Consider the following 144,179-nt stretch of genomic DNA (forward strand, 5'->3'; position numbering starts at 1 on the left):
TCCATTTCTCAAGTTATTCTGGCCTGTGTTCTTAATGACGCACATGCACTTTTCACCCCGAAATCTCTCAGCCTATACTGTCGGTGAAACAAGTTGCATATGTGGTATCTGGTGGCATTTAAAAATCAGCGTGAGTGAAGATGGTGGGAAGAGAGAAGCCACAGAGGTCTTTGGACAACAAAAGAAGAAAGTAGACGTGGATCAAAAACATATTATGTGCAAGATTTGCTACATGGTGGTGTCGGCACCGCTGTTTATACATTTGAATATATTTCATATTATTTGTTTTATGGAGAATTAATTTTGTTCAATAAATGCAACATATTTCCAAAGTCAATGAGTAACCGTGTAAAATAATCGTGATTTCAGTAATGACCAAAATGATTGTGATTATGATTTTTTCCATAATTGAGGAGCCTGAGTGGTATTGACTGTTGTGTTTACACCAGTTTCTCTAAAATGTCACTTAATGGAAGATGAGAGATTTTTCTACTGGTAAGTTTTTTGTTTGGTATTTTTTCAAAATAACATTCTTCAAGTGTAGGGTTCAAGCTATATAGACAACAAACAGCTGCAGGGTGAGATTAACAAGTATTAGGACTTCATCAGACTCTGAGTTAAAAACATTTGATAACACAGTAGATAGGATTTAGATGAATAGCACACATGGAGACTTGAGTTTAGTTACCATTTTACTGAGAAATTCAGAAACTTTTGTAGTAGGATGATGTGTTGTATTAAAAACCACCCTGGGGTTGGATATGTTTATGAGTAGTACCCTGAATTACTTCATTAAAGTGTAAATTTTAAATTGTTCTAATACAGTTTCATTGTTCCCACGTTAGTTTTGCAACATCTAAGCTCTGTGATCCCACAGTTTCTCTTTAACTCTTTAATATGACTTTTTTTCTTTTTAGTAGTTGGTGTATCAGCATCTAAAGCTGTAGCCAGCCTGTTATTGTATTTATTATATATTATTATATGTTTGTAAGTGTATTTATAGGTCTAGATAACATTAGAGTCCTGGCAGTATTTGCGAATGTTGCATGTAGGTGTGCAACTTACCTGTCAGGTGATTAGTGGGTGGTCCACGCGCCATCGGCGTCTATAGTGACGCGTCCTGTGTGCTGCCGCATGGCCACCTTGTTTGCACCACGCTTTCTCATTAAAAAGTCACTTATACACTTCCTGGTCCGGGGCTCGTTACCTGCGATCCTGAGCTAATTGTTGGGACTTAGCCATGGCTCCCTCGCGGCCCTTCCGCCGTACCTGCTGCCCGCTGACAGGCACGAGATTTACACCGGATGTGTATGGTGGCCGCCACCTCTGCCTCCTGGGAAGACGCGGTGCCGTGCGGTGCAGTGGGTGTGCCCACGTTACTGCGGCGCGTCACTAAAGTGCGCACACTAATACTGATTCATTCTGACTATTAGATTGAATTGATCGCTTTTTTGTTTCTTTTGCATTTATATTAGTTTTCTCTGTACATTTATTTGCTGCATTGCATATTATTTTTCTGTTTGTTCCTTTGCATGGCTTTGTGTCATTGATTTGCATTTGTGTTGTTTTGCATTTTTATTTGCAATCATTTGTTTATTTACTTGCTTAAGTTGTGTTTTGTTTATCCATCTCATCTGTGGAAATGAATGTATTTAAACGTATTTTATTGACATCCATAGGCCTATGGCATTTTAATTATTGCCATTACATAAAGTATTAATTTGTAATTGTTACTCTGAATCATGTCTTCTCTCTTTATGTCCAAACCAGATGCTGCCTTTTCCCCTAAATTTGTAATTTTCCCAGGGCTCCACGTCCCCAGGTGGCATTGTTGGTCTTATTTATTCAAATTTAGCAATTCCTAATACCATGCTCCTGCCACACTAAGAAGTATAAGGTCACTCAAGGAGTAAGACAGTTTGTAACTGTATGGGTTAGCCGTATACAATAAAAGACTTTAAAGAGTCCCATCCAGCTGTTGCAGCTGCTAATGATTGTGTCACCAGCTGGTGTGGTGCAACTGGTGTAATGGTGTTGGCTATTTTGTTATTAGTTATTTCAAAACAGAAGAACTATAGCGTGATAGTTATTAGAATATCGTGGCTCATTTTTTGAGCAAATAGTAAATTTTCTTGTGTTCCTGTTCACTAAAATGTCACAGTGGGGTTTTTGTGCCAGAAAAGTGACGAAATGTGGCCCTACTGGATGAGGCGTGTGTGGTGTCATGTGTTATGTACTTTAGAGTTTCTTTTCAGGGATGCAAAAGATGGGAGGAGAGAATGGAAATGTATATATATATATATATATCTTCTCAGCACCTGATTTACCACCACTGTGGCAGAAGGCACTATGGTCGATTTTTAACACTAGGGGAAAGCAGATTTCAAATTTGCACACTGTCGTCAGCTGTAATTCATTTGAGACGCTGTCAGCATTAAGAACACATTTGAATGATAGGGTGTTTATACATCACATCTCTCTTTTTTTGGGATGCTAGCTGGAAAATGTGAAAGACTCAGACCACTCAGTAACTGAAAAAAAAAAGATAATTTCTGTTGCAGAAGACAATGTGATTGTGTTTCAGAAATGTTTCTTCAGTCAATATTAAACTTCATTAGAGCATTAGACTTACACTTTCTTCCATGTTCCATCTTGGTCCACAATTAAGGCACAAGAATATTTAAATGAACCCCACTGTATACAGTGGGTACGGAAAGTATTCAGACCCCTTTCAATTTTTCACTCTTTGAGTCATTGCAGCCATTTGCCAAAATCAAAAAAGTTCATTTTATTTCTCATTAATGTACACTCAGCACCCCATCTTGACAGAAAAAAACAGAAATGTAGAAATTTTTGCAAATTTATTAAAAAGGAAAAACTGAAATATCACATGGTCATAAGTATTCAGACCCTTTGTAGTGACACTCATATTTAACTCACATGCTGTCCATTTCTTCTGATCCTCCTTGAGATGGTTCTGCTCCTTCATTGGAGTCCAGCTGTGTTTAATTAAACTGATTGGACTTGATTAGGAAAGGCACACACCTGTCTATATAAGACCTTACAGCTCACAGTGCATGTCAGAGCAAATGAGAATCATAAGGTCGAAGGAACTGCCCAAGGAGCTCAGAGACAGAATTGTGGCAAGGCACAGATCTGGCCAAGGTTATAAAAGAATTTCTGCAGCACTCAAAGTTCCTAAGAGCACAGTGGCCTCCATAATGCTCAAATGGAAAAAGTTTGGGATGACCAGAACTCTTCCTAGACCTGGCCGTCCAGCCAAACTGAGCAATCGTGGGAGAAGAGCCTTGGTGAGAGAGGTAAAGAAGAACCCAAAGATCACTGTGGCTGAGCTCCAGAGATGCAGTAGGGAGATGGGAGAAAGTTCCACAAAGTCAACTATCACTGCAGCCCTCCACCAGTCGGGGCTTTATGGCAGAGTGGCCCGACGGAAGCCTCTCCTCAGTGCAAGACACATGAAAGCCTGCATAGAGTTTGCCAAAAAACACATGAAGGACTCCCAGACTATGAGAAATAAGATTCTCTGGTCTGATGAGACCAAGATTGAACTTTTTGGCGTTAATTCTAAGCAGTATGTGTGGAGAAAACCAGGCACTGCTCATCACCTGCCCAATACAATCCCTACAGTGAAACATGGTGGTGGGAGCATCATGTTGTGGGGGTGTTTTTCAGCTGCAGGGACAGGACGACTGGTTGCAATTGAAGGAAAGATGAATGTGGCCAAGTACAGAGATATCCTGGAAGAAAACCTCTTCCAGAGTGCTCAGGACCTCAGACTGGGCCGAAGGTTCACCTTCCAACAGGACAATGACCCTAAGCACACAGCTAAAATAACAAAGGAGTGGCTTCGGAACAACTCTGTGACCGTTCTTGACTGGCCCAGCCAGAGCCCTGACCTAAACCCAATTGAGCATCTCTGGAGAGACCTGAAAATGGCTGTCCACCAACGTTCACCATCCAACCTGACAGAACTGGAGAGGATCTGCAAGGAAGAATGACAGAGGATCCCCAAATCCAGGTGTGAAACACTTGTTGCATCATTCCCAAGAAGACTCATGGCTGTACTAGCTCCAAAGGGTGCTTCTACTCAATACTGAGCACAGGGTCTGAATACTTATGACCATGTGATGTTTCAGTTTTTCTTTTTTAATAAATTTGCAAAAATGTCTACATTTCTGTTTTTTTCTGTCAAGATGGGGTGCTGAGTGTACATTAATGAGAAAAAAAGTGAACTTTTTTGATTTTGGCAAATGGCTGCAATGACACAAAGAGTGAAAAATTGAAAGGGGTCTGAATACTTTCCGTACCCACTGTATATGTGATCATTTACATCATCAGTATTAGTAAATACGCTGCTGAATTGAAAAAACTGTGGTGCTGCAAATTTACACCTAAGCAATATTAAGACATAGACAGTACTTTTTAAAAGATCAGTTCATGTGAGCTTTTAGTGGTATTTATTTGTGTTTGTGATGTCATCTATAGCTAAGTGTATCATAGATGTCTTCTTTAATTCTTAACATATATTAAAGTTCAAAACATTCATGAGTACATCCACTCCTCTTGATTAAAAGTGCCAGACCACAAGGTGAAGCTGATACATTTGCAATGGTCATTTGTCAAATTAGCAACTAATAGGAAACCTTCCCCTGCTGCAGTTTGATCCATCCTGCCACCAGTCTAAATCTGTAAGTGCTAATTGCTAACACTTACACAAGCACCAGACAGGCATATTGATTCTGAATCCTCACATCTCAAACATTTTGACACATTATGGGGCATCATGCTGCTGGATGAGTGTAATTTACTGCAGGTGTGTACGCTACGTGCATGAACACACTCACACTTAAAAACTCCTTACAGCATAACACTTGAGGACAGGTGACAAGTGGCAGGTCAAGAAGAGCTGTGCAGGAAATGTGTTCGCTTAAATGAAAACTACAGCATCAGCAGATGTAATTAAATGTGTAGTTTTAAAAAGCTAAGATTTAGTGTATGTAATGGATCAATAATGATGGACAGATAAGACAAAGGAGATTAATCAAAGTGCTTAGAAAATAAAGCACTTAGCCATGCAATTAATATGTCAGGGAAGCCTCTCAGGGACAAAAATAAATGTAAGAACAGCTCCATGGGCTATTACTTAGGATTATCACCATTGATTTTGTCTATATCTGTGTGTGCAACTTTGATGTTAATATCCCCACTGATTCACCGCTTTTGAGCAGCTTTGATAGACACCACTCACGCAATGCATCTCGTAAAACTTTTGGATTTAGATTTCATTGCAGCGTCCTGACCTGTTCCCTCATTTCCTTGAGGAGGGTTATGAATATTGATCCAGATAGAAAGCTTAAGTTCAGCACATGTTTTGATGAGATGTGTCTCAACTTTTATATTAGCGTAAAAGTACATCAAAAACAACTGGGACTGGGAGCCCCCAAGTCAATACGGCTGCTGGCCAGGACAAACTAATTTCTTTGGCTTTGGTTCAGATGTTTTGCATAAAATGACTGACGAAAAGTAGAAGAAAAAAGCACAGACAGAAGCAGAAATGCAGGTAGAGGTTACTGTTTATAATAACCCCTGCAAATCACCCAAAGGGTCCGAACTGTGCTGTAGATTGCTGGCTGCACAGTCCCCTTTCTCTTACATTTAAAGCAACCACAGGGCTCTACTGCCTAATGATGACAGCTAATGGTAACAAGCATAATTTAAAGGGTTTCTGCCTTTTCCATTTTGATTATGGTTATTGTTGTTTACTGTGGTTTTATTTGCTGGACCCACAGGATCTGCAGACTCAATCTGCTATAGCCTGCTTTGTTTCTGGCTCTACTGAACCAGAAAAGGTGGATTCTTAGTGGATATCTGGGGGCTTCTCTGCTCCTCATGATCTTTCTTTCTTTCTGTGTTCAGTTTTATTAGATATACTAACCCACATCTATCCATTAACTTATGAAGTCAGAAAATCAAACAAAATGCTACTGTATGCCCAGACTATGGCTTTGCTTTATTAAACTTCCACCACTATTGATTGAGAATGTTACATAACTGTAACATCCTTTATAATTTTGTCTTTTCCAAGAAAGGTTTTTATTTCAATATTACTTACATTTTTAGGTTACACCCTGCTTAATAAAAGTCTGGACACTGGCTGGTTCAGTGACTGGAATGAGGCTGGTCTCACTGGAGGCTGTGGTGGAGAGATGCTCACAGACAAAGGTAGAGTCCATCCTGGAACACACTGACTGTCCCCTTCACAACAGCTAACATCTGCAGTGGACGACTCACCTCACTGAGCTGCAGGACTGAACCATACAGGAGATCCTTCATCCCCACTGCCATCAGGTATAGCCAGTGGCAGATGACAGACCAACATGAACTGGACTGTTACTGACTATTTTCACTACGTACTGACTGACTACTTATTATTTCTGCTGCAAGACTACCTGAATTTCCCCTCAGGGATTAATAAAGTTTATCTCGTCTCATCATCTTATCTCATTTAAATCACTGTTGTAATTAATAGTACATTTCATTTTGATACTTGTATTTTCAATGGAGATAACAGATTTTTCACCCATTGCCTGCTGCAGTTAGTTATATTCACAAATTTTAAAGTAAAGTTTTTGACCAACTGTGAGGTCATCTATTAACCACTTACCATCATAGAATCGCCCTCCCCCACAAAGCTCCTTCCTTGGACCACTATAACTAAAAACCATGGAGGACTTGTAAAGTACCTCTTTGTGTACTTGTCGTGATGACACATGCAATGCTGGCAACTGCTATATTGAAAGAGGAGTATGTTAGGGAGTTGAACCTTTGATAATTTCTCTCACCTTAATTTACACTACATTGAGTATATTTGGGTATTGTTAGTTTTACAAAACAATGCATATGAAGATGATATCTTGCATTCAAGGAATTAGACAGTACTTTTGCATGTTTCAGGAAAAAATCAATCAAAAGAATGAATGAAAACACCACGGATTATTCATATCTAACTCTGTTTGTTCCCTCACTTACATAAAAAAAAAAGTTTTATAAAGCCTTTTGTTGCTCCACAGGTAGCTGCATGAAATCTGATAAATGGCCTCAAGTGATGTCAATTGTCACTTGGTCTTGTGGGTGACATGCACACTGGGTTTTGACAAGGAAGAAGGATGTGTGGAATAAAAGAAGATGTTATCTCTGACGACATCTCTGCTCAGGAGGGTTAGTTGCAACCCTAATAGAGAGGTACATATCTCCTTCATCTATACAAGGCTCCACTGCCCTTTACGGTTTTTGCTTTTATAGAAGCGTTCAGTTATAACACCCTCAAAACTTAAGGAACCAACCCTGCCTGAATTTTGGCTCCACATGTCTTTTTCTTCACAAATGCAGTCCAGCTTAAACTGCTATGGATCCCAGCTATGTCTGGGATTTTGACAGGACCTGAAAGAAGCAGAAAATCACATGATAACATGATGTGCACAACCTGCATCTGCAGCTAGACAATCAAAAAATTCAGGTCCTTTTTCCTTGGAGTCTGTTTGAATCTGTGTCTGGGTTCTATTCAGATCGTGTGTGTATTACTAAGCATGGATTTGTGGAAGATGGTCCATTTGGGTCAGAAACTCATTTCCTCTGCTCTTTAGTTTCTTTATAGGCTACCCGCTGTTTTATTTCTATGCTAATACGATTCTCAATTAGCCATTAAAAACCTGATGCTCTAAACACACACATAATTATTCTCACACCAGATTTAAAAACTGAGACTTTTTGGATTTTGTAGAATCATAAAGTTGATCATTACATTTCCATAGTTAAGGTGACAGTCCTAACTTGTACATACTGTTTACCACAGTGCATTTCTTAATGCTGAGATGAAGACCTGACTTGATAGTTGATTGTACAATAGGGTTGGCTGGTGTTCTGACTTGTGGTGACTTTTCTTGACAAAAGAAGCAATCATTATGAAGCGTATCATTTCGTGCAAAATAATGAAATACATAGTATACATAGTATACATGTATACATGTATGTATACATACTATGAAAGAATGAAACACATAAAGAACTATTATGCCATTCTCAGATGAAACCATAACCTCTAGACATCTGGAACCGTTGTATGAACAGAGAATGAATGACTGATAATATACTATAACACACATGGTTATGTAGTCATAAATATATTGTACATTACAAATACATGTACATATATATATATATATATATATATATATATATATATATATATATATATATATATATATATATATATATATATATATATATATATATATAATATTATTATATTATACATGAATAAGTACTTGCAGTCTGTGTTGTGTTATATTTATTAGCATTTTATAAATATGTTCAGAACTCATGAAGACATGCTGAGCTTGATGAAGATGTTCCTAAAATCTTTCTAGACAAAGCACACCTGCATCTTGCTCCAAGTTACCTAACAGACTTGCTGACCCTATATGAGCTACCCCCATGCCTTAGATCCTCAGGTGGGGGCCCTTCTGGCTGTTCCAAAGTCATGATTGAATGCAAGGGTGACTGAGCTTTTGCTGTCAGGGCCCCTTGGCTTTGGAACAATCTGCCTGAGGTAATAAGGTTCACACAATCAGTGTTTTCTTTTAAAATCACTTCTTAAAACCCATTTTTTCATTTGATGTTTTGATTTTATGTATGTGTATTTTTTTATTTTATGTATTTGTTTACAGTGTGTGTGTGTGTGTGTGTGTGTGTGTGTGTGTGTGTCTTATTTTAATTTGTACTACTGTTTACTTTCTGTCAGACTTTTCAGATACATCTCTTGACTTCCATCGATTGTTTTCTTCATACATAATTATTGCAGATCTTTAAGAAAAATAATAAATACACATTTATAATACACACTCAATAAACTGTTATTTAATTGCAATTTAATGTTATCAAAATGAAACTCTCAGTTTCCCAGGATTCCCTGGATGTATTAGCCAATGTACTGCACCGACTGTACAGCACCTAGCACAGGCCATGCAAAGCTATATGGAGTTAATATTGTCTGAAAATCAAATTAAAGTAGATGCAAAATTAATAAAAAGTGATGCCAAACAACCAACAATAGACATGAAACAGCTAAAGAGACAAAACAAACAAAGAAAAAAAGACTTGTGTCTCTGTCAGTCTGGGATTTGTTGTTCTGTTGGTGGGAGCACGTTTACATGTCTGTCCCCAGGAGTCAACAGTCTCATAATCTATAATTTACAGCTAATAAAAAAAATCTGATTGGAGTCAAACTAAGCAGATTTGCTTCTCCCATCGTTGTTTGTAAATTACAGTTATATATTGCTTATTTACTATGCAGACAGTAATTATGAAAATGTAGTAATGGTTTAGAGGTAGTTATGTTTAATTATCCATCATTCAATTGTTTGTGGAATGTGAAATAGAAGAAACTGGAACCATGACAAAGAAAAAAAAAAAGATTGTTTCAAGAAAATATGGTAAATTGACTTTTATGAACTTAGTGTGTGGTTCTCTGACCTCTGTGGCATTTACTAGATCATCCTACGAGGCAAATTCAAGCCATCTGTTACTTCGGGCAACTTCAAGCAAATGTTAAGATGTACTGCATTTGCAAATATCATCTGCCCTGCTGTACTGCAACACATAATTTCACTCCTTTCTCCGTGACATGATGAAGAAAAAGAGCCTCATGTTACACAATACCATTGTGAAAGATAGATGGACAGTATCTCTATTAGAACACCACACATCTTATCGTACACCACAGCAGCTGCAAATGTATAGCAGTATAATTATACACAGAAATTACAGTTATTTATGTTTCAAAAGCAGCAGTTCAAACATATTCAACCCCACCCAACCCCCTGCTGTTATTGTTGCTGCTGCCATTGTTGTTCCTGCTGTGTGTTGCTGCTGCTGCTGCACTCTGCTTTCTCGTCTTCACCATATAAATTTATTTTTTATTTGTGACTTATCCTAAAGATAGCTCCTATTTTACAGATCACAATAAAGTAAGAGTGAGCAGTGCAGCACTGAAAAAAAAAATGACCACACTTTTTGTGGCCAATTTTTCTCCATCGTGGCAAGAAAATCTGTTTATAAAACATACACATACTTCACAGAATTAAAAATCTACTAAAATATGCAACAATATTTGATACAAACATATTTAACTATTTATGAATATACTGCAAGTTCAATCACCAAAATAAAAGCACCTTGAAAATCACATCTAATTGCTAATGCTTTACTGACCTCTAGTGGTTGATCTTAATATGAGTGTATGTAATTGTGTAAACAGCAATAATGTTAAAATATGGTGATGTTGACTGTAAGTAAATTATATGACCCTTGATGGTGCCTGTGTTTATAACGTGACTTCAGTATTGACTTAACTCATTTCTGCTGAACTGTAATAATTTTCTCTGGATGAAAAAATGTGAAGCCAATGAAACAAACTGTGTGCAAATTAAGAAAATTGATAGTGACAGCGCAGTTATTTTATTTTAACACGTATGTAATGATTGAATGGGCTTTTATTTTTGTAGTCATTTTGCAATGCATTTGGAAACTCAATAAAAACAAGGTTTAAGAATCTTGTCATTGCTTGTGTGTTGGAGCGTCATCCCTCGCCACTGGGAAAAATTCAATTTCCTTGATGATCTGTTTAGCAGTAATCTTGTCTTTTGAGAGATTTCAAATGGAACAACACCCCTAAATTATCAAAGCCTTCATTTAGAGACATTTCGCTTGTAGTTAGGGTCCTGCTTTAAGTGTCCACTGATTCTTATTCATTTATTTTTTGTTTGTAAAAGAAAATTGCAGTGAATTTAATGCGACATGATCTGATTTGAAAAATAAAAAACTAAATAAAATAATCAACATCCAGTAGTGCTCCTTCAGCTTGTTTGACTATAACTGCACCAGCAGAAATGTCCCAGCAGTGGATCCTGATTTCAGAGAGATCCTCTGCTGCCCCAGAGCCACCAGACACATGTTAGTGGCAGCTGTCCCTGATCCACGGAGCCTGTCAGAACAGATCAGTGGGAGATGAATTCATTTAAGCAGGATACACTGGAATACAGAATAAACAAACTGCTACCACAAAAACTGTGATAAAAAAACAGGTTTAAAATTTGCCAGGCTGGCCAACCGGCTGTTTCAATGCCTTAATTTTACAAGATTTAACCCAGCGAACCCAAACCTGCATACAAAATGTAGTACCATATCTACAAACAAAACTGTTTTTCTCTGTATTCATGGCAATTTTTACTTTATTTGAGAATGTACATTTATTTCACAGCACAGTAGCTGTTTTGCGAGGTGTCTCCTCCATCTAGTATAATATTCATTTGACGTTAATATGATTAACTAATTTACATTTTGTATATGTAAGTAGCCGAAATACATCATTATAAAGTAGAAAGCAGAGAGTTTATATCTACAAATATGTGTTCAGGTCATTTTTTAATGCTTTTGCTCAGTGTTTACATCACTGGTTGTCATTGCATTATTAGTATTTCTCATGCTTAATCATGCTGTTGTCAATGTAGGATTTAGTGAAGATGCTGCTGAAAGCACCACGGCCACAGAGTCTGCTGAGGTAGTGTTAGCATTAACGTTATGACAAAAGGTAATAGCCCCGAGTGATGAAGGGAAACAATTAGGTGGACTAGCAATGATGAACATCTATCATGATGTTGAAAGTAATATGGACGCTGTTCTGCAAGAGTTTAATGTAAAGGTGTAAGATTCAGAATGAATCTACACTTTGAATGACTGAAACAGGAACGATAGTAATTCACTTAATTCCAGCATGTCTTTTTATTGTTTATTGCAGCAGTTTGGTTTGGTCTGCATATAGTTCCTATCTTCATGCCTAACTGTTCTTAGGGAGTTTGGCCTATTCATTATAATATATAATAATATATTGTAGCCTATTATTTAGTTGGTTGTCATTATTGTTCAGGCCTTTTCACTGTAGTTTGAAATGGATGCAATAATCAGAGTGGTGGTACTATGTTGGTAGGTACATGCCAAAAAAACAAATCTGAATCCATCTCTCTCTCACTCACTCACTCATTTGCTGAGTTAGTTGCATGTGTGTGCCTTGGACCTGGACTTTAAATGTAGCTTACAAGCAGGTGGGCATTTCACATTATAAAATGTAATCCTTCTGGCGCTGCTAACTGGCAATCACATCTCACTTGACGTAGTTCTGTGCTTTAGCTATTTCCCTACTGAAGTCCATTTAATGCAGCCTGTGTGGGATTACCAGGACAAAATGTAGTAAGTACAATATGGCTTGATTTTTTTCTGCTTTTGTAGTGTCTGCCTGCTGCACAGGATTATCACACGAACATTTTAATAAATCATGGCCATCAAATTAAAAGCGTATACACTGTGAATAGAAGCTTAAATACTTTATCTATTTAACTTAAATAGCTAAAAGTAGACATCACTGGAACTGGCAAACATCTCTGTTCATGAGTCGACCACATGTAAGTCTCGAACAGGCAGGGTGTCCGTGACAGAACACCACAGAAGAAGTTGCTGCTCTCCAGGAAAAAGAAAAAAGGAAAATGCTGAGGGCCTAAAGTTTGTGCAAGAAACTAAAAGACAAGAAAGAAGCTTAGGAACTTCAAAACTTCAGCCCAGCAGTCAAGTACAGTGGAAGGATTTGGGCATACTTCACTGCCTCAGGGCCTGGACCACTTGTCATCATCAAAAGAAAAATGAACTCCCAAGTTTATCAAAATATCCTGCAGGATAATGTCAGGGTGGCTGTCCACCAGATGAAGCTTAGTAGAAGCTGGATGGTGGAGCAGGACACTGATCCTAAGCACTAAAGCAAATTCACCACAACATATGCACCTTTTACAGAGTCCAGACAGAGTCCAGACCCTTAACCCCATAGAGATGCTGTGGAATGACCTCAACAGAGCAGTTCACACCACACGTCCCACACGTTTCTGAGCTAAAGCAGTTCTGTAAAGAGGATTGGTCAAAAATTCCTCCTGAACGTTCTGCAGGTCTGATCCAGAGCTACCAGAAGTGCTTGCTTGAAGTCACAGCTGCTAAAAGAGGTTTGACCAGCTATTGACTTTTCACTTACACTGAGTGTTTAATGGGTATGAGAAACTGTTTGTGTGCTCTTATATGAAGGTTGGATAACATTATATACAAATATGTTTCATTCATTAAAACAGTTTATCAGTTTTCTATATCTAGATGATTAAATTTTGGTGGTGGGGTTTTAATTGGAGCTTTTTTGCCTTGTGTAAATGGAACATGTGCTGTGTGTGTGTGTTTTGGCCAGTCACTGAACTGTGCACAGTCGGTCAGTTGGCAGGATAATCTTGTTCCGGGCATGGGTAAGACACACTGCAGCCACAAATAGGAATCTGTTCAGTACCATGGTATGTTATCACATATCGGAGTTAGTTAGATGTAAGTAACTCAGATCACCTGCGCAACATTACTGCAGTAAAACAGCTCTGACCTTCAACAAGATGTTCAAAAGAGTCTTCTTGTATCTGATGCCAAGACATTAGCAGCACAGCCTGTCAGTTGTGACATGTTTCCTCCATGGATCAGAGTTTTTTCAGCTTCATGTAATTGTAGTGTATTTCACATAGAGGTCTTCACAAGAACAAAACCATCTAAAACAGACAATTTAAACAAGCAAGCATATTAAAACACATGACTCAAAATACCTCAGCTAGTAGAAGGCAGTAATAAAAGCACATCCCATCTCTTCCCCAGATAAACAATCCACTTGCACCTAGCAGTACTTCTTTCACCGCTCACATGCCCATTGCAGATGCATTCAGCAGTGGGCTGGGGTCAGCATGGGCACTCCGACTGCCGACACCTGCTTATCAAAGGCAGCATTATGTTTTTCAGCAGTCTGTGCTATAGTAGCTCTTCTGTGAGAAAGAGACCAGACGGACTAGCCTTCATTTCCCACATGTATCAGTGAGCCTCAAAGACTCGTGACCCTGTTGCCAGTTCACCACTGGACTACTGTCAGTAGGTAGCCTACTTGTCATTTTAGAGATGCTCTGACCCAGTTGTTTGGCCATCATAATCTGTCAAAGTCACTCAAATTGCCCACTTACCCATTTTTCCAGCCTGCCTGTTCACTTGCTACCTAAGATATCCCACCCCTTCATAGGTGCCTCTGTATCAAGATAATCAATGTAATTTAATTCACCTGCCAGAGGTTTTATAATGTTGTGGCTGATCAGTGTATAGGTATGACTAATATTGAGAATTAGAAAGCAGGAGCCTGTTATTTTATATTACAAAAAAGACTGAAAAAGGGGACACAGCTAATTTTACTCCTAGTCACATGCTAATTTTCCTTGTCATAAAGAACTATTAAGAACCAACCATAATTTTTGTTAATGAAGACAAAGACAAATGTTTGCTAACAACTTTTTTTTTTTCAATGACTCAGACTAGAAGCCGACAAGCAAAAAATTAATATCTGATGATAGAAACATGACAAAATGTAAGTTTTTTTTCTTTACTGAAGAGACAAGATGGGACTACAGTATTATTTGCCAAATATCAGACATTCAAAGGCTACATGATCAGTCTACACTTGCGGTGTGTCCATGTCATTGGATTGGAAAAGGGACGTTTATAGATAGAATCACATGAATTTGAGCTACAAACAAGGCGGTGTTACCTGAGTTGTCTGTGTGTGGCTGTAGGTATTAGTTAGTGTGTCATTTCAGATTTAATAATAATTTTGTCTAATATTGACAAGGTTTACATTGGAGCTCTAAGGCATGACCCAAAAATGAAATACTACACACATTATTATTACTGTATTTTTGATTGTCATGGACCTCCTGCTGGGGACTTTTATTTTGATATTCCTTCCTCAGCCTTATATTTCCTTATCTTTTTGACAGATTTTACCTGTGTGTAAATAATTAGCTTGGGTATAGCTGGTTGTAGTTGTATACCCTGCAGCTTCCCCATGTCATTTTCTAAGGTCTAGTAGTTTCGGAATTGTTGTTTTTTTTTTTTTTTGTTCACCCCTTGCCACCTGTTTTGGATTTTTAGCCTGTTCTCCACAACTAGGTTATGTTTGTGTTACTTGACCCCTAGCCCTTAGGAATATGTGGACAGGTTAGGGTTATAGGACACAGATTAGTTATTGAACTTAGGTATTGCCACCTTTTTTTAAATAAAGCCATGCATTATCCTTTCCCTGTCTGTGTCTGCGTTCTTGAGCCCTTTGGCTTTTTTGAAAAATGTGACAATCTCAGGAAAAGAGCCTTTACACTGAAGGAATGCTACCAAATTATTGAATCCAAATATAATGTTGCAATTCTTTGTCTTCATCAGGTAATATTTAGCATGCGAAGACTGTATACTTCATCTAATTCAAATCATGTGTTAATCCCAGGCTAAGCCAATCAATTACTATTACCGTTGAGTTAAATCTTATGTTTCATTCAATAAATCATTCTTAGGGAGCATTTTTGTTTTAGTTTGTGGGTTCTCTCCAGGTGAAACAGTCCTTCTTTTGCTCAAAGAATCTCTTGTGCATATTAATCAAAGTTCTAGATAAATGTCAAAATAAATCCAAATTATTGGAACTAAATGGCCCATGATTCATTTAACTTACTCTAGAGGAACCAAACCACCTTCTGGTAGGTGCTAATTCCCCATTCTGGTGCCATTAAACTATTTCAGGAAAACCATGAAGAAAACATGAAGGAAATATGAACAAGAATTCAGTGGTATTGATGTTTATTTAATGCACTAACTAACCTTTTTTCACTGCATTTTTTGTAATGCCAATTGAAAATGCACGTAAAAATAGATGAATTTAAAAAAACATAATGTTGCAGGCACCAGAGGATAAACATTGTTCAATGCCTTTATATATGGCTTAAATGTTCCATGTTGCACCTTTTCTTGTGAGTTCATCAGTAAAGTCACAAGTGTTTTGTCACAGGTCCTCCATGTTTTTCTGTTTTGTTTTATTTTTTTTTTTACAACAGAAGTCTGTAAAAATGCAATAAAAGTATATACCAGCTATCATTCATTAGAAATATTATGCAAATAAGTATAAAACAAATTAAAAACTATAAAATTAAGGAATAAAGTGACATATTTGTCATAGAAAATGTTTTTTGTGATGTCTTGATGTGTGTCAGCCCTGTAATAGACTGATGATCTATACGGGGTGAACCCTATCTCTCCTCCAATGTCAGCTGGGATTAGCTCCAGGCCTCCTGCACCCTTGATAGCATGACTAATTGGTAGATAATAAATGTTTAGATGGAGAAGTGCTCCAGTCAGACTGATTTCTAATGTTGCTTTGTTGCCCTCAGAGGAGACACATCAAGACAAACATGAGCAATTTAGAGTCTCCAGTTTGCCCAGTCCCAACATGGATGTTTTTGGACTATTAAACCACACAGACAAAGGGAGAACATACAAACTCTACACAGAAAGACCCCTGGGGTCAGGCAGGACTGAAACTCGGAACCTTCTTGCTGTGTCACAACAGTGTTAATCACTGTGTTTCCAGCACACTTCTTACAAAAGAATATGTTGTGTCACACAGCTGGCACCTCTCTTTCCTGTACAACAAGAAGCCACAATTTCTAGATCACAATTAAGCAACAGTGATGTTGGTACATAGACATAGACTGGGTTTCAGAGGCAGGGTGGTGCAGTTCACAGCAAAAAATCTGAACTTCATATACACTGGGCACCTGCATAGTTGCCCTAATTAGGCTTTGAAGCTATTCAGATAGATAGGTGTATACAAGTGTAACAGGACCAATGAAAACAATAAACATTATACCACATACTTGACACACAAATATTAAATCCATATCCTGGATTTATAGTTTAAAAAAATATGACAGAAAATATTGACAATTACATGGTGGTAGTTATATGTCTTGTATATATATCTTGTGGCCAATATTAAATATGTATTCCTCTCAGGCCCTGATTGTGTTTTCACTGTCATCTGATTATAACTGTAATAGGCCTCCTCAATAGTCGTATTTGTTCCAACAATTTATCTCAGCCTGATTATGCCATGTACTGTATTTGTGTCTGTGGGAGTGACAGGATGTCCTTATTAAACTAAGTGTGTCTCATGAGCTCTAATAAGCATACATATGCTTGCAGACTTAACAGGCACTGGGACACTGTGGCAATTACCAGGAGTACATCACACAAGTAAATACTGCATGTATGGGTACTGTGTTAGCTCTGCTTTAGGAAATCTACCATGTGTCTCAGAGACGTTACTTTATTAATAATCTGTCCTACATGAAGAGTTTTTGGAGATAAATGAGACAGTAATGACCAAAAAGAGGTATTAGACAAGACAGCTATCATCCATCTAGTACGATGGAAAGCACACACCTGTACTCATTTTATATACACACGTGTATCATCCATGCAGTACAACAATAAAAGAAAAACTCATGTATGTGTATGTGTGTATGCTAGTGTATGATATTTTGCAAAAATCTCACTAAAGTTGCCCCATTGCAGAGATGAGGCACTTAAAATCCTGGCATGATCAAGTGTGAAAAGCACCAGCACAGGCTTCATAGCAGCCCAAGTCGAAAATACGAAGTATTATGTCCTTATGAAGCTATACCTACAATAATGCATGGTCCTTTTGCTATGAAGTGCATCTGTGGTAGCAAAAGCTGAAAAATTTTTGGGTGTGAGTCATAATAATAACACGGTATAAAAAAAATTCTTGGCGTTGTCAGCTCACATTGATGTCTCAAATCAGATGTTCTGAGGTGAAAATGTTACAAGAGGTGACAACTATTCAGTTTTTCTTGGTTTTGACATGGGATTTGGCATGACAAACAAAGCTCCTGCCAGTTTTATACTTTCAGACAGTTTTACAGTGATTTAACTTTTCTTTATGTCCTTTTATTGTATTCCATTAGTGGAAAATACGTTTGAGCCCCCTGTTGAGTCACTGATTATGTCTGCATGCATGCCCATTTTCTCCCGAGGTCTGATAAGAGTTGGATACAGTCTGTAATACAGACAAGCTTGGTGAAAGCAGCTGTTGTACTGCAGGTACAGAGATCTAGATATACGTGTTTTTATTTGTCTAAATGTCTACATATGTGCTAATTCCTGCAATTGTTGTTAGATCACAGTTTAAGGTGGGATAAATTCTCCTTTTTGTGTGAGGTGGCATGGTAGGAATGACAATTTTATGATAATGGTAAAAAATAAATTAGTTGCCAAATTGACAGCAGCTACCTAACCTGTAAACATATACAACAAAGCACATTATTGGTCATTTTTTCTTCTCTGAATAAATCTACAGGTTATGTTACTTTATTATATCCTGAAATGTGATGATAAAGGTGAAGTATATATAGACAACACTTGACCATGATTACTATGATTAGGTGACTTAGAGTGTTTTTTCAAGAGACACGATCTTCATCTCTCACACTTTGTATAACTAAACGTTGTGTTGTAACACCTTAAACCTGTTTCTGCTGTTTCCTGTTGCACTATTAATGACATAAAGACAAAAGCAGACGTACCGAATCTTATCCTCTCAAATGCAATTAGTCATCTGACATCAATCTTCATATGAAAACAGCTTTGTAAAGCATTGATGAAACTGTTGAGACAACGTTGTTATTATACTGCAGTCTGACATTTGCAAGGAAACTTGAGCACAAGCTGTGCAGCTCAAATAAACAAACCTCTGTTGAATTTAAGATATCAGTATGGGGTATGGGTATCATGAATTTGTTGAAAGTTTTGTTTGACAGGAAACAGAAGAAGAGCAGTTGTCATTCTGTTTTCTATTGTACATTAAATATAAGACAATCTCTCAACTGCTGGGAGTCAGGCAGAGGGAAGTGATAGGACAAGCAAAACAAATATATCAGTCCTGCTGGCTCCCTGGCAGGTCCATTATGAATAATTTATCCCGGATGACAGATGTTTTGTTCCCTGGAATCACAGGTTTAACTGAGGTCTGCTATGACGCAGAAGGTCAGTGGAACACCCTGAAAGATGAGTAGCAGCTCCAGACAGGTCTTGTCTCGTCGCAAAGCCCCTTTTGACCATTGTTATTTAAGAGCAAGACTCTACAGATAAAGAATGTGAGAATATACATATTGTTGTTCAATAAATGGAAAGACAAAGTAAGCTGTGGAATCAATACTTGAACATTCAGATAGAAATCTCATAAGTCTAGATCTATAGTCATATTCATAACTTAATTAGAATTTGTGTGTTTACATATTTTTGTCCAATCCTTAGTTGTGGATACATTTTTCACATGCTGGGCAGGGAAACTGGAACTAAATTAAAGGTCAGAAACTAAAGATGGACTTTATGCTGATGACCTCATTTGATTGACTTTTTTGTGGGAAAACTACATCAGACACAAAACATTATTCAAATTATTATTCAAATAAGAGCAGAGTGTACAAATGTTCCAATCTATCTGGTAGGTGAGATATTTCACTGACTGAACAGTTTTACCTGTTGGCGGCACTAAATGAAGCACCGAGTCAACATCAAAGTCATCAGGATGCATCATTACCGAACTTCACAAAAATTCATCCAACACTTGTTGACAAGCGTTCGATACTTGTTGACAAGACAAAACCAAAGCAAAAGTAATAAAATTCATAAAAACAAAAAAATGGTTAAAACCTCACTGAATGTGAAAAAAATGCAATTATATGATAAAAACCAGTGGATATCTTGATAGTAGAACAAATATAATAAGGTGCCTCTAAAGTAACACTACAGGAAAATTCCCCCTAAGTCACTCCCACAGTGGCTCAAACATGATGAAGTTCCCTCTAAGGTGTCCGCACAAATGAGAAATCATACCAAGTTCTGCAATGGCTGTCATAGTTATGAGTACTAAATCAGGTAGAGCCCTAGAGTACCTATATATATGTGACAATCTAGAATGAATTGCCCTCATGGGTAACATATCACTGGAAGAAAACGTGATACTGTGCCATAAAGTATCCCAACAAACAAAAAGCAAGAGATAAAGTGCCCTTTAAATGAAGAAGATCTAATGCAGTGCCCAACCAGTTGCCACTGTAATGGGCTGAGCTGGAGGCTCTGTGCCGATTTTAGTGACAAACAAATGAAAAAACATGCCATTTAGGGTGTCAGTATTTATTCAATCAACTTTATACAGCAGCTTTCATACAGGTTAATACAAATCATAGCACTTTACTAATAAGAAATTTGATTTATATAATATTTTTAAATAAATAAAATAGAATATAAATAAATTAAAAACTAGATCAAATAAACAACAACAACAAAATCAATCATCATAATCATCATCAAAGATGACACCAAGATTGTGGCCCGGTGAAAAGAAAACTTTAGGCCAAGGGAATTTAAGCTTTTGAATTTATAACTAAAATCTAATTTAAATGTTTTATGACATTGTAGGTAATAGGCAAAGACATCTCCATCTGCTCTGTGTCATCAGTAGGCACATCCACATAAAGTGGAGTGTCATCAGCATAGCTGCGGAAAGAGATGTCCTTTCCTGTCATACCATCACCGAAAGGTAACAGCAAACATTAAATAGTAATGATCCTTAAAAAAATTCATGATTAATTTTTACAGTAAACTTTGTCAAGATGGTAACAAATAAACCAGATAAAATTAGCTCCTGACAGTAAAGAGTAAAGCCCAAGTCTATTTAAAAGAATCTGATCATCAGGTCCAGTAGCACCAAAATTGAATCTGCATTATTTGATTATTCTTCATATTGTCAACTAGTTTTGCTACTGATATCTCTGTAATATCATGGACATGAAAGTCCGACTGAGAACTGTTTTAATGAAAAAACCAATTCAATGTGAGTAGACCAGTTTATCTAAAAATTAAGCTTTGCTTACTAGTGTGCTTATCCGTTTATACTGTACTGTGGGTTGGTTCAGTTTAAGCTGCAGCATTATTCTACTACAGTTTGTGATGTAGAACACAAGCCCTTTTTTACAATTAAAATTAATACATAGATTGATATGGTGATATGAATATTGATAGGGCACCATTATTGTTTGTATGTAGACGGTGTATCCTCAAGTGGTTTCATATGTAGGCTATATAATATGCTAAATAATATGCTGCATGGATATTGTATCTATCTAGATATATAATTTGCCATCTCTACACTAAATATATGGTAGAATTTGTTAATGAATCTTATGTCACAGTAAAATCTCTAAATACTTTCACTCAAAGCACATTTACAACCCCTTACTTTGTGTTTACCTGCACCTGCATAGAGGGATATTAGAAATTGTTTATCCCATGATTACAGAATGTCAAGAAGAGACAGAATATTGAAGAAAACACAAAATTATCTCACCACCTCTTGCCCAATGCCAGCTGGGCTCAGCTCCAGCTCCCACAAGCTCGTACAAGATGATCAGTATAGATAATGGACAGATAAATGGACAAAGTGATCTACAAAATTCAGCTAGAGGCAGTCCTTTACTGAAAGATTACAACCAAAACTGCAAAAACAAGAGAGGAGATAAGAGAGATGAAGGTAAGTTTGCATTATGCATTCCTAAGCATAGACCATCTTAGGCAGTTGCCAACAGCTGGAGTGACACCACATGAGGGGAAAGAAATAATCTGTAATTGCTCCTGAATCTGTTACTCAGTTTCCAGTACACCCCTTTCACTGGGTACTGCAGCAAACACCTGGGAGCACAGTAAAGACAGGGACAGTGTCTTCTCTCCTGAGGGCTGACTCACATAACCTGCTGTTTTAACACTTTTACAGACATATGGCTGATTTACATATATTTTTATGTAAGAATTACAAATAGAGATGTCTACAAAATAAATGCTTAAAAAATTATTTTCTCATACAAAAGTGTTGAATCACCAAATAATATTAATTGCAGATTTTATATTCTAATGTGTATAAATATAAACAAAACTAAACAAATACAGTAACTGATATTAACAGACAGCACATTAATCGCCATCTACGTGAAGCATGTGATTGAAATGTCACTTAAGATTGCACTCCAACACCATCTGGTTATTTCAATGAACAGCTCATAATATATTATAATTCATTCAATTTTTATTTGCCAGTTTCAGTAGGCCACATTGGATGGGACTAAAGTTGTTCAAAAATATCAGCAGTCTAACTTTTTGGGGATGTAGGACAATACTGCTTTGCTGGTATTTACAAGGATGGTTGGTTATTTCGAACATACTGTGAAAGTATAGGGACTTGGTTCACTGCGCAAGTAACAAATGTAAAAAAGGTTTAAAGACCTTCACTGCTGTTGATGGCCTGTGGCACAGGGGACATCTAGGCTGCCAAATGCCAGGGGAAGATGTCTCACAGGAACAAGTTAGCGTCAGCATGAAATAAAAAATGCATTAAAAAAACTTAAGGGAACTTATAGCACACAACAGCTCTTGATGAATTAATTATTCAGGTTTAAAATCTTTACTAATATTCACTGTATTCAAAACAAAAATGACATAATAATTTAATCAACATCATTTGAAACCAAACTCATCAACCCATGAAGCGCTGTATTCAAAATCACACTGAAAATCAAACAGAAAAATTGAAATTACAGGTTGATTAAAAATTGTTGGACTACTCTGTGCCACCTGATTGGGCTGCAGGTGCTGCCTCATGATACCAGTGATGACAAAACACAAAAGCTGAGAAGAATCAGTCAGGAAGGAAAAGGAGAGAGCATTTGTCTGTGGCCACCACATGTAAAACCATCCCCTTTCTTGCAGTTGTCTTGCTTTTGCCTCATCATTGCAGCTGCTGTCACTTTCATTTGGACCAAAGCAGGTGAAACTGATTCACAATCACTTGTGCTTCCCAAACAGACAGATTTATATCCCTTAGGTTTAACTGACCTAGTGTCATACTGTAATGATTAGTCACACATTAGTGTGGAATGAACAGTAAGCTATTTGATACTGTACATGTAGTTCATTTAAACTACAAAATGCTTAGCATTTTTTATATATATATTACACACATTTATATAACACCCCTCTGTTATCACCCATATTAGGTTAAAATACACCAAGATACCAAATACTTTGCAATATATTTGGAAAAAGAAAGGCTATCATTTTTATATTTAGTTTCTGTATTTTAAGTTTTGTATTTTGTCTTCGTATTGTATCTTTGATACATATTTATAAACTTTTAACTTACTGTAGATAGAGTAATATACATTTAGCATATATTTTTTACATTCAAATTCATTTCAAAGTAAGTCGTGGTGTTTTTTTTTTTTAATGGAGTGGTGTGGGTGGCAGTAGTGGGAGTGTAGTGGGGAAATCAGTCCCAACACTGGTGATAACGTCTGAACCCCCTGCTGCAGAGTAACATGGACCATTGATTTCTGTGGAGGGGGCTGCAACATATAAGATCTGGATTTGTTAGTCATCGACAAACACCAACTGAAAAAAACAGTCTATAGATACCAAAACTCTGGATTATTTCATAGAGCACATAACGCCGGGGGGCAGTCTTCCACTCTGCATGTGCAGCATCTGCAGCACTGACTAAAAGGGCAGGGGAAATGCAGCGGAGAATTTTACATGGTATAATGACTCTGAATGCTTTTATCTCTCTATTAAATCACAATGGTAGCAGTATGTTTTTTTTCTAGTGGTCTATGGTGTGTCAGAGGCCTATTTTCTGGTTATTTTGTTTTGTGCTTTCCACAATAAACATTTTTTTGTTCATTCTTGCTTTATAGATTTTGTAAGTGTGTCTTGTTCTAGGTCAAAGAAAATTATATGTTTAGGTCCCGAACACTTGTCTGATACATGCCTGTGATGTCAGTGTGGTAAAAAAAAAAAGGGAGAGAATATCAGGCAATTTGGCAAGTTTATTGTGACTGGTCAGGGGAGAATTTTATGGGAATGTTTAAATGAGGCACCACAAGGTGGGAGATGTGTATTGTTTTCTAATATTTCTGTCATGATGCACTCTCATATTTAACAAGGAGGTTTTTAGATCTAGATTCTTTTTTTTTTTTTGCACACATTTTTCTGAGGAAAATTACTGGCGTTACTGTAAATGTTCAGCAAACATGCATGCAGACACGTGATTCATGCTGAGACAGAATGGGCCCAAAAAGGTCAGGGGGCCCCTAGACCAGAGAACTGTGCAGGGTTAAGCTTTTCATTGGAAAGTCAATGAATCTATATTAATTAATCAAAACAAAGGACCACAAAACAATAAAATTATACAGCACATGCAAACCAGTTACAAAGACACAAATCCAGTACAAGAAACACAGGACAACAATAGAGACAGAAAACCACACAAATATGCAAAATGAGAGAAACTAACACTGAACAATGCAGATGAAAAACAACTTAAGATATCAAACAAGCAAAATAGGTGCAAAGTTGTTACAAAGACATACGGAACAAGTAAAAAATTGCACGGTTTCCGAGTCTATGAGTCTAGCTCCTAAGAGTAAAGGAGAAGGGCCAGGGCCCCATTGTCTCATAATCTGTCCATGCCTGCAGGGCTTTAATGACATGAATTTATCTATCTCTGGCATGTCAGAAGGAGGCTGGGCACAAGCAGGAGATATTTCTAGTGGTTTTTATTGTATCCTTTCAAAACACAATTAAAATTTTAGAGCACCTTCAGAGTATTTCACTCTGGATGTGACGGGGGAAGCAGGAATACAGTACAGTAGTTGTACATACACTGTGTCTGATGTATAGCACATATTCTTGTATTAATAAAGTGCAAACTAGTTACACCATTGAAACCCTTACAGTGCACTTAACAGTACGAACAAAAGTATGTTTAAATAAATTCAAACCAATTCAGTTACCGAAGGATCAAGAACTCAAATCTGACGTGAAATAGCACTTCCAACTTTTATCCTATAATCACTCCAGTCCTGCTCTGTTGAGGTTTTTCAATCAGTATAACTCCTTTTTTATGTTCTTACATCACCCATATACGATTAAGCAAATAAATAATGGCTATGTCATGACCAATGTTATAAATACAATTCAACAATAATTTACAACAAAATAGAAAAATGAAATATGAATGATTAAGTGCAAAAATAGTTAAGTTATTTACCCTTATTAGTCCCACAATGGGGAAATTGCATTACCCACCCAAAGTGCACACACAGCAGTGGGCAGCCATGGCTGCAGCACCCAGGGAGCAGTTGGGGGTTCGGTGCCTTGCTCAACGGTCTCACCTCAGTCGTGGTATTGACGGTGGACAGAGCGCTGGATATTCAGTCCACCCCAACAACAATTCCTGCCAGTTCAGACTCGAACCCACAACTTTCCGGTTATCCATTAGACCATGACTGCCCCCAGTCTTACACTATGACATGAGTTGAACACACAACCATCTGATTTGGAGTCAGATGCACTACCATTGCACCACAGAATCCAACAATGACTTAAAAGGAAAGTAGAAAGGATAAAAGTATACACACTGAATATTTAACAAACCACTTTTAAAATAATTTTGCCATTAGACCAAATACGCAATTCTGACCTGATAAATGCAAAAAGTTGGGTGGTTAAATGACTGTTAAAATGGCTGACGAGTTGATAAAAATTTTAAGAGTCATCTGTGTCGTCTCTGCCAACAGGAAATTCTGTTATCTCCTTGGCAATACGTTCTGCTATCGCTCTGCTGCTGGCAACTATCAGCCTCCGAGACATCAGATCAAATGGTCCACCTGGATGAAAAATGTAAATTGTATTAGTGTTATAAGGTTTAACTTATGATGACTTTTAAGCAGTGCGTGCTTAAAATATGTTTAGTAACTTCAATAAACCAACTGAGGGCCCCAGTATGTTCTTGGTTGTTTCACATCATCGTTAGTATGCACTTACAAGCCACTGACTGACCATATAATATGAAGAAAATTATATTGTTTAGTGTGAAGTCAAAAAGCATTTGCACAAAAAAATTTCTAAGCGAGTTAAATTCTTTTAGATCTCCTTCAAAGATGGCACCAAACAATATTAGTCATTATGTCAAAAATTCTGCATGAAATATAATCATAGAAGTTTGTGAGGTGGCTCTGACAAACAATATTATATATAACAAACGAAACAGGCAGAAAGCATTCATTTTGAGATGCACTGTATAAAGCAGATGATGAAAGTGTGGACAATAAATCTGCTCTTGCAGCAGCATAGTCCCTTTATCATTTTCATTTTTACACTAAATGGGTTCAGGTTTTAAGAAGTACAGCTCTTTACTACATTATAACCTTCAGTTATCATCGAAGTCAAGAGGACTGTGATAGACACGGCTCACTCGCCTCTCATGAACCCTCTAAGATGGACCTATAACGTATTTGCTGCAGTACATCCATGCACTGATCTGCTCTACCTTACAGGATTACACAAGTGTTTTGGCAGGAAACCGAGTGTGTGTTCTTCTTCTAGGCATCCCACCATTGTCAAAACTGCAGCTTTTACTTAACAAACAGCTTGGTAGCAGAGCACAGCTTCCTTAGCATCCCCAATCTCAGACCAGCTGTTTTATCAGTAGGAGTGCTGCTCAATTTTAAGATCAAATTTCTGTACAGAGCCAGTAGCTGCCTAGCATCTCTCACCATCCAACTGTGTTTCACAGGCATTTGTGAGCAAAAAAGAATGACAATAATTAGCAATAGTTTAATCATAAATAATGCATAAATGTTAATAGGTTCTGTTGGGTTTTCACTGAAAGAGCAGCAGTCTGTTTTTGCTTGTCTGTTCTGCAAAGAAATCTCCTTTGGCAACACTTGTTTTCCAGAAGTCATTCAACCCACTGCCCACCTCCACCACTTTATCCAGTGACTAAGCAGCCTTTTAGGATTTCAAAAAAAGTGTTGTTCGAACAGCTCACATTTTCTCTATAACCCACCTGTAATGTCCATGATAACTCCACCAGCTTCCCTAACAACTGCTGCCCCTCCAGCCATGTCCCAGCAGTGGATGCCCATGTGGTAGTAAGCATCAGCTGAGCCGCATGCCACCAGACACATGTTGACAGCTGCACTGCCTGGGGAGCGGATTCTGTGGATGGAAACATGATCTCTGCTATAAATTTGACTGCAGATGACTCGGTGTAATTTCCTAATGGTGGAACGGTCAAATGCGTAGCGTGTGCTTGACATTTTTATAGAATTTGGTATTTATGTTGTATAATAATCTCCTCTATTTATAGTACTTTTAATTGTACTGTTAATTTTTATGACTTAAATGTATAATGGGGTATGATATGCAATAAGGGTCCCCCAGCCAGAAATCAAACCTCAGATGCCGCAATCACATGGTATGCATTTTACACATAAGCACATTGACTATATTGGGCTCACAATGCTTCTTAAACACTGGCAGTTTTAAGACAGATGGATTTTTAAAAAAAACATCTGTTTACATCTGTTTGAAGTTTTTGTTTCTCCAATGTGAAGGTTTTATGAGTTACTGTTCTACATCATTGTAAAAACAATATCTTTGGGGTACAGACAATTAGTTTTCAAGTCAAGCTCTCAGACTATGTCACGCTGGGTTGGGGGAAGTCCTGACAGACATTGTACACTATTTTTTAACACTTAGACTAAATAATAGATTACTCAATGAAAATAGATGTTACTTGGAGCCATATATTAGTTAATGCATCCACAAAACAATCCAAAACTACTCTTCCACATTAAAAGGAGCAAGAAACAAGAAAAACATGGAGCAACTACACTAAGTTATTAAACGAAGAATTAAAGCTCCGTGACCAACTTCACTGTGTTGTGTGTACTTGCATCATGTGCAGCATAACATGAGGGTTGGTAATGCCATGATGTAAAATAGGCCAATTACTAAAATAGCTTCTTTATTAAAATGTCATGAGTTGTTGCACTGTTTTCTTGACAAAGTAGCTGCAGCAGCATTTTCTGGTGAATTAATCTACGCCATCAGAAGCAACAGCTGCCACCAAAACAACCCGAAGACTTAAGGATTACAACTTTATATGCATATTTACCCATGAACAGGGATTGTGAGGATGGTCTTAATGTTGGTCAACATTGTTTTGAAGTGCTCAGGATCCTCCTTGAATCCAACTTCTGTCAGTACCAGAGACTGGGTAATATCTAGGATGAAAACACAGTCCAAAAGACAAATGAAGAAAACACAGAATGCATAAAATGCACACCTACTGCCTCTTATTTTTGCTTAATATTGGAACAGACAAGGAAACATTTTTGCTGTGACCTCGGCTCCTCCTTGTGGATATTTTAACAACTACAACAAGTCCCAACCTGCTGTAATTATCACTACTCTCACCTTCTTGTCCAGAAACTCTGATAGGTACTCCATTGCAGAATGCACCCTTCCCTTTCCGTGCAGTATACATTTTGTCCTCAGTGCAGCTGTACACAATCCCAAACACTATCTGAGAACATAAAAACAGCAGTGATTCATGTGCTGCAGGTGGAAGGAGATACATTGATCAGCCAATTCATACAACAGGAGGTTTTTTTGTAATAAAAGCAAACTCTTGCATATTTACTTGTTTTTTGAGCTAAATATGTTAACGGTTTTACATATTTCACAGTGTCATTTTACTTGATATTAATGAATATTAATGTTTACTGTACCTCTTTCTTCACAGCAAAGCCAATTGACACAGACACAAATGGAAACCTGCACACAATATAAAACATCATTTAATGAACTTCTTTTAGGATTGAACTCAGAAGAATCAATTTCCATTGATGAATTCATTGATCCATTGATGTAGATGAATCATTGAACATCCATCTACAGCACATTGTCTAATTATGCCTGACGGGGGGACAATCCATGAAAGAACCTAATTAAAAGATAAACATAGTTAAGCTAATACAAATCCAGTGCAGTATCAAGTTTCGTTATGCTTCATGCAGCATTTCAGTCAGGCAGTACTACCTGTGCACAAAGTTGGTAGTGCCATCAATGGGGTCGATGATCCAAGTGGGATCGTCTGTAAGAACACTTGGTGCACCTGCTGCTACTGACTCCTCTCCTATGAATCTTTAAGTTCACAAAGAAAAAAAACATAAGTAACAATATATAATATATAATATATATATATATATATATATATATATATATAAAACCTTTCTTTTGTCTGTATCTGGCGAGGTACCTGTGTGTTGGGTACTTTTCCCTGATGGAGGATATAATAAGCTGTTCCACTTTCTGGTCGGTCTCGGTCACCAGGTCAACTGGAGAGCTTTTATGCATGGCTGTGATGTCCTTCTTGAGCGCCTCACAGATCATCTGGCAAAATATGACAATGACACAGTGAGAGGATTTTTTGGATGAATAGCTACATCTCCGGCTTTAATTAGCCTAAATGCTGTGTGTTAAATATCATCAGTAATGGTGGCCAACAGATGATTAGGTGTAAGCTTCAAGACCCCATCCATCATCTTATTCCACCGCTTATTCCTAACCAGGGTCACAGGGATCTGCTGGAGCCTATCCCAGCTCTCTTTGGGTGAAAGGCAGGGGTACACCCTGGACAGGTCACCAGTCCATCACAGGGCCACATAGAGACAAACAACCTCACACACTCACACTCACTCCTATGGGCAATTTAGAGTCACCAATCAACCTGACATACATGTTTTTGGACTGTGGGAGGAAACCAGAGTACCTGGAGAAAACCCACACAAGCACAGGGAGAACATGCAAACTCCACACAGAAAGGCCCCTGATGGGTTTCTAACCAGGAACCTTCTTGCTGTGAGGCAAAAATGCTGACCATCCATCCACCATGCTGTACGATTCAAGACCCCAAATACATGAGTTATTTGCCTTTATAGTGTGCATTACACATTACTGTTACTTCAGAATTCATGAATACTCTGTACAAAAAATAAATAACATTACTAAAAATCACCTTCGTTCAAATATCTGAATATAGCTGAAAGCCAAATTCACCTTGAGAAGAATACCATCCCTAATGTAAAGCATGGTGATGGCAGCATCACACAGTGAGGGTGCTTCTCGTAACAACAACAGATTATAGAGAATAGACTGAAGTGAAGGAAGGATGAATAGAGCAACATATGAAGAGGTCCTTGCAGCAAACCTGTTCCACAGGGCGTGTGAGCTGAGAGCAGGGTATTGATATAATATTCGGCATGACAATGGCCTGAAGCATACAGGTAAGACAAAGCTGGAGTGGCTTCAGAACAAGACAGACTGAATATTCCTGATTGACTGAGCCAAAGCCCAGACTTACACCCACCAAACATCTGAAATATGATAGTTTGCACAGACTTCCCATTCAATCTGAGAGGATCTACTAGAAAGAATGGGATATATTGCAAATAAATTCCAAATCCAAGTGTGTGAAGCTGGTAGAGACTTTATCATTGGGGCTTCCCCAAAATACTGAAAGTAGGTAATCTGAGTGTAGATTGGTGGAGAAAATAAACAAACAAACATTACAGAGTGCTACTGTGTCATGTGTCAGGCTCAAAACAGTGATTTAAAGCCTTAAAAGGAAAAACATGGCACCATTAAAAACAGCCTTATCTTACCTTCCCAGCCTTTTTAGTGACCTGCACACAGTGGTCCATACACTCGTGCCAAGGATCGCTCATGGTGATATGCGGAAACAGCAGCACAAACACAAACACAAACACAAACCTGACCCTCCTCGGTTAGATGTGTCTATAATATAGGTTACACTGCAATAAGCCGGGTGGGTGGGTGGGACTAAAGGTGCCTCTCACTCTCATTGGTCAATAAGTGTCACTGGATGTGAAGCCTGCTGTTGTCATTGGCTATATCGGCTAGTCATTTATCCTTACAGGAAGTCAACAAGGACACTGCAAAATAAACACGTGAAAATTGTAAATAGGTACAAATTCGCGGCGGCGGCGGGGGGGGGGGGGGGTGTTATAAACAGTATATAAATAGTTGGTTTCTAAACAGTGGTGAAGGGAGCATTCAGATATTTGTTTCAAGTAAAAATAGCACTTCTGCAGTGCAAAAATACTTTGCTATAGGTCAGTGTTTCTCAAATTGTGGGGCGCGCGGGGGATGGGGTGGATGGGGGATCGCAACTGGGTGTTTTTTTCCTTTGATGTCAGAACATGCAGCAGGCGGAACTATTGTTTTGGTGTCGGAGTACCCCGAACTCATTTTAGAGACGTACAACAACAAATCCACTGCCATGGTGATTTCTCACCGCTTGTCACTGTGAGTAGACGCGTGTAGGTTTGAACAGTGGAAGAATATCTCACTAGGGCGAACATAAAAACACACGACGTTAACTAACAAGATGATGGGCAATGTGAACGATGATTCGCCACCGAAACTGTTAAAATATTCATTTGTATTTGCTAAAACTGCTTTTGAAAATATTTAATTTTATTGTTATAAACATGATAATTGCACTTTTCGTATTTGTATTTGTAAATTTTGTTTATTTTTTTGTTTTTTAAGGCAAAAATTTAAATAGCTTTTCATTTGCACAACAAATTCTTCACAGAAAAGCAAATAGAATGGTTATAATATTGATGTTTCTTTCAATAAAAGTTAGATTTGACCTACTGCACCTGAGTAACTGTTTCCACCACTGTTTAAAATGTAAATGCATCTCACCAGACATCAACTGTATACATAAGGGAGCCATAATTTAAAAATGGGAGGCAGGGGAAACAGTGGGTTGCCTACCAAGCCAAAAAGGTATATTACAATTAATAGAATGAGAAGAACAAAAACACTGAGGTTGGTTTTAAGCTTTTCCCTTTTCTTCTTTCTGGATCAGACTAAAAATATCTCAGTCTGTCCTGACATCTCATACCATATTAAGAACACCTCTCTCCAGGTTTTGACATTTAGGAGACATGTTAAAAATAAAAGGTTTATGAATGACTTCAGTACAAATCATAACATCAAAACTTTAATTATTTTGTGTAAACCTGCGGTCACTTGAAGTGCCTTTTAAGATGAGCCAATAAACAGTTATGGCACAATTAGATTAACTATATGCCTAAAAAAAACTATAAGGAGTATCTAAAATGAACACAAGCCTTCTTCACTCCAGAAGGTGGCAGCATCAATGCTCGACATGATAATTCAAATACTGTGTGTTAGCAGCCTTGTGAGGACAGTGCAGAAGGCAAACATAATCTGCAGTCTTTAAATCTAAATCACAACCTGTTCCAAATGATCCAATATAACTTAACATGCTAATTTATAATGTGCGATTGTCTGAGACACTGCTGTCCCAGCCATGGGACCAAAATTGTATTTCCAGATGTATTACTTGGACAAGATCGTCAGACAAACTATATATCATATGAAAGGAGAAGGTCTCACGATTCAAAAGGTATAAAGCAATTTAGAATTGAATTATCACAGCGACTACAGTTTCCTAATTTATAACAAAAGTACAAAGATTGGGAAAACGCTAGTTCTTACCTTTCCTGTCATGTTAGTTCATACATGTACTGAAACATATAGTATTGCATATTTCTTTTTTTTTTTCATTAGAATCCAGGGAACATAGTGCATCCATGTTTTTAGTCCAAAAGACGTATTATCCCTGAGTAAATCCATAAAACCATCGTCCTCCTCATGAAAAGTTTTAATCCGGTTCGTTTTATGGTTGATTTCGCCCGTTATTCAATAAAGATTGACATAGCAAGCTTCTGTGAATAAAGCTGATGAGTCACACAATGAAGTTATGGGAAAGAGTAGTGGAGGCTAGGCTGAGGTCAGAAGTGAGCATTTGTGATCAGCAGTATGGTTTCATACCAAGAAAGAGAACCACAGATGCAATATTTGCTTTGAGAATGCTGATGGAGAAGTACAGAGAAGACCAGAAAGAGCTGCATTGTGTCTTTGTAGATTTGGAAGAAGTGTATGACAGGGTGCTGAGAGAGGAACTGTGGTTTTGTATGAGGAAGTCTGGAGTGGCAGAGAAGTATGTTCGAGTGGTGCAGGACATGTATGAGAGCTGTAAGACAGTGGTGAGGTGTGCTGTAGGGGTGACAGAGGAGTTCAAGGTGGAGGTGGGACTGCACCAAGGATCAGCTTTGAGCCCCTCCTTGTTTGCTGTGGTGATGGGCAGGCTGACAGATGAGGTTAGACAGGAATCTCCATGGACCATGATGTTTGCAGATGACATTTTCATCTGTAGTGAGAGCAGTGAGCAGGTGGAGGAAAATCTAGAGAGGTGGAGGTTTGCTTCAGAAAGGAAAGGAATGAAACTTATCTGTAGTAAAACAGAGTACATGTGTGTAAATGAGAGGGACTCAAGTAGAACGGTGAGGTTACAGGGAGTAGAGGTGAAGAAGGTGGAGGATTTTAAGTACCTAGGGTCAACAGTCCAGAGCAACGGAGAGTGTGGAAAAGAAGTGAAGAGACGTGTGCAAGCAGGTTGGAACAGGTGGAGGAAAGTGTCAGGTGTGATGTGTGACAAAAGAGTGTCAGCAAGAATGAAAGGAAAGGTGGACAAGACAGTGATGAGAGCAGCAATGTTGTCTGGTTTAGAGAGAGTGGCACTGAGAAAAAGACAGGAGGCAGAGCTGGAGGCAGCAGAGCTGAAGATGTTGAGGTTCTCTCTGGGAGTGACGAGGATGGATAGGATCAGGAATGAGGACATCAGAGGGACAGCTCATGTTAGATGTTTTGGAGAAAAAGCCAGGGAAGCCAGATTGAGATGGTTTGGACATGTTCAGAGAAGGTAGTCATATTTCATATTTTACAGCATGAAATAATAAACTGGAAAGCTTTTCCTTTAAATGACACCAAGGTCATCAATATAATCCTTAAAATGTAAAGACAACAGCTGGTTTAATTTGGGAATGAATTGTTCGGCCGTGTGCAAAAAGGGGCGGGGTAGCTAACCGGTTAACAAAATGATGATTTTGGATTTCTGTCATCTCTCTGTGAAATGAAAGCATTTTGAGGTTAAATCTTTATGACACTGTGCTCTTGTGTTTTAAGGTAATTGCACTGTTGGCATTCTGCACATTATTGAGTGTCTCCGAAGGGCTGATGATGCTTATTGGCAGAAAATGCGTTAAGGCTAAGTAGATGAATATAAACTCAAAGAAAGGCTGCTGAGCAAGGCTGAAGACAGATTTAATGACAGATTTAATAGCACTGATTAAATTAAGCACTCACATTTTTAAAGGCTCTATTGACAAACAAACTGATTTATGCTATATAGGTTTTTAGGTTATCTCCTATAATAAAATCTTATAAGGTTCAGTATGCGACTATGTGTTTGGCAACAGAACCAAGATCTTTCTATTAGAGGAACTTTATTAACAAACTCATCTACTGTAAATGGAAGCTTAACTTTAAATGTCACATCAAACTAATCAAAAACCAGCGCCACAGCCATGTTTGCTGAAATCAATATTCTCCAGTCCTATTGTGACTTTTAAGACCTTTGACTATTTCACATATAGTGAAGAATAAAGACATCACTCATAACTGCAGTCATCAGTCCAAAGATGATGGATCGGATAAAGTGATAAAGCAGGTTCAGTCATTTTTGGAGATTGTGTAATAGCTCACAGACACATACTGTCAAAATTCACTTGTATGAAGAAACACTGCAGCAATAGCTTAAAAGGTAACACTCTACTTACAAGTGCATGGAAGTTACCCAAGCTCTGAAATGTTCAGAGTGACTACCAGCCAAAAATATATTTACTTTAAGACATGAAAAGCAAGCAATTTATCGCTTTTTAAAAAAGTTTTACTTACTATATTGAGCAAAAAGACTTTGTTAGTTCTTAAATCAATTAATGATGTCTGGCAACAGATATATATCAAATCTACCTTTTCTAACCTAAACCTAAGCATCTGTCTCTCTTGGATCTGTGAGTATAGTATATAGTGTATATTAATAAACAAGAAACATAATGTTACGCTAGGAAGCGATGTCTTTCATGGTACCTAACAAAAGAAACAGTGAGAGAGAAGACAACAATGTCAAATGCATAGATACACTCCACTAATAGTCATCACTTACTCTGTCACCCTGTTTTGGCAATAAACCGCAACTATTAGGAAATCAGTGCCAAACCTTAAACATTAGTGATGAAGTGTGATTGCTCCATAAACTGGAACAAGAACAAGACAAGTGTAACACCTGACACATGAGGGTTTTTTTCCTTCTTTAGGAGAACGACACTCAGAACTATGTCTGCATGTCAATATTTACAATGACAATGCAAGTATGATGGTGTTTGGCAGGTGTAATGTTTACCTTGTTCATAACCATCTTATTTTATGACATTTACTACTTGACAGAAAACACAGTAGATTGTTTTGCAAATATTGCTCAAGTGGAAAACTACCAGTACACAGCTCATAGACATTCTGCATAGCATTAGCTTTGCCTTATGGACATCCAGAGCATTATAATTACACTAAATCAGACAGAGTTGATGAAAGTAGCTATAGTTTGAAATAGTAAGGAGATGTTTAAACCATATCTGTCACAGTTTTCTGTTCAATCTACAAAATAACGTGTTACCTTCACCATAATACTTAAAGCTAATGTTCACAGATTTGCCATGTAAATTCAGTTCATATCATAATTTAATGTGCCCAGTAACATAAATAACATTTATTTCTTCCACCAACCCACAGCGCCATGTTTCAAAGAACAATGTGTACTCTGTGTGTGGACATTCTTAATAACACCATAATGAGAGACATGTGGATCTACTCTTTGCATCAGGAGGCTGGAGAAAACATCTCCTCTGTCCGTTAATGTCACTGTGGGTTGGTAAGGAGCTCTGTTAGTCGGTCTATGAAGACCATCCTCTCTAAAACATGTCAACTTAGTGGATGGTACACATTACTTTGCACAATGTGGCACATTTTGGGTAAAGAGCATTAAACATCACAATTTTGGAGCCATTTGTTGCAAATTAACCTTCTACATGGACAATGGTGAGTTTTACTTCTACATTTTACAAATTATCTATGTATCTGTTTATTATCATGATTGTTATATATGCAAACCTCTGTAATGTCAGAAATGTATTTGTTGAAATGTTTGTTTCATTGTTTCTTATGGTGTTTGAAAAACTTTCAGGTTTGATAACTGTGGACAAAAAAAAAGAAACAATATAAAAACTGGGACAAGATGATGGTCCAGGATCCCACCATAATCTCTAAAAAATCCGTAATACTCATCATGAAAATATGTAAGTACTTCCTCCTGATATTTGCACATTTTTTTTCCTTTATCTCTGTTTTGTTTTTGAACCGCTCTGCCCAAATTAAGACATTGATCATCTTTTTTTCTATCTTGAATATATTTCACAGGGTGTACTATGCTTCTGTTCTGCCCCAGTCAACTGAGCGCACAGCTTGGAACAACCCCAAACATTAAACACATTGTGGTTGGGAGGTGTTACAGCTACATCACCCTAGTTAACCCCAGCTTAAGGTAATGGATTGTAGTTTTGTGTTTTATGCTCATTTCAAAAGATTTTTGAAACTGGAACTCAGTTTGCAAATTAGAGAATTTTTACACCAGACAACTACTTAAACCTCAAAAACGTGAAATGCTTGATATCATCCCAAAGCCAGAATGCAGATAAATGTTGGCTCACTTCAGCAAGCCCACGTTTCATTTAATTTTGAATTTTTTTTTCTTTTATGGGCATTTGTGGAAAAAGAGAAAATAAGCCACTGTGGAACAAGGCGGTGCTAATTTGCTTTGTAGAAAAAGACAATATATTATATGTGAAGGTTTTTCTTAAGTTTGCACAACTTAATTTGTAACTGTAAAGTTCAGTGGCATTTGCTTAATATGCATTTCAAGAGAGATTATATATACTATTTTATGTGTATTTGCAGTATAGTTTGTTTATCACAAAGTATATTTTGTAGAATTAGTGTTCAAACTTTCCATGTACATTAATTTTAAAAAAATCAAACAATTTTATGAGGTTTTCATACTGTTTTCACTTCAATGTGGCCTTAAATTTAGTAAAGCAAATATTTTTTACTTGTTGAAGTGTTGAAACCCAAGAGTTGGAGCTCACTCAGAAGTTGAATGTCAACAATTCATTAAAAACAGAATTTACATTATGTGTATTTTTTTTTTTTTTTTACATACAGATATGACTGTGAGGAGATCTGGAGACAGTTTGAGGAGGCAGTTGTCCATCAGAACTCTTGTAATGTTACAGTAGAGGATTATCATCAGATGTTTTATGCGATGCCACAAACTTGGCCTTGTGACAGGGTGAGCAAAACGACAGGATGTGTATTCATCTTAAGATAATTCCTAAGTGATTGGAAAATGTTTGACTCTGGCTTTATTTTTCCCTTAATTCTCCTCAGTTCCTCTTCTGGAGTAAAACCAGGACACTGATGCACAGCTATGCAGCTGTTGTACGTCACCTCTGGACACTAGAGGACACACTGGTTGGCTACATGTTCAATGACCTTATCTGGTGTGGCCAGGAAGAAGACTCTGGTAGCTCTTAAAATTTAAACATAATATCTAAGGCAGATCCAACAGTAACTCAGTGGTTTCCAACATCTATGGATTTTGACCTTAAAGTAAAACAGTTTGCATCAACCTATAAGAATCTACACTTGTTTTGCCTACTGTTCATTCATTCACTGTTAAAGCAAAGTAAACACACATTTGAATTTGACACAGGTTTTGATTTTAGCTCATGCCCAGAGTGGTCAGCATGCAGAAATCACCCAGTGTATTCCCTGTGGAGGCAAGCCTCACAGAATGTGAGTCCAATGTCCAAAGTGTAGCAATATTTCACCTACACCGCTGTTTATCATTTAAATGCAAAAAAGTGTTACTAAATCCGCAATGACATATTACCCCCATGTGACTTTCTTCATGATTTTGTTAGTTTGCAGAAATGGCATGTGGGAACATAACTGTTTTACTGAATGGATCCATTGTTAATGCCTTCAACAGAAAAAGGTAAAAACGATAATTAATTGAAGTCATTTTGTTATTTATTAGCACTGAGCCTGGATTCATTTAAGTTTTTTTTTGTATTCTTGCAGCATGTTTGGAAGTGTTGAACTGGACAGCCTGAATCCACACAGACTGGATTATGTCAACATTAAGGTGGTGACCAATCTGGAGGGACCAAAAATGTAAGAACAACAGTCCATCTGAAATTAAATTGCATTTTTTGTCTGCTACAGCATCTATGTCTGCTCCAAAAATCATGTCCTGTGTCCAACAGAAAAAAAAAACACTTCTGATATTTTCATTAAGAATCCAAATGGCAGGAATTGCATGAATCTGTCAAATGTCCATCTACCATAGGCAGATGGTCCTTCTAATAAACAGCCAAAGAACAACATGCAACATAACCAAGAGCCACATGCTTTGAATTTAAATGAGGCTTCTTGCTTAAGTCTCCTTCTTACATAATCCCCTTTTGAACTGTCTCAACCAGTGAATCAAGGCAGCCCCACACAGACCCATTCAAGAGCCCAGGATAGCAGCTGTGCACTGCTTTACTGTATTGGTGGTGATCTAGACATGCATTTGCAAAACAGGAAGTCAGTCTTTTCCCTGGTAAAACCTAAAATCTTAATCTAAAAACATGTACAATTAAATTTTACCTTGGTGTCTCCAAGTGAATTCAGTGGGCTCAACCATCTCCTAGCATAGTGATTCTTTCTAGTGGGTGTTTGCCACCATGTTTGTGTAAAAAGTGTATTCAAACTGTTCACCAATTCTTATCTACAGAGAATCATGTAGTCGAGGATCCATTGTAGACCTGATCCAAATCCTCCAGTCCAGAGGTTTCCGCTGGACCTGCACAGACAATGACCAGTAAGTGCCATCTCTAAAAGTGTGAAATTTGATACAGATGTTGTTTGTGACTTTGTAATGAACTTCCTGTGAACACAGCCTGGAGTAACAGAAATTGTTTCTCCTTAGGACCCTGAGGATCCTTCAGTGTGTTCAGGATCCCAAACAGTCCTTCTGCCAAACAGGTGCAAACAGCTTTCTGCACAGAGAAGTTCCTACAGCCAAGTAAATCATCTGAGGAGTTACCATGTAGTTTGATATGTTAAACAAAGTTTTAATGTAAGTCCACATTGTAAATAAAGCATCTGATACTAAACACAACAGTATCATTTCTAAATAGATACATTTTAGGTACTAATAATAAAGAAATAGTCATAATGTGGAGCTAGTTTTAGCAAAGGAGAACTAACATTTCAAGGAGCTGGAGGAATCTGGGGATAAATGGCTAACAGCACATCATCACCCATGGGACTAATAAACAGCTTTGTCTTGTCATAACTGACACTCCTGTTTGTTCTGCTGTCTGTTTTTATTGGACCAACAGTCACAGAAGGTCCTGAACACAGTGTGTTAGCAGAAAAAGTTGCAATGAACTGAAATATAATTTTATACTGTGAATAATCTGGTCCAAGTTAATTCTTGTTTCTGTTTGGTTTAATTTCACAACTGGATCAGTAACGTTTTGGTCTTCAGTGTGTTTGGTTTCCATCAACACAAACCCTCAGACTTTACCACAGCCATTCAGAAATGCAGTGTGTGATTTTGAGTTTGATTTGAAGTTACTGTAACATAATAAGAGCAATAAACAGCTACTAATTATTTTTTTCCCTTCATAATTACACATCCTGCAACACAGAGATGCAGAACCTGTTTATTCAAACAGTCAAAGGTCTGTGATATTTTTCAACCTGCTCGCTATCAATGGATATTCCATGACCATCTATTTATGGCCCACAGCTCTTTCAGCAGCTGATTAGTATTTTATGCATCAATGCAATTTGCATGAATCTGTTGAATCTCCATCTACCATAGTCAGATGGTCACACTAATAAACAGCAAAAGAACAACATGCAACACAACATAAGAGCCACATGCTTTGACTTTCTTGCTTAAGTCTCCTTCTGACATAATCCCCCTTTGGGACTGTCTCAAGCATAGAATTAAGGTAGACTGTGTTAAACGTGTCCGGTGGTTAACTACCGACTAGGTTCCTGAGGAAAGTCTTTGTTGGGGTGGGAGAGGTAACTAGTCTTCTGCAAGCTCACGACTCCTCTAATTTTCAAAACTCCTATTTTATATAATCTACTTTTTAGTTTTTGCCAGGAAAGGTTAACCTGACATTAGCTAGCCCTTTTTTAAGATTCTAAAGTGGGATTTCTAACCTTTAAGAATTGCATGAAACCCTGATGAACTAGTTAAATCAACTTATGTTGATCTAATTAGGTCTTTGTTTAACTCTAGCTTTATTCCCTGTAAGTTTTTCTGGGCTCTTTTGCTTTTATTTCCCTGGATCTTGGACTGGTTCATACTAGTTTTTACACTTATGACCTTCTGGATGACAGTTTCTACATGCCATGTGCAGCCTGACACCCGCTCACAATGTGCATGCAAGCTCAGCCAAATATAACTATGTTCGTGTTACTTCGTGTGGTTTGCACAAAGCAGTAAAAGGTTTCCAGTACATTTTAAACTTGAACTTAAAGCCTCTGTTCAGTGCGATAGAAACCTTGAACTGCAATACCTGATCAGTTTCAACTTTTCTATTCAACTAATTTCTTCTTTCCTATCAGTAGATTTTCAGTGAGATTTTTAATCAGCATTCAACTCAATATCCTACTCTTAATATCCTTAAGATGTAAAGAATCCACACATCAATACTTTAACTTCACCTCTTTCAACAACTGTTATTATGGTTTTGTGATTTACTAAATGTAGATCAACTATTCTGTATGGATAACTGCTCATATTTTGTTTATTTACTGATGTGTTATTTTTATTTGACCTTATTTATAAAAATCACTGATATAGTCCATCTTATACAGATGTCCACTTCATTTCAAGGGCTGGATTACAAGTTAAATAACCTTTATTGGCCATAACTGTAGATGTGTTTGTTATTTTCCACAAATCTCAGAGAATAAAACAAACATTGACATTTATTCACCATGTCTGAATTCAATGTTTATTCCTCTGATTCACCCTTTTTTTAAAATTAATATATGCACCATTTCTTATAAATATATATGTTATGTGCATGGGGGCAGCACAGAGCCCAACAACTTCAGCCTTGATGCTGTGGTGACTCTTTCTGTTTACATGAACCTCTTGATTTTTTTTCAACTGTGCAGGACTGTGGCACAATATGAGGTTTTGGGAGTGTTGTTTGAGTGACTATTGCTGATGGCAGTTTGTCATCAGTGCTTCACTGTTGCATTTTCCTAATTGCCAAATATCTCTGAGCTGTGTTGACTTTCATTTCTGACGTTGTGACATGTTTGCGCTGCGGAGCAGATAAGATTACATAAATCAGTAAACAGTAACGAACATATTTCTCCTTCTTCATTTTTCTGACATTTAAATTTCGTATAGGAGCTTCTCTTTGTACTGGTAATGTTAATGGACCCCTGAGTCCCACATATGTATGAGGGCTCCTGTGTGATCCTCTGGCCGCACTACGCCACCCCCATAAATAAATAGACGCCCTGCGTAAGCGACGTTATCAGACTGTCTTACAGCCAGATGTCCTGCAGAGGTGTTTATTTTTAAGATATGGAGCAAATGCAGCACGGAGCGTCTCCTTCTAGGAGACGGAGGAAACGCTGCGCCCTTTTGAGCGTCGCCATCGTCTTATTTGTGATTGCTGTCCTCGCCATAGTGCTGGGACTGACGCTGCGGCAGAAAACAAACACATTTAAAACGACTTTTATCGCGAGGTGTGAGCGGTTCAAAGGGTAAGCGTTATTATTCTAACATGGTATTGCACAGAAAATCGTGTAGGCCTATACAGAATAAATGAGAGGGAATAATTCATGCGTTTTTGTACATGTTCCATACGTGTTGCATTTGACGTCTGCACTTTGCACTTTAGTCTACCTGTAGTTAAAATTAAAAAAGTCTACAGTCTAATACACTGCAATAAACATTCGCTTCCTGCTGATAATGTTCAGTGTTTTTTTTACTGACAGTGATTCAGGAAGGTGCTGACTGAACTTTACAGTCATTTTTGGAGGCTGGAGTTTGCGCTCCTGACTGTTGAACTGCGTTGCGATATAGCAGGTTCCTGACAGGTGTTATAATTTACACCGTTTCTTCATTTCTAACCGCAGCTCAGTAACACCACAAACTACAGCCTCCAGAATGATCATGAAGTTGAGCCAACGCCTTAAACAGTTTCAGTTCATCTTATAGCTGAACTGTATCAATATCAGACTGCATAATGCCCAAAGTGCAGTTTGGTGATGGAAGTTGTAATAGTGTGCATGTGTGCTTATACAATCTTGGCAAGGACCAATGAAACATAAAATTAAAAAGCAGAAGTGGTATAATAATACCTGCTTCTCCAAGTAGTTAGTTAATCTTATGTGAATTTATAATATCAGTTACACATTTTCTAAATGACATAGGCATAGGCCATATAGGCAGCCACCGTCTGCTGGAGCAGCCACCATAAGAGGAGGAAGAAATAGTGCAGCCCGTACATTGTCAACACCTGACAGGAGTCTGTAAATACAGTGTGGAAGGATTCAAGCCTTTGCACCTATCTGACTAAGTATTTGTGCACATATTAGCTTATGAGCAACCAGGTTGTATGTTACATGCAAACATTAGGCAATAATATGATTCATACTGTTATAAATTATCACCTGGATATGGATTTAAAAAGTGTTATTGGTTTCGTGATTATGTTTTGTTCTAAAAGTGTGTTTGATAAATAAATGTACCCATTCCCTGTATTTTATTAGAGATGTGAATTGCATGTAAAAATATGATCAAGGCGCATTAATATACATCAGGTGCCCCTTTCTTGTCTTTGCCTCTAACAGGTCACCACTGAGATTAATCCATATTACTGACACTAAGCGTAAGAGTCATTCTGATTTACTTATTTAAATTTAATTCTTTTTTTTCAGCTATGACTGTGAAAACATATGGGTTGCATTTGAACAAGCCTATGTCGGGCAGGACGCCTGTAATGTTCCCATGGAAGCTTACGACCATCTCGTGACCAACATGGGCCTCTTCAAACCGGCATGCAACAGAGTAAATATAAATCTTCACCTCTATTCTAGTCTGAGCAGATGTCTGTCATAAAGAAGAATAATTTGTATAATTTGTGATAGTAATGTGATATCAATGGTATTTTGTTGTTAGATGATGTTCTGGAGCAAAACAAAGGATGTGGTCCACGATTTCACTAAGAAGAGGGATTGTTTCCTCACACTGGAGGACACAATACTGGGATCAGTGCTGGATTCTTTGACCTGGTGTGGAAAGGAGGGCAGCAGTGGTAGGACTCTTTAGACAGTACACATTAATAATTTGGGTAATGCACAGTTCAGTTTTATTTATTTATTTATTTTGCAAAACACGACAAACTAGCTTTAACAATAAATGATACATAAAGAAATGTCCTGTGATGGACTGGTGACCTGTCCAGGGTGGACCCCTGCCTTCCACCCGAGAGAGAGCTGGGATAGGCTCCAGCAGATCCCCGTGACCCTGAGCCAGGAAAAGCGGGTATAGAAGATGGATGGATAAAGAAATGTAGCAGCAGTCATTTAACTATATAGGTCTATCTAAAACCAATCGTCAATGCTCCAGTGATCAATTCTAATTCGTTTATTGGCTTTTAAACAAAAGATCATCCATGCTATTTATATGTGCTACAAAATGATAGTTACAGTTACTATCACAGTGACTGTGTAGCCTTGGAACAGTCCCCAGCCTCACCCAAACTGCCTGAGGAATGAAGAAGGAAGGACATTAAAATCTAGGCACATAGGGGGAGAAATTCAGAGGAAGAAACCTTTATACAGGGAAAACCTGAAAGACCAATGAAGAACTGTTCGTAACGCTAACTCATTGCACAGATCACAATTAGACCATCTACACACCCTGACAAAAGTCTTGTCGCCTACCCAAGTTGTAGGAACAACAAATAATAACTTGACTTCGAGTTGATCATTTTGAATCAGAAGTGGCTTATATGAAAGGCAAAGGCCTTTCATATAAGATTTTAGATTACGCTTATTTTACCAAAATAAAATCTTATCATGCCGTGATTTTTAATTATTTAATTAGGACAGAAAGGTCAGACTTTGATTAGACAAAAGTCTTGTCACATCTTTAAAGGATTCAACCAGAAGAAGAACCCCAGCACACCCAATCTTCATTTGAAATGCATCCTGACCTGACAGCCTGCCAAAGATTCAATCACAGACCAAAGTGCTGATCATCAAGTGCCTGAAAACCAGGTGGCAGACATCTTTAATGTATCAAAAAGTCAAGTCGAGAGGCCCAGGTCAGGCAGACCCTGTAAGACAACTGTTTGAGAGGACCGTTTGTTGGTGCCGCAGTCCAGGGCCAGCCCTTTTTCAACTGCAGCAGAGCTACAGAACAACTAGTCACCAGAAACCCCTGTATCTACAAGAACAGTTTGTCGAATTCTCTCACACAGTGGTCTCAGTGGAGGAAATTGGTGCTCAGAAACCAGCATTGCACAGAAGACAACTAAAAAATCGTGTTGCATTTGCCAAGGCCCACAGCTTGCAGGAAGGATGGACTGTGGAAAAGTGGCAGAAGATTGATTTTTCTGATGAATCATCTATTGAACTGCATCCCAATCGTCGCAAATACTGCAGAAGACCTATTGGAACCCGCATGGACCCAAGATTCACACAGAAAACAGTCAAGTTCGGTGGAGGAAAAATCATGGTTTGGGGTTACATTCAGTATGGGGGCATGCGAGAGATCTGCAGAGTGGATGGCAACATCAACAGCCTGAGGTATCAAGACATTCTTGCTGCCCATTACATTCCAAACCACAGGAGAGGGCAAATTCTTCAGCAGGATGGCGCTCCTTCTCATACTTCAGCCTCCACATCAAAATTCCTGAAAGCAAAGAAGGTCAAGGTGCTCCAGGATTGGCCAGCCCAGTCACCAGACATGAACATTATTGAGCATGTCTGGGGTAAGATGAAGGAGGAGGCATTGAAGATGAAACCAAAGAATCTTGATGAACTCTGGGAGTCCTGCAAGAATGCTTTCTTTGCCAGTCCAGATGACTTTATTAATAAGTTATTTGAGTCATTGCCGAGGCGTATGGATGCAGTCCTCATGGGAGTCATACACAATATTAAGTCTTTTTCCACTGCACCATGACTTTATGTTCTGTACTGTACATTATTTCTGTTAAGTGACAAGACTTTTGTCTAATCAAAGTCTGACCTTTCTGTCCTAATTAAATAATTAAAAATCACGGCATGATAAGATTTTATTTTGGTAAAATAAGCGTAATCTAGAGGCCTTTGCCTTTTGTCAGGGTGTGTAGATGCATGAAACGACAGGTCCTCAGAAGTGTTGGTGGAACGTTCCTAGAGTCTAGTACACTGAGTTTTCTGTTCATGGCATCATCCCAGTGTAAAGTATATGGAGTGAGTGGGAGCAGCAGTTGGAAACACTGAAGTGAATACATAGCACAATGCAACATGTGTCACAAAAGCAAGATAGCAGATTTCGTATTTGTGATGTTCTTGTTTCACTTCTGCACAGTGGCCAGATGTGGCAACGCATCATCAATCTTTATATGCGGTCTGTGCATTGGGCTAAAGAAAAGGGATGTAAGCTCTTTTAATAGACTGATTTTTTTTTTATTTCATATAGAGTATACACAGGCAGGTTTCCAGAGACTTACTTTCAAATGGTTAGTTTGGCATTTTGAAAAATACAAGGCTGGAACATCCCAAGAAACAGTCTGACACATGATTCCAATGTGCTGTGTTCACATGGATGCTCAAACAACAAAGTACTACTGCTGCCAACAGGATATCGGATCAACCAATCAGTGTGTAGGACGCGTAACTCTCCACAACACATACTTTATATTTAGGAGGGGTGCACGTTTGACTGTCTGCAACCAGCACCTACCTACGTTTACCCATAAACCCCTTTTTTCAGCATAGGTACAACTCTAAATTAAATTAAAGCTAGTGTTATAGATCTGCCCAGGTATCTCCTGGCAAGAATCAGGCCTATTTTTTGAAAATACTAAGCTATTTTAACTCGGTGTTTCATTAATTGTGGGTTTCTTTTTTTCTTTTACTTTTTGGTTTGTTTAATTCCACAGTGTGGAAATGTGTCTTTGGGCTTCGGTTTTATGTCATCAGCTCATTAAAAGCCACTACTGAAATATTTTATCTGTGTGTATTGTAGATACGTTCACTACTGGCTGCCCAGAATGGAATTACTGCGAGAACAACCCTGTTCGCTCATTTTGGAAATCAGCCTCAAGTGCTGTAAGTTATCATCAAGACATCATTTGTTTTTGACCAAAAAAAAAAAAAAAAAAGTTCTGGGATCAGATAGTGGTCAAAATAAGGTGTAACAAATCCCTTCTGTATACAGGCGATTAAGATGGAAGGGAGAAAAGAAAAATGTCACTCTGCCTGGTTTTTCATCAATGAAGCTTTGTCCTGGGAGTCTCACTGCATAGCTCTCTCCTGAGTAAGCAGCAACAACCCCCACGTTCAGAGGGGCCCTGTTCACATTTGCTGCTGCTAGTGTTTTCAGCAAAGTACAGCACCTAAAAGTTGATGTACTGTAAGGCAAATCTACCCTCACATTACTTTAGAAAAAATTCAATTCCTCAATAATACAGCAAGACAAGCTATCAAAGTCTTAATAGTAAATGGTAAAACAAGAGCACAGGAGGTGTTAGACTAGCTGTACACTGACAATAAAAGTCAAAACTTCCACAGAAATACAGATACATGTAAAAAGATTCTGCTATGCTGCAGCTGTAGTGAACTGATGTTTCACAGATACTGACCTTTCCTACTTCTGTATAAATGCAACTGATTCTGAACTGAAGTTGTTGCTTTAAAAGTCCTTAAAAAATACATATAGTGGAACTATAGTGGAAAACAAGATGTTCAGCTGTTGAAGGTTTTCCTTAATGGTCCTGTAGGATCTCTAAGTAAAGGAATGATTTTTTTTAACAAATGAACTACTGTGGCAAATCAGTTCATGTTGACTGACATTGTATTATCCAAGAATGCTGCACACAGTTGTGACATGAAGTCACTCTGTCAGAGCATAGAGGTTACGTGGCTTGGAAAGGCCTTAGGTGGTTGTTATGCTTGGAATGTGGTGTTGCTAACCTATTTCTTATCTCCTGAGATTAGCAGGAAACTGAATTGGTAAATCAAGTATATACTGTACCCCATATACACTGAAACATAAATGTGCATGTAGTAAAAGTAATAAAACTTGTTACCCAGCAAACTAAAACTCTAACAGTAAATTGTGGCAGAAAAGGGGGGATGGAGAAGTGAAACATAGCACTTCTTGACCATCTTGGCAGGAAAGGAAGGTGAGATGATAAATCAGGCACAGCTGTGAGCTGGGGGAAGGGGAAAAAACATGAAGAATAGTAAGCGTGTCTGACAGAAAAGATATAACCTATATTCTCATTCAGTTTCTCGACCTCTAACCTCAAAAAAAAAAAAGTAATGCCGTGTACAAAATAAAGAGTTGCAGCTGTTCCAAGAGCTGGATTTGCTGCACTGAGAGTATCTTGGCTCCTTGTTTGAGTTGAGTGAATAAGGGACATCTCATTCTAATCAGTTTAGTTTTTTGTTGCTTTAATGAACAGCAATATTGAACACAGTGAAGTGCTGTGTGTTTGATTAACAAGTGTATAATTTATTTGATTACTTTGAATTTTGCATGATTGTTATTTCGTTTATTTACAAAAAGCAAATGTTTAATGAAATTGAAATGATGGCTTGTTTTATTTTGAACAGGATGTTCAAGGTTAGCATAGGCATAAGGTTGCTTATATCTAGCTACTGCATGCTTCGTCAAGTTTCTTCAAAATCCAGTTTGTTTAAACAAGATGAAAAAGAGGGTAATACAAGAATCATCTTTCTTTGTGTCTGTAGTTTGCAGATGTGGCTTGTGGTAATGTCACAGCTATGTTAAATGGGTCCATCCCCACACCTTTCCATCCTGCAAGGTAAGTTTCTCTGCACTTAATGTTCCAAACATTTTGACCGATGCACTAACTCTTTATATACATCTCATTCATGTGTCATGTTTGCATTATAATCTAGTAACCAGAGGCCAAGGAAGCCAACAACACACAACACTAATATGTATAACAATTTTTATTTTTATCATTATATTTCCATGCATTGCTTAGTTATTTAAATGTCAGAAAATTATATTATATGATATAAAATTATATTGTTTTAGCCATAATCTTATAAAACCTTATGCATAATATTTCTTATCTAAGGAAGACTATACGGATACTGAATTTCACAGGAATCAGACCACTGTAGGTTGTCATACCAAAAGTGCTCAGTTTTATGAATAATGTAGTTTGTTCTATATAACAATGTCTATTGTTAATGTGCCATTTTCTGTTTATATGTCCCCACACCGTATTCTAATGTCTCACTTTACGATGCCTATTTAGGCAACAGTAAAAATTTGTGTTTCTTTGCAAGCCTATAAAATTGTCTTGTGGATTATAGTCAGTATTTTATCAGTGGTTTTCTATAAAATTGGAAGTCAACAATAATCTTGTCATCTGTGAGTTCCACTGGGATTTATTTCTACTGAAATAGAAAGGTGCTCTGCAGGAGGAGAATAAATCTCTGAGATCACCACAGCACTTTAGGAGCAATTTAGAACAAAGTGAAGTGCACTGCTGAATAGAAACAAGAAAAACTGAAATTAAAGGATGGCAGCACTAGTTCTAGTATGTTAGTGGCTCCATGTGGTTGGTTTGACAGTTGTTTTGATGTTCAATAATTAAACTTTGAAGAAATGTATAAATAACTATATGGTTAAGAGTTAAGGTAGTTGTAGTTTTTTATATCAAATTAAATCACATTCTGTACATTTTTTTTCTTCATCTCTCCTCTCATGTTTTGTTGTTTGCACCTTTAGGCTCATTGGCCTCTTTTACACGCCACAACCTATGAACTTCTACTCAAAAACTTCACTGATGTTTATTTATAGTGATGTTGATTTAATAATATTGGTGGTCTTTTATTTTTGCTCTTAGTATTTTTGGGAGCATCGAGGTAAAAAGGTTAAACTCTACAAGGACGAGAAGCCTGAATGTCGTTTTGGTCACACAGAAGAACATGTTGTAAGATTCTACCCTAATACACAAAACCTATGCAACACAATTGTATTTACCCATGAGGTAAATATATTATTATTCTGGTTAATTCTATTGCCATGGTTCATTTTTGGTTCACATAAATTTGCACAAAGGCAGACTTAAGACACCCTTACATTGTGCAGTTTTGGGCTGGCTGAGATGTAAGTTGACCATTGTAAGCAGTAAAACCTCAGATATCACCAACAGAAAAAAGGTGGTTAATGATCTACAATTCACCAAACATTCATTGCATAATATAATATGCCTCAAACTGATTTTGCACAGTGTGACAAAGACTGAGCTGAAGATTTTATTAGTACAGGTAAAGTGTGGGATGCAGTAATATTACACAGTCTAAAGGTGCCTTTATACAAAGATTTTATCCTAAATGTTCTGTTTTCATCTTCAGGACAAACTGTACAAATGCATCTTTAAAAGAACTAGAGAAAGCGCTGGATGAAGGAATTAAGTACAACTGCAAGGAAGTCACTGAGTAAGGACAGAATCAAAGTACAGTTGGTGATTACGTGTATTTTTCTGTCTTGCCTCTGTAGATAAAGCTCTTGTTATACTCTCACTGCAGATCTCAGATACAGGACTGCAGCTCTAATGAAGATATACCATGTGGAGCCTGTTGGTGAAGATTTTAGACCATGGTGTCAAACAAGACACAACAACATTGAGACAGATGTTAAAAAATATATATTTGTCTGTGTCTGTGTGTGTGTGTGTGTGTGTGTGTTATATCTTTGTAAATCAGATTACATTATTTCATAAACTTGTTGGCGAGTTTGACAAAAATACATATTTCTTACACAAATGTCATTATTAATGTTTTATAATATAACCACAAGACTCGCAGTGTGTGAAGGGAGATCTTTTTATCAACTCTACATGAGCTGTAACAAAGTGTCATACACTGTCTGGTAAAATACCAGTGTTTCTATCTAATTACTGTATAGTCAACTCAATAGCTTTAAATAAAAATAAATAATAAATTAAAGGTTTGGAATTTGTCTTCTGGGTTTTAAATTGACTTTGTGCACCAACATAAAATCTAGTGTTTCTTTTCTGTGACCTCTGGTGAACATGATGGCTGAAAATAACGTCTATACCATCATATTATGTCTGTAGTTTGTAGATTTTGCCTGGGGAGAAGTCACAGCAAGATCTGCCGAAATCAGTTCGACATCACTTAAACACACCACACTGAGATTCCCACTGGATGAGTAGAGATAAAAGGCCTAAATAAATACCCATAAAGCCACCTGAAATCAAACTGCTCAATAATGGTTAATCCGTTAACCTGTGGAAGCCATTGCACAAAGCCTAACACATGAACATGCTCTGGCAATATTGCATTCCTAGAGGGGGGGCAATAAGAAGGTAGCATGGTGCCTTGGCTGTTAACACTCTTGCCTCACAGCAAGAAGGTTCCTGGTTAGAAACCCATCAGGGGCCTTTCTGTGTGGAGTCTGCATGTTCTCCCTGTGCTTGTGTGGGTTTTCTCCAGGTACTCTGGTTTCCTCCCACAGTCCAAAAACATGTATGTCAGGTTGATTGGTGACTCTAAATTGCCCATAGGAGTGAGTGTGAGTGTGTGAGGTTGTTTGTCTCTATGTGACAAGTTAACAAGAACATACACTCATTCTATATGCAATGCTTGAAACTAAGATAAATGAATTAGAAAAGGCCACAATAGACTGTGTGGAAACAGGGTTGCAAAACAGTGGACAAGATCATCCTAACTCACAGATAATTATTACCAATAGGATTACTAAGAAACGACAGTAGTCTGCAGCATAAGAATAAATCTGCAAAGACAAAGTCATCTGTGGAACTTGATACTAACTTGAAGAATAAATTACTGCACTGCTGTACACAGCAGTGGACAGCTGCAAGGGGGATTTAGCAGAAAACCTCCCTAGCAACCAAGTATATCACTTGAGAACAGATTTACACCACTGTTGAAAGTCCCTGGATTACCATCAGATAAATTACTTATCCTCACACAACAGGGAAAGGACTGAGAGTAATTCTGAAAGAAAAAGGGTGACTCCTATTAATAATCCAGCTCCATGTCATAAGTGCTACTAACACAATGTAAAATCATCTTCATTTTATGGCTATCAAAGTGCAAATGTTGTAGTTTACAAAAATAACCCTGGTAATTTTAACATTAATATTGATAATTCTGTGATCTTTTTTGAAACTTTTGGTCTTCTGCATATGAAGGACCAACAGACAATCAAGAGCATACGCTCAATTGTGTTATTGTCCAAGTCCACGTTTCACAGTCACAGATCTTCTTTGATTAGTATCTTAGTTGATGATTGTATTTTTTGCTAAGTAAACCATTTTGGGTTTGTTGTTTGGTTAATGTGAAACTGGGACCTACTGTCGAAAGTTACATAAAGCTGTATGCAAATACACAAACCACTAAACCACTGAACCGGATAGAAAGTTTTTTTAAAAATCAAATCTGCTTTTGGTTTTACAAGGTGTAGGTGTAGGCCACAAAACGCCTTATCTTTTATGTGTGTGAATTAAGTGACAGAGAGCGGATGTTAAAGAGCGGAGTTACATGTGTGAGTGTGAATTTTCTAGAGTGAGGCTGTTGTGGCAGGAAGACCCAGCGAGCACAGTTAAAAACCTCCTCTTTCCTTTCTAATGATGTACTGCTGTGTCACACGTACCGTAAATGGGCTGTGTAGGTGCTGGAAAGAGCCGTCCGGGGTTGTCACTGCACAGGTGTTATATGAAGAAGGCCCCCTCTGTAAAACCACAACATGAGGTACTGTAATGTCAGTAAACGCAGTCCCTGTATGAGTCATTGCCACCAAAGCTCACAGTAATGATGCTTTAAAGCACTTTAAGAAAGTAACAAGTGTTTCAAGATCAGAAGAACTTATCAGTAAAACTATTACGGTAAATCTGACATTTTCCAGCATGGAAATCACTAAAATTAAACATTAAGATTAAATATCTTTTAAGGCCCATTTTAGCATGAGCCAACTTGTCTTGGCTGGTTTTGTTGATTTTTTTTTTATTGATTTTACTGACTTTTTTGCCTCTTATTGATTATTTTATTTTTTGAGATTTGTTTCACCCACAGTTTCCTGACATGATAAGAGCCTTTAAGGTGGGTTTGCGTTATTACCTGATCTTGACGACCTGGTTTTAAGGGAATTTCTGTGTTGAAATCTAGTTTAAAGTTTCAGTTTCGCCTTTACGTGTTGTTTGTGAATCAATTTTCGTTTAATCAAATTTTAACAGAGCAAACCTCAGACCAATTTTAGGGGCTTAGATTCTATAGCAGGTTCATGTGGGAATGCATTTTCCACTTAACCCATAAAATGTACATTTTGCCTGATTAGATTTGTGCATTAAATCTTGTAACTCAAGCAAGTCTCAGGGGGGAGTGAATAGCCAGCGCTCTCCATCCTCAATACCACGACTGAGGTGAGGCCTTTGAGCAAGGCACCAAATCCCTGCTCCTTGGGCATCCAAAACTATTATTGGCTGCTCCGGGTGTGTGTTCACTGCTGTGTGTGTGCACTTTGGAATGGGTTAAACGCAGAGCACAAATTCCAAGTATGGGTCATTCAAATCAAGTACAAATGTATCAAACAATGAAAAATACACAAAAATACAACGAGACTCAAACTGATCGCAAAGATGCAAAGATAAAAAAACACAACAAACATGCAAAATGACCACAGACACACAAAGTACCTGCAAACAATACAATCAGAAAGAAACATAAAACAACTAAGGAAAAATGCAAAAGGACCACAAACAAACACAAAACAACAAAATTAAACTGAAACAAGCCAATCCCAGAGATGCAAATAACAAATTAAGATCATTTAAGCACTTATCTTCTATCTAGCAGGTTGGGGTGATATCATTAAAATGGCAATATAGTGAGCAAGTTCATTATCCACCTGATCTATGAGAAGTAAAATACATAGCCTATATAAGGAAGATATACATCTATACATTATCTATACTCACTTATTCCTAACCAGGGTCACAGGGATCAGCTGGAGCCTATCCCAGCTCTCTTTGGGTGAAAGGCAGGGGTACACCCTGGACAGGTCACCAGTCCATCACAGGGCCACATAGAGACAAACAACCTCACACACTCACACTTGATTTAAACATGATTTATTTATTTCACTGAAAAATGTCGCTGGATATCCCAGAATACCCTGCACAAATATCCCCAACATCTGGTAAAATAAATGGAACTGGAAGCTCCCACTTCATCAAAAAATAATCCATGCACATAATTACAGAAAATAATAAAACCTGCTTTTCTGTCAAAGTGTCACTAGGGGCCCTCGCATTAATAATGTGGGTATGACTGCTTTAATGAAGACACTTTACAGAGCAATAATCAGAGCTGGAAAATGAAATGATTAGAAAGCAATCCACAGTGACACAGGTTTTCTACAAGAAAGAATAAATGAGTGGCCACGGGCCGAGTCCCCTGCTCTCAGTGCCGGTTACTGGAGGAGGATCGGCGGCGTATTTTCCCCTCTCCCTCTTCCCTGAAACAAGTCGGCAGTGAGTCAACAGACTGTAAGAAGATTGTGTAAGATTATAAGCCTGTGGTGATGTGTGACTTTCCCATAACCCGCCCCCTAGACTTTTTTTTTTTTTTAACATATTTTTGGATAGTTTCATCTCGATATTAGTGATTTAAAAACGTTTTCCGGCTTCTGATTGTGTGCAGCCACCGCGGAAGTTAAGGTGCAGTCAGTGCGCTGACTGAAGTTCACTCACTGCGTGAAACACACTGCAAAAAGTTCCCACTTACACAGCTCGAAGCTGTACCCAAAAACCCACCTGTTTACCTTATTGACTCTACTTTATTCTTATGCCAAATTTCACCTTATTGTTGTTGTTGTTGTTGTTGTTATTGCTATTTTGTGTCAGGCTGCATATTTTTATTCATCATTTTTGAACAGTTGGTTTTTAAAACAATGCATTAAATAGACATAATAATTCGAAACAACCAGGACATGTCAAGCTGTGAAATAATAAACAGTGAATGATGCCTCTGTTTGTCTGGCAGTTTTTTTTTTGTTTTTTTTTTTGCTTGTTTCCCATAGTTGTTGATTCATACCAAGCACGTCCTTTATTACCGCTCGGGAAGGTTGATCAACTGGTTGTACTTTCCTTTCCTTCGATAAAGTCCATCAGTGGCTGCACCGAGCCAGGGAATCCCGGCAGCTGATTGGACAATACTCAGTCCCACACGTCACCCGAGGTGTTTGGTATAAGTGAGATGCGGAGCGAGTCACAGCTTCAAACCACATCTTTAGAGAGGGACCTGCACATGTGCAGCACTCCTCAGAGTTACAGCATGGTGAGTTTGTTTCTGAGCTTTTCTCTTATACATTTTGATTTGTCTTTTACATTACAGGAAGCCTTTCTTGTCTTAATATGTGACACATGGGCTAGGGACACACCTGGATTATACATTCTAATTATATAATTATATAACTGATTGAATTTAAGTCAGTTCAATGTGCTTTACCAATACAAATTTCTCACTCAGTCTCATTAGGCTGCACCTTGTTTTATTGTGAAATTACATGTGGGAGCCTTATTTGCAGCCAGAGGTTGACATAAATTTGTGGTGTTGTGACATTTACAGCAAGATGGGCTCTTTGCATTATTAGCACAGCACGGTTCTTATTAATGCACAGTATTTGTCAGTAATTACAAATTCTCCTACGACATATTTTATATTATTATGTAGGTATTTTAATATATTCACAGCCAATACCTAATGGGAGTAATTATAGTTGTTGACAAATACATTGATACACTTAAATCCAATGGCAAAATAATCGCTTTATCACTTTTCAATCCTTTACTAAAGTAAAAGTAGAAATACCATAGTGCAAATACTCCGTTGTACATTAAACCCCTGCACTCAAAATTATACTTAAATAAAAGTTTAAAAAAGTATTAGTGTGAAAGTTATGAATTTAATACATGTTTACTAATGAATTATAATAACTGATGGAATATTCTCTTCCGTACCTTAACTTGGGTTGGGGGGCAGGGACAGTATGGACAGATCAGCAGTCAATCCCAGGCACACAGAGACACACAGAGACAGACAGACACTCACATCTATACAGACAATTTAGAGTTGTGTTTCGACTGTGGGAGGAAGCTGAAGTACCTGGAGAAAACCCGCACAGACACGGGGAAAACATGCAAACTCCACACAGAAAGATCTGAGGCTAGAACAGGATTCAAACCTGGTGCCTTCTCGCTGTGAGGGGACAGTGCTAACCACAGTACCTCTTCATTAAATTATTATAATTGTAAATGCTAAATAGGAAAACTTAAAATACAGTGTTAATGTTGAATTGAGGAAATGTCACAACATAATAAACAATGCCTGATACAAGGACCCAGAGCTGATGTTGATCAGAATTGTTAACAGACTAATCAATTAACTTTCCTATGTTTTAGGTATTACACCATGTCTTGAGATGATTTTGAAACAGCAGTTACAGAGATGATGTGTTTCTTTCATATTTTTGACAGTCTCTGCATAAACTCACAGTGGACAGATCACAGACCAGTGAAACTGCTCCCACAGACGACAAGCAAACTCGGAGACTGTATCCATCACTGCCAGATATAGACAGGTGAGGCACATCACATCATCAACTGGACATTATGCAATAATCCAGACACTTTACTGCCCTATTACTATTAATAAAATGCAAAATGGCACCAAATGTTCAGTTTTGATGTAATTTTTGGTTATGTAAATAATCTGTTTTTTAGGTTTGATGTTTATGTGCCACAGCAGGACATTGAAGGAAGGCTTCACACAGCTGCAAACTGTCACCCTGAGGGTCTGCTGGATGACACACAGGTAATGTGGCTGTATGAGATGTAACAGTGGAAGATACATCTGAGAAAATATGTATTATCATGCTGTCATCGTCTGATTCCCAGACCACAAAGAAATGACAGCATTGCTAGTGTTACTGGAAACAGCCTAAAGAAAAACTTCCAAAAATGTGTAAAAGGAAGTCAGTGGATACAGTGACATTTCCTAACTGCTGCTGGTGGATCTGGTGTACTTAAATAGTTCCTCTTTGTTCACGTTTATGCCCTGCAGTCACATGTATCAGCTGTCAACAGTGACATGAGAATGAAAGCACAGATACTTATCTTGGAGGAGCAAAGACAAGAGGTGAGCATATTTCACAACAGAGATTTACATTCCTTTATGTTTTGAGTTATTTACACCCCCCCAAAAAAAAAAAAAATGTGGACATACATTTAATACAAGATTCATGTTCTTCCTGTCTTACTCAGCTTCTTTCTATCAATGAGAAATGGGCAAGAGAGTACCAAACCATGGTGCAGTATTATAAAGAAAAGGCAAGTGGACACATTTACAGTCCAAGTCATTGTTTTATTCAGCTCACATCAATTTAAATATGTTGTTTCACAGCTATCTGCACTGTATCATGTGTCTTTTCTTTACTTAACCCTCAGGTCAGGGATTTAAAAGCATTACTGCAACAAAGCAGCAATCACTTTGAAGAGGCGTTATGTGAGGAGGGAGAAATGCACGTCACATTATATAAGAAGCCAAAATTCAACACACTCAAAAATAAAGAGAGGAAATGGGTAAGTGCAACAGGCAGATTTTAATTATAAATATATTTAAGACATGAATTGGTTTAAATCTGTAATATTTGAATAACCATCTGATCCACCTGTATTTTCTTTCACAGACTGGAGATGATGATGTCAACTCCGTGTTACTAGAGGCAGAAAAGGAGGCAAATGAGCTGCAAGCCCAGAACAAAACGCTGACCCGAAGAGGGCAGCACCAGCAGGAGGAGATAAAGCGCCTGAACAAGGTGAGGCATAAGACCAGTCGCAAAGTGAGGGAATAAAAACACACCTCCCCTCAACGCATATTAGAGTCAAGACACTTTGAGTATTTGTATCCTGCAACAAAAGTATTATAATGGTGGCATCACCTTTTCTTTACAGGCCCTGGAGGAGGTTCTTCAGACAACTCAGCCAACTGGGGATCTGTGGAAACATCAGGTCAGCTTTATTCACTATAGCTGTGCTTTTTTAAAGGAATAGCTCGACATTTTGGGGAATGCTTGCTGAGAGTTACATGAAAAGACCACAATGATACCACAATGTGAAGCTACAGGCAGGAGATAGTTAAGTTACAATAAATAATTAGTCACCTTGGAGACTAAAAGTATTTTCCCAAAAGTCTAAGCTGTTGTATTTCTTTACTGCACTCTCTACATTCCCATGTGCTAATATCATGTCCCCTTGTTGTCCATCTTTAGGCTGAGACCTACAAAGAAGACTTTTTGAAAGAGCGCAGGGACAGAGAGATGCTGATGGACAAGTATTTAGAACTGAAGAAGAGGTGCATGAAAGTTCACAATGAGCTTTGTGTCCTTAAAGCTCAGGTAATACTGTGCACACAATTTGGTGTTTACATGTTCTACTGTGTTTGCTACTGTAAATAGAGAATTTAAAAAAAACAAACATTGTTTTTACAGGTGACTTGGAACTGGCTCTCACAGCCCGTGCTCAAATGCAGCTGCAAAAATCGAGCAAAATGTCGAAACTGGGAGGTCTGCCGGGAACCACATCAAGTTAAAGGGCCGTTACACTCTTGATAACAAACTCAATGGCCTCTCACTGTTTGTGTGATAATCCTCTGCTGCACTTTATGAAAGTCTCTTGTAAGATCTTGGCCGACTGCTTGCTGCAAGTTCATCTTGAGGTAGTTTTCAGAGTAGTCATAACAAGGCCGTTTGTGTAAATTGGACCCTTTGTACAGAAGCAAGAAAAAAACTTGTGGAAACACTTTCCAAGAAGAGAGGAGGATATAAATTATCGTGCTACCCAAACACTATTGAGATGAATGTTTATGAAAGGTGCAAAATGAATGAGGGATTGCACACTTGCCAACACATATAAGTGCAAATGGAAGCCAAGGAAAAGAATAACGCCCCATAATAGTGGTCTGATTTGGCAAAATTGGGCCTTCTTTCAAGGGTTAATGCTGAAACTTAAACATACAGAGGAACACTTACATCTGGAAAGGGGAAACAAATGAAAGTCATTTGGCTTTTTATGCAGTATTTTTTATTTTACCCCAGTAGGATTGCAAAAATGTTTAGAACAGGAGTCATCATTTTAAAAATATTTATTCAGTATCTGTTCATTTGCTGCGTGATCTGTCTGAGAGGGAAAAGAATATTGGAAAGCATCTAGAGACATTTTGACTGCATATTTAAGAATGTTTGAGAGGAACTCTTGGTACATATATTTTTGTTTTTATCATAAAAATAAAGTGTTGTATGGCATATGTGATGAAATGCTTGTAGACAGGAGAGGGATTACTGGATTACTTTAACTACAGGGCGTACTCTACTACAGGGTGTACAAAAATTACCACAATATCTAAAAACAATAAGTTCATCGATATATGTATTATATGTTCAGATCCATGTAAATGGACATAGTACGACCACTACCAGTGGAAGTTAGTGTTAAACCTGTAGGTGGTAAAAAGGTAAAAGAAATATAGAGAAAACAACATACATGCACTATGGATCTTGAGACTTTACCAGAGGGAGCATCAGCACCTTCAATGAAATAATCAACTCTGCTTTGGTATTTGTAACCTGCATTGCATACTTCCTAACATAGCATCACTGATGCATCCACCAGGCTGGCCAAAAATAGTTGCTAGGTGCATGTTCATCTCCAGTAAAAACTGTTGCTTTAATTGGTAGAGCAGTGATCACACCAGTATCACCTGATGCAAAACAATACTGATGAATACCTTTAGTGACCTCTACTGGTGACCAGCAGGAATTGAAACAACAAACATCTTTTTCTACACAATTGTCAGGCCCACTGATCCTGTAATCAAAATGCTGCATTATCCTTGAATAATGAAAACCTGCAAGTAAACCCAGACTATGTCCCACAGAACCATTTATGAAAAATAAGAGAAGGCAATAGTTTAATGATGCCCCATATCTGTATCACCTTATTTCTAACTTCCCAATTTAGCATTTACTGTGTAAACAACAAAGAAATAGTTAAATGATACAACACTATAATATTGCAATTAATTGATATAAGGGCTGTGGTGATTGTTAATTCATGTGAATGAACAGTTAATGAGCTATAATGCTTTATAACCTAGCTGTAATGAATTAAGTTGTAATTTATATAAATAGTTTAATTTATGCTGTACGATGATCTGTTCATTTGCTACCCATTAAAAAAAGATCTTGCTTTCTTGGACAATACAGCAAAAAATATGAAATGAATTAAATTTTGTCTACAAAAATCCCCAAATACTGAATCATAACCACAGTGGGATTCTGACAGGATGCCAGGGGTGAACCATCATATTGGAAAAAGCTTCTCCTGAAGTCAGGCCTCCTCTAGTGATCCTGACCATCACCTTGGCAACAAAACAATAAACATCATTTAACAGGAAATTGTTCTTTTTCAATATTTTTAATCTTTTCTTATCCAGGAAAAACCTAATAACCCTTAATGTCTTTGCCCATTGTCACATTTATTCAGTTTCAAGTCCTCAGCAGCCCTATTACATTCACTTCCTACAATGTTTTTCTTTTGCATGTGTTTTTCTAGTTGTTCTCCAAAAGGCAGGGTTGAAAGAACTATTCAGTTCATTTACTGAAGTACAAGTCATGGCACTACACTGTGAAAATACTCTATTACTAAGTTCTACATTGAAATCCTATTTAAGTAAAAGTGTGTAAATATTACCATCAAAATGTACTTAAAGTATCAAAACAAGCTATATGTAGATGGTTTTTGAGGTAATATATTAATGTATATATTTACTGCTGGATGTGTTTAAAATTAGATCAATTATATGTATATTACAAACTGTAGTTTAATTATCATTGTATCATATTTTACAAGATATTGTATTTGCCAAGGGGAAAAAACATGGATGTTTTTCTCCACATGTGTTGCATCCTGGGGACAGAAGAGACAGCCAAGATAACAATCACATTTGGACCAAATGGGACTAAGGTGCGGCTCAGAGCCGAAGATTACGGGTAATACCCAATTTGAGCATGACTGAGGCTGACACGCAGTGTTTCTCATTTGGACCAACTTTGGGTGGGTTGTTCCTTTGGATATCAGTCTTCTTTCTAACTGGAACCAGACTGTGTGCTCAGATTTATATTATATAGAGTTCATTGCTTTGAAATCTGAGAAATGTCATTCGAAGCCCTTGGTGATGCTATTGGATATAAGTGCAGTGCGCACTTGTAACACTGACGCATGGTTTGAGCAGAAAGCAGACATTTTGAACCCAAAACTGTATATGAAAATGAGAAATCCATCACCACCTCTTGCCATAAATTCATAAAAACACACATATTTAAAAAATGATGACATATATACAAAGCAGAAACATCTACCTAAATGAAAGAAATCTTCTTATCATCTTGTATTTGATTTGGCCTCTGAATTTTCATTTTGGCTCCTGTTTGTTAACATGGACCAGCCACCAGGGGGCAATTGATTTAAGGTGGTTTCACTTTCGAGGAGTGGTCACTTTATCCGTCTTTATAGAGAGTCTATGTGCTGAATGGAAGGTTTTGAAACAGTATGTCTCTATATTGTCATGTGAAATTCATGTAACAAAGCAGTGCTAGTGGTTTACTTTGAACGCAGCTCACTGAGAACAAAACCATATTGTGGCATTGTAGGTTGCTGGTTTCCTAGAAAGCTAATTTTATGCATGTTCAGCCTCATGATTTCCTTATGCCTAGATGCTACTTCAGTTGTTAAGCATAAAGCATAATTCAGTTCAGTTCATTTCAATTCAACTTTATTGTCATTTTACTGTACAGTTCTGCAAGGTAGTATAAGATCAAAGTGCAAAGTAACCGACATTAAAGTGCATGCTAAATATATATTACTTCTAGACAGTCACAGTTAAAATACAACAAAATTACCAGTATAAAAATATAAGATATCTGGTAGTACACATATGTATGCATTTATGCTACAGCCATTTAAAATTTAAAGCACATCAAGTGTAAAACAAAGTAGTTTTTTTATACAGAGAGTCTGATTTAAATGAGACAGCAAGTCCAAAGCCATGATGGCAGCACTTTGAAGCCCTGGGTGGGCCGACTGAACCGCCTTTATCAAACACATTGAATGGTGCCTGAATTACCTTTGACAAACTCTGTATTGTTTGAAAACATATTGAATCATGATTTTAATACTGTAAACTTTTTTAAGATACCAATGTTAATTTTAATAAGGGTGCAGCCAGAACAAAACTGCAAATTCTTACCTTTTGTGTCGTCTATTAGGAACATACTTATCGTATGTCCATCAACTTTACCCTGTTCGAAATGGAACAGTCCACTGAACAAAAAGCATCCAAGTGTTTTGTCCTACAATGTGTAATCCTTGAGAAAATCCCATAAAAGATCCATTGTTCACTTTGCAAATCTACCCACTTTGTTTTTTGGTTGTTTTGGGGCATTTAATTCTACTTTTGATGTGAAGCAGCTGTTGTATTCCTATTTGCAATCTTGTGCTGAAAAAACAAACAAACAAAAACAAAAAGCAAGCTATGCTTCACATACTGGGGTATAAGTGTAAATCTATCACAGCATCACGAACATGATTCAGAGAGACCACAAAATAATTTGCTCAAGATGAGGCATTTCTTTTTTCTATAAATCTATGGCATATATAAAAAATAATTCAAAAAAATGTTTTTAATGGTAAACAGCAAATGTTCATTTTGCAAATTATCTCAACTTAAGAGAATATCACTGCAGGCACTGACACAACAGTGTTTATGTGATCTGATATGATTGATCTATTTTTTTTATTTTTGTAATATCAACACTATTAACCACTTACCATCTTATATAAATTGCAGGGTTGTGATAAGATTAGATGATCGATTAAAGCTTGTAATGTCAATGGACAAATGTACTGAGATGAGATGAATCAATTGTGTTGTGTACAAATATACTGTATCACAAGGATTACAATAAAGCATTTAGTATGCTATAAGTTATATTTGTTGATCATTTTCTTTTACAAGTCAGAGCATAGATTCAGTCCATAGCCCCAGGTCTATCAGTGCTCCACAAGAAAATGATGCCAGATATCCAAATATGATTGCATAGACATATTAATCACATAATCCATATTTACGTCATATATGACAATACAAACATACTGTATTATATTTAAACGTGAAATTTAACTGTATTTGTACACTGAAATATTGTCATATTACTATTAGAACTTCTATAATTGAATTACTGTAGTTTACTGCTTTTCAAATAAAGTTCAAAACAATAAGTAGCTACAATCTCAAAAAGACACAAGTATCAAAAACTGAACATCTAATAAACAATAAGTAAAGTAACTACTATTTATTGCTTTTCAGTTTCCAACTCCCTGGGAGCTGTGTGTGCTGTGTGCTGTCTGCACAGTTACTGCTACTAGATGTGCTGAAATATTGGAAGCAATTGGATTTTTGATTATACCTTCTTTTGTCAGAGCTTTTCAGCCACACGATTTTTAAAGCTTTGTTTTTCATGTAATGTGCGCCAGCAGTAGTCCATTGCTGCTGCCTCTGTGGTTAATGATGATAAAGATAGCAGGAGAAAGTGGGTGTGTGAAGCAGGCCTGAATGAACCATAGTGGACAAATGTGAGGGCACAGGGCTACAGTGTGATGCACATTCTACTCTGACTGTATTAAGATGAGTCTGCAGAAGGTATACACAGTGTTGTTACCTGTCTCTAGGTCTCTAGCCAGGTCAGGAAAACAGGAGTGGATGTTGCTCTCCACAGCACTCAGTTTGCATGTGGTGGTTGCTGTAACATAGAAATCGAAGGGATTGCAGGGGTTTATGTGGTCTCGCACAATTAGAACTCATACACAGTTGTCAGCATAGTTACAGCACACATGATCCATTTGATGCCATGAGGTACAATAAAAATGATTTAAAATAGAAAATTTAAAGAAGAAAAATATTCTGTAAAATAGGCACTTATCACGTTATGTGGCTGGAGCACCTACAATGTATACCAAATCATTTTCCTTATGGGCTGGAAATTGTTTGATCCATTCTCAAATGTAAACCAATGACAAGAGCAGTATATACTCACATTTTAAGCATTTGGGCATTGCTCCCCATTTTCCTCAGCTCAGGTGGTTTTCAGTATGGCAAACTTCAACAGTGCCAGTGACGTGTGAGCAAATGGGATGGCTAAACACCCTTCATGGTACTGCTCTGCACCTCATTGTCACCTAATTTCTTCACACATTGCCAGGGCCAGAAACAAAAGCATTGAATGCTTTCAAAGTTGCATATTTGCTTCAAACAATTGTATTTATAAAGTCAAACTCATTCATTCAGCAGTTAAAATAAGTTTGAAGATATTCTTCTTTTGCTTTATGTTGGGATTATCTCACATACCTTCCTGCATAAGCCATAGAGCACTGAAAGAACACAAGAATCCAGAACATGAAGAGAAGGATGTTTAGTATAGCTGACCTGATCCTGGTAACGGATTCTGAGAATGTCAACATAAACCAAAATCACATTCTCCAGTGGCAACATTTTATACAGAAATAGAAATATGACTGCAGAAGCAATTACCAACAGTGCTGTCCCAAACATCTGCATGTATTACCAGTCCTGATCCTGTTATCCTGTGGACTTCTTGTGAAATGTCATTCCCAATCCAGTCTCCAGACATTTCTGGATTTTCCTTCTAATGCTGCCTGGCACACCTATCTCTCATGCCCATGTTGTCCAGCTCTGACTCACCCACCTGTTTCCATTTCCCTAACAAGTTCCACTGTTTACATAATAGCATAATCATGCTTACCGACTTAGCCTTGTCACCGTCTGTTCCCTTTCATTTTACATTTACCATTCTTCCACTCAAATGGATTTCTTGATTGGTTTGGGCTGATTGTATGTCTCTAACTTCCCTTTGGACTTTGACTCTAGTTGTGGTTATCATTGCTTGGTTGTGTTGCAAGGACTTACAGTAAGCCTTGTATGTTTCTATTCTGTTACCACCACCTGGTCAAGGATGGAGAAGTTTCTCTTACCTGGTCTGTGGTTAGTGGGCTTTCTTGACTTTCTTTCTGGCCTTCCTCATGTGAGCTTCCCTCTGTGCTTTAGATTTTCTACTAGGTCTGGATGTGCAAGCCACTAGTCAGACTCCCAGGCAGCCTCAACTCTGGCTAGCCACAAGCCAGTTACTTTTTGGTCTGCTCCACCCCCCTGAGTCAGCCTTCAGTGTGGCTCTTACCCAGGGAAGGGTGACCTCTTGAAGTTGCCTTTTATGGGGACTCGCCTAGCCAATCTTGGGATAGAGCTAGTGGTTTCACCCAGTGCACCCAAGTTCCAAATCCCCAGCACAGCTGAGCCACAGCCTTCCAGGACCACCAAGCCACAGACACCAAAGGGCACTACATATGTTCCAGAGCTTGCTCTGTGCTGCTGTCAATTCATCTGACTATGGGTCTTCTCCAGAGTCTGCTTCTGAGCTATTTCTTGGGTTGGCCATCACTGCTGCACTTTGCTATTCCTGAGTTGACTTCCTTGGCTGTCTTGGTCCCTGAGTTGGCCACCCAGTCCAATGCCATTCCAGCTTTGGAGCCTATTGCTGGTTAGCCTCTCCACTCAACAACTCTATGGTTGTGGAGTTGGCCTCTATTGATGCCCCTTGAGTTTTAGAGTAGCTCCAGAGTTGGCATTGTCATTGATACAGAATTGGTCTCGTTTTTGCGGCCCCCTGAACTTCAGAGATTACTTCCTCTGCTGATGGCCAGCCTGCTCAAAGGTCAGCCACTGTTGATGATGTTCAGCTTAGTTACCTGACTGCTAGCCATACTTTGCTGCCATCTGCTTGGTGACAGTCCCTGTGTCTTGCTCACCCACCCAAGGGTTTTCAATACTAGCATCCAGCTCACAGATCACCAGCATGACTTCCTCCAACCTTTTCAGAAAGGTTGTCTTTACCATTGGCCTCCTCTCTAACATCCCATGGGCTTCCATGTTCACCACCAGCCTCAAAACATGTCCTCCAAAGGGATTTCACTGGTGCCCTCCTGCTTGTCCACCAGACTGGTGCTGCTTTTACTGCTGGTCTGAGTGAGTGCCTTCGAAGAAGGAGCCTGTCCTCTGACCTCCCGAGTGGCTTTGTAAAGGACATCATCACTTCCCTCCTGAGTGTCCTGTTTCCCCTGGGTGGGCACATAGGTACCTTCTTGATTTCTTCTGGTCTACAGTTCTTCAACCCATAGACCATTTGCCAGAGTTCTCCAGATCCTCCATTCTCCAGCCCCCCAGCCTTCTTTGCTTCTATTCTTCTACTTTTTTAACAGCCTGCCTGTCTGACTGCGACGGGGTCCTCCTTCTCTGCCTGGCATGTTTCCTGTGGTTTGTGATAGTATTTCTCACAATCAAAGTCCACACAGTATGATGCAACTGCAGTAAAGCCGAAAGGACAGTTTTCCTTTACAAAAACACTACCCTTTGAACCCACTCAGTAATCCATAAAGGGGAATACAATATCCATGTATATGTTATTAGATATTCTCAATTACCTTAGTCAAAAAATGGTAATGAGGGGGATTTTAGTAAAACAATTGTAAAGGCAAAGTTTAGAAGAAATGTACTTCCACACTTATACCAGAAATGTGTTGTTTTTTATTTTCAAAAATGATCCCATAAAAGCTTGTTTCTATTTGGCAATGACTAATAGTAACATTTATTTAACAGAAATATTATTGACAAAATCTGAAATATGACACTTTGAGCTCAGTTGACGTGATTGTCAGTACAAATGCATAAAAAAACCTATGCACACAACATAAAGAAGGTGAAATGCAGTAGGTGTTAAATCACCAAATCTGCTTTGCTGCTTTGTAGCTACATTCTTAGTGGTTTAGTCTGAAGATACTTGCTGTTTATAAATAGATATAATAATGTATGATGATGATAATGGTTCAGGGCCTTAAATTGATGATTACCTTTAAAATAAAATATATTACAATGATTTTAAATGGTAACACAACTGTACCCAGTGCTCAGTGTTGTAGCATGGTTTTACATTGAAAATTGTGATGATGAAAAAGTTATATGCTGAAATACTGTACTTCTCTGCCTTTTTACAGATAAATATGTTAAATACATTCTATTGAAGTATTTTCCAAAGGACAGTATTAACAGCCACCAAGCAGATTTAAAAAGAATTTATGGCCAGTATTGCACACCAGTTTTTAACCAGATTCTCCACATTAGCTGCTGAACTCTGCCGACACCATAGCAGGAATATTATAACATCCACTTGTCAGAGGACCAGTCCAACAGCTCCCCACCTCAGTAGAAAGCAGGGTTTGTATGCTCAATGACACAGCGCCGGCAGTGGCGTCTCACAAACCGCAGCGCATCTGGGGACACTTCACAGTCCTGCACATTGAGAAGCTGCAGCTCACAGCAATTAGCTGCCAGAGCTTTGAGTCCTCTACCTGTTACGCTCTCACAGGCTCGAAGACTCACTCGCCTCAGGCCTTGGCAATACATAGCCAGCTGCTCCAGCCCACTATCTGACACCAGTGGGCATTTACCCACATCCAGAGATTTAAGTTTTGGGCAGCTTCTAGCCAAATGGCCCAGGCCATGATCTGTCAGCCCCTCGCAACCCCTCGCATTCAAGTAGCGCAGTCTTGGGCAGTAGCGAGCCACATAGCGCATGCCCACATCTGTAATACGAGTGCAATGGGCTACACTCAGATAACGCAGGCAGCCTTCCAATCGGGCAACTTCACGCAGGCCGAAATCTCCTACCAACCGGCAGTCACTGAGGCTAAGCTCTCTTATTGACGGGCAGTGGAGAGCCAAGTGGCGCAAGGCTTCATCTGTCAGTCTGGTGCAGCGGCGCAAAAACAGATGTGTCAGGCGGGGGCAGTGGGAGGCAATAGTTCGTAACCCCTCATCCTCGAGGGAAAAGCAGTCGGTCATGTCCAGGTAGTGAATGGAGATCTGCTGGCCATGCAGAGGGGCCAGCTGGAGAGAGGCCTCTTGGGTAAGGCTGATACATGTCACCTTGGAGCAGCCTGGAGGAGGACGGAGAAGTTGTCAGCTCAAAAACAAGTTATTTCTTCAAAGTAGAATTTGTTTCTTTTAAAGGACAATTTCATATTTTAAACAATTTTTGCTCGCTGTAATCATTCCTCCTGTTTATAATATTGATTAGAGACAGAGAGAGATCCATTTCTAATGTCCTTCATTAGCAGTTTATTCTAAAGTTACACTCATTAGCGCAGAAAGAGGAGTGCTTAGAAGCCTGCACACAACAGAAAATATTTTCTGTTTAAATGCATCGTTCTGTAGTGATATAATTATAAACAGCTGTTGTTATAAACAGTTTGACAGAGAGACTTATGTGTATGATAGACCTCAGCATAAACTTTAGAAGAGCTACAGCTAATTATTTATAAAAATAAAATAAGATTGCTACATCCTCACTTAATATGGACTTAAAGCAAGAAATAGGCTGCATGGAAATAATGAGCACAGCCTGCAATATTGAGACTGAGGTTCCATGTTATCTGTAAACAGATTCTTGCAGATCTACTGTTTCTTGATTGTTGATCCAAAAATGCGTTGTCCTCTTGTGCACAGAGAGCAAACATAGGACACAATCATTACGTCTGATTATGTACACTAGATATAACATGTAAAGCATTTGTTAGTTTTTCTCACTATGCTCAATTATGATTAGCCACCTGAGGGGACCAAGTTCAATGCACTTTGTTTGGCTACAGGCCTGCAATTGGAAGCATGAAAATGTTTGAGTAAAAATAACTGCAAGAAATGTAAAATGTGGTTAATTTCTAAAAAAAAAAAAAAAAAAAAATCAAAGTCTGATGGTGTTACAGGTTAAAAAATCTAATTATATTATTTTTGCCTCTCAAATACATGCCACAACTTTTTAAAGGCTATTTTTACAACAAAGGCTTACTTCCTGGTGCCAATGCTGCAGAAATATTTCTGCCACTGGGATCCTATCCATGTCACTGTTATTTGTGTCACTTACTTGATGAAAGCAGCAGACTGGCCCTCTTACTCATGTTGAGGTAAGTCCTGCTTTCAGCTAAAGAAAGCTTTTCTTCTCCCAAATGGGAGCTTAAGGTTGGCAACGCTTCTTTTGCTCCTCTAATGATTTTACCAGCTTCGAAGAAATGAATGCAAAGGACTGAAAGGAGAATTCTTTGAGGTACATCCATGCATGTGCGTGATGAAAGGTAGCAGCCACTCCTCAATAAAAAATGAGTAAGTCTGCCTTTAGCCACCAATCAAGGTAAGATGGCTTTGGTTGCTTTTTATAAAATGTAGCAAGAAATGTGTTTTCTTTTTACCTGAGAGGTTCAGGTGTTCCAGGTTAGGGCAGCAGGACACCACCTCAAACACAGCCTCATTAGAGATGTTATAACAGCCAGCAACCTCCAGGCGGCGTAGCTCTGGGCAGCACTGAGCCACCACATGCAGTCCCCGGTCAGTGAGCCTCTTGCAGCCATTCACCACCACTGTCTCCAGGGTAAGACACACATTTGGGGTGTCCTGGCACAGCCGGTGGGTGAGGACCCTGATGGCACGATCAACATGGAGTAGCTCTCCTGTTAGCCGGACAGTGCTCCACAGCCTTGGATCCCACGCCAGGTTGTACCACCGCCGGCATACACGTGCACAGCGGCACAGTTGATTGGTAGGGAGATGGGAGAAGATTTGAAGAAGGGTGTGGTCAGGAAGGAGGTCAATGGGGGCATGGTGGTGTGTTTTTGATTGGCGGGAGCGAGTGTGTGTGCTGGGCTGAGGGTGGACCACAGCGACTGTCTCAGCTGGGGCAGAGGATGAGGAAGACGAGTTGGTCTCATGGCCATTGCTGGAGAGGGCAGGTGAGGAGAGAGAGGAAGACTTGGATGGCAGGATCAGACCAGGACTCGGGGTACTCAGAGTCCTTGTGCTGGAGTCTAAACCTGAATAAAAGAAAGATGAGATAGATATGTAGATTGATGTGACAAAAATGAAGAGAAACAAAGTGTGGAAGAGCGAATTAGAGTCTGAAAGCGGCAAAAGTTTATTATATTTTCTTCTGATATTGCCAAACTGTAAATTTACATTAAAATGTCTTTCCTCACCACTGTTAGAACTATGAAGACAGGATTAACATTGTGGAATAGTCATGGATAAAAACCCAAAATTTCACACTGGAATTAAACTTCAGTCTCGTGTGGGAAAACCTTAAGTTGTTTGACCCACCCACCCCAACTTCCCCTCAACAAGGTCTCTCTCATTTTATATACTACTTCACCTCAGTTCTTACTGCGCTTCCATCAAAATTACTCTGGGTAATGGATGTTGCCTGACTACAACACACATCTGTTGGTCATAATAACCTTGTAAATCTCAAAAAATATCAAAAACCGGTGCAATTACAGCATCCCAGAGAACAAGGTGATGTCAGTTTTTGTTTTGATTCTGCTGATCCTGCCGTCCAACAAACAGTTCAATTCATTATCATAATCAACAGAAAGAAAAACAAAAAATTCTCACATTTCAGTACTGATAAGTATTATTCAACCCTGTGTGTCACAACCCAAAGTATCCTTTACTCTACCTGAATAGTAAAAATCAACATCTTTTGAACTCCATCCAAGCTTGTAGTCAAGGCTTCCAATTTGTATTCTCTCAACCTAAAATGAGCTAACCTTAGGGTTGTTCTGTTGAGACTCATCCCCACAGAGTAGAATGCTGTCAGAATCACAATAGATTTTTATGATCAAAAAAGCAAAACTGGATACCATAGTTTCTGTTCCACTCATTGTTTTCATTTTCAAACTTGTTTTGCACCCTGAGGCCTCCATTGGTGGAGACTAGTATCCCTTCCTCTTCTGAATTTCATGTTGTGTGGATGTTCATTGTTGAGGTTCACACTAAACACTGACCTTCACCATTGCTGCTTTATTTAACTGAAAGGATTTTCTTCCATTAATCATCTTTGTGTCTGTGATGAAATAGAATGATGATAAGAAAAATATACAAAAGCCAAAACAAGCATCAAGAAATGCAAGGTAGTGCAACAGCCACACCGGCTTTTATCATCACCGAGGAGGAGTTTCCATGGATTTAGTTATCATGTTTTGGGATGTTTGGGGAAAAAAGTGTCACATTTATCTTCCAGCCATTAGGGCAGTAGTCACAAAGCCTATTCATCAGATGGACCATATAACTTAAAAGTAGGCAGCTGAGGAGTTTGGTAGAGGGATTGACAATGTTCACTGAGCCCTGTATAAACACTGGGGCCTTACTGACAGATGTGAACTGATAGCTGCCATGTCTGAAGATGCAGCTGTGAGAAGCAGAGGCTGTATCCCATCATGTGGCATGAGACCATCGTTTGTGGTGTTGGATCTGAATCCTGGAGTCGACCCTTCGTACTAGAAAACTGCGTGCTCTCAACTGATGTTATCTGTGTTGTCTCATTACCCTGCAGTCCATCTTTGTCCAGTGTTTAGGAGTTTAGGTGGATTGATAGTCATCACTAAGCATTTTAAGTAGTCGTGAGAATGATGTCACTTAGAGGCTTCCAATTATGAGTCTGCAGACGTTAAAGACAAAACATATCAAATTAATGAAGATTATTGCTTGAGACAGTAATAGTTAGTGATGATAAAGGCAATTCTAGAATTTGAGAGAACTTTCCAGTTGTTCATAAAGGGTATATACATGTTCAAAACATTACATTTAAAATGTCATGGACAGAACAACAAAATAATAACTACCCTTTTCTAGTAAAGGAACTTTTCTAGGAACCTTTTTATGAGCATTTCCTGCCATTCAACTGCAGGAGACTACTTCCCGGCCTGTTATTCACAACCCACAAATTTCCTGATCTCTTTGTAGTACTGTAGTGCACAGTGATGGAAGTAGCATTGAGACCTTTTACTAAGGTCATAAAATGATGCATGCAATACATTAAAAAAAATCTACTCTACTACTTTATGCTGCTTAAAGTAAAGTAGTAGAGTAAAGTATTAACTCAAATAATGCTCTTGATACAGTATTATTCATGAGATGCTTAATAGGGATTGGGAAGAATAAAAAGTTCTGTTAGACATGTTTTGTGAAATATCGAATAGTACAATACATACTGTATTCGGGTCTTGAACAATTACTTACATGAAACCATATAAGAAGTTTAAAAGGGAAATATCTCTTTGGTAGAGATACTAAAAACTCAGATGTGAAATAAGGTTCCCAGCCTGACAATACTTTATTGTAAAGGGGCACATGACAAAAAGACCTTTTTTTTATTTCTCAGGTGCTTATTTTTTATGTGAAGTACTAATCTAAAAAGCAGATGGTAATTATAGTTGTAAAATATAAGTAATGCAGTAAAAAGCATGATATTTGCTTTTTATATCATGTATTTAAATACATGATATTGCCATTTAAACCTTTGCTACCTGCTTTTCCCCTCTGGTTTCTATATGTTTATGCTGATATGCTGTAATTCCAGGAATGTAAATTAAACCATGTTGGTTTAGACTAACATTCACCTGGTTTGGTAAGTGTCATCATCAGCATGACAAATGGACAGCATCCTGCCCGTCATGTGGATTTCTGCGCAGGGAGAGACAACTCGCCAGTGACACTGTTCTTATGGCTGTCCTGCAAATCTGTATTCCAGGCTTTGGACTCAGTCTGTCTCCTGGTCTCCTCTGATGACATTCACAGACTCATCCTCTCGGGAGCATGTCCTCCGATTCATGGCTACTTTAAAACAGCCTCTTGTGTGCTTTCAAATCCTCACTCACATCCCAATTTGAACAAAATGAAGAGTCTAAAGTGCATTGTGTGTTGCAAATCTACAGCTAACACATTTTCCTCAGCTTTCAAGAGGACTATAGGATTTAATCATTGTTGTGGAACATGGCTGACCTCAGAGTGAGTTTAATACATCAGATTCTGGGTGGTCCATCTATGATTAGTCCAACAACAAACGTGTAGGATCATTTCCTTGAGGTTTTCCAGCATCTTGGCTTGTGTTACTCTAACATGAAATTAGTGGATGATAATGCATTTTTTAACTCAATACACAAGATTTAATGACTCAAGATTTTTATAAGCACCTCAAATATTTAGAATTCCACACACCTGTCCAAATATGTTATGACAACAGTGGTGCTAGGTTTTAATGATTAGTCAAGAGTATTTTAAATATTACAAAATTCCTCAGTTAATACCTAGTGTTTGTGGATTTGTCCGACATGAAAAGAACCATATACTTTACGAGAAAGTGGTCAGAATAGTCATTAACTGTAGAATTATATAGATATATATTTATGGGCAAAAACTTCAGTTTTTGGAATCTGTCGTTTGGTATCATAAGTCTTACAATGCCAAAATCACAACATCCAGAAGAAGTTCAGATTTTCCACAGAGCCATCTGTTAGCATGAGAAAGACACATTTCTTGAATCATTATTTTGATGGATGGATAAGACTTGGCTTTATTTGTTCAAGTCAGAGCTAATGCAGTACGTTCTACATGCAGCAGACAAACTAATCTGCCACTGGCTAAGGAGCCACTTCCAAAATGCATAATTACATGTGTCACTGATCAGAAAAGTGCTACAAGCTGCAGAAACACAGTGCTATTAATTACAATTTTCACTGTTCACTTTTCTTTCATCCATGGCTTTTACACTGAGACGCATTTTCGCGCAGCTGGTGTGGAAAGTTAAATAAAGGCTGCTAGCTAGTAGCATTGGATTTCCAGGTGTCCTGTAGTTATCTATCTTTCTTTTCCAGTTGCATAAAGCATCTGTTTATCCAGTCTTCATGGGCCATTGATGCTGCACACCCAATAAGCAGTGGTGATGTTCTAACTTCAAACAATGAATTTATGATACAAAATATTAACTTTTCTTACACATTTCAAACTTTGTGCATCTGATGAATTTCCCCAAAAAATGTTAAATAAAGAGTGGTGGAAGTAAGACATAAAATATACTAGATTTGAATGCAAACATAGGAAAATCAAGGTGAAGCATACTACTGTGCCTAAATTAAAAACAGTCTATTAGATGCAGAAGGTTTATTCTTCTGAGATTGTTGAAACATCACCCTGAAATGCCTAAATATTTTGGGTTTTGTCCACAACTATACAAAAAGCTATTCAGCTTTCTCAAAAATTAATCTGTACACTACTGAAATGATTATTAAAAAACCGTCTATCCTGTGAAAATAATCAAATAAAAAATAACCTAAACCTCTCTCAATTTTCAACTTTACTGTTAATTATGAAAGTTCACTTTTAACCTTGGAAAAAAACATGTGATGTGACAAATAAGTCCCAACTCAACATTCATTTACAACTTTACTTTTGATGACATATTTAACAGCATTGAATGTATTATTCACTATTAAAGACCACTGGATACTATTGAAAGATCCAGGAAAATCTAGTAAATGGAACTTGGATTAGGATAGGAATAGAAATAGGAATAAACTTCCTGTAAGTCTTGGTTATTACTGAAAACTGCAAGTTAACCAGCAGTGTCGTGTTTTACATCTCTGAATCACTGCAACCCTATCATTAAGAGAACAAATACCATACAGCTGTTAAAAGCCTCTTGAAGGCACTATGAGTGCAGATGGTGAAAGACTCAGCCTGGTTAGGAAATGAGAGAAGTGAAACATCTGGTCTTTACCCTGGACAAAGAACAACGGAGCAGTGGTGAAATGAAAGAGAAACTCATGCATTTTGAATGCACATATAGCCACAGCCAGGCATACTTGGCTGAATTCATTTGCCACTAATACCCAAATCTAAGCTGATGCACAGCAGTGCCACAGCAGGATCCCATTAGCATAAACTCTGCCTTACTTCTGAGACACATCTGGAATGTGCTTTGATACCAGAGGTTTAATGTAAATCAATTGGAGTGATCAGTGAAAAGACAAGATGCCTGCGTGATGAAGAGGCACAGCTGGATGTTCAGAGTGATGTCGCCTTAATGACAAAAGCCTGATGACTTTAAAAAAAAAAAAAAGTAATGTACAAAAACAGATTTGAGGGAAAGCTAAAGAAAATAAGGGCACAAGGAAAAGAAAGAGGGAAGATAAATTGGCAAAAGAGCCTGCAGACTTTACCAGAGACAGAGACAAGTGCACAGGCAGGGTCAAACCAGACTTTGATCTAGCCTGGTCATAAACTATAGCTGTAGGGATACTTGCACTCGTTGTGAAGCTTTGCTAAGTCATTGTCTGCAATGCTCATAGTATTATTACAGTTGCATCTGGCGGGGCAGATCTATTATTTCAGTGTCATTAGCCATGGCCCAGTTGACTTTTCCTGCTCTATAAGCTTCACTAGAGTATGTACAGAAATGAGGGACGGTAATTTTCTACTCATAAATCAGAAAATCTAATCAGCACAAGTCAGGGGAAGTGTTAAAATGAAAGTATCGGCTAATAAATAACAACCAGGCAGTAAGGATTTGAGTGAAAAAGAATCAAAAACACAATTGATTTATCAGCACTAAATGGTTACATGCTCCAGTTTATTAAAGGGAAACATCCGACTGGGAGAGCAAACTCCTGGGATAAAAACCATCTGGGTCTAACTCAGATTTTATTGAATACATGGAAGTTGATATTACTGTACAGTGTGGCGGCCCAGCTATCAGCAAAGCCTTCACTGCAGGAAGGTCTTACGTCACTGGACAACCTAAAAGACAATGGGGCCTGCTGGTTCTTTTACAATGTCCACACTAGGACAGGAAACTGACTCCTTAGCTCCACGCAACCCCCATAACTCCTCTACTTCTGGAGTTCAGCTATTCTCACTCTCAGACAGTCTGGGCATTCAGTTTTGAAGATTCAGCTATACTATTACCAGGAAATAAAATGTTTTCCCAACAAGACAACAAATTTTCTTAAGGGAGTTTCTGCCTCTTAAAGCCCTTTTGTGTATTCAGAAGCCTCAAACATCTCCATAGTCTCCCCTCATCACTTTATAAATCCTCAGCTGAGGAGGACAGCAGACATTTTGATATCCTAAGCCAAATTTAAAGGCACACTGACTTTTTTAAATATGAGGTTTTTGTGATTGTCTATTCACAGCACAGATTTCCCAGAAATAATTGTGCTTTATTCAGAATGGATCTGGTCTTTGGCAAATCACTGAAGTTGAAAACGTTTTTGTAACAGATTGTTAAGACAGGATGTCAAAGATGGGGTGACAGAGTTTGATTTGAGATGCCTTTCTATACAGTTTACTCTTCTTGGCAGTGGTGTGGGAGGAGGTCTCAGGTCTGGAGTGACATTTATGTTAAATGACTGAGGAGGGTAACTTTGGCTACACACACAGCATCAAGAAAACTGCACATCAGACAGGAATGGAAAAGTGAGAGCTGGCCCAAATGGTTGTTTTGGTTCTGATGAGGTGACCTCATGTGGTTAAAGCAAAAGAACAAGGAAAATGCTGAAACCTTTGTGGTTATAATCTTGTTAATTTTACTCCAGAAAGCAGTTACTTTTTGTTACGTAAGAATTTTAAAAAGGTTCTTTATAAGATTCAATATAATCAATTTATATACCAATGTATAATTGTCAAAGTAATGCTGTAGTGTAGCCATAAAAAACTACAGATTATAATATTTATACATTTTAATCCCTCAAAATTTTTCATAGGAGGGAATTTGGCAATGTTTTTAACTAATATTCTCCTTTACATTTTTGTCAAGAGTTACATGAGAAAGTTGATTGACCTCCTGTTCCAATGTGTGCATGTTAATTATGAACCTATAGCCACAGGAAATTTGTTTAGGTCAGCATACAGATAGAAGAGGGAAACAGCTACTGTGGCTCTGTCCAAAATTGAAAAACTTTCTTTTAAAACCTGAACTTATCCTTTTATAAAATGTGTTCATTTGTATAGCTTAGAAGTGCTGGTAGGTGGGGTTGTTTCAGCACTGAATACGTCCTAGGCTACATGTTTCCTCAGTTTTATGCTAAAGTAAATGGCAACTTGCACTGTGTTCATATTTAGCATACAGCCATGGCATCTCGTATGATCTTTGTCTCAACAAGACTATGGGGATATTTACTGAACCTGTCATAATTTACTGTCAGGTGTGCAAAATATTATATCACCACAGTGTTTGCATTTAGCAGCTTATCAACCCATATTAAGGATGTAAATAATAAATAACAGCTGCCAAGAATAAGAGCAGTGGCACAAATTTGAAACCTGCTTTCTTTCATTCATGTGCTGAGTATATTTGCATATTCTATCCTCCCATATTTTGTGACCTTGAATGGGAAGGCCTTAAAATGCAAATGCATGAGTTCAACTGTTCAACTTCCAGCTGTGTTGTTTTTCTTTGTTTTTTTTTTTTTTTTTGAATTATTATTATTAGTCAAAACCCCCTGGCAACTTATAAATAACAACAAATGCATTTTCACTGTTTTTAAAGAAAAAAAATTAAAAATTAAAGAAACTTAATAAATACAGTATGTCCCTAAGACTACATCTACACACATAGATTCAGTGGTGCTTTGAGCTATTGCCAACATATTATGGCAACATGCTCAAAATAAAAATGCCACCATGCAGATATAATGCAATTCTAATATCACCTGCTTTGTTATCATTTCATTTAATAAGCATTATCAGTTATCATCACTCCAATAACTAAATGCCAGAAGAGGTTAACTGCTGGTTAGACAGGTGGCAGTATTTCTGGTAATATTAATCATGTACACCATCTTAGCTTAGCATGTTAGATTGCAAACATTACCACTGAATACAAGTGCAACTGGAGATGATGAGAATGCCATGAATTTTGCAGGTATTTCATAAATCAGTAGTGCACAAAACCTTATCCTAATGACAGTGTTATTATAGTTCATCCTGAGGAGACATGATTGTCTGTACCAAATTGCATGGTAATCTTACAGCTATTGAGATATTTCACTCTGGACCAAAGTGGTGGACCTACTGACAAGCCAACAGTGCCATGCCATAAAGTTCAAACGATGGTTCTCTGTAATTTTTAATAAAACATAGTTCTATAAAACAATTTATCAAACCAAGGCTCCCTGAAGAAAACTGTCTAGAGAGAAAAATTTTCCTCTCATTTTTATACCATTACAGCTTTAGCCACAACTGACATTTCCCTGCTTATGTAATGAAACAAACCACAGAATAAAAAGAGGGGAGGGGAAGTACAATGTGTCAGTTCAGCTGGTCCACAACTGTGGTCATATTGCCACATAAAAGCTCAAAGACCCAGGTGTATCACAGTAAAAACATCGCAAACCAAAATCTTACAGGAAGCGAGTGTGTGTTTTGGCCAGGTGGCATCTATCCCAACTCCTGTCGAGCATGCTTCTGTTGTAGAACTTAAAAATGTGACCCTGATGAAGAAAATGGTAAATGCGTTCAAAACAGCAGGATTAGCGCTTCCTCCCTGAGACAGAGAATGGGAAGGCCTAGGAGTAATCAGAGAAGAGTTATGAGATGGAGAGTGCTGAACTGCCTTTTCTTCCCCTCCTCCTCCTTCTTTGGTAAATTGCTTTCACTTGTTTTCTTTTTTCTTTTGCTGCCCTGTTCTGTGCTTTTTCGCTCAGATTTCCTGGCTCTAGGAGCTGTAGAAAGGAAGGGGGGGAGGAGTGGGGATAGCTGATGGAGAAAATCTGAGGAATATAGCATTGGTATCCTTTGTCTCTGTGCTCTCCTTTAGACAATTTCAAACTAGAATTAGAAGTAAACCACTGATTTTTCACAGTACAGTTTCTGTGGGGTTGATGAAAAAGCCATAAAATAACTGCAGGCTGTTGGTTGGTGTCCTAAGTCTGAATAGTGAAAAAGGACAGATTCTTATTTCACCAGTACAGCCTGAAGTTTATGAGTATAAACTTCTTGAGGCTGTGAATATCTGCATTAAACGAAAAGACTCTTTCCTTTAATCCTCCATAAGAAAATGAGTCGTCTGCCAAATATTTTCCTCCAAAAACAGATGTTTCTTCATATAAACAATCTTACCCGCCTGTCTGACAACTTCCAACACAAATTTAGGGCAGCATTAAGTTACATCAAGACTTCAAAAGTTCGTCAGAGCACGGTTTGCCAAAAGGTTTTTAGCTTAGAAGAACACAGCAGTAATAGCTACAGATGAATGATAAACTTTACATTCAAAATTCAAGTGGAGGATAAAAACTTAAATCTTCTCTATGCAGTGAAAATGTCCCAGTGGCAATTGACACACACAAACACCTCATTGCAGCCTCTTTCACATTTGGCAAAGCAAAAATCAACAGTGAAACACTATATATCTGTCTGAGTAAACACAAGTGAATTGGCCATCAGTGTGTAAGGTTAGCTTACAGATGAAGTGTGAGGGATTTGTTGCTCTTGGGAGGGCAAAAAATATTAACATGTTGGAGACTGGATTTTTCTGGAGGAGCTGTTTAGACTGGAGCGCTAAACCTCACACTGTCTTCAGCACTGTGAGGATAATGGGAATTCAAGATGAGAAATATCAGGTGTATTTATTGCTATTGTATTATCAGAGTATCAAAGCTTACATAAAAATATTCTGAAATAGTCTTTACAGATTTTGACAATACAACACTATGTTACCTAACCTATGTTACCTAATTAGCTTAGCTGTCTGTCTCCTTAGCAAAACATGCATAAAGTAAAATCATTGTCTGCAAACCTCATCCATACATATAACTGTGTATCATAAGTGACTATCACTTCACACTGTGCCACAGTAATATTGTGGTAAAGAAGGGGCCAGTTAGTCAGCTATTGAACCGGAGATTCAAAGTCACCACCATGCAGAGCAGTAAGGAGCAGTTTATTGTGCAAGTTCGTTTTGGGTCTCACTAAACTCTGCGGTGGCTCAAAAGAATTTATTGCAAACCATTCATAGCTTTTGTTCATTGCAACCTGCTTTATATGCTGAAATGGGCAGGATCTCTTCCTGAGGACTGCTGTGCTTTTTGCTTGGTGTCATAGGGCAGATTTTTTTTTAACTTTGTAGATGTTTAAAAAAAAATTTAAATATTCTCTAATTTCTGTTTCTCAAGTGTGAGTAAATAAAAAAACTTCAGCAGAGAGAGTCATGTGAGATATATTTTCTGGTCTATAAGTTGCACTGGAGTATTAGTCACTTTTAGCAAAAACAACCTTGTCGAAAAGAAAAAAATATATATAAGTCGCTTTGATGTATAAGTGACCTTTCTAATTATACCAATTAACACATATAAACGTAACTCTTGTGCAAAGTCTCTAATATCTTTATACAAGAAAACAGATCTCTGAAGAATTGGCTAAATGATATATGGCTTTTGATAAGCATACAGAAAACTGCATATAGATTGTGAGATGTAACCATTCATTATAGCATTGGAGGTGATGTGGAAGGACAGACTGTTATCATTGCTTCCTCTCTGTCTCCTCTGCAGACAGAGAGGAACTCGACATGTTCGTCGTTTCCTCCATTCCCTGTGTCTCAGCTGCCTTCCTGGTGCCATTATAAACGGGTGAAGGAGCTGACGCCAAAGCCTGGGTACTTTGACATGATCTCTGTCCCCGTGAGTCTGTGTTACATCAGTGGCTAAATCTTGACACAAGCTCCAACTGATACAGCAGGATCACAAAAAGAATTTATAGCACACGGCCTGAACATCTCTGGGTGTTGTCAGTTCTGCTCCTGCAACGTCTGAGGCACATTCCTAAGGTACCCTGAGTTCAGCTGTGCCAAAGCAAACCCCTGAGGCCCAGTCAGGGTCACAGTGTAGCTCCTGCTGCAGGATTCTTGATTTCATCCTACAGGAAGGATTTACTGTTTGGGACTGTGCCATTCAATCTGTAGTTTATAAGCAACTCAGCTGGGTCAGGCCACCACAAGGCCGTATTAGTAATAAATGCAAACAGAGACAGTACAAAAACTTGCCAGATGACTAGACGACTCAGTTTGTTATCGGGAGGTGAATTTGTTTAATGTTCTAATATTGACTTTCTGGGTATACGGGACATGTTGGTGCTGTGGTGGAAGACCATTTGAATAGTAATATTAGGACTGGATGAAAATTTTATTTTTTTGTTTTAATAAATTTAAAGACAATAGCTCTGTAATTCTGAGTTCATTACAGCATCCTTCAAATTCCTCTGATGCCATAGTTTGTTTTTTTTTGTCTCTTTTCAAAAAACAAACAAAACATTCCCCATGAAAATTGATACCTTCTCTAGTCATTCATTCCCAGACTGTTTTGGATCTTACACATACGGTACATAAGAATGTCTGTTGAACAAAGAAATACCACAATCCCTTTGTCATAAATACAGGTTGAATCCATAACTAAAAAAAATAAAATTAAACACACTCATGCTCATAATAATAGACTCATGGGTTTTTGATGATTCAGCCTGGTCTGTTCTAGTACAAATACATTAAATCACCATTAAATCGTGACTGACTGTCACTTGTGATATATTGAGCACTTCTGGACCGCCTAAACCCATCACATGCCAACAACACTCTTTTAAAAATACATGACCAAAGGTTTATGCCAAATAACATTCACACATCTCCTGTAATACAAAATATATCTACAACCCACGAGCAACAGGTCATGAACAGTTTATGGGATGGGTGGGGTTAGCTGGTTGCCGGAAATCTAATTATTTTAAATTAATTTGGAGCACATGGCTCTTCATGCAGGATATAAAGGGCCAAACAAAACACTTTATAAGCTAACAACGCAGTTCTAATTAGAAAAGAAATAGAAAATAAAAGCTGCATTTTTATGTATCTGTATTTATTGGGGCTCCCCAGTTGCTGAGTGGTTTCAGCAGACCTCCATTTACAGATGCACAATGTCGTCGGTTCAAGTCCAGCTGCCTACGTTTGCTCTGGGTTTCCCAACTCTTTCTCTGCATCTTTGTGACTCACTTTACAAATACAGAAAATAGGAATCTTGCAGTGATAATAGGATCATAAGGTGTATTTTTGTGTTTTTAGAGGTGTCAAGCTGTAATTTGAGGCTATGTGTACCAGTTCAGAACAATTTGTGACGTACAACATTAATTTGGCTACATAGAAATAATAACTAACTATGCCAGTACAGCAATGACATTACTACAACATAAGGGCACTGTAGGTCCTAACCTGAATACTCCCAGTGTGTGGTGGGGAAACAGCCCAGACTGCTTCCTGATTAGTTTAGCACACCACATAACAAGGTGGGCAAGGGCTGTGTGATCTGCCACTGTGTTTGTGAGTGTGTTTGTGAGTGTGTGTGTGTGTGTGTGTGTGTGTGTGTGTGAGGGTGTGTGTGTGTGTGTGTGTGTGTGTGTGTGTGTGTGTGTGTACGTGCATGTGTGTGTCTATGCTTTTTTAAGGAAGGGGTATTTGACTGTGGCTCTGGTGGTTCTAGACCATGTAATTACTCCCACTTAGCATGGAGAAAAAAATAACAATTTCAGTCATAACACGGGGGAAATTATGGTCGGGAAACCACTGACCATGGACTATACTCTATCTATATATGTCTATCTGCACAGGTTGCTCTCCAAGTAGACACATTCAGGACAATTATCAATTTTCCCAAAATACTCTGAGTGTGCTTCCAGCAGCGCCTCAATGGACAGATCCAAGTGAGTCAGCATTTCCAATGAAGTCAAATGAGGAACAGTAATCTGCCCTGTCTTAATGCACACTCACAGGAGCACATCGCTCTCTATATTTAGTCAGGTAAATCACTGATCTAACTTCACTAAAACTGACACACATTTTGTGTGAAAGCACAACATCAAATGTCACATGTGGAGTTCTGCTCCTTTTCTTTACTCTCTGAGAAACACCTTGAAATCTTCAGCTGAGTGACAGTTACAAACACAGGCTGTAGCTGGTATTTATTTTCTTGTGGGCAGCTCAAAACCACAAGAATACTACATTCGTTGTGCCAGAGCAAATTTAAGATCGGTTGTGACAATGCATGAAAGGAACAGAGTGAGTATATGTACGTGGGTATGAGTGTGCAAAACAGTCGGTGAGTCACTGGTCAACTTAGAGAAGGACAGGATAATGATTGCACAAAAGGAAAGAGACCACAATATATCTGTGGCAGGGGCTGATAAGGTTTAAGCTCAAAATCACTGACTCAGTGATTACTTCACTGGGTTCTGAGATTTCATTTTCCCTGACTCATACTCTTCCAACATTTGCCATGGGAATTATAACACACGTCAAAACCTAAAAGAAGATTCTCTCTCTCTCTCTCTCTGTATTGCTTAAAATTACACTTACTGTCATTTTCATTTAAGGTGATATGCCATGTTGTGTTTTCAGCTTAATAATTTGATGGTAAATGGCTACAAAAGTGCAATTAATCCATGTGTAAGTGGGGAATATATTCTTGCGCTTATATTGTGCAGTTACAAACATTTGTACAATATTGTACTAGGACAGTTTCTACCAATTTGCATTTTTTAAAAATAAATATAAAAATCTACCATAATGCCCTACATTTTTAATCCATTTTGAATGTTATCACACCATTTAATATGCTGTTATCAGTCGTCAGAAACATAGGGAAGGGTTTAGTTGGGTGCTACTCCACCTCATATTCTGTTTACAATATCTCTGTCGGCCATTGGACTGCTGTTTATATTGTTATTATAATAAACACCAGTCTATGTGTTCACATGGACCCTGATAATCTACCAATAATTAGAAGAACAGCCCAGACTGTCCTGATAGAGAGGTCGTAAACCCTTAATAATTCACTTAGTAGAAAATATTAGCCAAGTGACCATTTGATCTGATCATTACTGTCCAGAATGAATATATTCTGTGCATGCCTGCCCTACATGGGGGTAATGTTAGGTGATGTGGTGAGTTTCCAGAAGGGATAGAAACATGGAGGCAGCAAACCAAACTGTTCTGTTGCTGATAAATTATCTTATTGGATCAGTGTCAGACGATTGAGTTGGAATTTCGAATCAGCCTGATTTTAATCGGATTGAAGAAATATTGTCTAAGTAACCACAGCTAGTGATTTTTACTCATCTCAAAATTTCTTTGACTGATAGAAGTCACTTAGTTGATAAAGTGCACCCTCTGGCCTACTGTTTGGTGCAGTTTGCCGAACCACCAGATCATAATTACCATGTATGGGCAAGATAACAACTAATAACATGTGTTTAATGGCATGATAACATTTGAACTGGTTGCATTCCTCCACAACACTACTAGTGGTTAAGTTTTGGTTATTCTTTTTTTTTTTTTTTTTGGATTAAATATATATATATATATATATATATATATATATATATATATATATATATATATATATCTTATTAAGATGCAAATTTTGTTCATTAAAAATATTTCCTAGACAGAACAAGCTCTGATTTAAACAGCTGCAATACTTTTGGTCGATGTCATATGTCATGGAGAAGTATAAATTAGATTTTTTGGTAGTTTATTCAGTTTTGTTGAAATAAAGTAAGTTTGCTTTTACTGACAAATTGTTATATATATATATATATATATATATATATATATATCGAACATTTGAAACAGCTGATGGCAGGAGGCTTTAGAAGGGATCTCTCAGATGGAAGGTTTTTCTGAACAATAAGTAGGCATACATTTTACATTCACAACACATACACCTCCTGACAAAGAGGAGCAGTTCCTTATATTATCTCTGCCAGGGTTGACCTATTGTCTGGGCAAACAGGAGCCTGGGGAGATGAGAGGGAGTCAGGGAGCGGCATTAAGATGAGTAACAACAACCACTGAGAAGAAGGTGAACCTCTTTTCCCCATTTTCACTGCCCAGACCTTCACCGTCTACAGCAAAATGCCCCTTGCCCCCCTCCCTCAAGCACCTCCCTCTCTCTCTGGCAACGCTTTGAGCCTGATATGACCACAGTTTAGATAAGCATTCTTCCACAGTGAGAAGCCAGAAGTGTTTTTTTTTTTTTTATTCTTTTAAAACAAAACCTAAGAAATGCCTTTGGTTTCTGTGTTCTGATAGGAGCTGTGAGTTTGTTTTCAATTTAGAGTTATCCCACTAATGCAGGTTTCTCTCCAAAAATAGGCAGTCCAGAGAGTTTATAAGGAGGAGAAAGAAAGGAGTAGGTGGAGGAAGAGAAGAAGAAGAGGGAAAGAAGAAGGGAGGGGAGTTTGGTTAATGAGCACCAGATGCCTTACCTTCAGTGGTAGCCACATTCTTTGGAGCTTTAGTTGGTGTGTGATCTGTGCTCGAACTTATGTCAGAAGAGATGCTAGAGCTCCCTTTACCTGCAGGGTAAATGGGAAGAAAAACAAAACTAATGAGATATAGCATAGTAACTTTAAGATGACAAACTGCATTTTTGATGTTTTTATTTAATTTTGGATGAACGATTACTTGGCACATGCACAAAGTCTCTGCTGGTGTGTTTACATAAATGTCCAATGAACTCTCCCAAAATTCTTATTCAAGAAACACTCCTGTACAAGGTAAAAGCATCAATTTATACATAATATATATATATATATATATATATATATATATAGCATACTTTTATATATATATGCAGCATACTTTTAAGGAAATAGAGTCCATGCAGTCTCTGTGACATCAAAGTGTTTTTATTAGGGATTTAGGATTAGGATTTATATTTCTATATGGGTCACACAGGAGACCTACATTTCAAAGACATATTCTTTTGTAGCAGGCTTGCCTGCCTTGTTGACTGCAGGCTGCCTGTGGAGTCGTTGTTTATGGCAATTCATTCCTCTGTCAGATCATAAATGCAGCTTTGTGGCTTTCCTGAGAATAAGTATGTGTCTTTCAGCGAGCACAACAGGCCGAAGAGGTATTCCCAAACAGTTACACCCACATGGACATCAAGTGCAGTCACCCTAACCGACTCGACAGCTCCCAAAATAAGCAATAAATACAAAAGATTGTGCAGAGTGCAAAAATGCAACCTGTGTCTCCACACTCAGCCACACCAAAGACACATATAACTTATACGCAGAAAATATTTTGAAAAAAAAAACAAACAAACAAACTATGTAGCTCATACAGTATGATTGTGAGTATGGCTGACATTTTGTGGTGACATCAGTGAGCCAGCAAATCTGCTCAGGCTCTTTCAGTCCTCAGAAATGACTCAGATATTCATGAGAAGCTTACAGATGCCAATGTAAGACAACTTTTCTAATATCTAAGCAGAGCAGAAAGCCTATGCCCGGGTCAACAAAAGTACAGTTATTTTAGAATTTAAATGGCTGCAGCACTTTTGTCCCCAGCATGAAGAAGTCTTCAGGAAGGTTTGCTTCACACATGTGGATCTGTGTAGGACCAATTGTTTTCTGACTTTCATGAAAAAACAACTTTCAGAAAAGCTCTAGCTTCCTGTCTTATGCTTATATAATGTGTTGATGGAAGGTTGCTGCATAGCTGTGACCAGTGTGTAATTAATTGTGCAGTCACACTTGAAAACAGATGTGGACAAATGGACTCCAGAATTCTCTACTTGAAGGCTGAGTAAGACACTGTCTTTAGATGCTATCAATATTTACTTTAGTGAAATGTCAATAATTAGAATAAATACCCCAAACATTTATATACAGTTAAGCTAAAATAATCAACATTTTCATGAAATCAATACCAGATTTCGATACTTTTAATAGTTGCATTTTTTAGCATTAACAATTGATTGTATTTAGATATTTGTTCTTTTCATAGAGGTGGAGTACACCACTGCTTGGTTGGTTTTATCTGATGATTAACAGAAGTTACAGTCAGCGAAGGAAACAAACACAAGAAAACCGTAAAGTTTATTTCCATTGTCGTCCCACCAAATCCCAAGTTATATTCAAACTGCCTACCTATGAGCGATAGACTTAATGGAAAATACTTGCCCATATACATTAATCAGAAAATAAGGGCAATTAATGACTGACTTTTCTAATAAAACATATAAAGCAGCAATCATTAGTAAAATAAGTGATTAGTTCATTGACAGAAGATTAATTTCTAAAAGAAGAAATCAACATTCTCTTGTTTCTGCAGTGTTTTCTCCAGTGACCAATGTTCAAAGTCAGTATTTTCTGGTTTACATTGTTGTTCATGATTGTAACCTGGATATCTTTGGGTTGTGGTCTGTTGGCTGGACAAAATAAGACCTTTGAAAACATCACATTGGGTTTTTAGGATAGTCATTTGTATTGATTGTTTGGTTTAGAAGAGAATCAAGGTTTATGTTTGTTTAGATAAACTGTTAACAGATACAACAGCTTTCATGCTGCTGTATTTCTGACAGATTATCCACCAGTAAACTAGGTTTGAATCTTAATTACATCATAAAGCTGCAAAGATGCTTTGAAGTAGAAATATATATGTGTTTAAAATTCAAAAATCTTTGAAAAAAAAGCCTTACCAGTAGACAAATAAGGTTAACATATGAAGGCTCACACGCATCTGCAAGATTATTAACTGGAAAGAAATTAGCTTTTCTTGCTTCCTTCAAAATGTGTTGGTAAATCCCAACATGGTAAATCCCAAATGTGGTGATGTCACATCAAGCAAAAGCACAAAAACCTATGTATGCACACATTATACTGAATTTAATGTCTATGTTTCAACTGCACAGTAAGCTTTTCTGATGTTATGACATGGACTATGTGAGCCATTGGTGGTGACTATTGTGTAATCACAATAAAGTCTGCATAGTAGTGGGAATATTTTATCACCTGACTAATGTCTGTTAACCTGATAAGATTTTTTTTTTTTTTTAAAAGGAAATTTTGCTGTAAAGTCTTAACACACAGATGTTAAAGTGAAGTAAAAACACTCATATGTAGAATATTTTAATGTACCTGAACAGTCTGAAATCCTAGGTGGAGCCGATCCACATGTTATTTATAACAACATGAGTTCCACTATTTTCTGCAGTTGTTGACTTAGGTAGAGGGCTCACTGGAATGTTATTTATGCAAACATTTCTGCTCTGGAGACAGAAATAATGTGTTTGCTAAAGCAAGACCACAGTTTTTTTTTTATTTATAAATAATAATGCTGGAGATTAAAAGTTAGATGAAAAAGTGAGTGTGAGAGGTGGGCCTCTTATGAAAAGATTGTATCACTGTTGTGGTTTGAGAGTCAACAGCCTCAGATTTTGGTTATCTTAATATCCTAAAAAAACAAGGATTAATGTTGTCTTTCCCTGACTATATCCTGCATTCCAGCTGGATGAAACACTTTCTGAGTTTATCTTTTAGCTGACTAGGATGAACACTGAATGCCTCTATGTGCTTGGCAATAATCACCACATAACAGTTGGGTCTTATATTACAGATATCAGGCTCAAGAGGCAAAAAGCTATATTATTTGATATGGTTGGCCTATATGGCACATCTTAAGTTATTCTTAGATATATAAAGAAAAATGCACTGTCAGCATTTTCAATATGTTTAAAGCATCAGATACAAAAAGGTCATATTGCATTGAAATGTGTGTATTCACAAAATGATTTCCAAATCAAACACTAAAGTAAGACACTGTTGATTTACACTGTCAGGTGATTAACCATTAGGGTATTGCTATAAAATGCCACCTCATCCTGCATGTCAAATAATAACTATGCAGATGTTGACAACTGCAGCTGTGGATTGGATTCAAGCAGTGCACGTTTTGTTTCGTTTCCATTTTATATTGTATTGATAGAAATAATGAATTTATTTCTAAAATATGTCCACCAGGTGTCACTCTGCATCGTATATATAGATAAATGTTGCACATCTTAAAAAAATATAAAAAGCACACACTAGGTCCAACCCATCTATCCTCAACAATATGAAGATCACTGCCTGGAGAAGAGTTATGGTTTAAGCTCTAGAGAGGCAGAGAACAGCCTACCTTATTTTAATAAAGTTAAAGGTAGAAAACTAGTGCTAGTTTTAAGCTAGCTAACTGTACTGTCTAGAGATATGCTCAGGAAGTTACAGATCCAATAACTGCACATTGTTTTCTATTTTTAGTAGAAATGAGAAACTGTCGCAAGTCACGGTAACATAATGGCCCATTTTTACTAACTGCAACGATGCAGTTTGATAAAAGCTTGTTCTGGAAGTGAGATACTAATAATTTTTAGGTAGTAATTACAGCACTTACCCTCGCTTCCATACTGTTTTCCATTGTTCGCACCCATTTTAATGAATACATAATCTATATACAACACTCGGGTTATCAAGACGAGTTAAATTCCAGAGGAAACGCCTGTCTTTCCATAAAGGTAGACTAGAGAGTCTGGGTTTTGTGAAGGACCGCTAGCTCTTGACTCCAAATAGTTAATCCAGATGTTGAACAGAGGACGTCTCAGCATTACGCAAACCTAGAATCCAGACTTCAGCTTCCAGCGTTGCAGACTTTTTTTTTTTTTTTTTTTTTTTTTTATCTGAACATCCAAAGACACAGCCAGAGACTTGTACACAAAAATCGCGACTTCAGGAGTTTTGGGTAAACTTTGTGAAAGTGCCCTAAATGGTAAGCAGCTGTTTATCGCGCCTGAGTGCGGGCAATCACAGAGGCCAGGCAACTTTGTGAGGACTCACAGCTCTCGTCCACTGGATTTGGATTTAAAGAGACCGCAGACCAGGCGGGGAGAATAACAACAAAAAATTAAAAATTAAAAAACAAGAGGCAAAGACCGACCATGCCTTAGAAACAATGGGCTACTGTTATAACAATATGCTTCATAGTTGTTGTCTTTTTTTTTTTTAAGATCACCAAGCGTCTGTGGCTCTGATGTGACAGAACAGAAGTAGCCGCAGTCCCAATAAGATAGTTTCCAATATGAAACTCAATATTATAGCGGTGTTAGGGCATCACAAGGTCCTTTGACCAGATTCACACTCAACCTATCAGAACTGAGGGCTCATGTCTCATAAAGCTTTAAATGGTTAGTGAGAGAATAGTCTGTCCACACATGTTGGGATATTTCTATAATTAGTACTGGAGCCTGAAGTCACTGAACAGCACTGGACAAAACCTGTTGTCTGCTGATGACAGTTGACTTAATGCTTTGGATATATGGTAAAGCCCATTGTAAATCTACACTGTCAAAAAAATAAATAAATAAAGGTAGGTACATTCTTCTATCAAAGTAGCTTGTTTCATTGCACCAGCACTTTGAAACCAAAAGACATCCTCTCTGCTATTATAAATGAGAAAACTCTTAACTGATCACATCTGAGAAGCTGGAAGCATGCAGTGAATATTTTTGCTTGACATATGCTTATGATTAATGATTGACTAATTAATTATTCAAACTTTCATATTTTTTGTCAAGCACATTTTCATAGCACAAAAAATCTGGTTAAAAGTCAGAGAAATAAAATGCCAGAAAAGCTGAGATCAGACTCTGAAAGAACTTCAAGGTTCAGAAGTGACCCTGGTAACAGGTACATCAATAGAGCATTACAAAAGTGTAGAAGTGTAGTTAATGGCACATTGTGGGCGTAGCAGCTCTAGAATACCCGCGACATGGGCAAGATGGTTAATGGAAAATACTGCCCCCCACCTTTCTCATGCAGCCCCCAGCCTCCTATGCAGCTTCAGGGAGAATAAAACTGTGCATCACGCCACCTGACAAAGACAGGATAGGAAGAAGTACATGATTCCTTTAATATCATATATTACTGTATTTATATGATTTAAATAATTCTTTAGCTCGGACACAATCACCTTTTGTACTGAGCTTAATATAAGTGTATTGTTCTGTAAAGTAAAACATACATGCACTGTTTCCAGCCCAATTGTCTCTATGGATGATTGTACTGTGAACCTCTCAGTTTGGGTAACGTCACCCTCTGCAGGTCAATACCCGGTAATGGTCATCTCTGTGAAATAATGATGAATGGGAGCATCCTGTCATGTTTTTCAGGGGAGAGGGCTCACAACTTTATTTGCAAAATAACGGAACTCGGGAGATTAACCACCACTAGCAACCAGCTAGTGTACAATGAAACTAAAACAAGAATCTGCAGCATCTAGAAAAACATAAAAAACACCATACAAGACCAAAAACCAGAACAGAGGTAAACAAAACTAATCCAGAAGGTGGTTAAGAGAAAAAAAAAGAACATAAGAAAGGCAGCAGATATAATACAGATGAAAAAAAATATGATTTAGCAGTGAGTTGCAGCATATTATGACAGGCAATACAACACAGGATACAACAACAGAGGATCTAACAAAGAAGGAAAGAACCAAGGCAGGTATATATAGACAAGCTAACTAATTAAACACAGGTGAAAATCATTAGGGCAAATGTGAAACCTAAATAAGAGAAATGTGAACCAAGGCTACACAGGAAGTAATCTCAAAATAAAAGTCCACACAGGAAGTCCATGACAAATCCTGACTGTCAAGAGCTAGCTTCCAGATGGCCTGAACAAAAAGTCCTTGGCAAGTAGGCCAAAGTGGGCAGGAGGGTAGAGAGGTAAAATGTGGAGAGGCCCATTATAATGCAAACTGGAAAGCACTGGAAAGTCTTAGGAGGTCAGGCCCAGAGGCAAACACAGGGGAGAGCAGGGGTGGTTCCTGGGGTTGGCTGCAAAGATGAGCAGGAAAATTAGGTTGATCTGGAGGGCGGCATCAAAGGTAAACAGGAAAATCAGAGCCTTTCAGAAAGGTATACTCAGAGGTGAACAGGAAGCTGTGTTTGTTCAGGAGAGTGGCCCTGGCTGCTGACAGAAGCAGAAGACAGACACCCCCAGGGAGGACAAACTTGGTGATGCTCAAGGATTAGGAGGCTTGGACTGAACTGAGATTCAACTGAAGTGGTGTCAGTGGCTCCAGATATAGATCCATTGACTGAGACAGGTTCACAATGAAGGCAAAAGATGGCCAACCCACACACCCCTCTGTTCAGATCAGGAACAGAAACTGCGTAGGTGACTCTGACTATCAGAACAGGAAGAGGTCAAGTAGTGGCACTGACAGAGACAGTCGACCCACAGATGAAAACAGGAACAGAGGAGGCTCTGACCATTTACCCATCAACAGGAACACAAGCCACAGTGGGGAAGTTTTTGTCGGTGCACTGAGGTACAGGGACTGTAACAGAAGCCTCGGCGGGGACACTGTTGTTGGCAGACTGAGGTGCAGGGAATGGAGAAGGAATAGCGTCAGTAACTGAGCCAGGACCACGAAGAGTATGTTCAACCCTCAAGGGGCAGGAACTGGAGGGAAGTCATCTCTATAGTCCCACTGTAGCTTTAGATCTGATATAGCTTTCTCCAAGCTGGCTCAACTGCCACAACTCAAGATGATTGACCTATGATAAACTGGCTACATAAGGGGGAGAGTTGTAAGCAAAGGATTACCATGGGGAGTCAGTTCTGACACCTGGCAACTGAGTGGCAGTTGGCAGCAGCAGCAGAGAGCTCGTGAGAGCTTAGCCCAGCACCCAGGACAACAGGAAACTGGCAGCTAAAAGGTGCTGGGGGAAAATCAGGAAACCAACATGGTTCACTGAAGTCTTCATGGTCGTCCATAAGGATGGCTGAGATGACAGGGTTGCAGTGGCAAAACTTAGGCAAAGCAATGGACTCAGGCATAGACAGACACTCAGGCACATGTCCATATGCGCGTCGTAGTTTATTTGGAAAACTTAAATCAAAAAACTGTGATGAAATTCTAACTATTATTTTTGGAATTATTTAATGAGTTCTTTGATTTGATTAATATGGTGATTAACTCTTTGATTAGTCACTTGGTGAAGCAAAAAAAAGTAGCAGTGAAAAATGCCAAAAAAATATTTCATACCATCATCAAGAAGTAAGTCATCATATTTAAGAAACCAGTACTGGCAAATACTTAACACTGCTTGAAAATGATTTGGTTTGGTTACCATGTCAAAGGTGATATTTGCCAAAAGTCTTTCTCTAGGCATTGTAAAGATAAAAACAGTTTAGATTTCTATAAAAAATGAGGCATACACAGAAAAATTAATACAACAGGGCTCAAATTATGCAAAATTTTTTTTTTTAAAAAGAAAATGATGACCCTATTAATTAAGCACAATTTCACATGACCTGTAATTTGTAATCAAATATCACAACACTGCAAATGACAAGGGAAAAAAGTTTCCTTTTATTTCTTATACAGTGATGCACTTCTAACTGGCCTCCCCAATAAGACCATTACACATTTGAAGCTCATCCAAAATGCTACAGCTAGAATACTGGCTTGTCTCAGATCTGCAACGACTGGTCAGCTGGTGGTGCCCAGAGTACAAACTAAAGATGGTGAAATGGCTTTTGTCCATTATGCTGCTCACCAGTGGAACCAGCTCCCACTGACACTTATATTTGCTCTAGTTTTAGGCATTTATAAGACCTAACTAAAGGTTGCTAATTTTTCAACTGCTTTTTATTAGTACACAACTCGTATATGATTTTATCAAACTTGCCTGTGTTCTTATAAGACTTGTTTGTACCATTTCACATTTTATCTTTTTTTAAATTGTTTGAATTTGCATTCTACTTCTTACATGCTCGTTTTTGCATCAGAAAAAGCACTTTGAATTGCCTAGTGTATGTAAATTTACTAGACAAAAAACCTGCCTTACCTTGCCTTGTTATTTGCCTTGTTTTCCCATTTTCACAAGAGGCCTTGTGGTATTCATCAAGAACAACGAAACACATAGAGACATATTTATGGACAGGTAAAGTCTAACACATATACTAAAATACAAAGAGAAACATCATTTACCATTATACACTTCCTGGAGCCTTTCCAGGAATCTAACCAAATGTGTCACAAGGTTTGGATTCATCTCTGTGTACATCCTATTGGGCGACAGACGGGAGGGTGAAAAAACAACAATGGACCAGTTGTATGGCAATGTCATCACTGTGTAAATAAGCTTTAGTCCTCCCAGCCAATCATACCATGCAACAGGCAAACTGCATGACACCATGGCAGAGGGAACTGTTGAAATTTGGATGCTTTACACTTTAGGCTCAATAAAGACCACAGAGGCTGCAGTTTTTCTTTACCTGGGCCTTTGGTTGCCCTTCATTGCTTACATTTGTAGAAGCCTGGTTCTACTTACAGTATAACATTTTATCATCAGCAGTGACAGGAAACTGTATGACTAACACTAGCTCTCTTATCCCTTTGGACTATGTATCACCACCAAGCAATTATGTTTCTTTACTAGACCCCAGAGATTGACCACTGCCAAGCTTTACTTAATATTAACCCGAAAGTGTCATCTACTCTGCTGCTCCACCCATAACAAATCAAAAAGATAAATGACCCTACACTCTCCCTCACAATTCCTCAACAAGCAAGTTAGTATAGCAGAGCTAATATCCAGAAACCCACAGAAATCTATCAAGCTTTGTGTGTTTGGGCTCCTGCATCTACAGACAAATAATCCACATCTGCAAGTTAAATATCTTCCAAAGAATTCAGCATACCAATTAATCTGGATAATTATTACAAAAGCAAATTGTTGAAGCCAAGATCCAGGATATGTCTTGCCAAAAAGAAGTGTTAAACTTACTTAAAGCTAAGGCCACAAAGATGCCAGTTTAAAAAAAAAAAAAACAAAACAAAACAAAACAAAACAAAAAAAACTAGAGTGAAGGACCTTAATTTTGTTTTAAAAGCCTTACTACACACATAACTCCACATAACCGGTAAGCAGCAAAGTAAAGATATAATAACCATCAATGCACAGACTGCTGAACAAACAGCAAAGCCTTGTTTGCTCCAGGACAGATGATCTCATTCACAGTGCACCATCATGCCAGTTCCTGATTTGTAGCGCATCATCATATTAAGGAAACCATCACATTTCTCCAGGTAAAACAAACAAAGGGCATACTTTCCAATAACCCTGCTAACAAATTCTGGGAGTTCACCCTAAATTCTCCAAAAAAGGGAATTAAAATGAGCCAAATATAAAATTTGAGATAAAAAATAATGTGAGAAAAAGACTACAGGTACAGTGTTTAGTGAAATTTGTCTTACCTGGCAACTGAATATCACCTCTGTTGAAGTGATAGGCGATGGTTTGATCTCTGCTGTAGAAACAATGTCACCTAAAATATGAAACTACATAATGTAACGTTAGTTACTACATTATCCACTTGATGAAAATGTGAAATCTGTCTTTAAACAAGACGTGTAGAAAACAGAAAAGCACGTTTGAGTTTTTAAATCCTTTTTTCCTATACTGCCGGTGCATTTTGTAGTGAAACACTCAAACCAGCATCACCTCTGGCTTCTACAAGTCTAATTCAGGTTAACTAGACAAAGACCTTCCTCTTACACAAACATTTAATTACTTATTTAGCTCGTTCAATCCTTAATGTGTATTGTGTGTTACACTGCGCAGATAATCAAAGATCGGCAACATCTTTCATAAATGAGAAATTACGCTCACACAAGAAAAGTAACCTGAGAGTTGTCTGGGTTTCCCAGGCGGGCGTTGTCAGACGAAGCCGAGCCCACAGGACGTGCAGTCTGCTGCTACCAGCCAGGTCTCTGTACAGTTAGCTAGGAAGCTAGCCATGAGCTAACGAGGAGCTAGCTGAGTCTCTTTTCGTTTTGCCACCATACTTCGTCAGACGCTGAGCCAAGGGGAGCGCTGTTAAATTTAGGTAGGTGGTGGTGGGTGTTATGCTCACGAATGTGGTTGTTAAAAAACTGAGGCTGCTGTTCGTGCAGTCTCCTGCCGTTAAATTTGTATTATCGCTGGCTAGGGTTTTGCCTGAGTGGCCACCCCAGCCGGCTAGGGAGGAGGACGCTACTGAGTTTAAGACCGTCGAACAAGCATCTGTTGCTTTTTTTATACATTATCTGAGTCGGTCTCCTCATTTTGAACGTCCTCGGGTGCTAATTAGCGATCAGGTAACTGTAACTGTAACGTTAACCTGCTAGTTAGCTTGTTAGCTACGTCGCCCACTGCTAGCTAGATGTTTTACCTGCAGTTGACATGTCACTATCTAACGGGCTATTAAGTTAATATTATCGGTATTGTGTTGTTATGTGTGCTTTCAGCTCTTACTGTTGTAATAAGGTGGGACAATTATCACTTTCTCATTCAACAACATGTGACGCGAGATTATATTATCGTATTCTTGACCTGTGTCATTAGCGATATCTATCTAACTAGCTAACCAAGCTAGCTAGCTAACCTTGCAAACCAACGTTACGCTAATACATTTGTTAAACGGATACGTGACCTCACATCTAATACTGAAGCCATCCATGTATCCTTAATAGTGACAGCGGCGACTATTTCCATTTCCTTTGCCTGAGACCACTCTGGTAAGTTATTTTGATCACGTAACTTTGTTTAGGAATCGTCATATTACTAATGTTCCTTCACGGACCAAAAAAGTCCCTTCCCATCCATGTAACGTTATCTAACAGCTGTAATTCACTTATCAAGCGTAACTGATAATGTTCTGCACTGGTTATGGTTTAACATAAAATTTCATGACAATAGGTTATACATTGTTAAGATAAAAAGACATTTCAGTCAGTGCTAAAGTGTAACAATGCCAATGAGTGCATGAGCCCTCTTCCTGACTTTGTGTAATGATCGTATTTCAATTTGTATTCCTCATCCCAAGAGATCTGTGAGAGTCTAAGATAGGAGAAGGCATTAACACAGACTTCTGAATGTTATGTAATTTCCCTAATCTTCTTGGAAAGTCCAGTATAGGAAGCTAACCACTAAATTACTTTTCCCATGTCAGCTTTTCAAGCACTCCTATCAGAGTTTTGGAAATATCATCTAATGTTACCCAGAAACTTTTAAAATGTTTTATTTCTTCATTAAAATGCTTTAATGGAAATTGCTTACTGTTTGTTATGATGTACAGTAGTAAAATTTGCTTGATGATTTCATATCCTTGGAGATAAATGCCATAAAAGGAAAAAATACAAAAATAAATCTAGCACAAAATAGGTTTCTGTTTGGATATCCCAAATGTTTTCTACCTATTCTGTGGGAAAATAGTTGCATGATTTGTTTATTTTCTTTCATTATTCTTTCTTTGACATTGCAAAGATAAAAGTAGGTGAGTAGTATTCACTATATTAATGAGGACTTCTTTTTTTCAGACATAGCTATAAGAATAAAAGAGTGAAGAGTGAGGGAAAATACTGATTATAAAGTGAGTTGTAAGGCAGCAATTGATGCCAGTGGTCAAAACCTTCTATACTTCAGTTGAAATAGGGTTGACTAGTATGGCCTAAAATGTATTAGTTTATTCTGAAGCATGGATGGTAATGGTATATATGGTAACAAAGTTTTGTTTTTTTGTTTTTTTTTTTTTTTTTTCTTAAAATTTTAATATATATACTTCTTAAGGGGTAAACTGCTGGTATGTAGCTGCATGGCAGCTGTTACTGTACTTTTAACTGTGGTGCCTAAATATTTCACATAGCACAGATATATTTTAAGGATTTTTATTATGCAAAACTAGAGTAATAAATTGATAAAATAATAAAAATAAACCTTTTTAAGTATTTTCCATCATTTTGCATGAAATACAATTAAATTAAGACCCACAAGTAGGACAGGGCAGGACGTGTCTTTCCTCCAGCCAACTCAAACACAATGAAACCTCAAAATGCAAAATTAGTTCAAAGTTTAAAAAAAAAAAAAAACACAAATCCCCTAGATACCTTTTAAACTTGCCTTAATGCCTAAATTTGAAGTAATTCTCAGTACAAAACAAACACTATTTTGGGCATTCCTGTTTGGCCTAGCTTTCTTAGCCAGCCTAATTGGTTATAGTAACTACTTCAGATTATTAGCCAGGAAAACAGGTTTGTCAACTATCACTTGCTTCAGAGCAAATCTGTGGCAGGTCACAGTCATTTCGCTAGTACGGAATGCCCAAATGAAAGGGGCAATAGTGGCAAGAATACAATGGTACCTCCTGACTAAGCTGTCCACTGCTGGGGAATTTGCTTGGTGCAGTCTCCAACACTCCCTCACCATAAACTTGCAGGTAGCACTTGAGCTCAATTTCAATTGTATCTTTGATGGAAAGGATATTCAACAACTGTTTTTGAGAAAGCTGCCAACTTCACTTTACACTTCAGTTTGCGTTCCTTGGTACTACCATCTCTGCAGCTTCTTCTACAACTCCCCCTCCCACAACATCTTTGGTCTGTTGTTTAAACTTCACTGTAGTTGCCTAACGTCCTAGTAGTGTCTGAATTTCAGCAGCAGCTTCAGTTTTGATGTCACCTGACATTTCCATGCACTACCAATGGTGTACTCTTCAACACCCCAACATTTGTTCAGAATCTATAAGCTTACAATAACATAAATACCAGGTTTAATACCAAATACCATTTCATAAAACTTAAATATCTGAACCCAGTGAAATTAGTCAGACGATGACGGATTGCTCAGTTTTTCATTTCTTTTTTTTTTTTTTTACCTCGTGAGAAGAAGATGCAAATGCAAGTTTTAAGTTTTAGGGAACTATATTCCATTGACTATGAAATGATTGAACTCTTGTATCATAAATACTTGATGTAGGCCTTGATGATGAATATTTGATTTGAATAAGTCCAGCTAAAATAACCTTTGAATGCTACAGAAATAAAACTATTCATTATCCATACATGTGTGTGTATATATGAAATCTAAGACAGATAGCCTGACTTTGTTAGGTGAAACCTATAGTTGGCATTAAGTGGCACTGCTTTGACAATGTTGTGCCACTGTCAGTAGTTATGCATGCTTGTGACTTCAAGTTCCTGTGATTCCAGTGCTTTCCTCAAGCCTTGAGCTATAAATTCTTCAGCTTTGTTAACAGGGCATTTGCTGCACAACAATTTGACCGCTGCATAGTATTTTCACAGTTCCTTAATTTTCACTTTCACATGAACCTTGCAATATAGTTTTACATTTCAATTTGGCGTTTCTATTTGCATCAAAATACCACATATCTTTGATCCATTGCTTTGATCATGTCTTTAAAGCCCTTTCTCTCAAAGGAACCATGTCTACCCCTTACACAAGTACAGTGATGACATTTATTGTTGGTGCACCACAGACTTTTTTTTTCCCTTTGTAAGAACAGCCTTTGGAAAATGCCTGAGAAAGTCATGTCTGCTATGTTTACCAATGCTGCTCAGTAATTTACTTGATGTGTTTGGAAGATACATTCTTTTGTTTTCCACCTATTTCAGAACAGAGGCTTGTATTACCACCCCCTTCAACCACTGTTGTTTTACATGATTTTATGATTAGAATTATCTGCTTTGTGTGTCCTTTTAAACCTATGATAAAAGTTGCACTGTGTGCACTGAAGTTGACCCCCACTTTATCTGGTCTGCCATCCCTGATCAGTTAACCTAGGGGAAATATTGCATACCATAAAGCAAGTTTCCATGCCATTCACACCATATACCACAAATTGTAATAAACTGGTTAAGATTTTTATTGTGGGATTTATTGCTACGACTGACAATGATTTCCATGATAACTGCAGAAATTGAATGTAGAGATCCTGAAGTGATCATAATTTCTTCTTTTCTTTTTCTTTTCTCCCCAAGAATTTATCCTCAACCCTTTCCCGAAGCTCATTCTGAGACTGATTTTTACGGACTTCCCACAGTACCTCCCTCCATCTTCAGCTCCATTTGGACTTTTTCACGTTCACACTCAGATTCTTTTATACACAGAGCCATGGCAGCTGCTAAACCAAAGGGGCAGAACTCTCTAGCCCTTCACAAAGTGATCATGGTGGGCAGTGGAGGAGTGGGGAAATCAGCCCTCACACTCCAGTTCATGTATGATGAGGTGAGCAACTTGCATCTCAGCATTCAATTAAAAGTTTGCTAAGTGTTTAAATTGAAAAGGTTTTCTTGTTGGTTTACTTAATCTTTTTTTTCCTTCCTAGTTTGTTGAAGACTATGAGCCAACCAAAGCAGACAGTTACCGAAAGAAAGTGGTGTTGGATGGAGAGGAGGTACAGATTGACATCCTTGACACAGCTGGACAAGAGGACTATGCAGCCATTCGGGATAACTACTTCCGCAGTGGCGAGGGTTTTCTCTGTGTGTTTTCCATCACAGAATTGGAATCGTTTGCAGCAACAGTAGACTTCAGGTGCTGTGGTGTACAGTATCAATAAGATACTTGCCAAAATACTTTCTCATCCATTGCAGTCTAATAATGGTTACTGTGTGATGTCCTACACTAAAATATTGAAGTGTTAGCATTTTTTGACATTTAGGAAGCACATCAGAGATATGTCATGATTACATTTTGACCCGATTAAGTTGGATATGATGAACATACATTGTAGATGAGTAGTCTGTTTATTGACTTGATTCTTGTCTGAGTGACATTTCCTGTTCTGCAGAGAGCAGATTCTGCGAGTGAAGGAGGATGAGAATGTGCCCTTCCTCCTGGTTGGTAACAAGTCAGACTTAGATGACCGACGGCAAGTCAACGCAGATGAGGCGAAAGCTCGTGCTGAGCAGTGGGGCGTGTGCTATGTGGAGACTTCTGCCAAAACCCGTGCCAATGTTGACAAGGTAAGTCTGATCAGCTAAAACCTGGCTAGATTAATTTTATTTAAATAGTGCCATCTTACATTTCTGATATCGTTTAACATCCAAACCCCTCAGAATCTCTGTTTAGATACTCAGACAATTATTGTTACACGCTCACATTACAAATCTAAACATTAGAGCCATTTCAATTATCACTGCCAGAATATGGAACAGTTTATCCCTTAGTGTCAAATCTAGACTTTTCTTTAGATAGTTACTTTAAGTCCTCACAACAGTTGACTTACTGTATAACGCCTTATTTAATTCCATTCATTGTCAGCTACTTACTTGGGTTGGGTCATGGTGCAGCAGCTTTAGTAGATTACTTCAGTCATCCAGCACTGTTTTCCAGTTTTTCCAGTTCCTACTGGGGCCCCTGAGGCATTCTCAGGCTAGATGAGATATAATATCTCTCCAGCAAATTCTGGGTCTGCCTTTGGGCCTCCTACCAATTGGACGTTCATGGAGCATCTCAAATGTAATGGACCCAAAAGGCATAGTAATTGGATGCCCAAACCACTTGAACTGACTCCGTTGGACACAAGGAGCAACAGCTTTACTCCAAGGTCCCTCCAGATATCCAAACACAGCACCCTGCCCCTAAGACCTAGCCCAGCCACTTTTCACAAGAAACTCATTTTGGCTGTTTCAATTTGCGTCCCCATTGTTTTTTTCTTTTTTTTTTTATAAAGAAAGACGGACACTTTCATTTGGGAAAGCAATTCACTTCCTGTCTGAAGGGAGCAGTCCTCCATTTTCCGGCAGAGACTCCTGGCTCAGGCTTTGGGGATACTGACTGTTATCTCTGCCAATCTGCCTGCCGGTTATGGTCTGATAAAGCCAATAGAAACACATAATCTGCACAAAACAAAGAAGCAATTTTGAGGTTTTGTTTCTACGCCCAGCTGTGCCTAAAGACAAGAGACAACACTGGTGAAGGCAGAAACTCACTAGGCTCTTTCAGACCAGAGAAACTTTATCATACTTCTTAGAACCTTTGAAGGAAGTTTCCCTTTTTTGTGTGTTGGTACCACAGGAACTGAGAACCGTAATAGTTCATAGTTCTTATGAAACATATGTAGTCTGGATGGCAAAACTCCCCTGATCTCTCCAGAAGCCTTGCAAAAAGAGTTTGTCCTCCTGAATTTGAGGTTTAACAGTTGGTTAGAGCCACCTTTACAACACCCTAGCATAAGCTTTCTCAGGGAGGCTGAGCAGTAATAATACCCTCATAATTGGTGCACACACCTTATGGTCCCCCTTTTGTGAACTACCACCTTGGTCTACCAGTCCACAGACATTTTCCCTGTGCTCTGCAGTTTTGAAGTGACATGTCCACCAAGATAACTCCAAAATGAGCAGAGCTTTCATCATCTCATTGAACATTTCATCCAGACTGAGCACCTTTCAACTAAGGAGATTTTCAAGTACCTCTGCCAAAGATATGGGTGAGACTTACCCCAAATCTTCAGAATTCTGCTCCAAGGACATGCTAGTTGGGTTCAGGAGTGCTTCAAAATGTTTTTCCCATCCTCGGTAGATCTCCTCCACCAATAAACAGTCTGTGTCAAACTCTGATTTCCCTTTAAAGACCTGTCTGATGATTTGCCAGCTCATCCTTGAGGCCAGCCAAAAGTCTTTGTTCATAGCTTTTCCAAATTCCTTGTTTCTGGCCCACCAGTACCCATCTGCTGCTTCAGGAGACCCCCAGCTGAACCATCCCACCTCCACACCAGACAATAATGACTGTTTTACCATAGCTATGATTGGACAACTTTAACATGGCCACCTTAGATTCTGTATCTCCAGTTTCCCCGGGATACATGGGAAATTGTTACAGGGGTTGGAGTTAACAGTCCCATGGATATGGCTTCAGCCAGACCTTGCAGTCCACCCTGAGTGCATGTTTTTTTTTTTTTTTTTCTCTCTGTCCAGCAGTCTCACCTTCTATCTGATCTAAATCACGTCCAAGTGGTGGTCAGTTGAAAGATTTGCTCCTCTCTTCACCAAGTGTCAAAACTGACAGATACAGATCTGATGATATGAATGCAAAGACATTCTTCATTCTTAGGCCAAGCTCTTTTGGTTTTAAGTACAATTATGAGTTGCTCTGTTTGAACATGGTGTTTGTTATAGCCAATCTATGACTAGCACATACGTCCAATAACAAAACACCACTCAGGATCATATCAGACGGGGCATTCCTTGCAATCACCCACCTTCAGGTTTCTCCATCATCGTAGAATATGAAGACTCCTTTCCAGGACTCCAACCGGAGTCTTCAAGTAGGCCATATACTCTGAACTGTTTAAACAGTATTCCCCTTGATTACGGCCTATGAAAACACTATTTGTCTGGCCCATTCCTAAGGACCAATTTATTTTGGGAGACCATACCAGGGACTGTTATTCTGACAGTGCACCTCCCAGGATCACCAGGGTGCGAAAACCCCTTTGCCACATCAAGGTGGCGAGTTTTGAAGGGGCTTATTTTATTTAAATGTGTAAAATTTGCTTCCCTTGACTTGACTTTTGTATGTTTTAACAGGTGTTCTTTGACCTGATGAGAGAGATCCGGGCAAGAAAAATGGAGGACAGCAAAGAGAAGAACGGGAAGAAGAAAAGTAAAAGTTTGGCAAAGAGAATTAGAGAGAGATGCTGTATTTTATAGTGGTAACCAAGAGCAGGAGAGCTGCATATGTACATATACATTTCTCAGATTTTGCATTTATTTTGTGCCCATACCTGACTATGAATTTCTGTTCCTGGCTATCAAGACACCAGACAGTGTGTCAGGACGTTGTAATGAGGCACCCTATATACCATTTATAGCTCTAACTTTTTTTGTGCTGACACTCCAAATAATTTATGTACCATATTTTCTGGACTATAAGTCGCTTTTAGCAAAAACAGAATTGTTAAACAGAAAAAAAGACAGATAAGTCACTTTGGTGATGTAAGCTAGGCATGATAACAAGCAGAAGTGCAATACAATATTCATTCATCCGTGTTAAGTAATGTTAAACTCTGCCAACCTCTCTCGGGTTGTCTGAATCCTGACACTCACTCCAAACTTTTTGACTGCAGACTTTATTACCTGCACTTTGAAGTCTGCAGTATAGCTCTTTCTTTTGGGCAGCATTTTCACTTGTGTTACAGGAGGAGTTAATGTGAACTTTTTTTTTTTTTTGCAGCACAATATTTTCAGTTGAGTCAAGAGTAGCATTTAAAGTTAGTCATTACACTACAACATGACTGCACATATACACATATAAGTCGCTTCCCTATATACAGTGGGTACGGAAAGTATTCAGACCCCTTTAAATTTTTCACTCTTTGTGTCATTGCAGCCATTTGCCAAAATCAAAAAAGTTCATTTTATTTCTCATTAATGTACACTCAGCACCCCATCTTGACAGAAAAAAACAGAAATGTAGAAATTTTTGCAAATTTATTAAAAAAGAAAAACTGAAATATCACATGGTCATAAGTATTCAGACCCTGTGCTCAGTATTGAGTAGAAGCACCCTTTTGAGCTAGTACAGCCATGAGTCTTCTTGGGAATGATGCAACAAGTTTTTCACACCTGGATTTGGGGATCCTCTGCCATTCTTCCTTGCAGATCCTCTCCAGTTCTGTCAGGTTGGATGGTGAACGTTGGTGGACAGCCATTTTCAGGTCTCTCCAGAGATGCTCAATTGGGTTTAGGTCAGGGCTCTGGCTGGGCCAGTCAAGAACGGTCACAGAGTTGTTCCGAAGCCACTCCTTTGTTATTTTAGCTGTGTGCTTAGGGTCATTGTCCTGTTAAAAGGTGAACCTTCGGCCCAGTCTGAGGTCCTGACCACTCGGGAAGAGGTTTTCTTCCAGGATATCTCTGTACTTGGCTGCATTCATCTTTCCTTCAATTGCAACCAGTTGTCCTGTCCCTGCAGCTGAAAAACACCCCCACAACAAGATGCTCCCACCACCATGTTTCACTGTAGGGATTGTATTGGGCAGGTGATGAGCAGTGCCTGGTTTTCTCCACACATGCCGCTTAGAATTAAGGCCAAAAAGTTCAATCTTGGTCTCATCAGACCAGAGAATCTTATTCCTCATAGTCTGGGAGTCCTTCATGTGGTTTTTGGCAAACTCTATGCAGGCTTTCATGTGTCTTGCACTGAGGAGAGGCTTTCGTCGGGCCACTCTGCCATAAAGCCCCGACTGGTGGAGGGCTGCAGTGATAGTTGACTTTGTGGAACTTTCTCCCATCTCCCTACTGCATCTCTGGAGCTCAGCCACAGTGATCTTTGGGTTCTTCTTTACTTGTCTCACCAAGGCTCTTCTCCCACAATTGCTCAGTTTGGCTGGACGGCCAAGTCTAGGAAGAGTTCTGGTCGTCCCAAACTTTTTCCATTTTAGGATTATGGAGGCCACTGTGCTCTTAGGAACCTTGAGTGCTGCAGAAATTCTTTTGTAACCTTGGCCAGATCTGTGCCTTGCCACAATTCTGTCTCTGAGCTCCTTGGGCAGTTCCTTCGACCTCATGATTCTCATTTGCTCTGACATGCACTGTGAGCTGTAAGGTCTTATATAGACAGGTGTGTGCCTTTCCTAATCAAGTCCAATCAGTTTAATTAAACACAGCTGGACTCCAATGAAGGAGCAGAACCATCTCAAGGAGGATCAGAAGAAATGGACAGCATGTGAGTTAAATATGAGTGTCACTGCAAAGGGTCTGAATACTTATGACCATGTGATATTTCAGTTTTTCTTTTTTAATAAATTTGCAAAAATTTCTACATTTCTGTTTTTTTCTGTCAAGATGGGGTGCTGAGTGTACATTAATGAGAAATAAAATGAACTTTTTTGATTTTGGCAAATGGCTGCAATGACACAAAGAGTGAAAAATTTAAAGGGGTCTGAATACTTTCCGTACCCACTGTAAGTCACAAGATAAGCCAAGGGAGTAAAAAAGTGCAATTTATAGTCCAGAAAATATGGTACTCTCTTACTCTGACCACATTATAGAGTGTAATAAATGGATGGTGTTTTAATTTAGGCCTAAGCTTGATAAGAGGCTAAACCATGAAAAGTTACAGAACTTTTCTATGTAAAGTGTGACGTGTATAATATATTCAGACGACTGTGTAGTTGGAGAAAAGGTAAAATGAAAATGTCAGAGCCAAGGTTTAAATGGGGAAAATACAACTGGAGTTCAATACTGGAAAGCCCTAATTAATTAATCCATTGTCTTTAGTAAGAAATATATATCAACATGCTTAGCAATCCAGAATTCATGAAGTGCCACAGAGAAAATGCACATTGCACTGGTGAATATATGAAGCATTTCAATTGAAAGGTCATTGCATTAACTAAGCCAGAATGCAAATTTGATGCCATTCCCATTTGTTGTTTTGCAAAATAATTTTACTATTAATGTTGAGAAGTCACACATTGTTTGCTTTTTTTCCCCTCTTAACAGCCAGTGTAAGAGAATTGCACATTTTGTTTCCCCTTCTAGTCACTTTGAGTCTTCTCAAATGCACAAATGATATTACTACCCATGAATCTGTGAGGGATTTTACAACACTTGAATCTTTCTCAACACTAACATTTCAGAAGTTTTACCTCACTTGGGCTGGGGACACACTAGACGATTATAAAATCCTCACCGATTTTAAAAACATGGGAGACCACAGACATAAGGAGAGTTTCAAGCAATTTTTAATTTTATAATCCTCTGAACACACACACCAGATGATTCAACAAGACCAGGAGACCACACACCTGCTGTTTGTAGTAACAATTTCACATTGGCAATTCCATAGACACAAGATTTCACAGAAACTCGCGCGATTAAACATGACTTTGTGACGCACACCTTTTCATTGCTGGCCATATTGTGGTAACATTATATTTTGCACGTACGAAAAAAGACACCCGTGTTGTTGGCATAATTCAACAAGCATGTCTTATCAGTGCTCCTTTTGGCGCTGGTTTTGTTCTGATTGGATACCATGTTTGTGAGATGCAAACGTACACAACATCTAGTTGGTGATGTTTTCTGATCTCATTGGCTATTGTGGGCATTCAGTTGAAGCCTCCCTGACCCAAAAAGGAGCAATAAAATAATCGTGTTGACACCACACATTTGAGGATTGTGACAAGCCTTGAATTAGGCTATGCCCCCCACTATCACTGGAGGGGGACAAATCTAGCATTAAATTGACTAGTGTGTGGCCAGCCTTAGCTAATGACTTTGATTGCCTTTTTTGTGATGAAGGAATCCCTGGTGCTCCGATAAAAGGTGATTCCCTAATGCTACAACACTACATCCTTTACATATTTTCAACACATCTTGATAAAAGTAACTAACTTGCTTCCAGACATGTAAAGAATTGTTTTACTAATTTAACTTTTCCTGTCTCAAGCTTTTAATTCCCATGTTTTATTTAAATGTATAATGTGACTGAAGTGGAAATAAATGAATTGATGGTTACATTTTATGGAATAAAACAAAAATGAATGCAGCATAGATGGGCTAGATAGATAGGCTAGTAAGTTGAGACATGTATTTAAGAAAAGAAAAGAAAAAGTTGCTCTCAGTTACCAAAGAAAAATGTCACCTATTAAAAACAAGTACCCGCTTTTCAATTGACTTGAATGACATCTCGCTACAGTGAGCATCTAAAAGAAGCAGTTATCTTTGTAAAACTGAAAGGGTGTCAGAGCAAATGATTTTATTCTGAGTGGCCTGGGAAAGAAATGCAAGGTTACGAGGGCTTTAGTTATTCATGCACAGTGCATCACTGTTGCCTCTCTGTCCGCTGTGAATGTGATTAGTTCCCATGCTCATCCTGTGTGCCTGCAATCTTAGGCTGCCAATGCGGTGCTGGTTGTAGAGGGCATTTTCCATTTTTATGGATGGCTCCTATGGGTATTCCATTTTATTTACACTTGTTTTGTTCTGTGCAAGCCAACCTAGGGTAATAATGCTATAGTAACATCTTAATTAAATATATCTACCATATCTTTCAGACTATAAGCCTTTTTGAACAGGAAAAAAACATAAGTCACTTTGGTGTATAAAGTGTCACCTAATGATAGTGACTATTAGACAAAATTACTGTAAATAAATACATATAAGTCACTTCGCTATATAAATTGCACCGGAAGCCAGAGGAATAAAAAAAAAAGTGTGACTTATAGTCTGGAAAATATGGTATTATGTTCCTTTGATCTGCATGTGTCTGAACAATTTTACAAGTGAGTGAATATTAAAAATTGGCAAAATGAGAATAGTTAACAGCTAAATTGCATAGACCAAAACACACTGTGAAGTTTGCCCCTCTATTACATCTAGTAAAACTATATAGTTTTACTTTAAGGCTGAGCCATTCTTTTTTTGTTGTTGTTTTGTTTTGTTTTGTTACAAATTCTCATTGCCAACACTACCAGCTTATCATGTACATTAATAGATTTCTTTAACTAATAGGATCAGTATAGTCTATGCAAAAATGATTTTTGTAATTGCAAAGAGGAAAAGAAATTTACTTAGAACTAGAATGTCTGTAAACAGTAGAAGCACTTAAGCCTTAATGCTGTTTAGAGACCTGACCAGTGCTTGGAAATTCCAACACCATTCAAAAAATTGAGACGCATTTTGTATTTGTCTCATTTATTCTCTGATTTTAATACATGAACACTCGATAATTCCTGGTTTTGGCATGTCTTTTTTACTAAAAAGCACACAGTAGAGAGGGTGTGGAGAGTTAAAATAGGAGGCTGAGGGTGGATATGTGACAATTTGTGAGGCAAACAAACTTAAAATATTAGGAACCCATGGCATCAGGATGTTTGGTGAAGTAGTTTGGTTTAATATGTTCTAAGGGCTAACCTCCAGTGCACCGAGTCATCACGGAAACACCCCTGGAATTTAAAAGTGATAGGCACAAATTGCTGCAGGCACAGATACAGCGTAAGAATACAGTCTACTGTGGTATACATTCGTCAGCAAATGGCCATTACATTAACAGTAACTTAAGTCCTGTCTGTTGTTGAGAATTGCAGAAACTATTGTTCTTAAAGTGACCACCATAGTGTTGGCTTACTCTTAACACTGGCTTAACACAGCGTCATTCTTGTGAAAGTAAACAATAATTTTACTGTTTCTTTTTTACTTTACCTATAGTTTTATAGACTTGATAGCCCAAATATTTCCAGTGAAGTACTTAAAGAGATGTTTGAGTGAAAGCTATGAGAAAACTGTCCTACTGGGTATTCAAAAAACTTGTTTTGCCTTTTATATCAATACCCTTGGAATAAAAAAAAAATAGATATACAGTATCTGTCTTTGAATGGATGATTGTATGTATGCCATCATTTGAATGTTTTCTTCATGTTTACTTATTTTAAACATAACCACTAATGTAGCCTATCTGTTTGTGAATGCAAGAGGTGAAACTTACATTTCAGTTCATTTTTGTGACTTATTTGGAAAAGGCAAATAAAGTGGATATTACTAAACATTTTCCAAGAATTTTCCATATTCTGTCTTTTACATCATGGATGTCCTGCCCTTAATCAGCTGCCTGGTCAATTTATCTCTGGTAACAGAGTTTGGATCACAGGGTTTTGGCTTACTATAGGCCAATATCCAATCTCCCCTTTGTTTTTAAAATTCATGAGAATGCTATTGCAGAGCAACTATGTGAACACTTACATAAGAATAAATTGTTTTAAATTTTTCATTCAGGATTTAGATTATATCATAGTGCAGAAATAGCATAAGATTTTCTCTTGGAAAGAAAATTGACTCATCTCTGTACTTGTTCTGTTAGGCCTCAGTGCCGCATTTCACACCATTGACCCCAACATCCTGTTATGAAGACTCAAACGTGATTGAGATTAAAGAGCCAGCTCTAGGGTAAAGCTTATATAGCTGATAAAAATTACAATTTGTTCATGTTCCACAACATTCTGTGCTAGGACTGATTCTCTTCACTAAAATGTTTCAGCAAGTTGGAAAACAAGGAGGACAGTGGCCCTCAAGGAACATGGGTTAGACACCCCTGCTGTAGATGGTACAGCATTAGCCTCCAGTACTACTGTGAGTTATTTTTGACCAGGATATGTCCTTTAGCTTACACACAAAATAAATCTTTTAGAACTAACTTCTTTCACCTGCACAATAAAGCCAAAATTAGGAACATCCTATCTAAAAAAAACTAATAAACTTAGTCCATCTGTTTATTACTTCTGGGCTAGATTACTGCATATCCAAAATACAGTTATTGTTCCGATATGAACTACCAAGAGAGACCATACTTATCCTATATTATCCTCCTTTCACTGGTTCTTTGTGAAATCTTTAGTAGAACTTAAATTCTTTCTCCTCACACAAGGAGATCTTAATGATCAAGCCTCTTCATACCTTCAAGACTTCATAATACCATATTATCCCAATACACTTGTGGTTCCTAGACTTTCCAAAAGTAGAATGGGAGTCAGAGCCTTTAGCTATGCAGTTCCTCTCCTATGGAACTAGCTCCTGGTCTGGGTTCAGGTTTTTCAAGATTAAGCTTAAAACCTTTCTTTTTGAAAAAACATACATTAGGACCGGCTCAGGTGATCCTGAACCATCCCTTAGTTATGCTGCTATGGGCCTAGACTACTGAGGGGCCTCAAATCATGCACAGAGCTCCTCTCCTTTCTCCTATCTTCTCTCCAATCAACTCTACTCTCACCATACATTTCTATGCCATTGAATGTCACGAAGTTTGTGCCTTCTCTCTCCCATAGTTTCTGCACTGTCTCTGTCCTCTCTCACTCTGTACCCCCTCCAGGTATTCCTGGTCCTTGAGCTCTGTATCACTGACTGGTAGTTACTGACCCCATCAACTCGTAGTGTTTATTTATTGTTTATTGTTGCTGTTCTTTTCTCTCTCCTTTAACCACTCACCCCAACTGATCAAGGCGGATGGCCGCCAAAACTGAACCAGTTCTGATGGAGGTTTCTTGCATTCAACTGAGTTTTTCCTCCTCACGATCGTCAAGTGCTTGCTCATAAGGGATTTGTTGGGTTTTATGTAAAGTGCCTTAAAATTATTTCATTGTATTTTGGCACTATACAAATAAATTGAATATTTTACCAGACATTCAGTTGTAAACTTTTTTACATGCCCATCTAAAAAGTAAACAAAACCTGGAAGATGTTCTCCTGTCAGTATATCAGGCTTCTGCAATGCACCATTTCTCTTGACATATTCAACAGTGAACTTCCAGGACCCCCTCACAGTGTTGGTGATCACCCCCCAGCAAAGTCAAGCAGAGTGTTGTTTTTTTAACTGAGTAACCCAATCCATCCATCCATCCATCCATCATCTATACCTACTTATTCCTTAACCAGGGTCACGGTGATCTGCTGGAGCCTATCCCAGCTCCCTTTGGGTGGAAGGCACGGGTACACCAGTCCATCACAGGGCCACATATAGACACACAAAGACAAACAACCACACACACTCATTCCTATGGGCAATTTAGAGTCACCAATCAACCTGACATGCATGTTTTTGGACTGTGGGAGGAAACTGGAGTACCCAGAGTAAACCCACGCAAGCACGGGGAGAACATGCAAACTCCACACAGAAAGGCCGGGTTGCGAACCCACGACCTTCTTGCTGTGAGGCAACAGTGCTAACCACTGGTCAAAAGTGACTCAAGGCCTCACCAAGGCCACCTTCTTCTATTGCTTGATGGTCCAATTCTGATGTTCACATGCCCAGTGTAGGTACTGGACAGAAGTCAGCATGGGCATTTGGACCAGTCTTACCTAGACCCATGCATCGAAAGCTGCGATATACTGCGTGTTCTGGCACCTGTCTATCACAACCTTAAGCATTAAGGCTTTCAGCAATTTGTGCTATAGTAGCGCTTCTGTGGGATCAGATCAAACAGGCTAGCCTTCACTTCCCATGCACATTAGGAAGCCTTGGGTGGCTGTGGCACTGTCATCATTTCACTTGTTGTCCTTCCTTGAACCTAGATGCTGCCCACTGCATCTCAGGAACAACACAGAAGACCTGCCATTTTAAAAATGCTCTGACTCAGGGTGATCATCATTGCTAATGTCACTCAGATCCTTATAAGCTTGCTCATTTTTCCTGGCTTCAACACAGAACTTCAATAACTGACTGTTCCTCTGCTGCCTAATATATCCCAACCACAAGATAATTAGTGTTACTCACTTCATTACAGGGTCCAAGTATTGGGCTGCTTACATATTTTCTGCAGCAGTAGAAGCAAATTAGGTATTGAAAAGTGTTGAAAACATTTCTACAAGTGTCCCAACCTTTAAGTAATTATCTGAAATAGGAATTTTTTTCAAGTAAGAACATTTTTTTTCTGGATGTCAAAAATGTGGATATCTGATATTCAAAGCCCAATACACATGAATGGCAAAAGTGATATTTGAGATACACTCATTTTTATAAACTAATAAAAATGAAAATAAAATGCACATTGTACACAATTTACAATAGGGCAGACTAAGTGTCTCAGTGTCTAAGTGTAAATATATACAGAAAAGCACAAAGTCGAACATTAGGAGCTATGATAGGACTTGTGACAGTTCCTGTCCATGATAACACACAGAGGCACTTTACAGGCCTCACACATAAAGGAAGTGCACTTCCCACACAGCTTTCACTTCCTGTGCCCCTGTATGGCTTTTTTTGAGCCACATACCCCCTCAACAATGGCAACAGCAATATGCTGGTACGTCTCCGGGACTGGTTGAAGGTGCACAACACAGAGTTTGGCTGTCAACTGCTCCTGGAAGGCCTGGTGTGTCATCGGCTGCTGCTCCGGTGTGTCATCGGCTGCTGCTCCAGTTTGCCACACAGCTCTTTGTGGAGTAAATAGCTGTTTGTTACAGCAATGTCAATAAAGTGATGCAGCACTGTCACATACCACCTTCTGGTCTTTCTCCACAGAGGAGAATAGGAGCCAATCAGCTGGTCTGAGAGGTCAACTCTCCCCATGAAGCGGTTGTAGTCCTTCACAGCCGGCGGCACTGGCACCTGGACAGTTGTGTATTTTCCACCAACCTTACACACTCTTTTTACTGTGTCCCCTGAGAAGGTAGTGTGCAGAGTGGAGCACACACTTTCACCTCTCGTGTCTATCCACTTGATGAAAAGGAGAGCTCCGTCTCTGATCCATCTGACTGTCCCCCGTGGAGATTTTTTTGTCAGGGTGTTACCTTTTGATTTTGTGAAGACACTCCTTATGTCCCAAAATGTCCCACAGGATCCAAACCCTTCCTGAATTGCCCTTGCTTCAGGGCAATTCTGGCTTTGGTGGTTACCATGCGCTCATTCACAGAAAGGTTTTGCTGGGGGTGGGACACATCTTTGCAGGCTACACGTAAAGTGTCATACAGGGGACGTATTCTGTGCAGACAGTCATAAAAAAGTCCATTTCCTCGTCCTCAACATGATCAACACTGCACACAGAAGAAGGTGAAGGTTTTGCAGTTGTATATTTTCCCTACTTTTCTGTAACTCATAAACTTCATGTGTGACGTGCTAGATGCTCACAACCTGTTCACGTGTATTCCACCGTAGGAAGTGCTGTGACCAGATCCACGGTCTGGATTATAATGATTTTATTGTGTGCGTTTTTTACTGGATATCTGCAAACCCATTAGCGGGAATAAACAGCTCTGATATATGTGATATATAAGTAAATGTGTGATATATAAGTGTAACTCCTCCGGTTTTATATATATATAAAAAAAGAATTATTATTATTATTGCTCTATCTTATTTAGTTGCAATTCAACAGGCATTAAAAAATATATATGCAAATGGGAGTGACTGCGGATATCTGAAACAACAATTGTGCATAAGAAGAATATTACTGTGGATATCTGAAATGTTCTTTTTAACTAGGAAGAATTAAATTATGGATATCTGCAATACATTTCCAGTCTAGTAATCGAGGATTTTTAGATATCCTAAATTTAATTCTGACTAGTAAACTCAAAGTTGTAGATTTCTTTAAAAAACAATGTTATTGGGTTTCTCTTTAGATACCATTCTGACTAGTGAGAAAACTATTCTGATTATCTAAAATGTAATTGCAGATAGGAGTGTACTTTGAATAAATGTCAAAACACCTTGTCATATTGAACCCAAACTTTTGGCTAATGATGTTTTTGTTGCTGACTTTTATCATGCATAGTTTTATTTAAGATCTATCCCTATCAGTGATTAACTGCATCATTGAATTACATTACAGCTATCACACAAAGTTGCAGCTTAAAGTAATTTCCCTTTCTATACTCATCTATAATTAATAATAATATGTTATAAATATTTAATATCACACTTTTGTAGAGCCTATCCAAAATAAAAATCAATAATTTCAACACACACAATCAATTAGCAAATCTGTGCACGTGATTAAAAGTAGCACTCTGGGGATAAATTCTGCCTATTGAAACCAGTGGATCTCAGCATTTGAAGCAGCCCTGGTGGGATTTGACCCCTTACTGTCGCAACTCCTCTGTTTTTAGGGCACTGGGTTTCCCTTGGTGCTGACGTGCTGTTGTTGTCCATGACGTGGATTACGCAAACGGTGATCATTGGTTGACACCGACGCACAAGGCCTCTAGTTTGAGAGCTGTCTTGGCTAGTACCAGTATTGCTAGCTACATTGCGACCAAAATTACAATATTTTTAAACAAATTCAAGGGATTATTGAGCATTTTTGTCCGGAAAGAAATGTGCTACTGTTGTCAGAGGGGGCAAGCTTTATTCCGGTGAAGTAGACGCGTTTTTGGCACGCGTTTTAATGCATCTTGACTGAGTTTCAGCTCCAACACAAGGAGAAAAGAAAGCTAGCTGGCTAAAATGCTAGAGGCTAACTAGATAGCGGTGGCTATCCGGTCCAACTCGCGTTGTTTTCCACTTCCTTGTTGCACACTGGAGTGTGATGGAAGGCGTGAAGTTTGTGAGTTTTTTAATTTAACCTTAACGCTGCCTAGTAAATTAATTCCCATGCTTGCATGAAGTGTAACACCTCAGAGGACGTGGCTTTTACATTTGTATGGCCCTGTGCTTTGACCCTGAAATGGGATGCTGCTGTCTAACTGGGCACAGTCACCTAGTGGGGGCTAGCTGGCTAGGCCGACTAGCATTAACTAGCCGATCTGGGAGATGTTCGTCCAGGAATACAAGGGTTGAGTATCGATTGACTCTATAACTAGCTCTGCTCTGCATTGTGGCTTTTTATGTGACGCTGGCATCCAGTTTGATGAATCACAGTCTCGGGTAACTCACTTTATCCGGAACTTTAATCAGGCTAGCTTTATAATGCTAATGCTAGGCTAGTGATTTGGCTAGCTAGCTGGCTGGCTGTCTAATTGTGAATTTGCTAGCGTTAGCTACCTAGCATGTTACAGAGCTAGCCCCATGACATAGTTTAGGTCAAGTGTGTTATTTAAAAGTAATTTTCAACGTGGCCATAGTGTTTATTTTATAGATAAATGCCTAATTCCGAGGTGCTTCGTGAGGGTCGGGGACGGAGCCCCTCTGCACAGAAAAATGCTAACAAGCAGGACAGGCGTAGCAAGCCAGGGAGCGGTGCTGCACAGCGGGAGAGACACCGAGAGAAGAGGCGGTCATCGGCTTCCAGGAGAAGGAAACGCAGGCAAGCCAGAAGTAAAGAGCTGCGGCATACCGGTACAACAGAAGACCATGACAATGGCCGAAAAGACACTTGTGAAAAAGAAGTTGAACTTCAGACAATGGTAGAGTATGATGATGTAAGCTCCCAGTCAGAGCAGTTTTCAGGGAGCCCCTCTCCCAAACATGAACCCCATACTGACCATCTCTCAGTGGACCGCCTCAGTGATGTTGACTTTGGTGACTCTTATGGACCACCTTCCCCAGTCAGAAGTCACCTAAGAGACCAGGAGTCTTTATGCTTCAGCAAGGATGGACAAGCAAAAGGATCTGAGAGGAGCAAGCAAGAGAAGGAGCCAGGCAGGAGAAAAGATCGTCCGAGCCGTGAGAGAGACTTGTCAAAAGCAAGGAGTGGAGGCAGTGTGAGTGGCTCTAAAAGTTATAGAGAGACTGCAAGGAGCGATGACAGAAACGGTAAAAGAACGTCTGCATCTCAGGTTTCACAATCTGCAGATAAAAGAGATTCAAAAAGTCACAGAAGTAAAACACGATCTGATAAAAAGCCCCCATCTGCATACAGAGATGCTCCCCAGTCTTACAGAGATGACCGGGAAGACCTCAGGGCATACAGGAGAAGTCCTGGTTTTAAAGCAGACAGTCCCTATGGGACATCGTACTCATGCTACCAGTCCCCTGCTGGCTACAACCAGCTAATATCTAGAAGAAGTCCAACTTATGGGAGCAAAAGACTCTCTCCCAGTTCCACATATTACAGCCGAGATTTAGATACGTATGGGGCTTATGGCGTGGCAAAGTCACCCACTATATTTTCCAGCAACAAACGGAAGCGATCACCTGTAAGCCCAGTAAACTGGCGTAGGTCACCAAGTTATGGTCGGCATAGTCCATATGAACAAGGAGACTTTGGTTCAAGTCCTTATGGAAACCGCAGGAAATCACGAAGTCCATACAGGAAGTCCCTGAGCCCAAGTCCTGATGTCAGGTGTGTTTATTTTATTTCTTTATTTTTTTAAGTAATTAATACAATGAGGTTTGCTGAATTTGTTAGCTGTGTACTAATTCTGTGGCCATTATAAGCAGCTTCAAATTTACTGGCTAATGGCTTAGTATTACACAGGAAGGTTGTCTCTAAATGGAATTTTTTTTTTTTTTTTAACCAGATGGGACTTAATTTTCAACAGCTGTGTTTGGAAATGTTTACAGTTTTAAATAAACAAGGATAAAATGACAGCATCTATATTTTTAATAAGGCCTGCTGTTTTGTGCAGTATTTGTTGGCCCCTCCATGCATTTCCAAAAGCATTTGCTCTGATGTCTTTTTAAGTGAGATCACATAAAAGTGAGATAAGTGAAACATTATTGTGATATTAGCAGAGTGTCATTGACAAATTGCTTAATATGATTCAAATAAAGGCACAACACCCACAAAAAAAAATCTATATTTTATTTATGCAAGGTAGTTCAAAGTCTGCTTTATTGTCTGCTTTATTCTGCCACATGTAGCACATACAGAGAATTGAAATTGCATTACTCTGACTCTTGGTGCATACAGATAAACCGTAAAAACTAAATAGTGCAGTGTAAAAATACAAATGCGGCATGCAAAATAACCTAAGATAAACATCAAGTAAAAATAAAGAAAAATGGCATAAGGTATATAGCAAGAAAAACTATGCCAAGATGGTGATGTACCAACACAAACTAACAAGGTGTATTTCTCATTTTCTTTACAGACGACCTGCTAGGTCACGTAGCAGAAGTCCATATTCATCCTCAAGGCATTCACGTTCTCATAGCCGTCACCGCCACTCTCGCTCCCGCAGTCGCCCATCTAGCCTCTCACCAAGCACGCTAACATTCAAAACCAGCCTTGCTGCTGAACTTAGTAAGCAGAAAAAAGCAAAAGCTGCAGAAGCTGCTGCCAAGGCCAAGAATTCCAGCAGCACATCTACTCCAACCAAGGTTTCCTCATCTGCTCTTCAGCCCAGTCCGAAGTCCAATCATACATCCAGGAAGGGTCACCCTCCCTCTCCACCGCAACAAGAGAAAGGTCCCAGAACTCCCACGTCGAGCCAGCCGCTGTCCCCCTCTGACAGGTCGTTAAAGAGGACCACTGAGACTAGCAAGGACAAAGATGGGAAGGGCAAAGATGACTCTCTACATCCTGACAAAAGGATGAGAGCATCTGGACAGGTCAAAGACAAAGAACGAGCCACTGGTCCTCTCATCTCTAATCCGTCATCTTTACCATTGACTCAGACAGTTCTTGAGCCTGTCAATAAAGGAGAAAGGTATGGATATTATGACATACAGTTTGTAAATATGTGCCATTCTTCATTCTATATTGTATTTATGCTTTTTCTCCTGCATGTTTCTATAAGCTCGAAGAATAGCTTGTTCTCAGGGAAGAAGAAGTCAGAGAAAAAGCCTCGCCAACTTTTGACTGACTTTCCTCTTCCCCCTGATCTTGCTGGTGGAACATCTTCCCCTCAAAGTCCACCTGAGGATAAAAAGTCCCAGACACTTCGCAGAAGACCAAAGTACATAATTGTGCATTTGATGCTGTATTATTTATTCTTTTGCTACCGTTAAGTCTATATTCACTTTGGACTTATTTTCTCATAATCTCCAGAATTTGCGGTCCAAGATATGGTGAGATTAAGGAAATTGAAATAGACTGGGGCAAACGCTGTGTGGACAAGTTTGAGATCATTGGAATTACAGGAGAGGGTACCTATGGTCAGGTGTACAAAGCAAAAGACAAAGACACTGGTGAGTGTTTTTAAGATGCAGGTTCATTTGTAAGTTTGAAGTTCATTTGTAACTGCTCATTGAAAACACAGATTCATTCCCAAATCTTTTAGAAATTGTTTTTTTTTTTTTAAATTTGTGATTTAAATGAAATAATAAAAATTTGGTTTAAATTGCTAGTATACACTGTCAGATGTTTAGGATGAGAACAGCTCGTGATCTAGTGTTAACCTACTGTTTTTCTTGTTTCACAGCTGAAATGGTGGCTTTGAAGAAGGTTCGACTGGACAATGAAAAGGAGGGCTTCCCAATCACAGCCATTAGGGAGATTAAAATTTTGCGACAACTCAACCACAAGAGCATCATAAACATGAAGGAGATCGTCACAGACAAGGAAGATGCTCTAGATTTCAAGAATGATAAAGGTAAACCATGTTTTGCTCATAGTACCTCTACAATCCTGTTGGACAACATGTACATGACGTAGTCTTTTCAAATCTTTTTAATCTTTTTTTCCCTTTTGTCCCAGGTGCTTTTTATCTTGTCTTTGAATACATGGATCATGACCTGATGGGTTTACTTGAATCTGGTCTGGTTCATTTCAATGAGAGCCATATCAAGTCTTTCATGCGGCAATTACTGGAAGGCCTTGATTACTGTCATAAGAAGAACTTTTTGCACAGGGACATCAAATGTTCCAACATCCTGCTCAACAACAAGTGAGTCCTCACAACTGCTCCACTGGATCAGAATGAATAATCTTGCCATGTTTTATTACATTGTCAAGCATGTTTTCCAGCTACATTTAAGCAATTATATTTTCTTTCTAATCAGAGGTCAAATAAAGCTTGCAGACTTTGGTTTGGCTCGGCTGTATAACTCTGAGGAGAGGTGAGAGTTGGTAGATATACGCCACACCTGTTAAGCTTGGAAAAATTAAACTTTGAAATTATTTCCATGCCTGTATTTATTAAGGCTACAAACATACATCCTTGTCTTTTGTTTTCATTTCCAGTCGTCCATACACCAACAAAGTGATCACATTATGGTACCGTCCTCCAGAGTTGCTTCTCGGAGAAGAGAGGTATACACCAGCTATTGATGTGTGGAGCTGTGGGTAAGAGCACTATTGACATACCTTTATTATCTCCCAAATCAATGTCACTGTTTTGCTCTCATGAATAATTGTGAATTGTGGCCTGTATTGTCTGTCACAGGTGCATTCTAGGAGAGCTGTTCACAAAGAAACCTATCTTTCAAGCTAATCAGGAGCTGGCCCAGTTAGAGCTTATTAGGTAAGATGAAAATACATTTATATTAAAGTGTTAGTTTTATATTTAATTTAAACCCTACACTAGTTCCCATCTAGTGATGCACCTACTTCAACCAGAGACTGACTGATAGCAGGTTATAGTTATCTAAAATGGGAAGGAAAAGTTATTTTAATTTTCCCACTGATAGTCAACTGTAATGCCACACACAAGATATGTTTTGATTAAAAGACATTATTTGTTTTGTCATGAAGGCCATTCTCTGAGGAATGGTGAAGGTACTGATTTCAGTGGAAACAGTCTCTCTGGTATAGGAAACCCTGAACAATTGTGCAGTTCTTTATTGCTGTGTGTTGTAAAAACACAACACTATTTTTTTTTTTTTTACTTGTCTGGCTTACTTCTTCACATTGCAATGTAAAACACAGTTGGTAGTGAGAGAGGACAAAAATTCTGCTCTGATAAAGGCTATTATACTCTCAAATAAGAAGCAAAAAACATGCAGTTCTTTGGGTGCTGTTGGAAGGGTCAGAAGCCAGTTATGCTCACTGCTTACAAAATGGATTTCTGTGTTTCAGCCGAATATGCGGCAGTCCCTGCCCTGCTGTCTGGCCAGATGTAATAAAACTTCCCTTTTTCAACACCATGAAACCAAAGAAGCAGTACAGGAGACGGTTACGAGAGGAGTTTGCTTTGTAAGTCAAAATCCCTGATGTCTAATGATTTATTGATCCAGTGGGTATTCCAACAGTGCATTTTACTATGTGTTATGTGAATATGTGTTTTTTGTTGTTCAGCATCCCTCCGTCTGCCCTGGATCTGTTTGACCACATGTTAAACCTGGACCCCAGCAAGCGCTGCACGGCTGAACAAGCACTGGGCAGTGAGTTTCTTAAGGATGTGGACCCAGACAAGATGCCCCCACCTGAGTATGTTTTGGTTTATGCTGCATCAATATGTTGATGCTACTGGGTCAATCCAGAATCAAACCCATAAGATTTCTTATCAAATGACATCTTTCTGTCTTTTCAGTCTTCCGCTGTGGCAGGACTGTCATGAGTTGTGGAGTAAGAAACGTCGTCGACAGAAGCAGATGACAGAAGAACTGGGAGCCCCTAAGGTACCTCGTAAAGAGCTGGGACTTGATGACAGCCGTAGTAACACTCCTCAGGGCTTCCCTGCTGCCGGAGGCATCAAAGCCCAGAATGCAGCTGCTTCTGCACTGCTCGGTGAGTTTGACTTTAGTTTGTATTTGTCCCGTTGTATTAGTCAGTGGTGAAGAACTTCGAATTGCACTAACTTGAATTAAAGAAACTATGGAAATGTATCCGTCTGAACTGGTGTACATAATGACCAGGTAACTACTCGTAAACTCATTTTGGAAGTATGGATGCAAAACATGGGAATTTTATTGTATCATGAAACACTGACACTTTGTGGATCCAATCTGTCACTCATTCACTCACTCACTTGCTTTACTAAGTTCTTTCCCACAATATATGGAGGTCGTAAGTATGAAGAAGGAACGTATAACATACTGTAGCTAGCTGCTTTAGTCATTTTTTTAAAGAAAGGATTAATGATATTTTCCTTTTAATTCACAATTTAAGATTATGAAATATAACTCATTGTGATATACAGCACATCTTTTGACACAATATTTTAAAATGCAGCTTTGAATCAAGTCTTAGATGTTGAGAAAAATCTACTCAATGAGTGTCAAGGTTAAAGTACTTAACCCATGGGAAACATATCTGAAATTAAGGATTAAGGTTTTTCTGTCTTCTTGCAGACCCAAAGGGTCCGAACTCCCAGTTGACACAGGAGCAGCTGGCAGTACTCCTGAACTTCCTTGGACAGCCCAAGAGTGCAGTCAACATGAACCAGTTTTTCCAGTCTGTGAGTTCAAAGGTCAATCAGGAGACATTACAGCAACTGTCTAATGCACTAGCTCCCCCTGACTCAGCTGAGCTTCCTCAGCCGACAGCTACCAAGCCTCCCCATCCCACTGCTACAGCAGGACTGCCCCGTACACCTCCAATGCCCAAGCCTCCTTCGCCCCCCATGTCTGCACCATCAGGTATTGCAGAAGGAGAGGCTGCAGCTGCCACACAGACAGCCATGACAATGTTGCTAGCTCAACTCCTTCAGGCTCAGCAGGCTCAGAGACAGGAACTCTGTGATAGTGGCGAAGGAGTGGAAAGCATAAACCCTGTAGGTGCAGTAGCAGGAGGACAGCTTCTACCTCCAGAGGTCAAACAGCCCCCAGAACCCAGCCCAGTTTCTCCAGGTAATCCTTTTTCAGCTGAACTTACAATGTAAATCCCTTGTTTGACTTGGAGTCCTGAAAGCAAAAAATATTTATATCCAACTATCATTTATTTTATAAATATTTGTTTTCCAGTGTCTGAAGGAGGCGGAGCGTCCATTTTGCCCCCAGACCAGAGACCACCCGAGCCTCTAGAGCCACCTCCACATGCTGACCTGGATTACCGGCAGCCACCACCAGAGCCCAAGACAGGTCATGCTCCCCCTATTGCTTCTGTAGGTGGTGGTGATGGAGGGAGACCCCCAGAACCAGACTACCCGCCTCTCCCAACTGCAGAAGGGCCTGGATATGGTGGAGAGTACAGCCATCCGCTGCCTCTACCCTACACTCCTGCAGGATTTGGGGATAGTTATATGGGTCACATGCTAGGTGGGGGCCTACCACCTCATGCTCTTAGAGAAGTGTTTAGTGGACCTGGCCAGGCTGCCAGTGCCACATCTGGTGCAGGGGTTCTGGCTCCGGCCCACCCAGACTGCTTCCCTCCAGGTGCAGGAGCCTCTGGACCCAGCAGCATGGTGTTCACTGGGGACAAAGACCATCGTTTTGAGTACAATCACAGTCCTTTACCTATGGAGGGACAGCCCAACCCAAGTGCTATCCACCTGTACAACCATGCCATGGCTAGAAAGGATGGTTTACCTCCTCCCCCACCCATCCCAGCACCAGGACAACCTTGGGGCTCGCCTTCTCAAGTTGGCCTTCCACCACTCCCCCTTGGCTTTGTTCCACATGTGAATTCAACAGCAGCAATCAGAGGACGAGGGCTACCTTTCTGAAAGACTGGAAATGTGAAGTGGCTGTATGTGACAATGAACAAAAGGCTAGAGGTCTCCAATTTGAGCTTGAATCCTGTCAGGTCAGACCATGGAGATGTGGAGAGGCACACTCAGTTTGTAAGAACTTAAATCTGTGCACGGCATTGTTGTCCTCCTCAGTCTGGAATGTGGACTTTATTGCAAAGACAGCCAAACAACATCAGAGGAGCTTTTTTCGTGCATACCATTTTCATACTTTTATAATCTGCTGTCCGTTAAATTAAACTTTTACCTTTTCAAGTGTACATTATCAGGCCAGGTAAATTTAAAATTTCTACCTTAGTCTTTCTGTAATTGCTACAGGGCAGACTAGTATTAATGTTTTGCACTACTGACTGAAGTAGGCGGAAACAAAGGAAATAGATGATGTGTTTCATCTGCACAATTAGGAATATGACCGGTAATGTAGTGGTTTTTTTATCAAAAGGATTATGTTGAGACGATGGCTCAGTTGAATCAGGTTGATGGCTTAGATATCAGCACACTGAGGAGAAAGAGTGTTAGTGCCAGAAAGACTGATAGCACTTGGACAACAGCAGCAAGCTGATCTGATTTCCTGGAGAAAGGGTATTTTTACTTTCAATTCCACATGCCTTTTTTTCAATAGGTGTTGTAAAATCATGAGAAAACAAAACACACATAACCTGAATTTAAAAAGGAAACTTGAGTTTTTTTTTTTTTCTACTAAAATGAACCCCTCCCCAGCCCCCTCCCTCGACAAATGTTTATTAAAGAAATGTCAACAATGTATGCCTGATTACTCAGACTATTACTGTTTTACCCCTGTGTATGACCAGTCATAAGATGCGTTAACTTCATAGGTCATGCCACTAGATGGCAGTGTCATATCAAACATCACAATCACTTCCCCTTCAGTGTAAGCTTATTGACATTCAATGCTGTATCTGTAGGCAATGCTACTTGCTTGTCAGTCTCACTCAAAACCAATAGACCTTAGCTGGCAACCACTATTTCACTGGTGCTAAATCTTGACACTTGGAGCATGCACACTATTCATACGATGACAAGCTCCTCAAGTAAGCTAGTATAATACAAAAAGGCAGACACTGGCTGCTTTTATAGCATAAAAACACTTGTTTTCAGGTTAGCACCTGTGAGAGTAGGGAGACATGGCTGAGATGGTTACAGCACACATCGAGTTTTGGACAGTATAATGCACAACCTGAAATATGAATCGGGAAGATCGTCACAAATCTGATACTTGAAAGGTATTTCCAGTGTAATCTATAAGATCTCACTGAAAGTAACTTTTTATTTGAACATGTGCAATTGGCAGCCCAGTTTGGTGGTTAGCACTGTTGCCTTACAGCAAAAAGTGGTGAGTGACTGGGTTTGAAACCCATCAGGGGCCTTTCTGTGTGGAGTTTGCATGTTCTCCCTGTGCTTGTGTGGGTTTTCTCCAGGTACTCTGGTTTCCTCCCACAGTCCAAAAACATGTATGTCAGGTTGATTGGTGACTCTAAATTGCCCATAGGAGTGAGTGTGAGTGTGTGAGGTTGTTTGTCTTTGTGTGTCTCTATGTGGTCCTGTGATGGACTGGTGACCTGGTGACCTGAGAGCTGGGATAGGCTCCAGCTGATACCATCCATCCATCCATTTTCTATACCCGCTTATTCCTTAACCAGGGTCACAGGGATCTGCTGGAGCCTATCCCAGCTCTCAGGTCACCAGGTCACCAGTCCATCACAGGACCACATAGAGACACACAAAGACAAACAACCTCACACACTCACGGGGAGAACATGCAAACTCCATACAGAAAAGCCGGGTTGCGAACCCAGGACCTTCTTGCTGTGAGGCAACAGTGCTAACCACTCATCCACCATGCTGCCTTCCAGAAGTTCCCTGTAACCCTAAATAGGAATGGGATGGTATAAATAACGGATAGATCCTGATCAGCATTCCTGGTGGTTTTGGAAGAAGTACTGGTTCTGTTGTCTGCTTTGCCGTGGTAAATGGTCCTTTAGTTGCATAGTGCTTTTCTACAGTCAATCCACATACACTACTTAGATAAACATACAGTACATGTAGTTAATGCAGATTATTATGATTGAGAATGAATCACTATTTAAAACTTCTTTACATTCAGAAGGACCCAATTGTAAGACTTATACGAGAAAATATTCAAATGGTGGCAATTTTCAGTAAAGGCAAACCTTTTCCAGTGAATCATGCCCTAAATGCAGATAAGGTTGAGAAACTTATTCATCAGACATCTGTCCTTTGTTTAACCCATCCAATTCACATCTGAAATTTTCACACATCACATTGCTGGTGATGAAAAACTGATTATCGCTGAGTGGTTCCCTTCTGCAAAGCTAATTCAGAACGTGGATGGCAGCTAGTCTGTGATTAATACACCATGAATGATGGATTGCTGAAAATTTACGGTAGCTTCAGTGGGACTGGCAGCATCACATTTTTTGTGTGATTGATTGAAACAACAGTCGGTACAATTTAAAGAGGAGATGAGAAGAAGGGGCAGGGACAAGCAGTATGGAAGAGCATTGATTTTAACTAAGGTATCGCTCTTCATATTTAGATTTATTCAAACAGGGCTAAAATCTTTTTTTTTTTTTAAATCTAGTCTTAATGAAAAAAAATTAAAATAAAAAAATTGAGTGAACATTCCTTTATTAGTTCAAAGTCCACTAAATGTTCCTTAATATAACTCTGAGCTTTTATATTGAAGTTTCTGAAAACAGACTCCAAACTTTTCAGCACAACTTCAGCTTTAAATCACCTAGAAAAGTAGCAGTATCAATCTTATGTAATTAATGACCAGGGAACTAAATGTATTTTCCAAAGCTAGTTGAGACAATTTTATAATAGTGCTTATTTGTTTTTAATTTTTTTTATAGCATATCCATCCATCCATCATCTATACCACTTATCCTATCAAGGGTTATGTTTGGCCATGGGGGTGGGCTGGCACATATAGACAATTATTTACACTCACGAGCAATTTAGAGTTGCTAGTTAACCGAACCTGCATATCTGTGGACTGCAAGAGAAAGCCAGAGCATGCTGGGAAAAACCGTGCAGACACGAGGAAAAATGCAAACTTATTTTACAAGAAAATATCCAAAAGGTAAACATGGCTGCACTGAAAGGCATGCAACAACCATGCTGACAAGAAAATTGGCAAAAAGAGAAAATACAGCTGAGCAAAAAACATTATCATGTAAATATTCACTGCATGGTCCTCCTTCTCTGGTATGACAGTGTTTATTGAGCGTTGGTTTGTTCTGATTCTCCCAGCGTGACACTCACAAGCACAAACAGTTATAAATGATGTGGATTTATTCACTAACATGCTTAACCTGAAGTCTAAAAACATGACAAACAAAATGCCAAATTTATTTAATGTTATACACAGGCAAATACACAATCTCTGACCACTGTACTGACTCTTGCAGGCAGTGTGGTGCTGAAGGACTGGACCTCCTGAGAAGGATCTCAATCCATCAGTCAGATTTAATAAAGTTTTCAAAAACTAAAATACACTGTAGATATAGTGTGACCAATTATGTAATGGTGTTTTTTGTTCAGTCACACACACTCGCATTTATATATAAATATATACACATATATATCAAGGGCATGTACACACACACACACACATACTAGCTATACATACATATATATATATATATATATATATATATATGTATAGCTGGTAGAGAGCTGCTGACTTACTTTCTTAAACTTTCTTTAGCTGCTGGCTCTTGCTGAAAATGGAGTACAGCCAATTTCATTATGATTCCCAAGCTTATCATATTTGGCTAATCAAAGACTTGCCTAGACTTGTGCTTGTTAACTCATTACTGTTCCAAGGTGGCACGAGGACAGGAAGAAGCTTTACCTGTGCTAACTTTTGACAGTCAAACAGGGAATGAAAATAATTAAGTGTTAAGGATGATTTATTGAGGAATTAATGCGCTGACTGTGAATTAACCTTTCAGGATTTTGCAGTAGCTGAACCATTATGTGACCCAAAGATCATCCCTGTAGCTTGGGCCATGCTGCTCCTTGAAGAGGTGAGTCAGCCCAATTAATGGCTGTTTAATGGCAACTGGTCAGACCTTGTTTCCTTTATTATGTGTATGTGTTTGCATTTGCAGAGACAGAGAGAAAATTCATGCGGCTGACATTTTTAGATAATGTTTTGTTTACAGTTTTTTTTTTCTTTCTGAGCGATTTCCTCCTGGGGCTGTGTTCAAAGTAGTTTTTAATTAAAATGTGAAATCTAAAAGTAGTGACAGTGAAACAATGGTTGTGCAGTCTTCCACATGCATGCACAGCAAAACTTTCATGGTGTCAGTAATTATGCCTGCTGCATATTATTTAGGCTTAGGTAGAATACCAACCATTATCATGACTACATTATAGGGGTGTTAATCTCTCTTAATGAGTGGTTTCTTTTTAAAGACGCTGTGTTAACTGTGTAATTTCAGAGATAGTGATTTATTTAATATTCACTGAATGAGGAGAGTAAAGCCTTCGGAGCAGATCAATCATGTGGGAGTGTTAAAGGGCAGCTTTTCCACCCTGATTCTGTCTACTGTGTACATGTGTGTGTGTGTGTGTGTGTGTGTGTGTGGGTGTGTATTCAGCAGCAAGGTGACACTGCCCAAAGGTTATGCTGCACTGACCTTTATTGGGTTATTGTCACACATGCTGGCAGAGATTGCCATTGTTTAGGATAGCCATCGCATTACTGAAAGGTCATGTATTTTTCACAGCTGTCAATATGATCATTGATAGCAATGTGTGCAATAAAACCGCTGATTTCCTACCGTCTTTCTTTCAGTTTCATACAAGTGTGTTATTTTTACCATATGCACACATTCATCCCTGTGCTTTCTCTCCCCCACCGTGAGACATGGCCTCACCTTCTCCCTGACATCCCCATTAACTACAACCATGAAGACAAAAGGCACTCCAATTATTTACAGCAGATATGACCCATAAATGTCATGCTCAGCTTCACTTCACACCTTACCTATGACATGCAAGGTCAGGCTATACTAAGTTATTATAAAAGTGAATCTAGCGCTGCCAGTCTGTGCCAACCATCTTGACCCCCAGATTTCTTTTAGAGGGGAACACCAGGGCTCAGGTTGTTGGAGAGCATTAATTCAAAAACTTTGGCTGCATGAAGCTTAAACAAGCACTTTTGCAGTTTGGTCCCAGTTGTTACATATTTGCATTGGTGAGGTGTCTTTGTGATTTACAAGAACAAGAAATGAATAATAATGAAAAAGAGGGTAATAATAATAGCAATAATATGGTGTTAAATACTGCTGTGTTTCACCCCATATTTTCTATTACCTAGTATCGGTTATAGAAAAGTATCTAAACCAAGTGCTCCCTTTATCTTTAACTTAATTTGTTAGAGGAAGGTGGTGCTATTTAATTTTTTAGAAAAACCTATCTTTAATTAGTCTGTGTTTGAAGTGATGGCATATGTTTGATTTTTTTTTTCAAGACACACAAAACATTTTCCATCATGTGTTTGTAGCTGTTCTGTCTGACTTATTTCCCTCTACGGTTGTACTTCATAATTTCTTCTACTTCTTTCATCTAATTGTAAACAAAGTCATTCAATCATATTTTTGTTATAGATGCTATCAGGGAGTTATGGTTCTGACACAGGTAGTTATTGTGATATTGGGAATCTGCAAAAGTACTTACTCTGGGATGCTCTGAATCAATAAGAGTCTCTGAAGAATGGAAAGAAGCATTGAGAACAGCACTAAAGCAAAGTCTGTGGATTTGTTTATCACCATGTAATGACATGTTTTTAAAATTATTATGCTAAATAATATCTGCAGAGTGGACAGTGTAATGCTGTGAATCCTTTGTGCCGTGCAAAATCTCATACCTCCAAGGTAAAGCAAAGTTAGATGATCTGTGACAAAGAGTACAAATGGTTTTAGAAAGCAACTTCCAACATGTTATGGCTGTCCTAGCCATAGCAAAAACAATTTCCAGAGCCATTAACGTAAATTGCGTAAGCAAACACAACTGCTTTTCCATAAGTGTGGAGAGAAATATGAAATCAAGCGTAAAATGTGGGAGTTGCAATGCAGAGAATTACTGTGGCTCAATCTGAAATGGTGTGGGGGTATAGATACAAAAACAGGCAGGCCACTTTGATGTGCATAAAGGTCGATAAGTCAATAAGACATCTTGCTTATGATTCATTGCTTGTTCTATATTTTAAGGCTTGCCCAAATACTGCATGCTCTGTGCTCAGCAGTTCTATCTGCTGTACTGCAAAACCTTGAACCTGCACTAGAAAACGTTTGCATATTCAGTATAGCAGTACATCTTGTTTCTCCATGAGCTCCTGCAGAAACACATGGTTCTCACGTTGAGTGTTAAGTGTTATTTCAAAGTGAATTTGTTGCAGATGACTCCTTGACATCTTCCTGAACAAACAACCTATCAGAGCAAAACATACTACCTCACACCTAGGATGCATACTTACCTTGAGGGAAAACTCATCCCACATATTTGTGAACCTGTCAGAATGAAAAAATAAAAACAGTTTGTGCGTGGTTGTTTATGACAAGGAGGAAAATCGAAATACATCAACAGTTGATGACTGACACTGTTTGGGAAATGCTCCATCATGCTCTAGGGAGAAATTTAATGGTAATTTAATTATTCTATCACTGCAATGATACGTATGTTAATGTAACTATTCAACTTATAGACATGGTTGGATGTTGTCAGGTAAAACATAAAAAAAGCAAAGTGGTCAAGTTTGCAAACTAAAAATAATAGCAGTATTCTATGTGACTTATGAGGGTTGTAAAAAAAAAATCAGAAATATCCTGCACAGCAGTCATTGTTCAGATGGTTAATATCAAATCTAGGCAATGCAAATTAAGAAAAATGGGAAAACCGAAGGTAGTAATTTGAACAAGTATATCGATACATATGTAAATTTATTGTAATTTTCTGAAGGTATGTGGCAGCATACCATTACCTGAGCTTCTGACTGTGATTTAAGTCTTAGTACCAAGTAGGGCAACTTATTATTCTATTTTATAGAAAAATAAATAAAATAAATGGTAGAACCCTATCATGTGTACATATATATAGGAAAAATGTTTGCATTTGAATACCAGTTTAGCTGAAACAAACAAAAGATAGCAACAATTTGGGTTGTGCAATAGGAGACTCATAGGACATCATTTGTAATTATGCTTTAAATTCTCCTGTTTGTTTTTCTGGTGTATAACTTGAGTAGTTTTTTCTAAGACTTAACATATATCCCCTCTAAAAGCCAGAAAAGATGTTAGTCAAGTGTTAACAGAGGCCATGGACTCTGACATTTAAAATCAGTGGCGTCTTGCCTTAAGGGCCACAATTTCCAGATTTTCTAGTGGAAATGATTCTTGTGCTCATCTAATTATCCAAGAAGCAAGGATGCAGAATGAATAGACAGAAGAACCATTATAGAATCAAGGCCCACATCTGTTGTTTGTAGTGGATACTTATTTTTCAAGCGATTATGGCTTCTGAGTACTGTACTTCCTTCAGAAGTGTCAAGGAGCAGGCATTCACTGCTAAAAATGCAAAATAATCCACATTCACAAACTTAGGTGGTAAAAAATGATATAAATCTAAAAAAATTGTTTCAAAAACATGTAACCAGCTGTTTAGAGACTAGTTGCCTCCATGAAATTTCTGCCCTCCTTCATCCATAAAACTGTACTGCTAGACTTGTATTCACATTATTTGAGCAGCCTTAACTCAGTTACTTAGTAAGTGAAAAGCAGATAAACAATTCATGATGGCCTGATCTTCATAGAAGCATTGCTTGTATCAACTAAATGTCTCCAAAAGATAAGCTGCTGGTCCATAAAGTAAAACTTTTATGTTGCTCTAGTCAGTACACACCACCTCTATTGCATATCTCCTTATCCTAGGAGAGGGGTTCCCTCCTCTCTTGTTCTATGTATAGTACCTTCAATTGTTTCTCATGAAGCCTTATTTAAAAAAATGTCCTTATCTAATTTGAGGGTCTAAAGACAGAGGGTGTTGTTTGCTGAACAGACACTGGAGGCAAGTTAGTGATTATGTATGATACTGGGTAACTTAAATAGCAGCCTTAAAAGAAGAAGAAAAAAAACAGAATAATATATTACAATAAGAAGGCATCATCAATTAAAGCAGATTTCTTTCAAAATAAGGTAACTTTAATACTAAATTGCTGTGTATTGATGATGATGAGCACTTTCTTGATTCTTATTTGCACACTATAAAGAGATTTGCTGTTTATGTCTTTGAGAAGCTCCTTTATGGCTTGAGAATTAAAATATTCAGGCAGAGATCACAGTTGATAACATATAGATTTATTTCAGTAGTTCTCTGTTAGCCAGTTAAAGTTTAAGCATTGTTTGACCAGACTGGTGCTAAGTCTTGTGAACATTGTAATGTATAATGGGCACAGAAATCCTGGATTTGGATTTGCAGTTTTTATCCAAGAAATAGTTTTTAAATGAGCGTACATAAATGGTTCTTCTCCTTAAGCATGCATAAGGTTACTATATCTGATTCTAGCCAACCTGTATAGGCGTGCTCATGAGACATTTACAAGCCTATGTGGTTTTCTGCTGTAATAGCACTTTGTGTGGAGTGCTGAGATGAGGACAAACTGTATATTTAGTGTTTGCCCCAGTCCCTCGCAGTGTGATTAATGAGCGAGTAGACAGACAAACAGGGTGCATTCTAATCACCCACAAGGACAAAGAGCGATACAGAGACAGACAGTGAAAAAATGGCTCCTTAACAGTGGCTTGTCTGCAGTCTACAATTTAAAGGAAATTTATCTAAATTTACAAAACCTCCCCCAATGATCATAAGAATGATGTACGTTTGTCATATGTCATGCACACGCCCTGAATTTACAGTCTCATACATTTACCATACATTTACACTGTCACATAGTCTGCCCTTGTTTAAAAATACATATTTATGAGAACGTGTTACCTTGATCTGCTCTGTTCTTTCTGACCCAACTCAAGTTTCATCCATTTTAAACATTTTTTTCAGAACATTTTTACTTTTTATGAAATTCATTGATACAAGTTTTAATGCACGTCAACAGTTGAGAATGAGTTTGTCCCTGACCTGGATGCAAGAAAAAAAAAGAAAGAATCATCTTTTTCTGTAGCTCACAGCTCACTTTTCCTATTGTATTTTATCGTTATATTATATGTCATTATAGTTTTAGTTTTCTACCTTGGTCAGTGTACAGTACATAGTATATTTAAGCCCACCTTCATATATTTTGGCCTCTTCATTGCAACACAAGCTGTAAACAGAACACTCACATATTTTCAATTTATAAACTTGATACAGTAAATGGTTTTAAAGTTAAAGAACAATATTCAAGCTTTTTGTAGTACTGTTTTCTGACTACTGAGGGAAATATTCAGCTGCTAAATATTCCACTATGTTCACCAGCTAGTCTGTCTCTGTCTCATTTGAGTGAGGGTGTAGTGTACAGTGCATTCAGAGGTTGTTTTTGTTTGTTTGTTTGTTTGTTTTTTTGCCAAAAATGATGAATGAAAGTGGTGAGAATGAACCAAAACAAAAGTTATGGTCTATAAAGCAGAGAGCCAACATCATGCTATACATTTGAACATTTCAGAAAACCTGCCTTCTAATTAATGTGCACAATTATGAACACAGCAAGAGCCACATCCAACTTACTTCCAGTTTCTGCCTCCCTGATTTCCCACATATTTTAGCTCCAAGATAAATATTCAACTGTCAGTCATAACCCAGTGAAGCCAACTGAACACAACCAAAAGCAAGATGCTTTCATTAGCTGTAATTTGAGAGGCAGGTGTAACACAGAGCATAACTGTCTACAGTCTCCTCTGGTGTCTTCATTACAGTGAGAAACACATATCTTTGAATATTGGCTTTAAAAATATATAGTTTTCATCTGAGGACATTGTGCATTGGAAATAAGTCTGTAGGATGAGAGGGCAGAATGTAAAAAAAACAACAACAAAAAAACCTGTCTTTGTCATGTACTTTAATAAAGATAGAAATGGTCCGTCTTGGATACTACTCCTGGATTTGTGAGCTTGCTTTATTTACATCTGTGAAAAATAGGAAACATTAAAACAATTGCATTATTAAGGAAAACTAGTTGGTCAAATTCACATTCATGAGATGTGCTTCCATTATGAAGTGCACTGGTCACAATGTGTTTTAAAGGCTTATTTAACAGCAATAGAATTAGTTTATACTTTCTTTTCATAATTAGTTTAGAAGAAAAAAATGGCCAAAAAAATGAAACCCTTTCGATCCACTTTGCATGTTTCTAGTTTCCAAATGTTTCTCGCTCCCGTTTTTTTTCTCCAATAAAAACAGTGTCCATGTGTGGGATGTATTGCCAAAAGTCACCATAGATTTAGGTGATGTATCTGCTGTCACTTTGTACATTAACGCTCTGACCTTTTCTTCCTATTTCAGAAACAATGTGGCCCAAGCTGGTAAGAAAGATGGATATATATAGCGGACGAAAGAAAGAAAGAAATCGAGCAGGCAGACTCTCCACTGTGGTGCTACCACATATAAACCACTGCAAATAACACTGAAATGTGAAGGGATCACATGTTATCACACAAAACTGTAATATACTGAAGTTACACGAGAAAATGGACTTTAAGTGATCTGGAGGAAAAGGGCAAAAAGAGGAAGGAAATATTAAAGGATGAGGACAGAAAGAAAGACTGAAAAGAAGATGGGTTTCACTGCAAAGGAGAAATTAACTTCTTTCTTCCCTTTCGCTCCTTTGTCTGAGCTGTTACACAATAGATCAAGCCAAAATGTTGATTGATTACGCTGTCACTGCCAGTGTTATCCTCTTTTGAATGAATTTAATATTTGAGTCAGTTTGTTATTCATTCTCCCGATTCTTTGTGATGCTATTTGACGCCACTGTGACTGACAATTCATCTTGTACTGTTCTCACTGTCATTAACTGAGTGCATTATTGAAGAATCGTTTTTCTTTTAAAAACTGTGCTGTTATTCAGTTACATAATTTTATTTTGGGGGTTTCTTTTTTGCATTAAACAGATACACTGTCCTTTAAATCAAAAAAAAAAAAAAGAAATGCACACAGACAACTGAGTTTTGATGAAGGTAAAGCCAGACTTTGGGTGGACTATGTATTCTTCAGTCACGAATGAAATATCTCACCCAGTACTTTGTACATACTCTGTGTTCATGCAAATGAATACATGTCATTAGTGTATACAAATGCAGTACACACGTTCCACAGCGCATCATTTTGTCATCATTTTAAACAGGAAGTGTGTAATTACATAATGGTCCGTCCAATGTACCGTATGACCTTTTAGAGAAAACTGTCTACAGTAGCTGTGTGTTTAGTCCTTAAAGGTAGATCCAGCTCAGCAAGCTGTCAGTAAATTGCCATACTATTTACTGATACATCAGAGTCAACTATTAGCAAGGACAGATATGTGTTGTTCTGCTGCTTTTACTTGGATATGGAAACTTCTTTCACCACTGCTGGTATCTTAAACAAATGTGTCCAACTCTAATTCAAATGGCTGAGTTTTGCATTTGTTTTCATATGCAACCATCTTTGAAATATCATCCACTTATTTTTACTACATTCTGTGTCTTTCATTGCCAGAGAAGGCCCTGAATATGTCTGCTTTCTTTACAGCAGAACATTTTTCTCTTTGTTATACTGTAAATCCACTACAGGCTAATCCTGTTCTCCACCTGTCCTCTCTAACTGCAGGAGGCTGTGCTGTATGATTCTTTTTCCCCCCTCACAGTTCTCAAATCTGAGGTATTTATTGCCCCTGGCACCAGACATTCGCATCAAAACATACAGTACCTGGAGTCAAGCATCACTGAGAGAGATTTTTCATGCAAGAGCACCATGAGGCCTTGTCTGGCTCAGTTCAATAGTAAGATAAATCATTTACATTCATGAAAAATGTGTGACTGGAATTGGATGGTCTATCTGAGAAAAGAATATATATGCTATAAAATAATTCAGATTCAAACTACAGCAATATATATATATATTGCTGTAGTGTGTAGTGTGTACATACATGAATATATATATATACACACATATATATATATTTATACATGTATGTATGTATTATTAGATTTTGTGATCTTGGTTTGACGTCACACTGGAAGACAGATGTATAACCTGACAAAATCCACCAATCCACCACGAATGAAAAGCTGCACAAAAACACAAACAGATAAATCCTAAAATTCTGCCAGTATCTTTGTGGATTTTGAGAGGATGAGAAAAAAGAAACAAATTCTTAAAATATCCTGTTGGTGCACACACATATCAGAGATATGGAATCTTTACTGTGTGATGAATAATTAATGTGTTTTGATCATTGCATGCTGTAGGCTACTTGCCATCTAAGAAGGACGCGCTAAACTTGTCCGTTACAGCAGCTTCTTCTGTTTTCTCTGTCTTTCTTTCTTTTTTTCTAGTGGATTTCTACAGTAAGCTGTAGGGACTTGGATATGTATGTGATGCAAGTTGCACTGGTGTCTTTGGCATTTAAAGTCCTCAGCAAGAACATATGTATGTTGGAATGAATGCCTGGCTCTAGTTTGCTGAGAGGTGAACTGCTTGCTGGGATGGCTGAGGGCTGGGAGAGTCTGTTGGCTGGTGTCGTCATGGCCGCAGCAGCAGTGGAGGTAAGAGGTAAGGGTGCTGTCTCTTTGCATGTCCATTTACCACGCTGTAAAGCACAGATGCCAGCCATCGTCATTGTATCCAGTGGGAAACTTCACCAGTCAGCTAACAGCCGGAGGGGAGGAACCGTTCAACATGAGCTGCAGTGAGAGGCTGAGGAGTAGTTGTGGACCATCCACTACTTAAACAAGATATGTCACATGCCTCATTCCTTTATAACAGTTCATGACAAGTGACCAGGCAATCTTGTACCTCATGCAGCTTTGTGGGCATTGATGCACATATTAAAAAAATCATCTGTATCACCATATCTACATATATATATATATATGTATCTGTCTTGTCACAGTCTTTCTTGATGTGCAGGAAACACATTTGTAAACTAGTAATATCAGCCTAAATGTTAGGCTCCTGAAATAAATCCTGACAATGTTACTAAAAGTATTTGGGAATGCATGAGCTGTGACCTGGAATTTCAAATACAATCTTATAAACTGCAATTCATATTTAATGGGGTAATAGACCATACATTTTTTACTTGGCAGAGAAAGGAGAGGAAGAAGATCTGTGTGCTTTGTGTTTGTTTCACTGTGCATTTCACATTTGGATTTCAAGGATTTGTAGCCCCCAAACACACAGATACATGCACAGAAATGAGTTCTCGCACACGCACATATGTTCATATCTGATGACTGTCTATCTATTTGGCTCCAAGTAGCTTTGCAAGAGAATTCCCGTTCCATTAAGCAAACAGTTTGACATTTTGGGAATCGCGACTTTATTGTAGAGCACAATATATGGGAATAATGGGAATAATGATAATAATTATATAGTGTGATCCAGCAGGCTTAGTTTAGCATGAACACACAACATATTGCAGTTATGTTGTAGTTATAACGTGATAACTATATTAAGAGCATTTGATTTAGGTGGAAATTCATTCCATGGTTTTATTACATTCATCCAACAGGTTATTTTTTTGAGTGTAAGGGAAGCTGGTGGGAAACTGACATTTATCTTTCAGGTTAGCTTCACTCCACCCCTTGCTTGATTAGGCTCCTTAGGTGGACTATGCACTTTAACCTGTATAGCTTCTCTGACCCCTCTCTCAAACTATCTATCATCACAAAATGTACATCCTTGTCTTCAAATGAGTGTCCGGTGTACTTTAAATGTCTGAAGCCATAGATGAAACCCTCACTTGCAGTTACATAGTCCGCCTAACGAGCCTATTCAGTCGAGGGGTTGGAGTGAAACCAACCTGAATGATAAATTTGAGTTTCCTACCAGTTTTTCCTTAGACTGAAGAATCCACTTGGATTAGTGTACGACTGAAAACCTTCACAGACATCTTCCACTGCAGATATTTAAAGTGGTGGTCTCTCATGCATTTCTCCTTTTTAATTGAAATGGCACATTTTTCCATCAGTCTATTGCTCACTTTCACTTTCACCTCTAAACTATTGTATATCTATATACTTTGATAATCTACTAATAGACTCTATTATGCATATAATAGAGTAACACCACAGTCTTAACTATGTAATTAAAGAAGCAGTTAAACATTTTTGGTAATACATTAGTCTAACCATACTCTGGCAAACCTTTCTTTCTGCATTATCTCCTGTTTGTGAGCTGATGCAGCTTTAAGAAGTACGGGTTACTGAGGACAGCGCATTTGTTTTCAGATACAGGTCTGAAAAGAAAATAGCCAAAGATTGTCTTCTATAAGGAAGCTATGCTGAAGTGGTTTCATAAAAAGAAATATTTATACCCAGGCTCCTTATCACCCAGCAAATGTCGAGAAGTATTAATATGTAACATCCTGCAGGGCTCTCCAGGACACTTGCCATAGCTCCAAAGAGCGAGAGATCCTGGCGTTATCGAGGCCTGGCAGTGTGACTTGATGATAGTATCGGCTATGCTGACTGGATTCCATTAGGCAATGCCCACATCTATGTCTTCTGAACATATTGGCTCACATTGCAGGGGCAACACAGCGGATGATAGGCCTGCAGTCATGACACATTAGCTATCATCCACCATCCAGGAAGGCATATCAGCACATGCACATTAGCTTACTGCAGACCTGATGCTAGATTATAGGAAGTCTCTCTCTCTCTCTCTCTCTCTCTCTCACACACACACACATATAAATCATACTTTGGTGAAAAAAACAGCATTTAGGATGATGGGAATATTCTTCAGCACTTTTTCCCTTTTTACACCCTGACTGTGAAGTGCCCCGATTTCTCATCACTAATAGGATGAATCATTTTTTTCATGCATTTGTATAATCAGAGCTGCTGATTTAAGCTACAGCTTCCTTTCATTACAAAGTCTATAATATATACGTTTAAAAAAACAGAACAAGGGTATAATGAGACAGCATATAAAGGATAAGTAATGAAAGACAGCCCTATGTTAAATGTAGTGTTCCTTGAAGGTCAGATATGTGTCTGATGATGCTAAGCTGTATCTCACTGCTGTTTGTCAGCCCCAGACTCACAAAACCATCAACAATGAAATGAAAAGCAATGGATTTATATTTATTCTAGGCCCTTACTAAGCTATGGACTGTGTAAAACTGTTAACAATGAACGTTTTATAAGCTGATATTTAAAATCAGTTTTAAGTTTAAAAATTTAAATCTTATATTAATTTTAATGTCTTTTGCTGAAGTTGTTTTGAAAACCTGAAAGATTTGCATTCTTGCCAGAAGTGAAATTGAATATGTACACTATCTCATACATTAAATGATAAGCTAAAGCCATCATGTAGTTAACTTAGCCTTACATAAACAGATGTGTAAAAACAAGGTTATATGTGGGTTAAACTAACAAGATATAATGTTAATTAGTGAGGAAGAAAGTGAAAGTGTATTTCTCTTATTGCCCATTTATATGCACAATGAATAATTCACATGAAAGTACAATAATTCTTACATACTTTATAGAAACACTTTTAAACTACAACAGCTGCACAAATACAAGGTTGACTTAACACACAAAACTTTTAGCCCAAACAGTCTTCAGAGTAATTCCTCCACCATAGAATGAAGATGCACTATGTGTGTGCAGATAGATCATGTGTGTTTCGGTCAGACAGGGAAGAATTGTGGAAGAGAAAGGACCTGCTGAAAAAAAAAAACAACGCAGAACTAAGATAAAGTAGTTAAAGCAGACAGAAAATGTGATCAACTCTATAACCGCCTGTACTTTGTGAATGCTTGTAGATTTGTGTTAGTAGCCCTGTTGCAAACTCGTCACAGGCCTTTCTGTGTGGAGTTTGCATGTTCTCCCTGTGCTTGTGTGGGTTTTCTCCAGGTACTCTGGTTTCCTCCCACAGTCCAAAAACATGTATGTCAGGTTGATTGGTGACTCTAAATTGCCCATAGGAGTGAGTGTGAGTGTGTGAGGTTGTTTGTCTCTATGTGGCCCTGTGATGGACTGGTGACCTGTCCAGGGTGTACCCCTGCCTTTCACCCAGAGAGAGCTGGGATAGGCTCCAGCAGATCCCTGTGACCCTGGTTAGGAATAAGTGGATATAGATGATGGATGGATGGAAGCCGTGTTGCAATTGTATCATTTTCATATATGGATACCAAAGGAACACTTGGAGTACTGCAGAAGAAAAGTGAGGAGAAAAACTGGGTTGTCATTACCTGCCCCAAACTAAACTTCAAATAGGCACCCAGTTCGACGATGTTGGGCTGAGGTGTACAGTGAGGGGTTTGATCACTGGAAAACTAACACCGGTAGTTGACCCAGCAATTTCCATGTGAGATCTGAGACGGTTAGTGCCGAGGGCTGTCTTTGAAAAATGCTTCCTTGATGAAGTCTTCTGGCTTATACTGTAGTCTGTGTGAGTTGGTTTCTTCGAAGCCAGAAGAAACTAGCTCCACTCTCTCTGCTTCTGCAAGAGATCAAGGGGAACGATCTTGGTCTCCCTGTTCCCCTGAATCGTGGTCGTTTTCTTGTCCTGTTGCCCTCCTCCCATTTCCTCACATATGGCACTGGATCAGTTGCAACTAACCATCCTTCCTGAGTCCACGTCTTATGATCCAGGTCCAGTCTAACTGTAGTTTTTTTTCTAGTTATTTATTGGTAGTTATATCGTCACCACTAATATCAGTGATAGGAGCCAAGTGCTACACTTGAGTTCACAGTTCTCCTGTAGCTCAGACAAACACACATTGTATCCCGTTAGGATTATCTACAAAGGTGACAAGCTTAGGAGACACTGTCAAACAAAATCCTAATTAGTCTGAGTGCACTGTGCTGTTCCTGCAACATGGTGTTTCCAGAATTTTCCTACATGAGCAACTGGGCTCGGTGAAGTGTTCTGACAACAGATCTAAGTGGATCATTCGCTGTTTTTTGTAGATTAATCTCTTTAGCTTTTAATTAAAATACTGTTAAAAAATGGCACAAGCCAACATGAGAAAAGTATTAGACTGAAACGGTGTTACTATTTTCTTAAGTGCTTAAGTTTTCAGGGTGTATGAATGATATGCAGCTGTGCTCAAAATCTATGTACCGCTTTTACAATTTGAGAAACATTAGCAACATTTGCAAATTGTAACTGGACATGCAGAACTTGTGTCTGCATTTTATTAAATCATGACAACTCCAATTACTTAAGACACTTAAGATCTAACCACTTTCCTTATAAGAAAGGTTTTCTGTGTGATCATTTATAGCTTTTAAAGCTGGTCAGTGTTTCTCAAATTGTACCAGACAGGAGTATGTAAATCAGACATACAGAACAAGGTGAATGTCATGTAGAGTGAAAAAAACTTTGAAAATCTCTTGATGTAAGTTAACATGTACATATCATAAATCATAGATAAAAAAGTATTTTAGCATGGAAAGGCTTCAATATTATTCTGTGTATAGATTGAAGTATTTATAGATATAGATAGATAGATAGATACTTTATTCATCCCAACAATTTATGGTGCAGTGGGGTTAGGTTAACCACATTCCTGTTTACATGCAATGATTATGAGGTCTAAATTTAATGCAACTTCAATGACTTTTCTGAATCCAGATACATTACATTTTATAGTGTCTGCCTTCCTTCATTTTCTTTACCCAGGTGTATTCAACACTTGCACAGACATGTCTATGCCCTTTGCTTATCTCTCATTAGGATGGTCTCACTCGTATCCTCAGCCAGGCAGCCAAGGCAGCCAAACCTGAGAGTCTGATAGTGTCAAGTTGTTTTCTTCAAGAAGAGCAGGAGGCAGTGTCGGACACTTCACTCTGCCTATGCATGTCTTTTCTCCACGTCGTGTTTGCTTCGCAGACATATCACTAAAGAATGATGTAGTGTCTTTGGCACTGAAGTACAAATGATATTCAGCATTTAATCTGTAGTTATTAGCATGTCCAGCTAACTTTGTTTTCTTGAAATGTTAAGTTAACATATGGTTTGAAAACATGAGAAAGCCAAGCTAAGCATGGTAACAAAATAACAGACTGATCTGATACACTAATCTCTACAGTACACAGCAATCCAAAATCAATATTGTTTATTTACGACTCCAATTTCATAACAGTTGTGACGCTGTGTAAAATCCACATAAAACAGTGCAATGATTTGCAAATCTCATAAATCTGTATTTTCTAACTGCTCGACAGTCCAGGGTCTTCTTTTTTCATTTCATGTGCCAAATATTTTCAAATGGTGAAAGGTCAGGCAGGCCAGTTCAGCACCTGGACTCTTCTACTACGACACTATGCTGTTGTCACAGATGCAGTGTGTGCTTTAGCATTGCTCTGCTGGAATACGCAAGGCCTTCCTGAAAAAGGCGTCATCTGGATGGAAGCATAAGCTGCTCTAAAACCTTTCAGCATTGATGGTGTCTTTCCAGATGTGCAAGCTGCCCATTGCACAGGCACTAATGCGCTCTCATAGCATCAGAGGCTGTTGCCAAAAAGAATATCAAATTTTCATTTGTCTGACTACAGAACAGTTTTCCACTTTGCCACAGACCATTTTACATGAGCTTTGGCCCTGAGAAGAAGGCAGCGTTTCTGGATCATGATCATATATGGCTTCTTCTTTGCATGATAGAGTTTTAATTTCCATTTTTGGATGGCACGGTGAACTGTGGGCTCCCAGACAGTGATTTTTGGAAGTATTCCTGAGCCCATGCAGTGATGTCCATCACAGTGGACTTATTTTTGAAAAAGAGCTGCCCAGTACTGTAACCCACTTCTCTACTAGGTTTCCCATACCAATTCAAACATGGGTACACTGGACACCACACAGGCAACAGAACTTTTTATACACTTTCCAATTTTATGTTATTTCATTTCTGTGGACTGGTTTGTTCACACATAATGCAAATTTGTACTGTGGTTATCTTCTTGCATGTGGGAGGAGGGTTCTTCATTTAATAATTTACAAGAAATTGTTGGGGTTTAGTATTGCCCATGTCATGAGAACACTACATCTGTCTGATGTCCTTCATGCACTGCCTGAGTTACTTTGCAGGTGCTTTCTCATGCCTATAATTAACTCAATAAAAGATGATGATAAAGAGGGTGCAAATATTAAGGAATATAGTTGGTAGATCCATAAAAAATGTTCACTTTCCAACCAAAAACCAAGACACCATAGAAATGCTATTATGCTTGCCTTAATCCTCATAAGATTCACTGATGTGGCTCTGAGCAGGGGGGAAAAAAAATCAATAATACATAAATGTGACTCACCATTGACTGGTGAAGTTTCCCTTGCAGAAATTGCTTGTTTTGTACACGGCTGAGGGGAGAAACTATCCAGTCATCCAGGAAATAAGAGAGCAGCCATGTGATTTAGAGAGGAGAGTCTGTCTGGCATCCAGTCCACCAGAGACTGAGATCCTTCTAGGTGTTCAGCAGCCCATTGATGGATAGACACACTTCTCTTATTGCTTTTTCTGGCCTTATGATCATCCCATTGTGGGCATCCTATTTCATGTTTTATCTGCACTGCAACATTATTTGCTATAAATTATATTGTATACCAAGAGACCATGAGTTTCAGAAGGTAACTTGAAGGAGAGTTTGGTGTTTTCCCCCTGGTTCATATTTTTTTGTGTGTGAGTGCAAGAGGGAGAGATCATGCCTCTGGTTGATTAAACCTCTCCAAATCAAACCTCCTCATGGCCTTGGTGTTTATTGGCAGGCACTTCAGAAAGATGCTCTCTCAAGTGCACTACATACACAAACACACACACACACACACACACACACACACACACACACACACACACACACACACACATACACTGCTTCACAAACTATACTAACACCCCCAATTCTATTGAGCTTTGCTTTGTAATGTGCACCTGACAGTAATTTAAGGCCTTACCGCTGACACCCATATTGATCTAGGTGGACAGGGCATGGAGAACACCCACAAATCAGTGCAGAAGTGTTAAATTGTCTTTCTCATCAGATAAATCAGCACTGGAGTATAGCCAGAGGTCCATGTCTTCTCTTTTACATCTCAGCAAAATTTTGTCTCATGTCATGTTTTAATACCATATCTCAAACTAATTTCTTTCCCTTGTTTCCTGACAGTGACCACTACATTTATCTTTACTCTACATAAACTGGTATGTCCCATTTTGGCAAACCCATTGACACATAACAGGAAACTGTGGTATGTCTGAAACAAAGGTGGTGAATAATAATGCAGTTAAAAACCATGTTTAAAATTCAGAAACTGTTGTATATTCTGACACTGTAATTGACTTTACAATCTTTCAAACTCACAGGCAGAATTTCCATTTCAACATTATCGGAGAACTGTTAAAGCCACAACAACTATAGTCTTCACAGACAAGTGCGCTGCATGAATTTTAAGGGGATAAAATGGGATCAAAGGGAATCATGTACTTAAAAAACAGCATATACATATGCAGCCCACTTGCACTCAACATGGCACCCTTATGTTGCTGTAACAACAAAATAAATATAAACATAAAAGGAAAAAAAAATCGGACAATTCTTGTCACTGTTATAAACAACTATATTATCAAATGTTGCTAATGCTCATGATATAATGAACATTTCTAATATAAACATTTCTTCTATATTTTTTCATATATATATATATATATATAATTCCAGATATGATTTGAAGACATTCATTTCCCGCTACCAAACCACAAAGTTCATAAACACTGCTTACTGGACTTTACATCACATCTGACAGAGTGATTTTATATGGAGCTAAGAACCAAAGTTCATTATGTTCATCACAATCATCACAGTAAAGGGAAGGTTTACTCTTAAGATGAGATGCAGTATTGACCATGATAACCTATTGAGATATTCACATTACAGTGCTAAAAGGAGTTTTGGGCTGCACTATGGCTAACACAGTATTTACCTCATGCTGATATTTCACCAAGTCACTAGGCTGCTTGTACTGCTTATGATTTCACCAAAAAGGGTAATGAAAGTTCACCTCTCCAAAATAAATGCTTCAACATATTTATGTTGAAGAGAAAGATTGAGTCTTAACATTGCTTTGTGATGCCTAATTGCCTTAATTGGAATGAATGGCAGTGACATGTCTAAGGCATAGGACTTACATTTTCTCTAATAAAGGTGCAAATTTTTGTATTTCTTTCATGTAAAACCTTTCACTGCTCTTGTCTCATTGAAACTGTCTGAGTTTCTTCAAATCTATGCTATTTTTATAACTTTCTAGATTATTCTTAAAACACCTTGCCAGATTACAGGGAGGGTATGGATGAGGATTTGAATGTTTTAATGACAGGACAAGACATACAGGAATGATGGCTAAGGTAAGGGGAGATTGTAGAAAGACATGTTGATACAGTAGAACCTAAAAAAAGGAGAACACTCTAAAATGTTCATTACTGCAGGAACTTGCCTGTGATTGCTAAGGCCACAGGAGACATATCTGCAGCATCTTGGTTTTCTCTTTGGGTGTAGTAGAAACAACCTGGCATGGTGCAGAATTAGAACTATCTTTATGATTTGTAAATGTACATAAAAGGTCCTGAACACTTGATTATATTTGATTGTAATACTGTTATTTTGCTTACTGTTTGTTATATGGTGCTCAAGAAGTAGCACGTGAGAATTATGGGTTTTTGTGATGTATTATCTTAATAATAATTGCACAAGTTTATTCTGTTGTGGATTTTACTCAAAGTTCACAAATGAAACCTCACTTTTGGGCTTTTCCACTAGCATTACTTGGCTTAACTCGGTTTTTTGGGGTTTTCCGTTAGGGGACAGTACTTAGTACCAGATAATTTTTTAGCACCTCCTTGGCCGAGGTTCCAAGCGAGCTGAGCTCGTCACTAAAATGTGACGTCAACAGACTGTGGGCCACTGATTGGCCAGGGAGTGACATCACTGGAAGAGTCATGAGCATAACCCAAAACTGACACACACATTAAAGCTAATCAGAATAC

General features: G+C 38.5%; 7 protein-coding genes across 18 annotated transcripts; 5 read left to right on the forward strand and 2 right to left on the reverse strand.

The window, feature by feature from the left end:
- Nucleotides 1–25,295: 25,295 nt before the first annotated feature.
- LOC113121630 (inositol monophosphatase 1) lies at nt 25,296–30,788 on the reverse strand. 2 transcript variants are annotated; one of them, XR_003294766.1, is made up of 9 exons: nt 30,651–30,788; nt 29,246–29,379; nt 29,026–29,130; nt 28,716–28,761; nt 28,402–28,510; nt 28,100–28,208; nt 26,987–27,138; nt 25,619–25,805; nt 25,296–25,519 (listed from the first exon to the last, which is right to left on the reverse strand). XR_003294766.1 is itself a non-coding variant. In XM_026292304.1 (8 exons), the coding sequence occupies exons 1-8, from the start codon at nt 30,711–30,713 to the stop codon at nt 25,684–25,686; spliced, it is 840 nt and encodes a 279-aa protein (XP_026148089.1). In that variant the 5' UTR covers nt 30,714–30,788; the 3' UTR covers nt 25,296–25,683. The 2 variants fall into 2 exon arrangements, 1 of the variants encoding a protein (XP_026148089.1); XM_026292304.1 differs by having other exon boundaries at nt 25,296–25,805.
- A 5,069-nt stretch (nt 30,789–35,857) lies between these two features.
- Nucleotides 35,858–39,351, forward strand: LOC113121779 (ADP-ribosyl cyclase/cyclic ADP-ribose hydrolase 1-like). Its single transcript, XM_026292569.1, has 10 exons — nt 35,858–36,039; nt 36,185–36,296; nt 36,418–36,541; nt 37,219–37,345; nt 37,444–37,579; nt 37,769–37,851; nt 37,980–38,053; nt 38,140–38,232; nt 38,837–38,923; nt 39,032–39,351. Exons 2-10 carry the CDS (start codon nt 36,236–36,238, stop codon nt 39,129–39,131), a joined length of 885 nt encoding a protein of 294 aa, XP_026148354.1. The 5' UTR covers nt 35,858–36,039; nt 36,185–36,235; the 3' UTR covers nt 39,132–39,351.
- A 2,240-nt stretch (nt 39,352–41,591) lies between these two features.
- LOC113121744 (ADP-ribosyl cyclase/cyclic ADP-ribose hydrolase 1-like) lies at nt 41,592–50,310 on the forward strand. Its single transcript, XM_026292479.1, has 8 exons — nt 41,592–41,853; nt 43,033–43,162; nt 43,274–43,409; nt 46,334–46,416; nt 48,064–48,137; nt 49,197–49,283; nt 49,708–49,791; nt 49,882–50,310. Exons 1-8 carry the CDS (start codon nt 41,672–41,674, stop codon nt 49,937–49,939), a joined length of 834 nt encoding a protein of 277 aa, XP_026148264.1. The 5' UTR covers nt 41,592–41,671; the 3' UTR covers nt 49,940–50,310.
- Nucleotides 50,311–54,519: 4,209 nt separating this feature from the next.
- On the forward strand, nt 54,520–58,729 carry LOC113121620 (TNFAIP3-interacting protein 1-like). Its single transcript, XM_026292288.1, has 10 exons — nt 54,520–54,675; nt 55,875–55,978; nt 56,121–56,211; nt 56,461–56,535; nt 56,661–56,726; nt 56,844–56,978; nt 57,086–57,214; nt 57,351–57,407; nt 57,668–57,793; nt 57,887–58,729. The coding sequence occupies exons 1-10, from the start codon at nt 54,595–54,597 to the stop codon at nt 58,004–58,006; spliced, it is 984 nt and encodes a 327-aa protein (XP_026148073.1). The 5' UTR covers nt 54,520–54,594; the 3' UTR covers nt 58,007–58,729.
- Nucleotides 58,730–61,427: 2,698 nt separating this feature from the next.
- LOC113121374 (F-box/LRR-repeat protein 7) lies at nt 61,428–94,621 on the reverse strand. 8 transcript variants are annotated; one of them, XR_003294712.1, is made up of 7 exons: nt 94,538–94,621; nt 93,126–93,345; nt 84,709–84,798; nt 68,823–69,440; nt 63,548–67,517; nt 63,173–63,253; nt 61,428–61,950 (listed from the first exon to the last, which is right to left on the reverse strand). XR_003294712.1 is itself a non-coding variant. In XM_026291749.1 (5 exons), the coding sequence occupies exons 2-5, from the start codon at nt 93,199–93,201 to the stop codon at nt 66,781–66,783; spliced, it is 1,521 nt and encodes a 506-aa protein (XP_026147534.1). In that variant the 5' UTR covers nt 93,202–93,345; nt 94,538–94,621; the 3' UTR covers nt 62,878–66,780. The 8 variants fall into 8 exon arrangements, 3 of the variants coding, with proteins under 3 accessions (XP_026147534.1, XP_026147536.1, XP_026147537.1); XR_003294709.1 differs by lacking the exon at nt 61,428–61,950 and having other exon boundaries at nt 62,878–63,696; nt 63,859–63,955; nt 64,503–67,517; XR_003294711.1 differs by having other exon boundaries at nt 63,173–67,517.
- Nucleotides 94,622–95,030: 409 nt separating this feature from the next.
- Nucleotides 95,031–102,997, forward strand: ralaa (v-ral simian leukemia viral oncogene homolog Aa (ras related)). Of its 2 annotated transcripts, none has more exons than XM_026291753.2 (5): nt 95,031–95,169; nt 99,098–99,344; nt 99,445–99,653; nt 99,910–100,084; nt 102,650–102,997. In XM_026291753.2, exons 2-5 carry the CDS (start codon nt 99,231–99,233, stop codon nt 102,770–102,772), a joined length of 621 nt encoding a protein of 206 aa, XP_026147538.1. In that variant the 5' UTR covers nt 95,031–95,169; nt 99,098–99,230; the 3' UTR covers nt 102,773–102,997. The 2 variants fall into 2 exon arrangements, with proteins under 2 accessions (XP_026147538.1, XP_026147539.1); XM_026291754.2 differs by having other exon boundaries at nt 95,039–95,169; nt 99,227–99,344.
- A 10,756-nt stretch (nt 102,998–113,753) lies between these two features.
- Nucleotides 113,754–122,710, forward strand: cdk13 (cyclin dependent kinase 13). 3 transcript variants are annotated; one of them, XM_026292197.2, is made up of 15 exons: nt 113,754–114,419; nt 114,617–115,776; nt 116,528–117,085; nt 117,176–117,334; nt 117,427–117,566; nt 117,800–117,970; nt 118,075–118,264; nt 118,380–118,436; nt 118,561–118,662; nt 118,763–118,840; nt 119,395–119,511; nt 119,614–119,745; nt 119,849–120,045; nt 120,609–121,106; nt 121,221–122,710. In XM_026292197.2, exons 2-15 carry the CDS (start codon nt 114,635–114,637, stop codon nt 121,919–121,921), a joined length of 4,242 nt encoding a protein of 1,413 aa, XP_026147982.1. In that variant the 5' UTR covers nt 113,754–114,419; nt 114,617–114,634; the 3' UTR covers nt 121,922–122,710. The 3 variants fall into 3 exon arrangements, with proteins under 3 accessions (XP_026147982.1, XP_026147983.1, XP_026147984.1); XM_026292198.2 differs by having other exon boundaries at nt 113,754–114,099; XM_026292199.2 differs by having other exon boundaries at nt 113,754–114,099; nt 114,631–115,776.
- The last annotated feature ends 21,469 nt before the right edge of the window (nt 122,711–144,179 follow it).

Source organism: Mastacembelus armatus, chromosome 20, assembly GCF_900324485.2.
Source record: "Mastacembelus armatus chromosome 20, fMasArm1.2, whole genome shotgun sequence".
NCBI classification, from domain to species: Eukaryota; Metazoa; Chordata; class Actinopteri; order Synbranchiformes; family Mastacembelidae; genus Mastacembelus; species Mastacembelus armatus.

Bases quoted from the DNA above. Each gene is read 5' to 3' on its own strand.
- ralaa (XM_026291753.2), top strand. From the start codon at position 99,231: ATGGCAGCTGCTAAACCAAAGGGGCAGAACTCTCTAGCCCTTCACAAA. The intron at 99,345-99,444 runs GTGAGCAACTTG...TTTCCTTCCTAG, and splicing joins TCCAGTTCATGTATGATGAG to TTTGTTGAAGACTATGAGCC. The intron at 100,085-102,649 runs GTAAGTCTGATC...ATGTTTTAACAG, and splicing joins CCCGTGCCAATGTTGACAAG to GTGTTCTTTGACCTGATGAG.
- LOC113121779 (XM_026292569.1), top strand. From the start codon at position 36,236: ATGATGGTCCAGGATCCCACCATAATCTCTAAAAAATCCGTAATACTC. The intron at 37,580-37,768 runs GTAGCTCTTAAA...AATTTGACACAG, and splicing joins TGGCCAGGAAGAAGACTCTG to GTTTTGATTTTAGCTCATGC. The intron at 38,054-38,139 runs GTAAAAACGATA...GTATTCTTGCAG, and splicing joins AATGCCTTCAACAGAAAAAG to CATGTTTGGAAGTGTTGAAC.
- LOC113121620 (XM_026292288.1), top strand. From the start codon at position 54,595: ATGCGGAGCGAGTCACAGCTTCAAACCACATCTTTAGAGAGGGACCTG. The intron at 57,215-57,350 runs GTGAGGCATAAG...TTTTCTTTACAG, and splicing joins AGATAAAGCGCCTGAACAAG to GCCCTGGAGGAGGTTCTTCA. The intron at 57,408-57,667 runs GTCAGCTTTATT...GTCCATCTTTAG, and splicing joins GGGATCTGTGGAAACATCAG to GCTGAGACCTACAAAGAAGA.
- LOC113121374 (XM_026291749.1), bottom strand. From the start codon at position 93,201: ATGTGTTTCGTTGTTCTTGATGAATACCACAAGGCCTCTTGTGAAAAT. The intron at 69,441-84,708 runs GTAAGGCATCTG...TCTTTTATTCAG, and splicing joins GAATGTGGCTACCACTGAAG to GTTTAGACTCCAGCACAAGG. The intron at 67,518-68,822 runs GTAAAAAGAAAA...GTCCTCCTCCAG, and splicing joins GGAACACCTGAACCTCTCAG to GCTGCTCCAAGGTGACATGT.
- LOC113121630 (XM_026292304.1), bottom strand. From the start codon at position 30,713: ATGAGCGATCCTTGGCACGAGTGTATGGACCACTGTGTGCAGGTCACT. The intron at 29,380-30,650 runs GTAAGATAAGGC...ATATTTTGCCAG, and splicing joins TCACTAAAAAGGCTGGGAAG to ATGATCTGTGAGGCGCTCAA. The intron at 29,131-29,245 runs GTACCTCGCCAG...GTGAACTTAAAG, and splicing joins GAAAAGTACCCAACACACAG to ATTCATAGGAGAGGAGTCAG.
- cdk13 (XM_026292197.2), top strand. From the start codon at position 114,635: ATGCCTAATTCCGAGGTGCTTCGTGAGGGTCGGGGACGGAGCCCCTCT. The intron at 117,567-117,799 runs GTGAGTGTTTTT...CTTGTTTCACAG, and splicing joins AGCAAAAGACAAAGACACTG to CTGAAATGGTGGCTTTGAAG. The intron at 118,663-118,762 runs GTAAGAGCACTA...TGTCTGTCACAG, and splicing joins ATTGATGTGTGGAGCTGTGG to GTGCATTCTAGGAGAGCTGT.
- LOC113121744 (XM_026292479.1), top strand. From the start codon at position 41,672: ATGGAGCAAATGCAGCACGGAGCGTCTCCTTCTAGGAGACGGAGGAAA. The intron at 41,854-43,032 runs GTAAGCGTTATT...CTTTTTTTTCAG, and splicing joins AGGTGTGAGCGGTTCAAAGG to CTATGACTGTGAAAACATAT. The intron at 46,417-48,063 runs GTAAGTTATCAT...TTGTGTCTGTAG, and splicing joins GGAAATCAGCCTCAAGTGCT to TTTGCAGATGTGGCTTGTGG.